This window comes from Suillus subaureus (assembly GCF_016647635.1).
Source record: "Suillus subaureus strain MN1 chromosome Unknown BJ212scaffold_1, whole genome shotgun sequence".
NCBI classification, from domain to species: Eukaryota; Fungi; Basidiomycota; class Agaricomycetes; order Boletales; family Suillaceae; genus Suillus; species Suillus subaureus.
The window spans coordinates 2378552-2512741 of record NW_024538557.1 but is presented as its reverse complement, the minus strand read 5'-3'; the positions used below and the strand labels follow the sequence as shown (position 1 = coordinate 2512741).

The following is a 134190-nucleotide window of genomic DNA, read 5'->3' as shown; positions in this document are numbered from 1 at the left end:
ACCGAACCTCCCGTCGATACTTATGCATGGGAGACCATGTCTGAGAGCTTGGTACGTTTTTCTCATATGTCAATTGGCTGCGTGTTGCCTGACTCGTCATCTATGGGTAGAAACTGGCATCTGTTTGCTCCGTTGCGCTTCGAGAGCTAGATGAAAATCTTCACACTCGCCTGATGCAGCTATTAAGCGACAGTGCACCCATCCTGGACAATCTTGTTCAGGAATCGGCGCTCAAGGCTACTACAGTACTTGTGCAAAGGTTAGTCATGCTATGAAATGCGCGGCGCTTCCTTGGCTCATATTTTACAGCTTCCCGGAGATCGCACCGTCTTTTGTCATCCATTTGCGCCGCTTCGTTACTTCTCCTCTTTCAATATTCGAGTTTGCATTCAACACCGAGAAGCGTGCACCTCCACCTCTAACAGCGGCTGCCAAGTGCCTTGCGCTTTGCATCAAGGTATGTCTTTTCTTAACCGGGTTTTTCACTACACCTCAAGTCTTCCCAGCTGTCACCCTGGTGACGACACCATCATGTCCAATATGTACTCTCTCCTCAATTACATTGCTGCGACCTCCAAAGAAATAACAGAATCATCCTCTTCCAACCAACTCCTTTCCAACCCCTTCTATGCCTCTTCGATCACCTCTCCCAACGATGATGTGACCTTCCAAAGCGACGAAACAGGGCTACGCGGTCGCTCAGACGAAGAGAAGCGGCTCATTGGGATCACGACTATCTCCGTTGTCACGCGCCTTGCACTCGAGTTCCATACTGCGGGCGAGGAGGAAGTCACAAAACTTACGATCTCGATGTTGTTACAGCGCTTACGGACTTTGGAGCCGACTCTCGAGGCTGCGATCGCGTATAACCTTGTGGATCTTGCGCTCGTAGCTCCCGAAGAGTCGTTTATAGACGTTGCACGTGCGTTTTCGCTAATCAATCGCGCTACGAACCTGGAGGACCCGAGATTCTCTAATAATATGGTATGTGGAGAATTATAAGTCAATGGTGTGCGTGCTGATGGATAGCAGGTGTTGGCTGCCCAGACGAGGCTTGCACGTGAACTAGACCAAAGACCCGATTTGTATGACGTATACTTGGTTGAGCTGCTCACTCTCTTCGGAGACAAAGGTGTTGCTATCCAGAACGTGGCTACGTCTGACCGACACGTCAAGGTAAGTTTGCTCACACATTGCAATATTACGCTGAACGTTCGATTCAGACAGAAGAGATGATCGAGCAGCTGGCATCTTTGTTGTTGCCGATCGAAGCGCTTCTTGCCCATCCAGATTACTCTCCACACCTGGCCGCTTCGCAGGAGCTTACGGGCCTCTTCCGAAACTTGTGGTTCCTCTGCGTCCTCTTTCACTTTACATCTGGCGAGGAGAAGGGCGCGATGACGTGGCTCATGCCTGCGCTGGCGAAAATCGCAACGAAGACGCCAACTCTGGTACTCGAGAATGCTCACGATGCAGCGAGCGAAATCGAGTATAGCACCGTAATCCGGCATGAATATGCGCATTCTGTCAGTATTGCGTTGTTTGGAAAGGAAGGATACTTAATTATTTTCGACAGGTTATCTCGAAGCACCGGTCATTCCTTACACGCCATATTCCACACCGCACAAGCGAGATACGCTCTTTGTCCCCGGGACAGGTAATCTTCTTGTTGATGATGCAGGACGTTGAGAGTATGCGATCTGCTGCTGGTCTCCCGTCTTCCCTGGTGTCATACTTTACGAATAGTAGCCTAAATCGACAAAGTTATCTTATTGTATGCATGGAGTCTATAGCTGACAAGGTAATGTCCGTTTTCGGATATGATGCGCTGTGCTAAATTGTCAACAGGTTATGCGTGGATGTATGGGAGAGATGAATTCCCAAGCTATGGAACAGGCACTACCGGTCCATCTATCAGAGGAACTTCGCAAGCTGCTTGTAGCCAGCACTCATCGCATATCTCGCGCTCGGGACGTAGCTGCCAAATACCTATTCAACCTGATCACGTCGTTTCCTTCTCTCATGTGCGACCCGCCACTGGTGTATGCAATTCTTGAGTGCCTTACTCTTCTCCGTCATGCATGCGAGAACGAGTTTACGGACGAGGTAACAGAAACATGATTCTATTAAACGAGTAGCTGCATTTTAACTCAATTGCAGTACAACCCGGTGTACGAATTCCACTCTGATTGCACTGGTATCACGTTGCAGCTCACGGATGACTATAAAATACGAAACGATATCCTTGGACAACTACAGCGCAATGCCAACACGTGGTTTGAACTCGCACTCAGCCGGGCTCCCATTAAGCTCCAGTCGACGCTTCAGGTTCGTTTTGCTACTGTCATATGCAGCTCTTTTCCTTCATGTCCTCCGTACAGAAATATCTCACAGCTACGCAACCGCTGATTGGTGCGGACGCTACTGAGTTAGGAGCTTCTGTTGCCGAAACGTTTGCTAAGGCACTTGGTCCTGTGCACCGACAACTTTGTAGGTGCTCAGTCTTAACTGACGTACAAGTATTCTAATCATTTTACATCGTAGCTTCTCTGTGTAGCCTATCAAACTGGAAGTCTGATCGTGCACGCGCTCTTGCCAGCCAGTTTGCGAACAAATGCTATTTTTCAGGGGAGGTTGCTGGTTTGCGACTTGCGGCTCGTAAAAGTAAGTTGGTCTATCTGACAGATGGCCGAGTGTTTTAACGTTGGCAAGATCAAGATTCGCTGGATAAAGTGGCTCCACAGATGCAATGCACTGGCGTACAGCCTTTCAAAGACAAGATGGCCGATACGATGAACGACATTCGGAATAAACGTAGCTCTTTAACTGTTCAAGATCTGCAGCGTCTATTATTCCGTTGTGCAGCAATTCTTATATCGTTGGAGAAGGTTAGACCAAGCTCTATATGCTTGTGGCTTTCGTTCTGACGATTTCTAGTGCGATTACACCTTGGTACATTTTCTGGTAGCTCTACCGTTTGAGGTTTTCACACCTTCTGCGGTCGCTGCGGGTATTGAAACGTGGATGTGGGTCATCGCGGAGCGCCCTAACATGGAGGTGGTCATCATGTGCGAAGTACTCACGTCTTGGTTTGGGACTGTGAAGGAGCGGAAGGGCGTGTTCTCGGCCTCATCAAAGTTTGTCGATTTCTTTTGCATTCTGGATTCCCGAGTGATTAACAACCCACAGCTGTGATGATCCCTTTTACCATCCCATCAGTTATAGTCCAACCGACAAGGACGAAATCGATCGAGCAACCACTCATGCTCGTCGGCTGCTCATGCCGCATACCTTAGTTCTACAGATGTTATTTAGTCGATTGCAAGCGGCTAGATATTGTCGCTCGACTGTGATGTTCCTCATCCAGAGACTTGTTTTGCGATCTGCGCAAGCGCACAAGTTGTTTAGGTACGTTCGTCAGGTTAACTGTTTGAAGCTATATTAACAATTCGTCCAGTACTCATCCGCTAGCTCGAGAGCTGCGCTACACGTTCCTTCTTTTTGGACTGGAGACGTTGAAGAGCTCGCATCTAGATGCTGTCTGTGAGTGTATGTTGCGCGAAAGTCTGTATCGCACGGCATATTCGTGGTTTGCCGTTCGGCCGCAGTTAGTATATTTCCCAGATATCAGTGTTTGTGCGAACGCTTATGCTGTCCAGGTGGTCTTTTGGAGCCAATCGAGTGCAGGTTGACGCTGATATCAAAGTCATGTCCGAATTTCTTGTGCATCTCCAGGGTGACTCGATCAGGAATATGACATCTCTTTCGAGCCTTGCTCCTCACCAGTCTGCGTCAAAGACGTCCCGTGAGTACAGCGAACGTTCTTTTCTTCGCGTTGAACTGATTGGTTGCAGTTTATGCCACCCGCCTCAAGAATATCAACCAGCCACTCCGTCTTCTGATAGAGAATGAGATATTCAGACTTACGGTCTGGGCTAATCCTAGCAACGAAGCGAGACGAGGCAGTGACCTTCATGGCTCGCTCGAGCGCAATATGCTTGAGGTAAGCAGCTTGATGGTTTTGTGAATGGAGATTTATGTATCTCAATAGTCAACTTGGCCTGGCATAGTTCGAACAGTGTGGGAGATAGACCCAGCCATAGCAGTCTATCTGACCGAACGTTTCAAAAGCCCAGCAGCTTACGCTGAGGTGCAGAATCTAGTTCAGTCTAACGCTAGCCAGGTAGTTAATACTCCAGAGGCTCTACGATTTTTGATTGGGGATTCCTTCCGAGGTGGACAGAGACGAGAGCTGAAGGTGATTTCTTTTCTGCGGTATTGTTGTTCGAGAGTTTACGTCTTTGTCAGTACATCATCGCGTGGGCGCCTGTCACTGCTGTGATCGCTGTTACTTTCTTCGAACGACGACACGGCAACGATCCGCTCTTGCTACAATACGCCCATCGAGTCCTGAAGCAGCATCCTGTTGACTTGACATTCTTTTTCGTTCCTCAAGTCGTCCAGGCTCTTCGGTTTGATGACCTTGGTGTGTATTTGCAGCCTCTTACTGCTATACTTTCTGAATGTATCTTTAGGATATATCGCGCAGTTCATCTTCGAAACCGCAAAGGTGTCGCAACTCTTTTGCCACCAGATTATATGGAACATGAAAGCCAATTGCTACAAGGATGATGCTGCCGAGATCGTAAGTTCGATGCATATTTTCGTCTGTGCTCCACTGACATGAGAGTAGGAAGATCCTTTGAAACCCGCACTAGATCGGATGACTGATATGGTGGTGGATTCGCTGTCTGGTGACGCCCGTGCCTTTTACGATCGGGAATTCGGATTCTTCAACAAGGTAACCTCGATCTCTGGGAAACTGAAGCCCTTCATCAAAAAGTCGAAACCTGAGAAAAAGGCGAGACCCCGAAGATCGTCCTAGGATATGATTTGACGTGTCTTTACAGGCAAAGATTGACGAAGAGATGGCCAAGATAGTTGTTGATATTGGTGTCTACCTTCCCAGTAACCCGGACGGTAGTGTTATTGACATTGATAAGAAATCCGGTCGACCTCTCCAAAGTCACGCTAAGGTGTGTAGATCTTTCTTTTGCCTAAGTCTGTCTCAATACAATTTCACCTAAGGCACCGTTCATGGCTACTTTTAAAGTGAGGAAGGAGCGCATCATTATTGATTCCGACCCGGAGTCTCTTTTGGACGGTGCACTCGAGAAACGCGAGGAGTATGACGTTTGGCAACAGGCCATCTTCAAAGTTGGCGACGACTGCCGACAAGATGTGTTGGCCTTACAGATCATCGCGATGTTCAAAAATATCTTCACCAGCATCGGGTTGACTCTCTATCTTTTCCCTTACAGGGTTACCGCAACTGCCGCTGGAGTGAGTACTTTTTCATTTTCATTCATACTAACCATGCTTATGCATATCACAGTGTGGTGTCATTGACGTGGTGCCAAATGCAACATCTCGAGATGAGATGGGAAGAGCCACAGTAAACGACCTGCTCGACTTCTTTATTTCGAAATACGGAGGAGAAGAGACTGTTGCATTCCAGTGTGCTCGCCTCAATTTCATCCAGTCGATGGCTGCATACTCTGTTGCTTGCTATATCTTGCAAATCAAGGACCGTCACAATGGGAATATCATGATTGATGGCGAAGGGCACATCGTACATATCGGTAAGTTTTACCCGTCTAAGAGTACGGCAAGCGGCATTGAACTTGATCCCAGACTTTGGATTCCTATTCGATATAGATGAGTCTTTCATTTCACGACTGCTGATATGCTTACTGACTTCGTTCTTGTTGTCTATCTACGTCCTGGAGTAAGTCCCCACCATGATACCTTGAACAGTTCTCTAACTATACTTCGCAGGGAGTCAAGTTTGAACCTAGCTCCTTCAAGTTAACCCACGAGATGGTAGTTCTAATGGGCGGCAGATACTCTCAAGGCTACGAACTGTTTCAACATCTGACGGTGAAGGCTTTTCTCGCTATTCGACCTCATGCGGATCAGCTCGTCAGCACAGTCCAACTCATGCTGGGAACTGGTTTCCCGTCTTTCAAAGGCGAACCGACTATCAAGCGCCTCAAAGATCGGTTTGCGCTTGGGTTGAATGAGCGTCAAGCTGCCGAATGGATGATGGGAATCATCCGCAATGCTCATGAAAATGTGAGGAGCACAGCCTACGATGAGTTCCAACGGGTGCGTGATTCTTGCTTGTGATCATTATACATCCTCATATGATTTGCTCAGATACAAAATGGTAAGTCGGACGCGTACTCAATGCAATCCCTTTGGGGCCTGAGGCGTTTGCAGGCATACCGTACAAGTAGCAAATGCTGCTCAAGAATCGATGGATAGTATCGAATTTAGGTATACGAATGTATCAAGGTTGAACTGCATTTCGAGGCCTGGGCGTGTTTGTTGCGTATTTTCAAAGCACCAACAAGCATGCATCATGATGGAGTGCGGCTGAACTCGGGTAAAACGGCGTTACTAAGGTCTATATTTAGCAGCCAAACTTATATAGTGCTTTGGTGGCTGAGCTTATCGGTTGACCATCTATTCTTCCCTCTTGTATGCCCTTATCATTTTCATGGAGTTCATTATTCGAAACGTAGATTTTGGAGCGACTGAATACGAGGTCACAAAAAAGATCGCAGAGGTTCTGCATGCGTGCCCTGGCCCATTTGTGTCGGATGCCGATGCGCAGCAGCGTCTCATCAATTTTAGAGTCACGCTTGAAAAGAACGAGTGCGGAGGCGTTCGTAACAAAGGCGTCGGGTCACTCCAACTGCCCTCTAAGGACGTAGGGCTGAAATTCCGTCGGCTTGTTGACGGCGAAGATGGTGTCACCATCAAGGTCGGCAAAAAGCGTCTGAAATTCACCCCTACTAGATCCAGGTACATCCCGAGCAATATGCTAGTCACCCTCACAAAGGCCCCCTATGTGGATCCCGATATCGCTCAGAAACGGCAGGAAAAGATCGATGCGTTAAGTTCTGATTTCCGAATCGCTTTACTACAAATCGGTATGCTATAATATACCTTTTTTCTGTCGCCTTTGGATCATATGAAATTGTTCATAGGTACTTTCTATCGCCCTCAAGATGCCAGCCCGTTAGATCCACGTGCCTTCAGCGTGGAATGGCAATCTAATCTTCTCGACGGGCTTGGATGGCTGAATTTCGAATACGAACACAAACTGATTCGTGCGAAGGTTTGGCATATAAACAAAAACAAGCTATATCCCGTATTGATCCTATACTTGGCTAGGTCGGTGATCCGGCGCGGGGACAACTGTTATACAGCCTGATCGTTACCTTCGCCAATATCAACAAAATGGCTGTGGGCTATGATTTTGGTAATCAATGTAAGTATGGCGCTCATAGCTTGAAGATCTGAATGTAAAACCTGTTTAGACATATGCTTCGATTTGTTCACACCACCGATCATCGAACGAGAAGACTTCAACAGAACCCTTACTGGAACATACTCCGATAAGAAGAATTATCGCGAACGTGTTGGTGCTATACATCCAGGCCACGCGCAAATTGCTCCGTACGCTCACCACATACGCATCATCCTCTCCGAACAAGGAGATCTGGATAAGTTCCAGCAGTTCTGTAAAATCGCAGAGCTTCGTCCTCCAGTCTCTGGAGTCCGCATCGAAGCCATCTGCCAGGGATTTTTCACGAGCAAAAAACTGGCTTTGGTGCAAAGATGGCTGAGATCATTGAGCTCAGACTGGCCTGTAGCGTTTCAGATCGAGGCCCTTCTCCGAAATGGTGTTGCAAATACAAAGGAACTCGAGGATTTGCGCCCGAGGATCGATGAATTGATTCGCCGCCACCGGCCATTTGCCGCAGCCATCATGCGATACTTCGTGATAAAAGCTGCGGCTCGTCCTCCAGGTCAAACAATCCACAAGTGCTTCGAGTTAGTAGTACAAGAGAAGCTCGGGAATGTCCGTCCCGGGGCGCCTGCTGGCCGCTTTTATTGTCATCGTGTTACAGTCACTCCGACTCGGCTTATCCTCGAAGGGCCCAACATATTGCAATCGAATCGCGTTATTCGCGAGTACGAAGGCTATGAAGGCAACTTCATTCGAGTCGACTTTCGTGACGAGGATCGTCTCCAGTATCGCTGGGATAGGGAAGTAGATGGGGGGAGCTTCGTCAGGCACCGTGTCGGGGGCTTGCTGAAGGATGGTTTTGAGCTTGCTGGCAAACAATTCGATTTCTTAGCGTACTCTTCCTCTGCACTGAGGGAGCACGCTGTTTGGTTCGTTAGCTCCTTCCAGCACGACACCAAAGGACTGGTCACCGCGCACACAATAAGAAGTAGTTTAGGAGACTTCAGCGGATGCATTTATTCCCCCTCGAAGTATGCTGCCCGGATGGCTGTGAGTCAGCTATTTCCGTCAATATATTCTCTAAATAGCCTTTCAGCAAGCCTTTACGGCGACAGATCCATCGGTCAAGATCCACCGGTCACAGTGGTCAGAAATGCCTGATATCGTCGAAAACGGTGTTATGTTTTCTGACGGTGTCGGTACCGTCAGTGATGAGCTTGGTGATTTAATCTGGCAAACTCTCTGCAATGCTCGGCGAGATGGTGGTGCGCATGCAGTGAAACCTTCGGCTGTAAGTGGTTTCACGCTCGAAAGTACTGTACTAAGCAGAGCTACAGTACCAAATCAGATTCCTTGGCTTTAAAGGTGTCGTGGCTGTTGACAAGCAACTCAAGGGAGTCCAACTTTGCCTACGAGAAAGTATGAACAAGTTTAAGGATCACGGGGAAGAATACGCTATGATAGAGATTGCTCGTCCCGTTGTGAAACCTAACACTCCTCATCTTAACAGGTATCTACGAGTTCCTTATTGTTTCAGTTTTACAGTGTAGATGCTCAGGCGACTTGCACAGACCTTTAATCACAGTTCTAGAGGACCGGGGCGCCTCAAAAGATACCTTCATGGAACTGCAGCAGAAGGTTGTTGCGGAGTCACGCACCGCTCACGACTCAGTTGATCTCTTTGCGGCGCTCTTGGAATGTCACGGATTGTCTCAATCTTTCCGACTGGCATCGACGTTACGGAGACTTAACACCCTCGGCCTAGAGTTGAGCCCTACGCATCTTCAGCGGAACATCGATACCCCCTTTCTGGCACAATTACGAGCCTGTGCCATAAACCACGTGCTGCGAGCAGTCAAACATGATGCACGCATTCCAATTCCCAACAGCTATATGCTGATGGGTGTCACGGATGAGGGCCCTGCTTACGAGAAAAAAGGCCACACGAACGTCTTCAAGCTGCCTCCCGGTAAGATATATGGTATGCCACTCATTCCTGAAAGCTCGCTCTACTTGTTTACCCGCCCCCTCAGCATGTGTTCACAAGCCAGGGGATAGTGAGCCCATATGGCTTCATGGGCCTTGTATGGTCTCAAGGAGTCCTGTCATACATCCAGGCGACGGTAAGTACCTGCACGCGCCACACTTGTCGCAAATTAACTCGAGTCTAGTCCAGCAGTCATATGCCATCGGAAAACCTCCAAGCGATAAACTCTGCCTTTTTGGTCATCTAAAGAATGTAGTTGTATTTGCGTCCACTGGTAGGTGCATGTGTGTTTGAAAATTCCATCTACCTATATCCTCAACCATAGGCGCAACTTGTTTGCCAAACTCGCTCAGGCGGTGGCGATCTTGACGGGTAAGGAGAAGTGCCACCTCTGTCCTGACCCGAGATTCATAATTTGTAGCGATCTCTATGAGATTATACAACATCCACCCTTGATCCTCCCGGATCATTATGATCCAGCGTCTTACCCTTTGGGGAAGCCTTTCACGATCGAACGACGCAGCACAATTGAGGACGTGTGTAATTTTGTTGTGGAATATATCAACTCAAATGTTGTGGTACGTCAATTCCGGGTGAGCGTAAGCTGTTCGATAGCTCAAGTGGACTGTAGGGCCTGGTGTCCGACAAGCACATCACTATTGCAGGCAAGTTTTTATTCTACAGGATCAAACACCCCTACTTATTATGTTCACCGCAGATCAAGCTAGCGTACGTAGTGTCACCAAAGGTGTGCAGAGCTCGAACTCAGATTATGTATATCACAGGACGGAACGTTCAACGAGGCATGCCTGAAGCTCGCAGCCCTTCATAGCCAAGCCGTCGACTACCCAAAGAACGGATGGAAGGTCAATATTGAAGATATCCCACGCAGCTTGATCCCCTATAAACCCGATTGGCATGCAGCAGAAGTAGAATCTCCCCGACCAACGGATTATTACGAGTCCGACCGAGCCTTGGGTCACCTATATCGCAACATCCAGCTCGACGAGATACCCACTTATGTTCCTCGGCAGCTAGAAAAGCCACTGAGTGATGTTATCTCCGTTACACTTCGTCCTTTGGTCAACCGACAGCTAGAGCGTCGTGAGAGACCTTCGAAACTCGAGGTCTCAATGAACAGTATATACTCGGCATACATGGACGAACTCATCTACGTTGCAACCTGTCACACACTCTCACGAGTACCCGGTGCGCGTCTGCGGGAGGAGGAGATCGTCGTCGGAACTATCCTTGCCAAGTGCTCGCAAAAGGGATTTAAGAATGATCGGACATATGCAATGAGAGAATGCATGTCGGTCCTGATTCACGATATTCGAGGCAGAATGCTACCGGACAGTATGAGGAACGCGTCGCTCGACGAAGTGCGGGATGGCTTAGAGAACGGGTGGTCAGCTTGGGCGTTGAGTCAGGAGAAATACAAAGAGAGTCATGAGGAGGGAAAAGGGGGTTATGGCGCGCAAAGTTTTGGTTTGGTTGCGTTGGGAATCGTGCTGGACTGTCTGGAGCAGTTGCAGGAGCTGCCCTCGACACCAGCTTAGGATATCATTGTACAATGTATAGGTTCAGACTTAGAGGAGCACAAGGAAATTGACACCGATGGGGGTCACATGATATTTGCCACAGACGCGTCTGCTCGCGTCCGAGTCTGATCAAGAAACCATCCAAGGTTGTTCACTCACTGTACCAGCTATCATCGTTGATTTTTTGTCCAGCTCCCGGGATCCAAATACTAGAGCGATCAACGGTAAGAAGGCTTAATAATGAGACACTCACTGCGCTAGCACTAACCCGTTTGTCGTGTATATTCACGGACGAGGTTATGTTGTCACTACCATTGTTAGCGTCTACATTTGTAACTGAATCCGTTGCGGTTGCAAGAGCTTTGCGGGGTAAGAATGCAAACTTGCTATGTCGGCGCACAGCCGGCAAAACGGGGGGGGCACTATGGCCGAGTGGTTAAGGCGAGAGATTCGAATGCGTGATATCTCTTACGGTTTCCGTGCGCAGGTTCAAATCCTGCTGGTGTCGTTTTTGGATGCAGATATCCAGCACTTTCCATCTCTGCACCTCTGACCAAGATAAAGTGTCGTTATCCGTTTTTGGACCAAGTCCAACTCCCGAGTCGGGCCCAACGAGCCCGCATGGTCCGACTCCTCCACTCATCCGAAGTTGCCCTCTCTGACCCGCGCGCTACATCAAGCATGCCTCAATCATCATACCGGATCCTGTCGCTTTACATAATGTCCTTCCAATAACTACTGGCAACACCCCTGCACCAGTATCTACACTGATCAACTTACCTCAGCCTTCTGGATCGATAACGTTCCAGCATGAATGATAGCCCAGCCAATCGATAATGGGCGCTTCCAACCGCATCTATTTAAATAATCCCCATTGCAGACATGAGGCAGGCGCCTGTCTGTCTTTCGTGCCACCCACCACACTCCTCGTTCCATTTGCACCAAGAAACCTTTTAACTCAGTTACCCTTCCCACTTACTCGATGAATGAAAATCCACCTCGGAAAAAGCGCGGGAGGTGGTTGAAGCCAAGTCGTTCAGACCCCCATTTGGTAGGGGAGAGAGGCAGGAGGCCATCCAGTCAAGATGTAGGGAGTTTCGTCTTTACAATTATGCATTGGTTCTAATGATTACAGTCGCCCCCTCTCTTGCCTTCGAGGAATGAGTCTCGTGGACGATTTTCTGGGTTGCTCCCAAGTTATTCGGCAAGGTGACCAAGCGCTTCGCTCGAAGCGCTCGACAGTCTCCCGACCCTGAACCCGTGGCTGCAAGTTCCAGCCTACAGGGCATCCAACCTGCTCAGCCAACTGAAGTATGTGGAATCTTAACTCTGAATGTGCTCCGTGTGCTATGATTGCTACTAATCGCTTTCGCAGGTTCTCAGCGCTTCCACTCACGAACCGAATCTCGAGCAGTCTTCCAATCCAGGGATTGTAGAAGTCAGTTCGACTAACAAAGTTCGAGATACTCCATCCGTCTCTTTTGACAATGGCTGACGTCTATACTCAGGTTGAACATCTCGACCCGAAGATGGTGAACGAAAGGATCGATAATGCTACCAAAGATCTCGCAGGCATCGGCCCGGTTCCAGCAATAATTCAAAATACTTCTTCAGCGGCCGACAACCTACAATCTGTTGCTGATACTGTCGACACATTCTCCGTGTTGCTCAGACCTTTGAAGGTGTTCAACTCCGTTGCCAACGAGATCGCAAATGTACAGCCATCCTTCTCTCTTCAGTACGTGACTGACGTTCATATGCAGATCCATCCGTACGCGAAGGTGGCACTGAGTATCTTCACTTGCGCATCCAAAGTAGGTTTCCTTTTCAATCGTCGCCGTCTAAGGTTGACAAAGTTTGGGTAACAGATGATTCTCAATCAGGCAGACCGTGACGTCGCTGTTTCTAGTCTGCTCTCAAAGATATCTGAAGTCTATGCCTTCATCACAGAAACGGAGGAGTTGGCCAAAATTGAATCTATGCTAGTGGTATATGGGAAGATAGCGCAGCAGACGCTGGTGTGCACTGATTTTATCAGTCATTACTCTGAGACGAAGAGCGCCTGTGAGATGATCTTACTGCTTCCTGCCCAAAGACTCAATCTTGCCTGTTTGTATAGGGATAAGACTTGGCAAGCACGTTTTCGACGAAACGGACGCCACAATCGAGAGCTACAACAATATCCTCGACAGCCTCATGCGGCAATTCCGGGACCGGGCGGCTCGGGACACCGTTGTGATCGCCCACCATATGTGTAAGAGTTGGTTTTTAGGTCTTTTTGAGCCTTATCTGACATTCCGCGCCCCCTGGTATAGCTGAGAGCTTGGACCTTGTAGGCATGGAATACGCAACGGGCGCTGGATTGAATGCATCCAAATGTTGTTTGCCAAATACTCGGCAAGACCTTCTGAAGGATATTCAGAATTGGATCAGCAGCACCGAGGAGGGTGCTCCACGCGTCTTATGGTTGTCCGGCACAGCAGGCAAGGGTAAATCAGCTGTTGCTCATACAATAGCCAACTGGTATATCGAAAAGGGTGGTCTTGGCTCATGCTTCTGCTTTGATCGTACTCGGCAAGCGGATCGCCGTCAGGACAAAATATTCACGACCATAGCAAGCGAATTGGCGGACTGCAACCCTATCGTGCGGCGAGCCTTGGCGCAAGTAGTTCGTGATCACAGTGGACTCAAGCGCACTCTCGATATCACAAAACAATGGCAGGAATTAATCGTCGGACCGACAAGCATAGCCTCAAAAGCCATCTCTGCACCCGTCCTGATTGTCATTGAGGCATTGGATGAGAGTGGTGAAGCTAATTCCCGGGAACAGATTCTTCGTCTGCTCGCTGGCAAACTGAACACTTCCACCCCACAACTAGCTGAACTCCCAGTTAACTTCCGCATTCTCCTCACTTCCCGTCCACTCGAAGATATTCACAGCACTCTGCACGCTGTGCCGCACGTTCGCCATATTTCCCTGGATGACGTCTCATCTGCGTCCACAGAACTCGACATTCAGCTTTATATCTCCCATAAGCTGGAAGACCTGCGCCACATCTTCGACAATGCGCACTTCAAGGCGCTCGCTCTGAAATCTGATGGGCTCTTTGAATGGGCTCGTCTCACCTGCGAGTATATCAAGGGCACTAACAGAGTCGGCATGGATCCAAAGGGTCGGTTCAACGCTGTGGTTGCTGGAATATCTGCAAAAGGAACACGTCTGTTGGATGATATGTATAAACGCGTTTTGGCAGATATCATGCCAGAGGACGAGCGCGAGGAAGGGATTCCCATATTCCGCTCTGTGATGGGCCAAATTCTTGCATCGTTGGAACCACTTCCCATATCTGCATTGATCGTGATGCGACTGCATTTTCCCGAATGGACTTGCGATTACCAAATGGACCGGGTGATTGGGCCACTGGGCTCGCTTTTGACCGGCACCTCAGACTCTCATACTCCCATACGTCCCCTTCACGCATCATTCTACGACTTTCTCACAGACGAATCACGGAGCCATGATTTCTTCGTTGATGCTTCACTAGTACAGAGAGATCTTGCCTTCGCTTCGCTTCGGGTCATGGACTCGGAGCGCGGGCTTCGGTTCAACATCTGCTCCTTGGAGAGCTCATACTTGCCAAATTCAGCCGTCCCCGATTTCGCAGAACGAGTGAAGAAGTCCATTTCGGTGGAGCTCTCATACTCATGTCGCTTCTGGGGGACTCATGTGGCATCCTTGTCCTTCGAATCATCGCTCGCCAAGGAAGTTGAAGCTTTCTTCGATGGAGAGCGCCTTCTTTGGTGGTTGGAAGCAATGGCTCTGATGAAAAGCCTCGGTGGCTCGGTAGCAACCCTCTTATCTATCGCAGGTTGGTTTTCGGTGCGTAGCTCAAACTCGTTCTTTGGCCAACGAATTCTTACGAGTAGTGGGGTGGTTGTAGGGCCATGCCGAGTTCACGCATGTTAGTGATGCTACCAGGGATACACTGCGTTTCGTCCGAACTTTCGCAACCACCATTTTACGCAGCACTCCCCATTTATACCTGTCCGCTCTGCCGTTCGCTCCAACGCGGTCGAGAATGTTTCGCAAGTTCGCCTCAAAGTTTCCTTGCACCCCTCGCATTGTTGCTGGCCATGTCGAAAATTGGCCTCAGATGGAAAAGATAATCCATGCAAACAACAGGCTCAACTCGGTTGCACTGTCATCAGACGGAAAACGCATTGCATGTGGTTTAGATGACGGAACAATCCTGGTGCGGGATATGGAGACTGGCGAGGCATTGTGTACCCCTCTTCAGGGCCACACTGGCTATGTTATGTCTGTCGCATTCTCACTGGATGGGCATCGCATCGTTTCGGGCTCACACGACAAAACAGTGCGGGTGTGGGATGCGAAGACTGGCGAGGCATTGGGATCCCCACTTCAGGGTCATGGTGGCTGTGTTCGGTCTGTCGCAGTTTCACCGGATGGGAAACGCGTCGTGTCTGGATCGGACGACAAGACAGTTCGGGTGTGGGACATGGAGACTGGCGAGGCATTAGGATCCCCTCTTCGAGGCCACGATAGCACTGTTCGGTCTGTCGCAGTTTCACCGGATGGGAAACGCGCCGTGTCTGGATCGGTCGACAAGACAATTCAGGTGTGGGATATGGAGACTGGCAAGGCATTGGGCGCCCCTCTAAGAAGTCATACCGAGGGTGTTAATTCTGTCGCAATCTCGCAGGATGGGAAATGCATAGTCTCTGGTTCAGGCGACATGACGATTCGGGTGTGGGATATGGAGAGTGGCAAGGCATTGGGTGCCCCTCTAAGAAGTCACACAGAGAGTGTTGATTCTGTTGCAATCTCGCAGGATGGGAAATGCATAGTCTCTGGTTCAGGCGACATGACGATTCGGGTGTGGGATATGGAGAGTGGCGAGGCATTGGGTGCCGCTCTGCAAGGTCACACTGACTGGATTCGGTCTGTCGCAATCTCGTCGGATGGAAGTCGCATATTCTCTGGTTCAGACGACAAGACGATTCGGGTGTGGGATGCCGACACCATCACAGGCAAGGCATCGGTTGCCGCCCTCCAAAGCCACACGGACTCCGTTAACTCTGTTGCAATCTCGCCAGATGGACATCGCATCGTGTCCGGTTCAGATGACGAGACAGTTCGGGTGTGGGATATAGAGACTGGCAAGGCATTACTTGCCCCTCTCCAAGAGCACACTGGACCTGTTCTGTCAGTCGCAATCTCGTCGGACGGGAAGGGCATTGTGTCTGGTTCAGTAGACTGGACTATCCGCATGTGGAATGCGGAAACTGGGGAGCCATCCGGTGTTAGCCTCGAAGGTCATACTGACTATGTTCGGTCTGTCGCAATATCGCCGGACAGAAACCGTATCGTGTCTGGTTCAGACGACGAGACCATCCGGGTGTGGGATATTAAGACTGGCGAGGCATGTCCTGTCAGTGGCCACTCTCGCTGGGTTCGGTGTGTCGCAATTTCATCAGATGGAAATCGCATAGTGTCTGGTTCGAATGACAAGACAGTTCGGGTGTGGGATATTGGGACTGGCAAAGCATTGAGTGCCGCTCTCAAAGGCCACACTGACTATGTCCGTTCTGTTGCAATCTCGCCGGATGTATGTCGCATTATATCTGGCTCAGACGACACAACTATCCGTGTATGGGATATGGGGACTGGCGAGTCATTGTATGCCCCTCTCCAAGGCCACACTGGCTACGTTAACACTGTCGCGATTTCCTCGGATGGTAACCGCATCGTGTCTGGCTCGGATGACCAGACCGTTCGGGTGTGGGACATGAAGACTGGCGAGGGAGTAGGTGCCCCTTTCCGAGGGCACACCGGACGTGTTCTGTCTGTCGCAATCTCGCCTGATGGCAAACACATCGTGTCTGGCTCAGAAGACAAGACCATCCGGGTGTGGGATGTAGACTTTCTAAACCGGCACCAACCATTTGAAGCACGTGCAATATATTTTTCATCCAACCCAATTCACGCCCTCCATTCCTCCTCCTCCTTTCTCCAGGATTCTTCAAACCCAGTCTCTGTCACCGTGAACGAGGACGGATGGGCTGTAAGTCCTGAAGGACGGCTTCTTCTCTGGATCTCACCCATTTTACACCCGCTGACATATGTACCCGGCAACACCCTCGTGATACCAAATCATGCCTCACAGTTTGATTTACGCTATCTCGCACACGGTACATCCTGGCACATGTGTCGAGGATAGTAGTAGGTTGCTATGCGTTCTTGGTGGTATCTGTCAGCCGTTCCTTGGACGTGCGGTGCTTATGTTAATCAACTGAAGATCTATGCACTTCCTACAGATTTCATACAATATACATGTTTACCTTCTTGCGCTCTATTCGTTCCATTGTACTACTTAATGGGCTTTTTCTCGCCAAGCAGTTTAGGGCTGCATGAAGATTTCATTCACTATGTTTACACACTCCTCCGGTCGCTACTATGCTCTCTAGAATTACTTCCTAGTTTACTTCCTGCAGGATAAAGTGAGTCAGAACTCAATGTGAACTTGGACCACCTACTCGACAAGGGTCAGTGGCCTTATCCAGCTTCATCCTCTTTGCTCGTCAGATTTCATTGCCTTCTTGCCGCAATTGAGCTCATCCGCAGAGGAGGCCACTTGTGGAGGTTGGTGTTGGAGAGGGATGGTTTTGGGTGTCGACTAGTGCTTAGAGGTTCGTTCCTGTAATGCTATAAGTTAAGGCAGGATATAGAGCCGCAAGATGAGACCAATCGCCATCGCACATACTTTTGAAATAAACAGGCCTTCCGTCATGATGCTTAGCAGTACCTGCTTCAGAAAGATTTTGGGTCAGCAGGGTAGCAACGCGTTGTGATCAAGTTGACTTGATAAGTTACTGGGGGCCAGAGGGAGAGGCATATTCGATTGGTCTGATGGAACGCTGTTACCGATCTAAATCGCATAGAGGGTAAAAATTCAGAAGCAAAACTGCAACGAGAGTGACTTGCCCTCGTCTATAATGCGAGCTATACTCGTCACTAGGAAGGTATCATCAGCCTCTGTGCGCTTCGGATGGGAGCAATAGTGAAAGACTACTTACATAGTACGTTGTCCTACTACACAATGGCACTGCGAGAACATTGGTTATATGGAGGAGGTAACAAGCCGTTCGCTGGGAACTCACCCCAAAATTCTCGCGTCCCCGTTTCCACCACTACTGAACAGACAATGCCGTATGCGGATGGAAGAGAGAGTGAAGCTGACAGTTAGTGAGCCGCGGGCCCGCAAGGCAGGAACAGTTCGCCTTGTGTGCAATATTCAGATGCTTCTTGGACCAGAGGGTAGTCCTGGTTGGAAGATAAAGTTAGAAGGGTCGGAATCCATCAGTTGAGAACAAACACCTACACGAAGTGGTGGCACTAAGAACACAAACAGTACCTGATGGTACCACGATGGTATTGGGCTGGATGGATGTTACGTTGTCGCTGACGTCCGAATCCACATTTTTCGGAACGGAGGACGATCCCAAGATTATGATGGAAATGGTGTCCATGCGACTGACGGCCAGATGGGAGGGAGGCTTCGTACAGGTAGAAGATGGCTTTGCTTGCAAGTGGAGTCGAGAGCATGCGTGTGTGTTTCACGAGGCCACGTCAGTTGTGAAAACAGAAGAGGAAAACAAATACATTTCGACAGCGCATTGAACTAAATGCGAACGCGAAAGAGACGAAGGAATGGGTGGTGCATTAATAGGACTCCCACGTAAGAGGGAGAATTCAATATTCAAGACTACGGGTGCCAACACGACAGCCTCACCTGTCGATCTCATCCAGATATGTAACTTCCACAGGAGAATGAACGGAGGGTTCGAGCATTGACGCGGACGGCGGGATTGATGGCGTTACAGGTCTATTATTAGACTCGCGCTACTTGGACATCGATCATGATCATGGTCTGTTCTCAACCTATTGTCCTGTCCCACAGCTGCCCATTGCTGTGCCATCGCTCAGATATGAATGCTATTGCAAGAAGATAACACCCGCAACGGTGTTTTCAATCCACTCAAATTCGTGCCTCGGAGGGGCCGCCCGAATGGTTAGTTGGGGATGGAGCTTTTGCAGTGGTCAACATCCGGTCGACTTAGCACGCTGTTATGGCAAGCAAGTGTATGCTTTCTCCGGCTTTGACACAGTTCATAATGAGAACAGTCGACCAGTATGGGTCATAAGTTCTTCCACCGGTCTCTAGCAAGTACCACAGGCTAACAATGAAGGTGAGCCTTGTATTTTCGTAGTCATAAATTCCATGAGGCACCGCTAATCGTCAATTCGCGGGTTTGATGTTTTGTCAAACCACGATGCCTACTGCATACATATCTGTGATCATTTACCCAAACTATCGCGCTGAACATGTCATTGCGCATGTGAAGGCAGACGCAGTGATAGCCCAAATCAGTGCTCTTCATTCCGATCAACTGGTATGGCTCTTCCTGTTCTTGCGAATCTGCGTTGATGTCTCTTTGCCCACAAGAATCAGAATGATCGCCCAACCTGCGGTTGTTTTGGGCGTGAATGTTAGCTCGTGGTGAGTGACACGATTGTGTAGTCGACTGCGATTGGAATTTAATATGGAATGGCACGAATTCGTGAGACTTTTCGTCTGTGTTTGCAATGAGTCTCATTCAGCGTTCATTCCCGATCGAACGCATTAAACGATGTCCCTGCTCTGGATACGAACTAATACCACGACTACAGATGTCTGGAATGCCGTATTACCTGCATACATCTACCTCTTAGGACATGTTAGCCATCTCTTGTGCGATCACGGAACCGGTAGCTCACTCGGAGGTTGCTACCCTTATGGTTCAGAAAGTGTCTTTTCTTCGATGGGAGCCTCCTGAAGGAACGGACGAAGTCAAGAAGGGTCTATGAACGATCTCAGATTTCGATGTCCTTGTGAATAATACATGTGTTCCTTAATTCCGCACACTGATCATCTACCTATGTATACGCTCATCCATCGTCTCCTAGTTTTTCTGACTCAGTTGAACAGCTCGGATGGTGTGCGTTTTAAAATGTCGTAGGATGTAGGTTCACCGAGCACGGTGTTTTTCTCGTTCGCGCTCGCTATTTTTCTACTGTGACACTGAACCAATCTTCCAAGAGCTTTGAGCACGCGGTCCAGCCCGCCACTATGTCACACTCATTTTACTGATAGCTAGATATCTGCAAGGACAATTCAGAGGACAACATACAGGTCTCAGATCTGCAATCTCTTAATCTGTGCCAACGCATAGTGATATTGATAAGATGAGACATGTTGCTGCTAAATACATCTTATTTGACGCTGTAAATTGTCTACAGCTGACGAAGGTTTCTAGAAACTTGGAGTATTACACGACTGGATGACAGCTCGGTTACCGGTAAGAGAATAAAGGAGGAACAGAAGCGAGATGGTGACAGTGCGGTTTGCCCATAAAGATGAGAATCCAGCGCTCAGCGTTTGTATAGGGCGTTCTTGGACAATATGGTTTGGAGGATACGTCAATGCAATGCTGAAGTGCATTTTACTGACTAGAACCGGGCCCAAATGTCACGGGCATCATGATCCAGACCGATGCCAATCGGCTGGTCATCACGGCGACTTCATTGACACGATTAACGTGAAGGCGACCCACAGCCTGCATAAGAATCAGAACCGCCCACTACCGCCTACAGGCATCAATCTTGATCCATACAACCGTGTCACAGATAGAAGGCAACGTTGAGACTTGGATGACAAACACATCAATGATAAAAAAGCGCGTCTACGAACCGGCTGCTGACACTGGGCGCTATCCTGTGCTATCTTCCAGAATCTCATGGATATTCGTGGCGGCAGGTACGGATGGGTGAGGAGATGAAACTGAATAGAGCACAAACATGATAAATGCATACCATGCTGCCACAGATAGATGGGCGCAGAATTTCAGCACATCAGCGTCAACGGTGAAATGGCTTTCAGACTCATAGCTCAGCATTATATCCCAAAGTAAAAATAAAAGGTTTGAAAAAACCTGTTATGCACGCTGAGGGATATCCCCAGAGCCCGCCGCGATGGAATACCACAAGGCTGTACATAAGTGGCGGTGAATTTCGTTTCAGAGAATATGAAAATGCACACTGAAATAGGAGGTGACCCGATAAGAAGCAAGTGAGAACACAGAAAAGACCTGGACGCACACGGGAGTTGCTGATGGATCTATGGAAGTATCCGATGAGTAATTTACACGGAGGAGACTTCGAATAAATGCTGAGCGCCGATGAGTAACTTCGAATGAACACTCGCTCCATGACAGATGTTGATGCAGATTTCAAACCACGCTAGTACAAGTTGTAGCGCCTATCCCAAAGGAAACTAAAATATCATCAGATCTCTAATAGTAACGTTCCAGGCGACAGAAGCTCGATGCCGAGCAAATCACCACGTCCAAGGGTGCCGAAGGAATAGCGCACAGCCAGTCACGCGAACAGTGTGCTTTTGAATTTCAATCCTGTCTGGCGCGCGGACCCCCTGGTTGGAATCATTTCAATTGGCTTCCCTGTAACGTGTTCACATCATAAACATAGTAGTGAGCGCCAGTGCGACTACAGCCATGCCAGAAAGAAGCATCTCACTTTGTTGATTGATTTTTTCTGGCTGTGATGGATGTGATACCATAGCTCGAGTTATGCGGGAACGGCAGACTGGTGGGGGTACACCCTACACCAGTGCATTTGAGGATTTGAATGAGGCCATGGAACATGGGGCTCCGAGACTAGTTAGTACTGTCCTGTATAGAGTATTGTTCTCAATGAACATAAAATTGGATTTTCTTTTTAAACAAGGCTCGAGTTATGATAATCGTCCCGCATGCTAATCACGGTCGATATACCAAAGGGAACATACCGATTTATTGAACTTAATATATGCAGACGCTCCACCGAGTCGATTGGGTAGTAAAATTTACCCAAATTCCGGGGAGTTCTGGGGCCGAGAAAGTGCAGCAGAATGCTTGACAGAGGATTCGTGCCAATAGTTCTGCATATCTACAAATAAACTCTGCGCCTACGCATAAGGAAAAGGTATTACCGTGCCTGAGAAGATCTACGAGTTATTTCCGGTGGCGAAGAAGTTGTCATATAGGGGGACTGGCGTGCGCCTCTCACAAAGTCCGACTTCTAGCGCTTGGATGTCATCTAGGTTAAACATTCTTAGCGCTCAGCGCTGGACGCAAGATCTGTCGCAATGCATTGGAGAAGGTCATCCACCCCATCGGGATTTTACAAGCCTCTACACTGGTTTTAGAATGACAGGTCATTTGCCTGCACTATCAGGCGCTCACCGTGATATCAAGTGTTTGATCGTCCACCCCGCAGCAACGGACGCCCTTTCCCTCGATTTGAAGTCCTTCTAATTGCAGCAGATTCCGGTGCTCTGGATCCAATATTTTGACACGGGTCACAGGTAAGGACGCATGCATATGAGCCATGGCTGGCCAATGGTACTTGAAATTGGGTTATCGAAGTAAGCGTTGTGAAATGCCATGAAAACACCTCTTTTAACTCAAAATTATTCATGGCCATGGTGTTTATCGCTAGCTTGCGATTTGTGCCGGTATTAGATTTGTAGTTGTGAGAAGATGAAATTCGAGTATAAGCAATTTTTGTGGTGGGCGGTTCTGAATTATGCGGGGATTGCCTATGGGCTGTATGATCAGTAAAGTCGGGCGTTAATATCGATCGTTCTCAGGTAATTTCATGGAGATTTTTTCAGGGGTTCGATAACTCGCAATGAGTTCAGATAACTGCTGTGCAGATTTTGCTAGTGACCTGACCGGAAGATTGCGAGAACCACGTATTGAAATGCATAAATACCCTGTAAGCCTGAGGTCAAGTACTGCACGATCTTAATACACCACCTCACCTCGACAATTATGCAAGGCCCTCTGCTCATTAAGTCTACCATTCTTCCATATTCTTCTAGGCCAAACCACCGCTATCCATCGTCTCTGCTAGTGGACTATCCACTGCTAGCGCAGAGAGGACAAGTGAGCTGGCAGCCTCCTACTGCCTACGTCCAACAATATGGGCGTGCGTGCCCAGTCCCCACTACTGCACTCGATCAGCCCTTGGGCATCAATAGAGTGGATTTCAAACCCACCATGGATGTCCCCGTGGTCACTCAATATTCTGTAAGTCCCCACAGTCGCTTAACATTGCATGATCTCATTCCTGACCATCCCGCCATCTGCCGATATCAGGCATCAGCCACCTTTCCGCCGAAGGACCCAAGTCTGGTTCACACCCATGCATCATATTCAAACCAACCCATTTCCGAGTTCATCAGCAATAATTGCGGCAACTGGACACTCGCGTTGGATGTCCCCATCCCAGAAGACGTGGTCCACCCAACGCTCACGTCGCTCTCGTATACAGTCAAATATAGCACAGCGAATGATCACTTAGCTTGCGTCGTTCGATCCAATATTCTACTCGCCAACATGGAATCAGAGGAACCGAAAGAAGAGATTAGCACGGATGTAAACACCCATCGCGATGACAAGACTAGCGGGGGTGCTACCGCTGTGTGCCTTTCGTCCGTGCTAGGCATCAAAGCTAATGACTTGGAGAACCAGTGGAACCACTTCGTGGATCGCCAACACATTCCTCTCAATGTTCACATTGTCCAAAGCAGCCGTCTGTACTTGCAGGTCCACGTCTCGGAATATCCTACCGTAGCGATACTGCGCTCTCTTTCAATGGATGTCTTTGCTACTTGGGTGGACGACCAGGAAGGGAGGAGTCTGCTTCAGAGACGTCAAGAAGCTGAGAAGGGGGTGGGCAGCGCTGCAGATGATAAAATGCAGGCAAAGATCAAAGAAGCGGTCCGCCGTCTTCCAAAGGAGCGCCAATGTCCTCAAGGATATGCGTGGGTCCAAACTTCGACTGGTTTCAAGTGCACGGGGGGTGGACATGAGATTTCTTGGGAGGAATTGGCCGCATTGGGTGACTCAGATGGCTCGAATAGTCTATCCTCAACGGCTGATGAACTGGCCAAAGAAGCCGAGGCGAAGCAGCATGCAGCTGAGACACGACTAGCGACAGAGGTGGGTAGCGCCGCGGATGATAAGATGCAGGCAAAGATCGCAGAAGCGGTCCGCCGCCTTCCCAAGGACCGCCAATGTCCTCAAGGATATGCTTGGGTCCAAACTTCGACTGGTTTCAAGTGCGCGGGGGGTGGACATAGCATTTCCTGGGATGAATTGGATACATAGGGCGGCTCGGATGACTAGGACGCTGGCGAAAACCAAATCATTCACCTCTACATCCCTATTGTTTTACCCATTTCCTCTAACTGATCACTCACTTCTTTGTTCTTTTCTTGTTCTTCGAGTCCCGTCGATCAGTTAACCTCTGAAACATGCTCGTTTTCTTCTTACAAATGTAAATGTACTTTTATAAGGAATAACTCACAATTTCGACAGCATTCGTTGTGTGATAGGCTGATAGCTTGACTGCAGAAGGTGACTTGTATACAAAATGGGTTGGTTCTGCGGCAGAAAGTCGTGCAGCTCTCATGTCCCCGTCGGTGTGCACAAGTTGGCAGTCAGCGTTTCAGCCGTCTGCGGCGCGCCATGCGATTATCTCCGTGGCCAAGAAGGAAAAAAGTACGTCTGGTTGAAGTTGCAGCTTCGAGTGTTGGAGGCAGGTATAGTACGAGTGCTTTGGCCTTTAATGCAGTGGTGGATGGCATGAAGTCTTACTTCGAAAATTTGTCACATCGTCTATTATTAGACTTGCGTAAGTGGACCATCTCCTTATGCTAGTGCATCGCTATATAGACGCACTAGATGGAATGGAAACCAGAAAACCGGTTGAAAACCATGCCTTTTCTCTTCCCACAAAGTTCATGACACATATCTACACCTCTCTCAACACTTTCAGCAAATCCATTCTCTGCACATCGCCATCAAAGACTTGACCATCGATCTCGTTTAACCCTACAATCCTTGAAATTACAGGACTCTTGAAATCATCATTGCCATTATCCTAGTTTCACTTTTCCTCATCCGTTTCTGGACCACGTCTTCTTCAAATTCCCGCCCACCCACGAAGAATTCCCAACGTGACCACATGGCCCTCCAAGTACTCCAAACAGTCCTCGTCTCAGGTTGCTCTCTCTGGACCGCGCGATACGTCAAGGTCGTCAGGCATGTCTCCAATCATCGTGCCGGATCCAGGATCATTATTCCTTTAAGCATGCCCCTGCAGGACATATGTGATGGTGTCATTGAGCTTCAGCTTCGCGATCCTCTATACGATCTCGAGGACCTGATGGATCAGGCGTCTGTGCATATCGCTGTTCCGTCATTCTGAATGTCGAGTGGAAGTGGTGCGTCTACATATTCTGGGTTTGTTACTGACGCGCGCGTTGAACGATTATTCGTCAGTTACATGGAGACGTCTCAGGTGAGTATATGCGCTCTTGTCGTTTCAGGAACATTTTACTCCTACGCATATATGCTCGTGTTTGAATGTATTTAATATCTGAAGAGCTACGACGGCGTTGATTCTTCGAATTTCACAGTCACTAACGCACAACATAAGAACGGACTGATTCACCCACTCGCAACAGCACCTCCGAAGACCATGTGACCATCATCGACCTCAACAGCCACTCGCTCATGCACTTGACTACCCAGCTTCTCCAAGGTTCCCATACCGCTTTGGAATTCACCTTCCCCCCAACCATACGTCCTTCCTCAGCATGAAGCATATCCTCTGCCTCATCCCCTTCCGGTCAGCGTTGCTCCGCACTTCAAATTATTGACACTCACGAACACATCGGCGGCATACGTTGGTACACTCGCTGCACTATCAACCAAGCTTACATATGATCCTGTAGCAAAATAGTGCATTGACGAGCTAGACATCAAGGGCTGGCGTAAACGGAGGCTAATGCTGGAATTCGAGGCTGCTCTCGTGCGGAGGGATTGTCTTGGAAATCCGTTGATTGTATGCGTTTGCCGTGATATTTCTTCATTTTAGTCACTGTTGCCCAACGACACATCTCTGATCCTTGTCGCTTTACATGCGCTCATTACAGCACAAATCTTATTGTACCAGGAGCTTACTTACAAGTCGCAAAATTATTGTCTCACGAATGTTGTTAAATTCAGTGCAATAGATCAACATCGGGACTCGTTTAAATGCATCCCGAACATATAGGTCCATGCAGAAGCCCCGTTATACTGGGCCAGAAGATCATCGATATCAGTGGGGCGTTGATAAACGTTGAACGTCCTTACCAGACATCGAACAAATCTCGCAGAGGTTGCTTATTTGAGTATGAGCTAGCGAGTGATAGAACAGAAGACAGCCGATGGAACGTTGGAACTCAGTTAAATGTTTGACCAAAACGCCAATATTAATATTGGCCAGCAGCGGATAAAGAGAAAAAACATCAGTGGCATGTTAAGTAAGGCTAATAAGTTTCGATATCTCCTGATGATTAGGCGAAGATTTGATGAAATCAACAACTTTTGCAGATTGCGGGGCTGGCAGCATGAGCTCGTCATACACAAAGGTGGGGATAGCCGTTCCTGTCAGGGAAGTGCGCTGAGCCAGAGGATCGTCGATACTCGTTAGTAGAGTCGAGGACCGTTGATAGGGTGTCACATTCCATAGGTCAAGCGCAGACTCATGAACACCATAGGAATAAATACGGATGTTGGCGTCTGAATCGGGGGACGAAATAGTAAGTAGTCTCAGTGATGTTCAAGTGCAAAGTCTTCAACGCACTGTGACCGTAACCTGAGGTGGTCAACTGCGCAGGTAAAGGTACTTATTTCTGTAGGCGAGTTGAGGCTAGAACCAAGAGCAGCGCAAAACAGGTACTTACATCAATAACTAAGCGTCAACAAAATCCCATCCAAAATCCTGACAGCATCCGGCACGTTGAATATCTTGGACTATAAACTACAACGCAGCTGGGACACTACATGAATCAATGACATCAGAACCCGTTTAAACAAGTGAGAAAGGAAGAGAACGAAAGGAGGGAAGGAAGAGAACGAAAAAGTACTCACCCATCAATCCCGCCTGATACACGATCACGAGCCTCTTCGTCCTACCCATGCTCTTTACAACAGGTTCTATGACCAATGATGATATCGTCCGGAAATCGATCAATTCGATCTGGTGCTGTGTAGGGAAGGATGGTGAGGGAGGCTGACGGGGAGTTGAGGAGATGGAGGGTAGATTGGGGTGCCCCATGTGAAGGGGGTGAGATCGGATCCTGGGATGAGGGAGATGATGGTGTGCTCATCAATTGAGACTTATTCTGTGGGTGAGGTTAGTAGGTCTGTACATAGAACAGTTTGGAGGGGAAAGTACCTGACGAACTTCGAACTCTATAAAATAACTGGGTTTGAATCATGGATGGCGGAGAGGACTTGGATCGGAAAGACAATCTAGCGGTTCAAATTTTTCGTTATTGGATCAGTGATATGACGGGACAGGACAGACCTTGAGACCAGATGCGCCCATGAACAACCCTTCAGGGTTCTATGTGATATAGCCCGCCATAGTACACAGCTATGGTCGGGGTGCGTACGTTGGCACGTCAATACCTGAGCAGTAGCGAAACTTTGCAACTGAGATTCCAGTGGTGGATAGAATCTGCGATGTTGTTGGATTGTCCACGATGTCGAGGAAGGTGAAGTTGATGTCTGCAAGCAGTAAGTACACTGTTCGCGTCTAACATGACCCAAACATGTGCAAATAAAGACGTGCGTTCTGAACCTTGTCCTTCGAATTCCAAATACTGTAACGTGAGCATCGCTGCACCAGTGCTTGCTCTCAACAACGGCGAGGTTTCCAGATGCAACCCTTTGCCCGATTAACCCACTTCAGCCATCGATAAGGTTCCAGTCTGAATATCGATATACTAGACTCTAGTCCAGCCGATCGATAATGGACACTTCAAAACACATGTTCGGCAGCTGCCTGTTCATCTCGTACCATTCACCACCTTTTTCGTTACCGAGAAACCTCTAAATACTCAGGCTCAGCTCTCCTTCCAATTTACTCGTTGAATGAAGACCAAGCTCCTCGGAAGAAACAATGGGCCCGGGGATTGCTGACGCGAAGTCATTCGGTAATGTATGGACGTTCGCCATTGCAAGCTAGCCTGTAGGGATTCGCACATTTGCCATTCTTCACATACGGTATGCTGACTCTGCAACAACCCTATCGGGTTATTTTCGCGTTTTCGCAGTACTAGCAAGTGTGTCATGATTCCACCCTCGCCTGCTTATGGTTCCCCAACAAAGTGTCCTGTCTCGCAATTCCACCTGCCCACTGCTGTGCCATCGAACAGAATATTGATGTTGTTGCAAGAAGACGACGTCTGCGACGGCCTCCCCAATCCACTCAAATTCATGCTTCGGAGTTGGTTGATCGGGCTGCGGTGGGGTGGAGCTTCCGCAATGTTCGATATCGCCATGGGTTTCGGTCGACATAGCACGCTTCGGTAAGCGTGTTATGTTTTCTCTGGCTCTGACACAGTTCTTAGTGATCAAATATGAAGGGAACAGTGAACCAGTACTCACCAGTTCTTTCGCTGGTGATAGCAAACTAGCAACGGGGCCGAGTCTTACATTTGTCGTAGGCATAGATCTTAGGAGGCTCCACTAATTGTCAGTTCGTAGGTTCGATGTTTTGCCCAACCACAACTCCCCATGCGTAGATCTTTACGATCATTTACTCAAGTCCAGTCATGCTAGCGTGCCGAACATTTCGGAGCGCATGTGAGGGCAGACGCAGTGATAGCCTAGATCATTGCTTTTCATTCCGATCAATTGGTTTGAGTCTCCGTATTCTTGTGATTCTGCACGCACTTAATGTCTCTTTTCTCACCAGAATCTTAACGATAATCCAACTTGTTGTATTCACTGGGGGCTCATGGCTAGTGATACGATTGCGTATTCAAATACAACGAGAGTTTGACATGGAACATGAGTTCATTAGACTTCTTAGCTGCGTTATCATCGAGCGTGTGTTCGTTCCAAGTTACTCGTCAGCATTCGGCGTTTATACAAAGTCTCCTCCACGTTTGGTTTAAATCGCCCGTTGGAGTTCGTTCGAAAGCACCCATCGGATACCTCCATATATGCAAGATTTTGAGTGCGCAACTCCCGCCTGTCTCGAGGTCTTTTTTGAGTTCTGGCCTACTCCTTTTCGGGCTGCCTCCTATTTCAGCGTGCGTTCTTATATTCTCCGACACGACATTCAACGCCACTTAGGTACAGCCTTTTGGTATTCCATCACTGCGGGCTTTGGAGATATGGCGTAATGGATCATTTCAAGCTTTTTATTTTTACTTTCGGATATAATACTAGTAAGTCATGTACCTGCAGGAAGCTATTTCACCCCTGACGCTTTGCGCCCATCCATCTGTGCCAGAATGGTACACGTTTCTTATCACGTTCGTGTTCTCATTCATCAGTTTCATCTCCTCTTGCCTCACTTGAAGCATTCATTTCCCCCCACGTGAGACCTTCTTAGACATGCTGGCGGTGATGTGTACGGCCTGGGGGCAGGTCAGGCCGGTCCGACCTATTAGCCGGCCTGACATGGCCCTCTTATCCCCACACGTGGAGTTTTATATTTGTGTCCAAGAAGAAGCAGCAGCCCGCCACAGCGGATCGTAGAGACACGCTTGTCATCCAAGTCGGTCACAAATAGACCATAACCGGTAAAAGCATAGCAGTGGTGAGCGCCAGTGCGGCTATTCATATTCGCTTATGATAAGGGCCTCTTATGTTCAGCGTCTAATGAACGAGGAGACAATATAAAAACGAGTCTGCAGCTCAGCGCATGATGCCTCTGCCAAGCCTTCCTCGACTTGTAGTAAAATGGTGTCGCAACTCACTCCGGTCACGTCGCCACCCACTCCAGTGCACCAGCCAACTTCATGCATCACACAACTATCACAAACATTCGAAGGTCATCACGATTCCATCTCTGTAGTTGCAACGTTGCCCAACACGCAGCGTATGGTCACCAGTTGGAAGGACAAAACACTTTATCTGTCGGATTTGACGACGAAGAAGGTATTGAAACGTCTGGTAGGACATCCCAGTGACGTGTCTGGATTGGCGGTATCACGGAATGGGAAATTCATAGCAAGCTGTGATATCACTGGAGGTATCATTCCCTGGAACGAAGAAGGTGTTTGTCTCATTAATGATGCCCGGGGAGCCGGGTTCACTAAAACCAAGTTCGCTGCCCAAAACGGGTCCACTGCGTCTACCACTTCCCAAAACGGGTCCACCACTGCACACAACGGGTCCACCACTGCACACAACGGGTCCACCACTGCCCACAACGGGTCCACCACCCCCCACAACGGGTCCACCACTGCCCATAACGGGTCCACCACCCCCCACAACGGGTCCACCACTGCCCATAACGGGTCCACCACCCCCCACAACGGGTCCACCACTGCCCATAACGGGTCCACCACCCCCCACAACGGGTCCACCACTGCCCATAACGGGTCCACCACCCCCCACAACGGGTCTACCACTCCCCACAACGGGTCTACCACTCCCCACAATGGGTCCGCCACTCCCCACAACGGGTCTATCACTGCCCAAACTGGTGAATCTGTCGCTCGTCAACTCATCACAGCCCACCAGTCCAGTGAGGTCTACATATCACTGGACTTTTCTGCGGACGAGACAACTTTGGCGAGTGCGGGTGACCGTGTGGTGAAGTTTTGGTGTACAACTACGTGGAAGGAAAGAGAAGATGCAATCCATCTTGATGCAGTTGTCCACTGTGTTCGGTATTCGTCATCTGGCGAACGTCTTGCCATTGCCACAGAGAACAATATCTGCATTTATAACTCAGCAACTAGGCAGCGCATCGAAACGCTCAGGGGCCACTCAGGTGGTACCTTCACACTTACATGGACGCTCCAGGGAACGTACCTTCTCTCAGGGGGCGGTAAACGCGATCCTACCATTCGAGTATGGGATGCATCGAACTGGAACGAGATAGACACCTTCCGTGGTCACACTGACAATATCAGCGCCATTGCTGTCGATGAGTCCAGCGCCCTCATCACTTCCACATCTTGTGACAGCAGTGTCCGCCTCTGGCCGTTCCCGAATCAATCCAACATACTCGAGGTCTCAGCCGGCGCGTTTTATGTCACATTCTTCAGTGGAGGCGATGACCGGAAGATATCACAGTGGGTACTACCCTCGACGGGACTGGTGTTGGTATGTTCCCGTTGATTTCTCATGTTTTTGTCATCTCATCTCGCGAGTTCTAGACGAAGACTCAAGTGACAGTTAGTCAAAAGGCATGTTCCCATTATCGACTCTCATAACGCAATTCGAGCATACCGCAGATCGTCATCCTCGACATGTCGGCGGCCGCCCGTACTGCGTGCATTTCTGGAGACTTGTCTACGGCTGTAGAGATATTCACACAAGAAACAACGGCAAATACCAGCAACTACGTCTGCTTCGGGCACCGTTCAATTATTTATGCACGCATGCGTGATTGGGAGTCCGCGCTTAAAGATGCTATTCATGTGAGTTCTATGGACTAATACCAGACCCCTTCAGATATACTAACTTGGATCGTGACATAGTCCATTAGCATTCAAAAGTCGTCGATAGGCTACATGTCTAAGGGCATTGCCCACTACGGGATGGGGCAGATTCGGGAAGCGAGTATTTCATTTGATCTCGCGTTGAGATTGACGACTGGAGATTCAGCAACCCACCATCTTCTTTTTTTGATCAAGGTGGGCTACATTTTTCTTACATGCTCCGTGTTTCATTGTGATTGTAAGGCTATTGCAACATTCAATACAAATGCACATGAAGAAGCAATTATGTCTGTTAATAACATGGCCGAGGTTTCTCTCAATGCCGATCTTCTTACTTGTCAAGTCGTACAAGCGAGTATAAATTGTTGTTCGTGTTCTGAATCTGAGACTGATTGTTCTGCGCCTCACGCATCAGATATACTTTTACGCTGAAATGGCACTCGCTGCCTCGAAAAGCAACATTCACGACAAAGCCATGGAGTACATCGATTCCGCTATCGAAATCGCTAACAGCTGTTCCCTTCAAACAATGGACTTTTCTATCTGCGCGGAATTCATTGTAGTACGTTCGTTCAATACACGACTGAACGTGATATGTGTACTCAACCACGTTTTTTGCAGATTTTCGGGTGGGACCTCAAGTCGTTGTGGCACACCGTAAAGAAGTATAAATGTTTTGTCCTCTTCCGGACGTGTAGCATCAAAGCACTCGAGTACTACCTATCACTGATGGAAGAATGTGACAAAGCTCAGAAGGCCAGCTTACGTGCTTGGTTCGCTGGTGAGTCTTTTCAGTCATGTCAACCATGTTACCGTCCTCCGCAACTGATGGATTGGCCAAAGAAGAAGCCAAGGAGAAGCAGCATGTAGCTGAGACACAATCAGCGACAGAGGCACGGGCGAGAGAAACCACAGAAGATGAAGCCAAAAAAGCGATCTCAGAAATCAAAGTCGCTGAAGCAAATGCGGGGAGAGAGAATGCAGAAGATGAAGCCGACAAAGCGAGCTCAGAGATAACACTCGCCGAAGCGGATGGGGAGAGAAAGAACGCAGAAGATGAAGCTACTGAAGCGAGCTCAGAAAGAAAACTCACTGAAGCAAGTACGGAGAGAAACACCGAGGTGGGCAGTGCTGCGGATGATGAGACGCGGAAAAAGATCAAAAAATCGGTCCGTCGTCTTACAAAGAACCGCAGATGTTCCCAAGGATATGTTTGGGTCCCAGCTTCGATTGGGTTTTTTTCGTTTTTGTTTTTTTTTTGTATCCAGTTTTACTCGTTGAGAGAGATACTCTCTTTAGGACATAGTCTAATGGGGCCCCTTGTGTCCCATTTCGCATCCCTGGAGCTACAAATGCCCTGGTGTGAGGCATGCCCCCACCTGTCCGCCGTTCCTGCAAGCCCTTCGACTGGTTTAAAGTGCACGGGGGGTGGAAATAGCATTTCTAGTGAAGGGTTGGCTGAAATGGGTGGCTCGGATGGTTCGAATAGCCATCATCAGCGAATCGCCTATGAAATTATGTTCGATTACTGTTAAATTGTGATTGCACTGTAATGGGATCACTGCTTGCGGCATTTAATTATCAAGGAAACCCAGTAAAAACTGAACATCGCTTTCAGGAAGCTCGGTAGGGTTCTGGGTAAGACTAAGCTGAGAAACGGAGCTGAGCAATACTCGGCACACAACAGCATGAAGTCAGACATCCAAACGATGGCACTGGTGATTTGCGGGGAAAGCTGCGGAAAGTCGTACATTAGTAGGTAGAGTAGAAAATGGAACCGTGATATATGTTCTGGATCGTAACGAGTGGTAGATGATCCCCCAATCCCGGGCCGTATTTCAGCCGACAGAGATCGATGAGGTTGTAAAATAAAACAAAAAAACCAAGTCCCTGCAAGACCAATGTCATCAGGAATAGGTGGCTCCGGGGTGAAGGCTGAGGCTGAGCGACTTGGGGAGGAGGAAACTTCCACTGCGTAGATTTTTACGATCATGTCGGGAAGCCATTTCACCTTTGACGCTGATGTGCCGAAACTTTGCGCCCATCTATCTGTGCCAGCATGGCACACCTTTCTTATCATGTTCGCGTCCTCATCGGTTTCATTTCTTCGCCCATCTGTACCTGCCGCCGATAAATCTCCATGAGATCCTCGGGCTGGAAGATAGCACAGGATAGCACCTTGCGCCAGAAGTGAGACTTTGTATGTGATGGAGGTCACTGCTTTACTTGAAGCATTTGTTCAATCTTCCCTCACGTGGTCCTTCTTTCTCGTTATAAACTTACAGGCCAGGTCAAGCCAGACCTGATTAGGTGAGGCCAGAAACATCGCGTTTTATCCACACGCCCAGAGCTTTGTATTTTTTCTTCGGAAGAAATCGCAGGGAATCATGGACACGCTTGTCACCTAAGTCTCAACTTTCTGTTTCTTCATGTCTATGATACGGATCAAATGGATCGAGATTAATGCCGGTGGGTGGTAGTCGGTTCGGGTTCTTCTGTAGGCCGTAGCTTCACATTAAGGAAGGCGCCCTAATGCCCAGCTGATTGACATGGGTCTAGATCATGATTCATGAAATGTCATTTGGCCCTGGTTATAGTCAGTGAGCTTCGCTTCAGCATTGCCTCAACATATCTTCCGAGTCAAATATTCTTGGAACACCTTATGTAGATGCCGCTGAGAGCTGAATCGTCGTGTTGTGTGGGCAAGAAACGAACGACTCTGTCGAGGAAGTCGTGACATTGAACTTTGGAAAGTCGCGACGACGTTGACCGGCGCCAGACACGACCACGGTGATCCGGGTATGTTGAACTTCCGAAGGGGTGGTATTTTTGGACATATATGCAGTTTAGTTCTCGGGCTTTGTCGAGTAACAGTTTGGTAACAACTCGTCAATTGGGGAAATGAAATGGGAGAATAAAATAAGAATTGAGTGGGGCTAGACCTGGCTAGACAAATACCTGAGAAGGCTTTCGGTTGCTATTCCCAAAATGTCACACACCTGTCAGACGAAGTTGCTAACTCTGCGCATGAACATGTCTGAGTGGGTCTGGTCAATTCTAAAATGACGTTGTCAATGTCGGCTTGACCTTATGGCCGTCAGGTCAGGTCGATTCTAAAATGACGTTGTAAATGTCGGCTTGACCTCACTGCCGTCCTCTCGTAAATGCGGACCCTTGATCCTCCACCGCATCGGTTAAACCCTCACATTGGAGACACTCAACGCCTTGTGACTTGGCACAGAGTATCTTCGTTCCAATCCTTGTTGAATAGAGCCCAAGTTACAAGGTTTAGCAATACTACAAGGGAAGGTCTAGGTAGCCAAACCCGGGTCCTATACAGCGAGGATTAGAACAAGGTACTTGTCACAAGGTGTCGAACGTCTCCCATGCGAACCGACGCGATGGTAGCCAAACCAGGAACGAATTAGGATCCGCGCAAGTAATTCATGGGAGGACAGAGGAAGTCGGCCGTAAGGCCAAGTCGACATTGACGACATTTTAGAATTGACCAGACCTTCAAGCATAGCAGTGAGCCTATAACCACGCGGGAAGAAAGCATCTTGCCTTGGGAAATGTTGGTGATTGATTGAATTCTTGCCCTGGTTGGTTCACAAGTTGGACGCATGTGCCTATGAACCTGCATATCCGCTTACGACAAGAGCCCCTGATGTTCAGTGCCTAACGAACACCGGGACAGCATAAAAACGCACGGCGGACACACCTCTGCAGCTCAGTACAAGACACCTGAAATCCCTCTGCTAAGCCCTGCTCAACCAACCTCCAGTAAAATGTCATCACATCCCACTCTGGCGTCGCCACCCACTGCTCTAGTAGTGGCAGAGCAAACCACGCTCAACGCTACCGTGACTTCCACACAGCACGTCGTACAGCAACGTATCACAGAACATATCACGGAACACGTCACAGAAGTGTCCCAGACGTTTGAAAGTCATCACGAGTCCATTTCTGTGGTCGCAGTGTTGCCAAACACGCAGCGCATGGTCACGAGTTTCAAGGAGACACTTTGTTTGTCGGATTTGACGACGAAGAAGGTATTGAAACGTCTGGTGGGGCATTCGAGTGATGTGACTGCATTGGCCGTATCACGGGACGGGAAATTCATAGCAAGCTGTGATATCACTGGAGGTATCATTCCCTGGAACGGAGAAGGTGTTTGTCTCATCAATGATGCCCGGGGAGCCGGGTTCACCAAAATCAAGTCTACTGCCCATAATGAGTTGGTCACTTACTTTCCCCATACCGGGACCACCACTGCCCAAAACGGGACCATTGCCCAATCTGCCGCTCTTCAACTCATCGCAGCCCACCAGTCCGCTGGCAGTGAGGTCCATGTGTCGCTAGACTTTTCCGCAGATGGAAAAACTTTGGCGAGTGCGGGCGGCCATACGGTGAGGTTTTGGTGCACCGCTACGTGGAAGGAAAATCAAGATGCAGTGATCCATCTTGATGCAGTTGTCCACTGCGTTCGTTATTCGTCATCTGGCGAACGTCTCGCCATCGCGACAGAGAACAATATCTGCGTTTATAATACGGCAACTAAGCAGCGCGTCAGAACGCTCAAGGGCCACTCAGGTGGCACCTGCGCACTCACATGGACGCTCCAGGGAACATACCTTCTCTCGGGAGGCGGTAAACGCGATCCTACCGTTCGGGTGTGGGAAGCATTGAAGGGGGATGAGATCGAAGCCTTCCGTGGTCACACTGACAAGATCAGCACCATTTCTGTCAATGATTCCAACACCGTCATCACTTCCGCGTCTTCTGACGGCAGTATTCGCCTCTGGCCGTTCCCCAAATCCAACGTACTCGATGTCGCCGCTGGCGCGTTTTGTGTCACATTCTTCAGCGGAGGCAATGATCACAAGATATCACAGTGGATGCTACCCTCGACGGGTCTGGTGTCGGTATGTTCCCGTTGATTTCTCATGATTTCGTCGTCTCATCTCGCGAATTTTAGACGAAGACTCAAACGAAAGTTACTCACTGGCACAAGGTATGTTCTCGTTATTGACTCTCATAACACGAGTCGAGCATTCCACAGACCTATACCCTCACCCTCACGATGGATGAGACCGCCTACACTATAATCACCACGTGGGGGAAGTTGACTACGGTTTTGGAGATATTCACACGATACATCACAGCAGATGCCACCAACTACGTCTGCTTCGCGCACCGTTCGATTATTTATACACGCATGGGTGATTGGGAGTGCGCGCTTAAAGATGCGATTCGGGTGAGTTATACCGACCAATACTGAAACCCTTTAAGATGTACTAACTTGGATCGTGACATAGTCCATCAGCATTCAAAAGTCGTTGATAGGTTATATGGCCAAGGCCATCGCCCACTACGGATTGAAGCAGATCCGGGAAGCGAATATTGCATTTGATCTCGCGCTGAGGTTCGCGGCGGGAGATTCAGCAACCCATCATCTTCTTGTCCTGATCAGGGTGGGTTACATTTTGTCTTCAATGCTCCGTGCTTCATTGCGATTTTCAGGCTATTGCGATATTCAATACACATGCACACGATGAAGCAATCATGTATGTTAATGACATGGCCGAGGTTTCTCACGATGCCGATCTTCTTATTTGTCAAGTCGTGCAAGTGAGTATCAATTCCGGTTCGTGTTTTGAATCTGAGACTGATCGTTCTGCGCTTCGCGCATCAGGTATACTTCTATGCTGAAATGGCACTCGCTGCCTCGAAGAGCAACAATCGCGAGAAAGCCATCAACTATATCAATGCCGCTGTCGAAATCGCTAACAGCTGTTTCCTCCAAACGATGGACTTTTCTATCTACAAGGAATTCATCGTGGTACGTTGATACAATATACGACTCAACATGATATGGGTACTCAACGGCGCTTTTTTTTGCAGCTTTTCGGGTGGAACCTCAAGTCCTTGTGGCAAACCGTAAGGAAGTATAGATGTCTTATACTCGCCCGGACGTGTAACATCGAAGCACTCGAGTACTACCTGTCACTGATGGAAGATTCCGACAAAGCTCAGAAGGCCAGCTTACGTGCTTGGTTCGCCGGTGAGTCTTTTCAGTCATGTCAACCATGCTGCCGTCCTGAACTATGTTTCATTCAGAATTCAAGCATGCAGGGTGTATGTCTGCAGCCTCGAAGCAAGTGGCGGTGGCGCGTTGAAAATACGGAGGCTTTTTATGCGATTATTCCAGTATTTATTATATCCCTTTGTACCTGTGTCGTGTACTGGCTCATAACATGAATGCACATCAAAGATTCTTCGATGCTTACACACCATGAGTCTTTCCTCAGCACCCACTACGAATACCGTTTGTGCACATGACGATGATCATGTTTGCTCAGCTCGTCCTCTTCACTGTCGATTAGTCGAAGCGAAGCGTCCGATACTTTTTAAGAGAATCCAATTTTATATCCATTAAAAGTGAGGCTCTATGTAGCACAGTACTAGTCTCGGAGCCCCATGCTCCGGTCTGATACTTTCGACTCCTTTCAGTTGAACGGTGATTATATGGCAACGAAGTGTTCGGTGACTCGCATCTACGCAAAACTCCTACTACTCATGGAAACATTCAACATCTTCCGCACTCCAAAATATGTTGGTATCACACTCATACAGGGTATACATGCATGCTAATGTACTACGTCGTTGAATATCCATTTCCCATCTTATGCCACACCCGTGGGCGCAAAGTCAACTTGAGGAACGGCGTGAATCAGCAAATAGATCAGTAACTGAGCGTCTCTATGATCCCATCCAAAGCCCTGACCGCATCCGGCATATTGAACTTCTCAAACTGCAGCCCAGCCGGGACACTAACAATGAAAATGAACGTCATCATAACCCGAGGAGGGGGAGAGACCAGATAAAGGATATAAAAACGACACTTACTCCCACCCCGTAATCCTCCTTACGGACGCCTCCAACCTCAAAAAAGCCCTCGTCAACCTCAACAGCAATTTCTCTTCCAGCACCACCTATCACACCCGCTTCGTGTAGGATCGCGAGCCTCTGTCCTGCGCACACTCTCTACAATTGTTTCTACGTCCCATGACCATATTGTTCGGAGATCGATAAGTTCGACTTTGGCGCTGCGTAGGGAGGGATGAGTGGTGCGAGTAAGGGTGGTGGGGAATTGAGGAGACGGAGGTGAATTTGCAGTGGTAGACGTGGGCGCCCATGTTAGGAGTGTTAGACCAGATCCTGCGACGATGATCTCAGCGCGAGAGAAGGCGAGGGCGAAGTCGTCGATTGGCACTTGTTCGACTGTGAGTAGAATTAATACATGTATACAGGGAAGTGGGAAAGGGGAACGTACCTGCAGAACGATAGAGGACTTTGGGCTCCATGAATATCACTGGGTCAGAATCGTGGATAGCTGAGAGGAGGCCGTTCCATCGGATGAGGGAAGGGGGGGATCACGACCCAGTGTATGAGTTCATTGAGGGATTTTGTCGTGGAATTAGCAGTACGATGAGACACGACATACCTTAAGACCAGATGCGCCCATGAAGAACCCTTGAGGGCTCTGTGAATGGCATAGCCAGACACGATCCACGGCCCCGGCCATGGCTGGTGTAGGCACGGTCAGCACGCTGATAGAGAAGTGGCCACCTGAACGGTAGCGAAACTTTACAGTTCGTTCACAAGCTAAGTTGATGGGTTGAAGAGCAATCACGAAGTTTGAGATTCGGATGAAGTGGACGAATCTGATCAAATGCGGAGAATATATAGTCAGTGAACTGAATGTCTGTAGCAGTATGCCCCACGGACGCGAGACCAATCCCAAAGCCTGAAGTATATTATTCTGTCAACGTGGTATTGAAAATACGTTCGCACACCTGCAGCACGATCGATTGTGCATACGACGTGATACATGATTGAAACGTACCAAATTCTTCTACTAGGCCCTGTTCGATGGGTGAGGACAGATGACATATAAAGTCATAGTGATTCATACTATGGTTTACCTGAAAACTCCGCCAAATACTATATCCTCACTAAATATGGCAGCACTACCATCCTCTGCAAGTCCAATATCGATGCCGTCAGCATACCTCCCTTACAGAGAGATTCAAGTACCTGAGGGTATCTCGCACAGCTTGGTAGAGATTAATCTTGCGTGTCCCGCGGCCACCGACGATGTTACTCTCAGATTCCTCATGTTACTATAATATTCGTGGTGTTCTGAGAGTAGATTCTGATGTCATGCGGAGAAGGATGCGACCGATGAGGGGTACCGCCCGCAGATGAGAGCTCGATGGCAGTAGTGCTCGCTGTCGTCTGCCATCGATCGGACCGGTTCTAGATGGGTGATACGGTCCCGGAAGTTGAAAGAGAGACTTGCGAGTATAGGTGTTGCATTACCATTGACTTCCAGTTGGAACATGTGCATGCACCGAGTCTCGTCACATCCTCGCTGTGACCAGTCACGTTCTTCCATTTCGACTCACGTCTCCTGCACAGTCCCGGGCCAACATTGAAGTTCAACGACGCGTACATACGCCTCTCTCAACACATGCAGTAAATTCGTTATAATCTGCGCACCTGGACTTGCATGATATCGCATCTCGTACTTCGACAGTTATCCCGGATCCCACGTCTTGCTCTGGCTTGATTTTCGACAACTCCGTGGTTTGGTCGGTACGCAGTATTGTGACCTCAGCAAACCCGCGATCACGTATTCCGCTTTTCAATTGGCATCGCACTTGTGAGTTGGAGCTCGGCACATGACTAATTTATACAAAATATCTGCTCAAGGATCAGCGAGTCATGATACATGCCGATGTGTATCCACCCATCTCCTCCTCGGACAAGTGATGAACAGTTTTGAAACAGGACCGTCTCATGGCTGTACGAGTACCTAGGACTGGGACGAGCTTTTCGAAATATGTGACCATTATGGAAGGTATGTTGTGGTGAGGGCGTGAACGGTCTTATAAATGTATCCTGTATGTCAATAAATTTTTTGATCATGCATTGTTTAGCTGTAGTGGCCATCATGAAGTGACTGGGGTCAATACTGAATAACTGTACACGCAGTTTGAACGGTGATGCAATTACAGGGAGCCGAAAATTTTCGGACGAGTGACAGGGGACGGTAGACTCCAAGCCAACAAAGAGGGTGAGCCCATGTGTTGTATTTGTCATAGACTCAGATTTCAGGAGGCACCACTAATCGTTCATTCGTAAGTTCAATTGCCCAACCAAAACTCTCACTGCGTAGACCCTTAAAGTTCACGATCGTTTCAGGAAGTTTTTGACGCTGTCAGATGTGTTGAAACTTTGCGCCCATCTACCCGTGCCAGCATGGTACATATTTCTTATCATACCCGTGTTCGAATCAGTTGATCTCCTAACCATCGGTACCTACCGCCGCGAAATTTCCATCAGATTCCGAAAGAAAGTACAGGATAGCACCTAGCACCCGAAGCCGGACTTTGTGTGTGACGTACATCGTTGCTTCACTTGGAGCATTCATTGCAGTCTTCCCCCATGTGAGACCTTCTTCTGGTTATAAATTTGCAGGTGATGATGTGTATGGTCTGGGGCCAGGCTGAAGTCATGGCCTGAACAGAGCGTCTTACCTACACGCGCAAAGTTTTACGTTTCCCCCCAGGAAGAAGCAGCAACCCGCGGCCGAGGATCGTATATGCGCTTGTCATCCAAGTCTTAATTTGCTGTTGCCTTGTCTATGATGGATGAAGATTAATACCGATGGGCGGTAATGGGCGGCATTGATTGGTTGACTTCTAAGGATTTACAGGAAGATTCCTGACAATGCCACATCCAAAACACAAGTTAGCCGAATGACCCGAGCCACATTTAGAAGGTAGCTCATATTATCATGTTAATGAAGGCGCCCTGATGACCAGATAGTGATTAGCACGGGTCTGATCGTGATCCCTGAAATGACATTCCAAAGGCCCTGGTCATAGTGGATGAACTTCGCTTCAGCATTACCTCGACATATCTTCCGAATCGCATTGTCTCAGAATGTCATATATAAATGCTGAGGGCCGAATCCTCAGTTTGTGGGCGAGAAAAGAATGTTTCCGTTTGCCCGTATGACGAAGCCGTGCCATCGAACTTTGACAAGTCGTGATGACGTTGACCAACAGCTGCGGTGATGTGCGGCACAGTATGTTAAACTTCCGTTGGGATGTTATTTTTGGACATCCGAGTGCAGTTTATTAGACTATATCGAGTGGCAGCTTAGTGAGAGTTTGGAAGGGGAGTGTTCAAAATAACAATTAAGTGGGGATAGATAGATTCCAACGGCCGGCCTTCGCAAGTGCCGGTGGCTATTTTGAAAAGTTGCGCGCAGCTGTCAGTTGTTGATTTCTGCGCACGTATACCCCGCCACCGCATCGATCAAACCTTCACATGGGAGACGAAGTCCTATATCTCGCAGAGTATCTTCGTCTTGATCTTCGCCGTATAGAGCCAAAGTTTAATACTGTACGGGAAGGGTTAGGAAGCGAAACCGGACGAGGATAGTAGTCACAAGGTATCGTCTCCCGGGGAATGACCGACGTGGTAGTGGCCAAATCAGGAAGGATTTGGGGTTCGCGTAAGTGATTTACGAGAGGAGAGCCGTTCGTTCGGTCAAGTTGAAATTGACAATGTCATTTGAGAATAGATCAGAGCTTAAAGCACAGCAGTGAGCGCCAGTGCAGCTACAACCACGGCGATGGAAGTGTCTTGCTTTCGGAAATGGCGGGTACCGAATGAACCCTAGCGCTTGGTTCACAAATTGGATGCCTGGATCTGTCTATCCGTTCACAATAGCCCCTGATGAAGCCTAAGTTCAGCGTCTAACGAACACCGAGACAGTATAAAAACGCACAGCGAATATACCTTTACAAGACACCTCAAATACCTCCACCAAGCCCTACTTGACTTTATTCTCTAGTAAAATGGCGTCGCAACCCACTCTGATGGCCCCACACACTCTGATGTCGCCACACCCTCTGATGGCGCCACCCACTGCTCTAGTGGCAGAACAAACTGCGCTCAGCGCTACTTCCGAATACGTCGCCAAGCGCGTCACACAACACGTCACAGAAAAGGTCACAGAAGTATCGGAGACGTTTGAAAGTCATTACGAGTCCATCTCCGTAGTTGCAGTGTTGCCCAACACGCAGCGTATGGTCACCAGTTTGAAGGAGACACTTTGTCTATCGGATTTGACGACGAAGCAGGTATTGAAACGTCTGGTAGGGCATCAGAGCGATGTGACTGGATTGGCGGTATCACGAGACGGTAAATTCATAGCAAGCTGTGATATCACTGGAGGAATCATTCCCTGGGACGGGGAAACTGGAGGTTGTCTCATTAATGGTGCCCAGGGAGCCGGGTTCACCCATACCAAGCAAAACGGGTCCATCACCGCCCAAAACGGGTCTTCCATTGCCCACAACGGGTCTACTGCCATTGCTCACAACGGGTCTACTACCAATACCGTTGCCTATACCAGTGAATCTGTCGCTCTTCAACTCATTACAGCCCACCAGTCCAGCGAGGTCCATATATCGCTAGACTTTTCTGCAGATGGAAAAACTTTGGCGAGTGCGGGTGACCGTATGGTGAAGTTTTGGTGCACAGCTACGTGGAAGGAAAATCAAGAAGCAATCCCTCTTGATGCAGTGGTCTACTGCGCTCGGTATTCGTTATCCGGCGACCTTCTTGCCATCGCCACAGAGAACAATATCTGCATTTACAATACAGCAACTAGGCAGCGCGTCAGAACGCTCAAGGGCCACTCAGGTGGCACCTGCACACTCACATGGACGCTCCAGGGAACATACCTTCTCTCGGGAGGCGGTAAACGCGATCCTACCGTTCGGGTGTGGGAAGTAGCGAGGGGGGAAGAGATCGAAACCTTCCGTGGTCACACTGACAAGATCAGCACTATTGCTGTTAATGATTCCAACACCGTCATCACTTCCGCGTCTTCTGACGGCAGTATCCGCCTCTGGCCGTTCCCGAAATCCAACGTACTCGATGTCGCCGCCGGCGCGTTTTGTGTCACATTCTTCAGCGGAGGCAATGATCACAAGATATCACAGTGGATGCTACCCTCGACGGGTCTGGTATCGGTATGTTCCCGTTGATTTCTGATGATTTCGTCGTCTCATCTCGCGAATTTTAGACGAAGACTCAAGTTAAAGTTACTCAATGGCACAAGGTATGTTCTCGTTATTTATTCTAATACCACAATTCGAGCATTTCACAGACCTACACCCTCACCTTCACCATGGACGAGACCGCTTACACTATAATCACGACGGGGGGGAAGTTGTCTACGGCTTTGGATATATTCACACAATCCATCAAGACAGATGCCACCAACTACGTCTGTTTTGCGCACCGTTCGATTACTTATACTCGCATGGGTGATTGGGAATCTGCGCTTAAAGACGCAATTCAGGTGAGTTATACCGGCTAATACTGAACCCCTTTAAGATATACTAATTTGAATCATGACATAGTCCATCAGCATTCAAAAGTCGTTGATAGGTTATATGGCCAAGGCCATCGCCCACTACGGATTGAAGCAGATTCGGGAAGCGAATATTGCCTTCGATCTCGCGTTGAGGTTCTCGGCGGGAGATTCAGCAACCCATCATCTTCTTGTTTTGATCAGGGTGTGTTACACTTTTTCTTACATGCTCCGTGCTTCATTATGATTTTCAGGCTATTGCAACGTTCAATACAAACGCATACGATGAGGCAATCATGTATGTCAATGACATGGCCGAGGTTTCTCACGATGCCGATCTTCTTATTTGTCAAGTCGTGCAAGTGAGTATCAATTCCGGTTCGTGTTTTGAATCTGAGACTGATCGTTCTGCACTTCGCGCATCAGGTATACTTCTACGCTGAAATGGCACTCGCCGCCTCGAAGAGCAACAATCGCCAGAAAGCCTTTGAATACATCGATGCCGCTATCGCAATCGCTAACAGCTGTTACCTTCAGACGATGGACTTCTCTATCTACACCGAATTCGTCGTGGTACGTTGGTTCGATACTCGACTCAACATGATGTGTACTCAACCGCGCTTTTTTGCAGATTTTCGGGTGGAACCTCAAGTCTTTGTGGGAGACCGTAAGGAAGTATAGATGTCTTATACTCGCCCGGACGTGCAACATCGAGGCACTCGACTACTACCTGTCACTGATGGAAGATTCCGACAAGGCTCAGAAGGCCAGCTTGCGTGCTTGGTTCGCCGGTAAGTATTTTCAATCATGTCGACCATGCTCCCGTTCTCAACTATCTTTTATTCAGAATTCAAGCATGCAGGGTGTATGTCTTCAGCCTCGAAGCAAGTGGCGGTGCCGTGTTGAAATACGGAGGTCTTTTATGCGGTTATCTAAATATTTCTTGTGTCCCTTTGTACTTGCGAAGTGTACTGGCTCATAACATCGAAGATTCTTCAATGCTTACACTACCTGCTATGAATATCCTTTATGCATGGCAATGATCATGTTTGCTCAGCGCGTGGTCTTCACCGTTGATCAGGGGGTAACGTGAACGCAGACCAAAGATTCTTCAATGCTTATACACCACGAGTCCTTCCTCACCACCCACTATGAATGTCCTTTGTACGCATGACAATGATCATGTTTGCTCAGCGTGTGCTCTAAGCTCTTCAACCGTTGGTTAGTCGAAGCCTAGTGTCTGATACTTTTCTTTTATTTAAAAATCCAATTTTATGTCCATTGAGAGTGACAGTACTAACTAGTCTTGGGGCCATATGCTCCGGCCTGATACTTTCGACAGAGTAAACTCCTTTCAGTTGAACGGTAATTGCATGGCAACAAAGTATTCGGTGACTCGCATCTATGCAAAACTCCTACTCATGGAAACATTCAACATCTTCCGCATCCCAAAACATGTTGGTATTACACTCATACAGGGTATACGTGCATGCTAATGTACTACGTCATTGAATGTCCATTTCCCATCTTATGCCACACCGTAGGCGCAAAGTCAACTTGAGGAACGGTGCAAATCAGCAATTAAATCAGTAACTGAGCGTCTCCATAATCCCATCCAAAATCCTAACCGCATCCGGCATATTGAACTTCTCAAACTGCAGCCCAGCTGGGACACTATAGCAATGAATGACATCAGAATCCGAGGAAAAGGGGGAGAACAAAAAAAGATATAAAAACGACACTCACTCCCACCCCGTAATCCTCCTCACGGGCGCTTCCAACCTCAAAAATGCCCTCTTCCCTACCTCAGCAGCGATTTCTCCCCCAACGCCACCTGTCATACCTGCCTCGTGTACGATTACAAGCCTCTTCGTCCTGCGAACACTCTCTACGACTGTCTCTATGTCCCATGGCAATATCGTTCGCAGATCGATGAGCTCAACTTTGGCGCTGCGAAGGGAGGGTGGAATGAGTGGTGCAAGTGAGGGTGGTGGGGAGTTGAGGAGACGGAGGGCGTATTCGCAGTGGTAGACTGGTGTGCCCCATGTTAGGAGTGTTAGATCGGATCCTGGGATGAGGATTTCGGCGCGGGAGAGGGGGAGGGCGAAGTCGTCGATTGGAACTTGTTCAACTATGAGTAGAATTAATACATGTATACAGGGAGGTGGGAAAGGGGTACGTACCTGCAGAACGATAGAGAATTTTGGGCTCCATGAAGATGACTGGGTTGGGATCGCGGATGGCTGAGAGGAGGAGGCCTTTGCATTGAATGGGGGAGCGGGGGATTACGACCTAGAGGTGCATGAGTACATTTTCGTCGTGGAATTAGCAGTACGGTGAGACAGGACATACCTTGAGACCAGATGCGCCCATGAAGAACCCTTCAGGGCTCTGTGAGTGGTATAGCCCGCCATGGCCCACGGCCATTGTCGGTGCACGCACGGTTAGCCCGCCAATAGAGAAGTGTCCACCCGAACGGTAGCGAAACTTTGCGGCTTCGTTCACGAGCTAAGCTGAAGGTCAATTTCAAAGTTTAACATTTGGATGAAGTGAAATGAACCTGATCAAATGCGGGGAATATATAGTCAGCGAACTGGATTTCTGCAATTGCAGTATGCCCCATGGACGCGAGACCAATTCCAAAGCCTGCAATACCTTGTTCTGTCAATGGGGTATTGAAGACACGTTCGCGACCTGCAGCACGATCGGTTATGCATACGACGTAGTGTATGCTTAAAACGTACCGAATTCTTCTGCTAGGCCCTGTTCGATGTGTGATTAAAACTAGCATACGAGAACATGGTAATGCATACCATGGTACACCTGAACACTCCGCCAAACGCTATGTCCTCACCAAACACGACGGCACTATCATCCTTTGCAAGTGCAATACTGATACCGTCAGCACACCTTCTGTGTAGAGACAAATGGATTACCTGAGGGCATCTCGCACAGCCTGGTAGAGGTTCATCTTGCGTGTCTCGCGGCCGCCGACGATGTTACGATCAGATTCCTCATCTTGCCATGATATTCCTGGAGTTCTGAGAGCAGATTCTCGTGTTATACGGAAAAGCTGAGAAGATGCGACTGATGAGGAGTGACCGCTCGCAGATGGGGACTCGATGGCAGTGTTGCTCGCTGTCGTCTGCCATCGACGGGACTTGTATTGGGTGAGTGTCAGACACGGTCCTTGAGGTTGAAAGAGAGACTTACGAGTGTCAGAAGTGTAGAGCGCAGACGACGGACGAGCATTTGGAATGGGCGTTAGGGAGAAAACAAGATCCGAAGTTGGAGAGCAGCTAGTGACAATGTTAACATCCTGCTTAGCCGGCGGGTAGCCGAAAGTCTAATGATCGTAAGTAATTGAACGACTTTACATATGCCAAATGGGGACATCGTCCATCGGGCCGTCACCGTGCCGCAGCATCGATTTCTTTCACGGTTCTCATGATTGTACTTTTAGTTTTAGCCTCAGGGATCTTAATTTGAACCAAGATTGACCAGGAGCTCGTCGAAGCACTTGCGAAGTTAGTAAGACCACACCATGGCAGTATGCTGGACCCTTCTTACACGCGTGGTAAGTACGACACGGGACAATATTAAATATAGTTGCAGTTACAGCCAATGATTTGCAGGCTAATAGTCAGAAATGAAACAGGAGTCCCATATGTATTATCCAGTCAGACACTGCTACGAATTTCAAGGTCTCATGGTAGGAACGCCATTGATTGTCGGAAGTTGAAAGTTCGTTGGTTATCCTTCTTACTGACTTATGTTTGGATTGACCTAGCTAGCGTTCTGCAAATGGCTGTAAGTAGATACTAGACCATCTCCGTGTGCTAGCGTACTTATCACTATATAATTAAACAGACTTGATCAAGGCGATGCCAGGGATGCGGAAAGACGCGTAGGATTTTCTCAAGGCCATTAATACCCAAAGTAGATTAAGCTTGGTGTTAACACCTTCTCATCAAGATTTCAGGATCCATGGAGAGTGACAGCGCATTCGTGGCTCCTGAAGGCGTCTACTCTGTTACTGAAGAACACAAACCTCTTCAAGTCCCAACTCACTCTTCTACAGCAGCACAACCCATCTACCAAACTCGCCTTTCATCGATCACAATCCGGTTTCCACCAAAGCAACCAGCTTCCCCAGGTCTCGCTCAGTTTCTTGGTGCAAATTTAACAAAGGATCTTAAAAAGGACAAAGAAAAGGACAAGGAGAAGGAAGCCTTGGTAAAGGAGCGTCCGTTGCTGGAGGAGCGGAGCATGTCATCCAGCGATACCCCAGAAGACAGCTTTTCATCTCCAGATCCGGTAGCTACCCCAGACCTCTCAGTCTCAACACCAGTAGAACACCAGCAGTACAAGCTCTTCTCTCACCCTTCCATGTCAGCAACTAAAAAGAAATCACATATATCACGACCAAAGCACAACATGCGCACCACATCCTCTACATTCATCACACGTCTCCACAGTGTTGAAGGTCTCAACAAGACACTCGCAGCAAAGCAGGGCGAGGTCACTTTCTTGTTCTATAATACTGGCAAGGCCTTCTTGTGGATCGAAGTGGGGGCCAAAGCCAAGGTGCGTCATCTACTTCTTGGCTGCGCAAAACGCTGCATGATTCTACCAGGAACCACTAACGAGGATTAGCTTCTCTGCATACCCAACTTGTCACGACGTGAACCCCTCCACCGCATCCTCAGAACGACTAGACGTTATCATAGGATTCAGCACAGGCGACCTCGTATGGTTCGGTGTGTGCCTCATCTCACGCCCTGTTCCTTTGCTCACACTGATTAATTAGACCCAATCTCAAGCCGCTACTGCCGCCTTAACAAACAGGTAGTCAACCCCCTTCTACTGTAAACATATCTGACACTTAGATCCAAGGGCACCATCTCCTCTTCCACATGCACAGCCGTCCATTGGGTCCCCTCTTCCCCAACCCTCTTTCTCGTCTCCCACACAGACGGAACCATAATCGTCTACGACAAAGAACGCGAAGATGGCTTGTTCACTGCCAGTATTCCAAATGGACTCACAAATACCCCGCATATAACCATCAACGCACATCATGCATCTCCTGTAAGTAATGGATGGGACCCCCTGTCATCAATATTTGTCACACCTCCGCCGTGGCATCCAGAAGCAACCGGGAGGGGAGAGAAGGGCGCGGTAGCGAAGAACCCTGTAAGCCATTGGCGCCTGTGTCGGCGTGGTGTTGTCGGTGAGTGAATTATTATTAATACTTGCGTTGGAAGCTCATCGTAGCTAGACTTTGTGTTCTCCCCTGATAACAAATATGTAGCTGCCATTTCAGAGGACGGGTGTTTGAGGGTGATCGATCCACTTGCAGAGCAGTATGTCGTCTCTTCCTCCGATTGCTGAACAGATTTTAATCTTTTATTCAGGCTGGTAGACTGCTATGCATCCTATTTCGGTTCTCTGACCTGCGTCGCATGGTCTCCTGACGGGCGCTTCATCCTCGTGCGTTTCACTCCAAGTTCACAATCCAATGAACATCTTTGATTGTCTATCCTCAACCAGACCGGCGGTCAAGACGATCTCCTCACGATCTTCTCCCCTTGGGAACAACGAGTCGTCGCACGATGCCAAGGACATTCCTCATTCGTCTCATCCGTCGCTTTTGACGAATCCCGCTGCGATGGGCGGACGTACCGCTTTGGTAGCGTAGGAGAGGACAACAAGCTTATTCTCGTGCGTTCGTTTCTAGCACCTATGAATGACCAATCACTTGACTAGATCTAAATATTGACAGTGGGACTTTTCCTCTGGCGCTCTTCATCGCCCCAAACTCCTCGGAGCACACCATCCACGCACATCAATGTCATCTAGTATTTCACTCGCTTACCGACGCGGTACGGGGTCGACGAGCCAACTATCGGCACCACGATATCATCCCGCACCTTCGAGGAATGAAGTATCGACTGTACAACCTGTATTGGTCAGTCCTCTTTTTTCCGTTTCTCTGGGATTGTCTCTTTCTGCGTCTCTACAACAACTTTCCCATTTGTGAATGAACCTGATTGACTCATAACGCACAACAGGTAAAACAACTCGACGCCGACCTCCTCACGTCCCTCGCCTTCCTCCACCGCGCGCTTGTAACAGCGTCAAAAGCGGGCCACGTCCGATTATGGGTACGGCCACTCGTCATGGCTAATCCTGGCCCTAGGAGAAGGCATACGCGTGGGACGTTGTCTGTGACAGATTTTCAGGGGGTAGTCCCTTGAGTCGGGTTCGTAGTGATTCGATTTCAGTTCGTGGTGGTTGGACTTTGTGTTGGCGACCTCGTGTGGTTCAACTTCGGCGTCGTTGGGAAGTGGAGATGAGCGACGAGAATCTAACTTATTTGTGGATTATGTATATCTGTCAAGTAGATCTCGCATGCACACGTACCAAGACTTATCGATACCACCCATAATTTCATCGTTTTTCTCTGTCCTGCTCTGAGTGTGGTGTATCAAGCATCACTCGACCTCTCCTCTAAATCGTCCGTCATGTCATTCACATCCTCCGCTTCACTTGCTGTCCCCGCCTCACCCTCCTCATCCATATCTTCCATGCTCGCGTCCAAATCAGCTCCTGAATCGTCGTTCTCCTCGCCGTCCTCGTTGATCGAAGGGCCGCCGCCTGATTGACCTGTATCAGAGCCATCCGAATCGTCTTCTGCCTACAAATACATTGACGATAGTTTAACAAAAGCAAACTCAAACGAAAGAAGAACAAACCAACGCACCTCATTCTTCTCCTCCAACAGCGTCGTATGCCGCCCAATAGGAACGAGCCACTGAAACCCTCGATTCCTAATCACCAAGTTCTATTTCAGTGTTCACGAAATACATTGACGGCGGAGTCAGGAATCGCATCGCATTACAGAAATGAAGAGGGGACGTACAGCATCTTCAAGTTCGTTCTCCTCATCTGAGAGATCGTCGATTTCGCGTTGGAGATCCCGTCGGGTGTCCATGCGCCCGGGGTAGCGATCGAGTTTGGGGAGTGGGGTTGGGTTTACTTGGGGTGCGCGCGGGAGGACGAGGGGGGTGATTGGAGGGCGGGGGACGAGTGTTGGGGATGTGATGGGCATGGTGGTGGTGGAAGACGATTGCGTGACAAATTTGGTATTGCTGACTTGAGGCTACCTCAACTTTCTTACATATCTTTGAATTTCAGATTAGTGACTTGGTTTATGTGTAACACTAGTACTGTATATACGTCTGTATTTTCTCTCAACATGATTGACGCTATTTATCTCTGCAATATCTAGACTTTCAGTGCCCTGCAGAGTTCCGCATAACACAGTCATATACACAGAGTTGCATGGCTGGGCCTCACAGAAAGGCATCAAAAAGTAGTCCAAGAACAGAGAGGAATCTTAGCGGCAGGACTTGTTCGTCGCGATCCGAGAGATCCGTGAAGCACATAGCAAGGATCACCGAGCAGTAACCTCCGCAAAACGTTCAGCACCCAGCGGAGTGGCAGGTCCGCTAGTTGCACTGGCAGTATGAGCGTCTGCACGTTTGGTCACAGGTGTGGCTCCGCCGACAATATTAGACACATCATTAGACGTGGGCTTGCTAGCGAGGAGGACATGGGTGCATCAGATGTCGGTTCCCGCTGATGGCATTAGCGGTGCGTTGTAGAGTAATGTCTTGACAGAAGATGGATTCGGGAGCTCGGGAAAATCACATATCTACCTCGCGTTGGGAAGACATCTACGATGGGAATTCTGCAAGGGTATGCAGCAGAGGAGCGAGAAAAGACAGGTTCACGATGTTCTTGATGCGGGAGCCTTCTATACGACGCTGCAACATTGTAGACACGGAGCGGTTGTTGCGCTAACGTGAGGAATGGATATCACACTGTGAGGAGCGTTATAATCTGTGACATGGATCTGTACCACGAAGGAAAAAAACGCACGCGGTACCCCAGCACATGCTGGGCGAGGCTAAGAACCTAGGATGATCTCTTGCGGAATTGATCTTAGGACCATTGCGAAGGATGACTGTGGAAGCCTATCTCAAGGACTTTGTGTACGAACTGCTACATGACATATCAGCATGAATTTATAGTATGATGGAAGAATTTCCTCGCCTGCTGGAACCCCTCCCGTGATTCGCCCTAAGGAACTATGCATGTACGAACGAGATTGTCGCGACAAGCCGTTATCAGAAACAAACATGCAGTGAACGCCATCGAGGTGCTCGAATGGCTCGCCAATTGGTTCGAATGTGGTCGGGTCAACGAACCATGTTATCTTGTTAAATGATGGAAGCATTGGCCAGTGAATGTGTACACGTCAAACTGCTTGCTGGTGTCTCCGGTGGGAGTATCTGAGATTTGAACGTAGCTCAACTGACAAGACGCAGACCATCAGGCCTCAGAGGTGAATGCGACTCACCATGCCTGAAGTTGTATTTTCGGCAGCTCTTCTCCGTTTGCTGCATTCCAAACGATCAGGTGTGCTTACGTGCCTGCTGCTAGTTTGTTACCATCTGGGGAGAGTTTGCTGGGCTGTAATCTACTTGGAATGGCCCAAGGATTATTTCGCCTGTCTCCTTCCATACGCAAACTGTCTCGTCCCATGATGCACTCGAAAATGTTTTGCCGTTTGGTGCAAAACAGACAGCCATGCATGATGAACCATATTCTCATGGCTTTTGAATGTGCGCACGCTAGGCTTGTTTGTCGCAACTTCCCAGGCCAAGATGATTCTAGTCATTCCACCGCCCATTAGGAACACTTTAACTGTCCTAAGTTCATCATTTTGACCCAACAAGGGGGATGAAATTTAAAAGCCTAAGCGTCAGTGATGAGTGACCATGACCCTCGAATGACATTTTACCCACATGTGTTTCCTTTTGAGCTAGTGGGTCGGGCATTTTGGAGGATATATCACCTTCGTAGGTGAGGACGCCATTGAATCTTGTATTGTATTTAACTATTTTGGTCTGCCAGTGAGCGCTAGTGAGCTGCAGTCAAGGTGCATCTCTGCCGTAAGATTGCGACTGCCGTTGACACGTGTGTGTTCCTCATCAAACAGTTTAGTTCTGAACTTCTTGGCAAGGTTGTTGCCCAGTCCGTAACACTGTGGTTGGCTGTGTGTGCGCTATCAGAAGATCCAAAAAGAATCACCCTTTCCGCGCGGCGACCAAGCTTGCCAGTGTTTGTCGCAACTTTCCAGGCCAGGATGATTCCACAGCCTAGAGTCGGGACGCTTTAACTGTCCTAAGTTCATCGTGACCCAACAAGGGCTCCCCAACTTGTTGCCCTGTGTCCATATCCCATACCCGAAGACTTTTGTCTTGAGAACAAATGACAAGCGGGATGAAAACTACACCTCTCACCCGACGTTGATGAGCGACTATGACCTCGAGTGTCGTCTCACCACGTTTCCTTTCGAGTTAGCGAGTTGGAATCTTGGAGGATATATCGCCTTCGTGGGTGAGGACGCCATTGAATCTTGTGCCATGTTTAACCATTTTGGTCCGCCAGCGAGCAACGATCAAGATGCATCGCTGTTAGGTTGCGACTGAATCATCGTATACGTGGCTTACTATTGGCACGTATGTGTTTCTCCTCAATCCTTTTGGTCCTGAACCTCTTGGTAAGTTGTTGCTTGCAGCCCCAGTCCAGTGACACCGTGGTTCGCCGTGTGATGGGCTATCAGAAGATTCGAAAAGAATCACCCTTTTGCAAGTCCTAACTGAGACTCCAACAGATTAAGTTGATATGACAGTAGGTGTTTTTCTCGCATCCTAGCACTCCCTGTGTTAAAATACTACGTTCAGGAATCAGCATGGCGGGTGCACTTTCAGCGTTTTTTCAGGTCTGGGACTTCGGGAGTGCATCTTCGTGGCAGGTACGGTACCTCTGACCTGACTTCCTGATTCCTGACTTCAGTTCATGTCGCTTAGCCATAGATGTGATCGGTGACTGTATTAGATGCCATGTGTTTGCTCAAGCTCGAAGATCTCCCCTTCCTAAAACGGCTCGTTTCAAGACTCAGCCATACCTCCAAACTCCCGAGTGCTTACCTACCACCACCACCACCACCACCACCATCACCATCATACCCGATTCACTTACCCCGCCGTCAAAACCGACTCTCAGCCAGTCCACAATATGAAGGCCATAGTAAGCCGATTAAGGATCTTGCCTGGTTTCCGCATCTCGTATGTTCGCTTCCCTATTATGATAGTAATGCGTAATGAGATATGACAGATGCCCTTCTCTTCCTGCCCGTGGTGCCGGCGTGACGTGCTTTACATAAATAAGTCGAATGCACTTCCGATGACGTCCGTCTTATCTCTTTCCACTCCTCCAATCAGTCATGCTATATCTCCCTGACCTGCTCATTTCTGGCAACACGCAGCTCTTTCTCGGTGCTACAGCTTGCGTTGGGGCTATAGGAGTGATTATCTGTACTTACCTCCGTAAATCCCGCCTTCCTCCTTCTCCTCCCACTTGGCGGCTTCGGGGACATTTCCTACCCCCTCTCAAGTGAAGTTTCATATTTGCTTCTTCATTTTTGTAATCTAATTTTACTCCATTGCTGATCAGGGCATCTCTCACTGTAGCACGGTGGATCGACGAGTATGGCCCTCTGGTTACTATTCGTTCAGGAATCCAGACCATCGTGATTATCGGCCGATACAAAGTTAGTCCCTTCATGATATATGATCACCTCCAGATCCAACACTTCGTGGCAGGCCGCGGTAGATATAATGGAGAAGCAGGGTAGAATGCTTGCTGATCGACCTCGCCTTGCTGCTGGAGAAACTCTTACACGCGGACTGGACATCGTTTTGGCACACGCTGGGGACAGGTTCCGTCGGATGCGTAGGTTTGTCGCCGCGATACTGTGAAGGTTTAAACAACCCTCATCTTACTTTTAAATGCGGTGCAGAGTACTTCATACGCATCTTCAGCCAAAATTAGCTGAGGCTTATCAGCCTCTGCAGATGTCACAAGCTAAGCACGTAATCCTTAACATTCTTGACGATCCACACAACTTTCAGGACCATGTGGCAGTGTAAGCAGTTTCCTACACGCGGGGTCTGATAGTATGTTACTTACGGGTTCTTGGAAGTTATGCTGCAACGACGATCATGAAAGTTTCATATGGGAAGACCACGCCAACGTCAGCAACTGATCCTGAAATTGGAGAGGCCCGCCAGCTCATCAAGAGATTTCGTACAATATTGCGCCATGGTAATTACTTGGTGGACTCGATACCGTGGCTCAGATACCTTCCTTGGTATGCGCCAGAATTAAAGGACCAGTTTGAGAGAACCAGGCGACTCTACACAAACCAGCTGAACCGTGTGAAACTGCGCATGGTATGCATTGCCTTGCCTATCTTCACGTGATGTCTGAGTTGTTTCACAGCAGAGCAACGAGGACATCGGCCCTTCGTTTGCAAAACATAATGTAGAAAATGGGCATCTCTATGGCTTGACAGAGATCGAGATGGCGTATCTTACTGGAGCGTTATTTGGAGCCGGAACCGACACGGTAAGACGCCTTCCTTTTTCCCGTTTGTATACACTGAGATGAGGTGTCAGACCGCCGTGGCGATATGCACGGTGCTAATGGCAGCCGCACATTTCCCTGAAGAGCAAGCTAAAGTTCAGGCCGAACTTGATGCAGTCATAGGAAGGGAGCGAGGTAGCTCAATTTCGTATTGCAGTTCTCCCAATTGAATGGTTCCTCTGTCAAAGCACCGACCTTCGCTGACAAATCGTCCCTTCCTCATCTGGAGGCCTTTATCTCTGAGGCTTTGAGATGGAGACCGTTGGCTCCCGAAGGTGGGTCTCTGAATGGTCGGTCCTGCACCTGAAATCTACAGTCCACCCCACAGGAGTGCCTCACCGAACAACTGAAGATGTCATTTGGGCAAGTAGTTTCTGAATGATTTGTCGTCCGCAGGATAATCTGACATCCGCCGGCAGGGAAACTATTGCATTCCCGCTGGAACTACGGTAATCGGCAACCACTGGTAAGTCGACGTCCTCCAAGATATGATATATCAAATTGTCACCGCCTCAGGGCCATCTCTCGAGATCCAGAAGTCTATCCCGAGCCTGATGCGTTCAAGCCCCAGCGCTGGATGGATGACGAAGGTCGCTTGAGAGACGATCTCAGATTCTTTGTATTTGGGTTTGGTCGGCGGTAAGCACTTTCGTGTGGGATATACTTTTGTTGATTGTCCTTCCTTCCAGCGTATGCCCAGGTCAACACGTTGCGAATAGGTTACAGTTCTTTCCACGTACATGATTTTTAAATCTCATGTGAAATGTTACAGATCAGTGTTCATAAATTCGCTTCTTATTCTTTGGGCCTTTCAGCTCAGTCTGGATCCTACGAAGCCGCAGGATGACATGGGATTCACGACCGCGACGATGCCAAATGTCCCATGCACTATTGAATTTCAGATGAGGGTTCCAGAATTGGAACTTAGGCGTATGATGGAGAAATATCCTGAGGCTGAGTGAGAAGCCTTGACCGTTGGATCGCCACTAGGGGGCGGGGGACGAATCATCAAATCGTTCATCCCTCTAGGACTTTTATCACAATTTCAACCTAGCTCCAAGTCTGACTCGTGTAACATAGTCAACTACGCATTGTCGTAAATTTCTTCATGAACGCCCGGCTCACTTCGGGCACTTGAGCCAGGAATCACATCGCAGAAATGAAGAGAGGGCATGTACGGAATCTTCAAATTAGTTCTCGCGGCAGGACTTGTTTGTCGTGATCAGAAATGTATGGAGCACCTAGTGAGGATCACTAAGCAGCTAACCTCCACAATACGTTTAGCACCCAACGGAGTGGTAGGTCTGCTAGTTGCAGTATGAGCGTCTGTACGTTTGGTCACATGTTGACTCTGCTGACAATATTAGACACAGCATGAGACGTGTGGGCTTGCGGGCGAGGGAGATATAGTAGGTGCATCAGATGTCGTTTCCCACTCAGTCTATGGCATTAGCGGTGCGCTGTAGAGCAATGCCATTGACAGAAGACGGATTCGAGAACTAGGGAAAACTCACAAATTTACCTCGCTTCTGCAAGGATATGGCGCACGCTCCCGCGGAGCGGAGGAGCGAGATAGATAGGCTCGTGATGTTCTTGATACGAGAGCCTTCCACACGACGCTGCAACATTGTAGGCACGGAACAGTTGTTGCACTAACGTGAGGAATGCGTATTGAACTGTGAGGAGCGTTATAATCTATGTCATGAATCTGTAACATGAAGACTTACATCGTCAAGGAACGCACGCGGTACCCCAGTACGCGCTGGGTGAGGCTTAGAACCCGTGGGTCCCTTGCAAAAATGATGTTATAACCAAATATCGCAAAAGATGACTGCAGAAACCCACCCCAAGGACTGTGTGTAAACTGCTACATGGCATAGCAGCATGAATTCATAGCATGATGGGAGAATCTCCTCGCCTGCTGGGACTCCTTCCGTGACTCACTCTAAGGACCTGTCCATGCACGAGCGAGATCGTGGCGGCAGGCCGTCATCGGAAATAGCTATGCAATAAACGACACTAGGGTGATCGGGTCAACGAACCGTGTTGTCTTGTTAAATGATGTGGAAGTAATGGCCAGTGGATGTGCGCACGCCAAACTGCTTGATGGTGTTTCTGGTAGCAGGCCCATTGTAAGCCTGTTGGCTTACCTGACTTCCCATAATCAGCATGAATACTGTGTCCGCGATAATCAAGCGTGAGCTTTGATTATGACTGCCTTTTGGCGTGACTGTTAAGGGACGACAGTCTTAACTACTTACACCCATCTGGGATTCAAACGTAGCTCAAGTCTGGGCCACTGACGATACGCAGGCCATATGGGGTGAATGCAACTCTGCTAGTTTGTGTTGAATGTTAAACGCTCGCTGTCTCATTCAGGTACCGTTTGCTTACTTAATCACGTACATCGTTCAATGTTCATTCCTCGTCCGGCTGTTTCCTTTCTCCTCAGTTGACGCTATACAGTCACTGAGGTCAGTAGAACTTTACCATTATACATATATACCTGGCTGATATCCTGCAGCGTGATACTTACTGCAGGTTGTTGCCATCGAGGAGTACGACACTGAGTTTTCTGGGCTGTCGTCCACTTGGAATTTGCAAGTGGGCTACATCCCAGAAAAAGTTGGAGTGATCCAAGCACTATTTCGCCAGAAGGTATTTCCTGGATATCCTCATTTCGCCCATTTCCCTCCATACACAAACTATCTCGTCCCATGATGCACTAGAAAATGTCTGGTGCAAATACCGTATACGACACCACTGGAAGGCCATAAACCAAATAAATCACATTGCTTTGAATGTGCGTACGATAGGCTTGCATGCCATTTGTCACAACTTCCCAGGCCAGGATACTTCCATTCGATGCTCCGCTTATAACCCACCGCCCTGATCAGGGGACACTTTGACTGTCCTAAGTTCATCATCGTGACTCAACAAAGGCTCCCCAACTTGTTGCCTCGGCGTGTCTATATCCCATACCCGAAGACTTTTATTTTGAGAACAAGTGACAAGGAGACGGGTATGGGGGATGAAAGCTGCGCTTCTCACTCAACGTTGATGATCGAGTGTCATTTCGCCCACGAGTGTTTCCTTTCGAGCTGGCGGGGTGAGCGTTTTGAAGGATATATCGCCTTCGTGGACGTGGACGTCACTGAATCTTGTGCTGTGTTTCTGTCCGCAGGAGGGTTGCGGGGGAGCAGGCACTCATGCATCGCGGTGAGCAGTATTCAAGATGCATCTCTGCCAGCCTCCGGATTGCGGCTGAATCTGTATATGTGATTGACACGTATGTGTTTCTTCTCAAATGTTCGTAAATTCTGGCTCATCGGCTAGTCGTAGCCTCAGTCCGTGCTGCTGTGGTTGGCTGCCATGCGCGATCATGAGGTTCAGCCTTTTGCAAGTCCCAATTGCTGTTCTAACAGAATAAGTTGGTATGACAGTGGATGTTTTGCTCGCATCCCGGCACTCTTATGTAACTGATGTTAAAACACTACGTTCAGCATGGCGAGTACTGTTAAGATGCATTGACCCTTTTTAGCGTTTTTTTTCAGGTCTGGGAGTACATCTTGTGGTAGGTGTTGTACCTGCCTTTCCGGTTCCTGACTTCAGTTCGTGTGGCTTAGCCACATCAGGCAATTGACCGCAGAAAGATAAAGTTATACAATGCATTATCCAGTCTAAAATAAATAAAATTTGTATCATTATGATAGATCTGCAGACAAAGCTTTGTTTATCCGGAGTTACTTGGATGAAAAGTGCCATACCTACCTTTCTTATGTTAGAGGGAAAGGCTGTAATGTCTATCAGCCTGTCAAGTAAATGGCTTCTTAATCACTGGTTAGATGGATGGTGGCAGTTCTCAAGCGCTCAATCACACCAACTGTTGGCAGGCCATGATCACCACTTGCAGCATGTGCTCAACATGCTGAGTTTGAAAAGCAGCTTGATTATTGATATCACCTGACAGCCACTGGCAACGCTTGGCTGTGAAATCTAGATCTGCCACTTTCACCATGAGATTAGGTGCTGACCAAGTGCTGCAAGGTCAGTCTGATATTGGGGCACCGCCAAAATCTCTCTCATTTATAACAACTTACAGCTGGCCAGAGCGCTCTTTTTATGGAGGCAGATCTGTACCAGCTCTACAAGGGAGTTCATGGGTGGCTGAGCCCTACCACACCATGACAGTGAGGCTGCATCTGGTATCGAGCTGCAAGGTGAGTCTGATATTGTGGTGCTGCTAACATCTCTCTCACTTATAATGGCTTACAGCTGTTCAGAGTGCTCTTTTATGGTGGCAGGTCTGCATCATCTCTGCAAGGGAGTTGTGTGTGGCTGAGTGCTACCACACCATGACAGTGAGGCTGTGTCTGGTATCGAGCTGCAAGGTGAGTCTGATATTGTGGTGCCGCCAACATCTCTCTCACTTATACGGCTTACAGCTGTTCAGAGTGCTCTTTTATGGTGGCAGGTCTGCATCATCTCTGCAAGGGAGTTCATGGGTGGCTGAGCACTACCATACCACAACAGTGAGGCTGGGTCTGGCATTGAGCTGCAAGGTTAGTTTGATATTGTGGTGCTGCCAAACTCTCTCTCACATATGATAACTTACAGCTACCTACAAGGAATGTTCATGAGAAACCATGATGCTGAGAAGTAGTTGAGCATTGTTGCATCCCAACAGGTTTCCATTAAATGTTCTCAGTTCACAGGAAATACATAGAATCACATTGCTCTAACATGTATATTACAAACAAATAGTAGCGCTAATAAATATATATATATTATGAAATACTAGCAGCTGTGAGGGCGGTGGCACACTTTTGACGGATCTTAGACAGTGCACTGTTAGTTTTTGGGGTCCCTTTGGCAGCTGAGGAAGTTGGAAATATCTGACTAAAATGAAATTAAGTGCTCAAACGATCAACACCAAACATGTTGCTTACTAATTCCACCAGACCAGTAGATCTGTCACTTCCCCTTGCTCATCCGGATCTTCTAAAAGGTCAAGAAGAGAGTGATAAAAGGTCTCTGAATCAGTTGCTGTGTCCGTGCGAGAGAATACTGAGGATGAACACAGCGCAAATCTAACCTATCTCAATTATTAGTTACAAAACCAATGTTAATTTCAACCAGTTTAAAAACCTGAGTTGTGACATATGCTATAGAAGCACCGGTAACAGCAGTCATGCCATGAAGGCGAGCATTTCCAGCTCTTGTAGCCTTGGGCTCTCTGTCCACTGAACTTGGTGAAGTAAATATATGCCTAAATGCCTGGTGAAAGGGTATGCAATAAGTGTTCGTGTATTTACAATACACTAAGTGCACTCACATTTATGAGTAGGCATGTCCTCAGAAGACCATTCCAGGGATCCTCTGGATCATAGGCCTCATTGGCATATAAGAAAAGAGGCCATTGGTCACCACTGACAGAGATTACACCACTTTGCAAATGCTGTTTTGTCCTAATTGGCACCATGAAGCATCAGTGATTGGTGTCTGAATGTAAGACCTACTCCTCATCATCCCAATCCAATTCAGCAGGACAGAGTAAGCGACCGTGAGAGGGTGGTTGAAGCCACGATTGATCTTCGAATTTCTTGGCAAGGGAGGCAGGATGACTTCACCTGCAGGTACTATCCAATCTATTACCACAGGTTTCAACGACTTTGTGTCCTCGCCTCTAGCAGCAGATGCCCCTTTACCGATCTTCTAGGCTAAGTAAGGATATTGGCCAGGTATGGGCGGGCAACTCACTAGTTCTCCAACATGAAGGATTTCTTCCTCCGAGCCTTCCCTTAGTCGCTCCAACAGCCCAGGGTAAGAGTCCAAGAGCTTTTCAAAGACTCTATGCTCTCTGCGCTCTCTGATGACTGCATTAGATTCGAGTCAACAGAAATGAAGTTAATATTGATTCAGCACAAAAGTCTTCCAGTGTTGCATCTTCCAGTTGTTCCAAACATAGTATGCCATTAGTTAACAGGGAGGGATAATTGCAGAGGGCAAAAACTGTACGTCCAAAATGTCGACCATGTGAAACTAGAGGATCAGACTTCAAGCTGAACTCTGGCATCAGCTGAGATAATGATAATTTGAGCAATTTGAAGACTTATGCTCTCTTACAAGGTCCAAGCTGAAGAGCTGATGTTGAACCTCTCTTGTGAGATTCATTCGAAGAAGAATTGTTGTCTTCCATATTGGACTTTCACAGGTATTCCGCCCGCAACCATACTTTGATTTATACTTTATAGTATCAGAGGACACAGCATTGCAGGAATGATGTGAATACATGTTGGTGCCATGTTAAGTGTGTTATCATGCCAATAGGCATGCTGTCCTTATGCTGTAATATGCCCACAGCTCCTTAATTTGACAGTAAATGTGTCATAGCGCTACTGTTTGAAATGGGAATGCCTACTTGATGGAACAGCGTTTTCTTGCAGGGTATAAAGTACCATTAGTATCTGTGCTGGATAGTCAAAATCTTGCAATGCAACAATCACCGCCATTGAACAGCTGCACCATAAATTTGAACTTAAAGTGAGCTCATAATACATTATTGAATGTGCTTGGCTTCATACCTCTAAAGGATCAAAATTGATGGGAATTTGACACTGGACAATACACAGAGAGGCAAGGGATTGCAGGTGAAGTTGTCAGTTACGTATGTTTGTCATAAGCAGCACATTCAATGACTCACCTGCGCTCATACAGAAGCTCTTGTGCTGAGGGTGCACACCCACAACCTGCCAGTGACCAAACCCTGGCTGTGTGTGCAGTGGAAGATATTATGTTAACCAGTGACCTGCGCCAGCATCTGGAGGTGGCTGAGAAAGACTGCAGTCATTACTTGGAACTATACAAGAAATACTGATTAAGATGGCTAGAGGAGAACCAGCATGCAGACATTCTAGAGAAGTATGCACCCACTGATGTAGAACACTACAGTCCAGCCCAAATACAATGGGATGCACTGTCTCCATGCTTAGGTGAGATTGCAAATGCAATACCATGTCCCACAATTGAAACGAAGCCTGACAGATGATTGGGAAGCAGTGGGAACTGCCATAGTGACCCCTCAGTCATGTGGAGACATTGTTTCAGCTTTCCGCCAATGTGCACGAGAATTTATAGTAGTCTGTCAAGTAATGACAACAGTGTATAGCTCACCATCAACATAATGAATTAAGGAGGTGCAAAAATAGCAACAGAAAGTCTAGAAGAGCATCTATGAGGTCCAGCCTGAGCAGCAAAATGAATAGAAGAGTAGCATCAATGTTTGCAACAAGCAAGAAAAAGAATGTTGCAGTCAGCAATCTATCAAGGAAAAGGTGAGAGGGACTCACAGAGTTGTGAGTCAACAGATGATATTGGTGAGTTTTGCGCAAGACAGGCAGTTTCGACTCAATTCAATATGCTCCATATTTGGATCTCTTGGTCATGATCTATATTTAATAGATTGGTGCAAAGTAGAAGAAGGAAAAGGGACAGTAGAAACGAATATATGAGAGAGCTACTTGAAGAGTGAGGTCTCACCAGCAGTGCGCTCAATCACAGGGTAGAATTATGTAAACCAGATACTATTTCATGTTCTTGTGTGAGCATACTGGCACCAAAGAAGAAGTTCTATTTGATCAGGACTAAACCGCCAACATAAACAACATAAGATAAGTGAGGATTCTGCCCCTTACTTGCAGACTGCCCAGAGAAGTGAGTCTTTTGCCTTTAAACCAAAGCCAGAAGCTCAACAGGACAAAGTCCTTGTTGCAACTATACACCAACCAGGTGAATGCCCATGTCCTAGATGTCTTATTCCCAAGATAAGACTCCGCAATCTAGGCATGGGTCGCAACAGGCAGCCTCTGAAGCTCGGAGAAATCCCCAGCCTGGGTACCAGTGCCATGTGCTTCTACAACACTGACACGTGATGCATTGACACCAGAGTTTTTAAAAAGCCTATTCATAAGAGCAACCTGCGAAGGTATGTGCAGGTGGGTGATTGAATGCGCAAGTCCACTCTGGTTGATGTCAATACTGCAGATGACACCAAGAATATTGTCGTTCTCTGCAACTGTGTCTGAAAGACGTTTGAGCACGAAGAGAGAGCATCCCTCTGATTGGGAGTAGCTGTCAGCTGATGCATCAAATGATTTGCACTGGCTGGTCGGGCTGAGGAAATGACCATGATCCAGGCCGATGAACATCTGCCAGGGGAGTGTCAAGGATTGGTATTGAGAACCCAAAAATCTCGCTTACATCTGGACTCAACATGACATTGACTCCGCCTGCAATTGCAGCATTGCAGTCCCCATTTTGGTCGGCACAGCACTATTGAGTTGAGGCAGAGTGAGACTGAGTGCAAGGGATGAGACTGAGTGCATGGGACAGGGACACTGGTTAGTAAAATTGGTAACAAAACTAGACGAATGAACATACCCTGAGATACCCAAACTCAAACTATAGGAATCCTTTCATCTGATATCACCTGGATCTGTGTGAGGCAAAAATTGGCACAGATGGTGGTAATCAAGGAAATTGGCTGTGCTGAGCAAGAAAGCTAATCAGAGTGATAGAATGGTATGAACAGTGATAAAAATTAACACCCTCAAGAAGTAAATTCAACATGAAAAACCGTAAATCTACTAATGATTGGAATTAGTATTCAGGCGCACCACATATATGCATTGAAGGTGAAGGAGACATGGAATGACCAATAGATGCAAGAGAGTGATAGAAGGAAGGTGAGAAAGCAGGAAGGGGGAGTTGGACTTAGGATGAAGTTGCGATCGTCTTGAAAGTTTGTATGACAGATCAAGAAAAGCGCTGAAGGACATACTTTGAATCCAGATCCAACAGCCAACAGACGTTCAAATTTCCGTGTGTTTCACATATCAATCTCTAGAGTTGAACCAAGAAGGAAGGTATGGGAGGCTCACGCACTCATGGATGTGGAAGAAGTTTAGCAAGAGAGCGAAAATTTTGCAATAAAATGTGCACAGCAATACTATCGGCAATTCCCGAATGCTGCACAATCTTAACTATCATCCAACTCAACTCTAATCTGTCTCATACGTAATAGATATCCATATCTGGTAAGATTTAAGATGTATCACCCCTGATCAATTATCGAATGGGTACAGTAGATGGGTTCAGATGTCTTCAATGCCGGCAGTTCGATGGGCACAATGCCAAAAAAAATCATTGTGAGTACTTACAATGATCAATCAACGATCAACGGTCAATGCTAACAAAGCTAACAAAATGCAATAGACTCAAGCGGAATATTTTTGGGCACAGGTAAGTGATCTACATATATGCACATGATCATTATCTAAGCATCTAGTCCAATGCTGCCACGCACCAACCACCAGCGCCAATGCTGGCATCAGTGGTAGCAGACCATTTTTTAGCAGGGTGGTCCAAGGCATGATAGGCGCTGTGAGAGATACTATCTGGGCAGCATTGTGCGCAGCTGCAAAACTTGTAGCAATATTTAGAAGGGTCAGCTACATTTCTTTTTAAAATGTTTGTATGAACTAAGCTTAGGATCTAGGGATGAGCGCTAGCTTGAGCATTGATGTGTTTTCACGTTTTCAAATTTTGCTTTTCTGTTCATAGTAACCCATCTCACATTGCAACATCCTACTCTACTATTGTACTATCTAACCACCAGAGGAGCACTCAATGTATACCAAGAGACTCACCAGTGCCCATCCAGCATCTTTTGTATTATGGAAAATGTAATTAGATACATATATACAGTTGACAGTCTATTAATGGACATGACGACCTTGACCAGAAAATTAATGTATATAGAAGCAGATCCGGCACCAGAAGGGATGATAAAGAGGTCTGTGACTGGTTTTGACAGTAGATCATCGTGAATGTTGAACCCCAGTAAAAACTGGTTGTGATGGGTTTAAAGGACTACTTATATGCGATGATATATGAATCACCATGTTAGTACTATGTTGGAATTCATGCATCCACTTTAAAATAACTCATCATATGGGCATCGGCCGCACTTCATTGAAGTTGGTGAAAATTTGCTTTGACTCTGGAAGTTCCATGAACTTGGGGCTATGATCATATATAGGTTCAGGGTGGTTCAGGGTTCGTAATCTAACTCATGTTCAATGGTAAACATGTTATCTAGCTCCTCGATAATAGATGCGGTACTTCCATTTTGCTCCTGATCGAACAGAACTTCTTCCTCAATGCCAGTATGCTCATACTCAGAGTTTTCACTGTTGATCTCCTCATTTTCGTCACCCTCTCTACCATCAAAAGTGATCTCCTGGGGACCAGAAACATTGGAAGGAGAACCCACAGGCAGCATGTCCTGATGAGAATAGACATGGCCTACCCCCAGACCAAAATGAAAGTGCATCAGCATGTCCCTGTCTACAAATCTATTGTGCAATTTTAGTGAAGGAAAATTTAGGAACCTTGAATGCACTTACCAGTTAATGAAGTATTCTTGCCAGTTACCTTTGTCTCTAGCCATGCCAGACAATCCTCTGCCATCTGTGTGACGCAATCCTTTAGAGAAGTGAGGAATTATGTGACTAGCTCTGAGGACATCTGCTGGATTCAGGAAACCAAAAGTGTCTTCGCTATCCAATAATGAAAAACAAATGCAATCCAAAGCCGTCCTGCAACTATCAGCATCTGCAGCCTCATACCAGTGTACAAATAGAAACTCCATTCGATGGGGAGTCTGGTAGGAACCTCTAACAACAACAGTGTTGACGTGGTGGATTCCTAATACCTTGGCATAATGATAGTGTCCTGATTCGCTAGAACTACTGAGCACCATGATGTTGCAGTGAGAGGTCTTGGGATTGATAACGTCCTGATCTGCATCTTGTGTCATAGGTTGTATAGTTGATGCATGCGATATTGTGGAAGATGTGATTCCTTTTGAAGAGAACTTGATTGATGTTGCCATGTGCTGCTTGATCCAAATCAGCAGATTGAGATGATAGGGCACATTGGAGAAGATGGTCTTTCAAGTGTGAAAAATAATTTCGCATATCAAGTATTTGGTGATCAATGATCTATATGTAGAAATCAACATAGTGATACTCACCTTCATGGCTGGATTGCCCTCGCGCAAACACAAATAAGAACCTATGTCATCATTAATTTTCTCACTCAGACTAATGTGGTGGTGAATGGTAGGATCACTGTCTGCCACTGCGTTTGATTGGGACTGTTGAAGGTGATTCTTGATACGTCTAATACAATGTTTGGCGACACTCAATCTGAGTTAGTTGGTGAACAAATGTTTTGCGATCTGTTCTAAGATATCTTTGTTTTCCTGTGTGATGCTCAAGTTCTCCCTGTCATAGACATCAAACACAAATAAGCTGAGAACTTCAGAAACTTACTGCCTCTGTGCTATAAGAATCAGTAGTACTGAAGCGCCTTATACATGATGCATAATCTCCAAGCGAGTGGAACTTGTAAGTTTTCAAATTTAAAGAAACTTTCCTGTGCAACATGTTGCATTCTACAGATTCCCCCATCCCATCTGGCTTGTCCTCATGCTTGGAAGGGTTCTTGCCCTTGCCAGCTTGAGTTCATTAAGCTGCTTCCTTGCTGATGCCTTGATGTGCATCACTTCCTTGTCTAGCTCTCTTGCATCATAGGCTGTGCAGACCTTTGCCTTGAATTTGCAGAACTGGTTGCCAAGCTCGGTTGTTGTCTGATCTAGAATATCTAACATCAAGTCAGAATGCATGCGGAGCTTGGCAAGGCCATGCCAATGCACTAGGGTAAAAAGAAGGTCTCAAATGATAGTGTCGTGAGCATGGGGGAGAAGATCATTGAAAACAGGAATTGCACACTAAGAAGAATCAGCCTAGCTGATGTAGTAGCCTGCAAGTTGACTTACCTGGAGGAGATCTTCATAGTTACATGCTGCCATGTTTGATAGATCTGAAGTATTTTCTGTGAATCTTCTAATAGTCAATTGTCCAAATGGCAGGATCTGTCTGTATCTGTGAAGATGTGATCTGCATCAGCAGTACCGTGGATATTAGAAGAAGAAAAAAGCCAACCTCTTATCTAGCTCATGGATCAGATCTTTATCAGCCAATCATAATATCCTCAATAGGTGAATGAGCAGTGATCTCCAAGCGCCAAGTTCAACCTCATGGAGAAGATCTACAACCAATGCTTCAAATATGTTGAAGCTGCATGCACCAAGTCTATTAGAAAAAATGTTCTGATGTTGCTCGTCAGCTGAGTTAGACAAGTGATAAAGTTGCTTACATATGTTGGTACCCAGGAGCAAGGCTTGAGTAGATTCTCTACAGCGATGCTGTCAATGCCACGATTCTGGTCATAGATGATGCTTCTAGCTATGACAACCAAATGGTCGTGTGCTTCATCCAAACACAGGAGTGTAGTGCATTGCTGCCTGTCGCGAGCCATGCCTAGATTGTGGAGTCTTATCTTTGGAATAAGACATCTAGGACATGGGCATCCACCTAGTTGGCATATAGTGGCAATGAGGACTCTGTTCTGTTGAGCTTCTGGCATTGGTTTTAAAGGCAAAGGACTCACTTCTCTGGGTAATCCACTGAGTAAGTAAAAATCCTTGGGTAGAATCGTCTTGTGATACTGTCACAACAGTTGATTACAATACCATGGGCATATGCCTCTAAGAACTCACCATTGAGCATAACCCCCCACTGTGCCTGGAATAATTCTCTGGGACAGTGCATCGTACATTCCTGGCCAACACCCTTTCCCCCTGTGTGTTGACAAGTAAAGTCCTTGAATGAATCCAGAAGCTGCAAGCTACTATTGAGTTCATGCATGACAAAGAAAACATATTAGAACATTACCTTTTGAAAGTATGTGATGTGATTGCCTAAATGAGAAGAGGGTTTGCACCAACGATACTTGGATTCATTACTGAAATAAAGATAAATGGGCCATAGTTTGGCATTGCCAAAACTGGTCAGATGGGTCGCGTCTGACCAGAACATGAGTGCAACTACAGCCCTGGGGAGATCGCAACCAGGTTCCCCCAGAGAGTTTTGCAGATCACGGTGTGCATCCATAAATGCTGGAGATGTATATAGCTCCCCTTGGATGTTGACCTTGCTCTGAAGGTGGTCAGGTTTCCATAGGAGCTCATATGGCTCGTAATGAAATCATTCATCGTCACCTGCATTCACCAGTTTCTCCTGAATAATGCCAACTAAAGAGCGATGGTACAGTTCAACGCCCAAGTATGATAGAACTCCTGGATTATTGGTGGTGTGAGAGAAAGGGACCTGAATAGACACATCAGTTTTATGCCAGCCCACATCTTCATCCTCCCACTCCTCATTTCCATCCTTGTAGTTGTTTTGACCTAGGGTCAAGTTGATTTTCTCCCAAGGCATCGAGCAAACACCAGCGCTGTCAAAATCAGGATCTGTGACAATACTGAGGAGATCATTGAAGCTCTGTTGAGACTTCTGCACCCCTCCATTCCAGTACCAATCACCAAGCTCCAATGATGATCAATTTGGGTATGGGTAGTATGGTGAAGCGTCGTGTGTAGTAGTCTCCGTATTTGATGGAGGACAAGGAATAGCGCTGATGTCCCCTAGTGTGACCACCTCTTCAGGATCATGAGATGGCGGGTTTGGGGAGAAGAACTGGCGCATGAGTCCAAAAGTATTTTGAGGGGAGCAAAAAGGAGGTCATATTTCTGAAGGTGGGGTTAAGAAGGGGGGGGAGAGTCTGAAGATTGTTCTGCTTCGTTAATTGGAATGCTGGGAAGAAATTCAGGTAGAACATCCTGGAATTGCCTGTAGCACTTAGGCAACTGGACATCATTGCGTCTCTTCCTATGCTGAGCTAAGGGCAAGTCCTTGTGAATATTATTGTTGAGGGGTGCAGCAACAGTATGCTCTGCTAACACTGACATAGAGTTAGAAGTATCATCACCCCCAGAAGCTATGGCATGATGGAAGATGGGAGAAGTTGGCCCAGTATCTGAAGAAATAGGGTGTGAAGAGCTTCCATGATCATCAAGGCGCTTTCTTGCCCTTTTGACAGACCCAAGAAGATCTTTTGCTTTGCTCAAAGCAGAGAATAGTTGTTTTTTGCCCTTGACGCAAGATTTTTGATGTCTGCTGAAGGCGCTTTCCTGCTGAAACCCTCAGCCACAAGTACATGTGAAAATGGGTTGGTTCATTGAAGACTGAACAAGACACAGGGATGTGCAGTAGGGACCATCCAATGACACTGGTCAATCAGGGGATCATCATGACCATTCTACTGATAACCAGAATCAATGACTATGCAGCAGTATTAGGTAAGCAGAATTCATGAGCTAGACCTTTCATGCATCAAGCTTGTGATCGGTTGTAGCACTATTCAAATACTTGCTGCACTTTTCACAATCTGTTGTATGAGACTGATCAACTTGGCTCGCCCAAACCTGGTGCTCCTTCACAAATACATATATATATCAAAAGACATGCCTGCGATTGTGAGTTGACATTACAAGTACTTAGTTAATCCATAATCATACTACATTGATACTGTACATCATGGAGGGCTGTTGTGAGAACAACTGTTAGGAGTCAGACCATCCACAGCTTTCTTCTGTGTAAGAAGAGCTATCCATTAAGTGTTCATACTGGACAACAAATGAGCGATGGTGTGGCTGAGGACCTCCCATAGACCAACCTGGCTAGTGTCAATCACCATGCATTTGAAAATATGGCGGCTGCACTCACTAGTATTGCTCTCACTAAGGTATTGTATGGTGTCTGAGAGGAGCTCCACCTCTGTTTGAGCATGCTGCAGTCTTGATTGCATTAGACTCAGCTGAGCTTCAAGGAAGTGCTGTTCAGCTTGGACATCGGATAAATCACCAACTTGCAATATCAACATCTGCAAGGACATTTGTTCCATTGCTCTATCGTCCATGTAGTATTCCTCCATACATTCCTCAACCCATGTACTAACCAAATGGTAAGGGTGTTGAGTCACCTACCAGACATCGTGAGAATCAATACAAAGATGTAATGGTAACCATGCTCACTTCAGGCAACACTAGCATAGTGTATATTGTCATGAGTTTGGACACGATGGATATTGGTTCTTCTTTCACAATAGCAGGAACCTTATCCTTGGTGGATTCAAGCCTACCTTCACCAGCAGAATTAGACTTGCCAGTTGAGATACCGCTTAACCACTCTCTGCATTTCATATGCACTAGATCTGGCTGGCGCAAGCTCCCTGAACCAACTCTTGAGAAAGTGCCTGGCAAACACCTGTCTCCCACTGAGACTTGAATTACAGGACTTCCATGGTGTGCTTCTGAATAAATGTCAATACTTCCAGGCATATATATGAGTGGTGTACATACACCCTAACTGCAGCTGAAAGACATCCGTGGCCTGAGAGTATAGTGACAGTTCTAACTGAGCTCTATCTCTCTTATCTTCCAAGAACTCTAGCTCCCTTTCAAACTGAACTCTGCTGCTACAGTTCTGTGTTTGCATCTTGCATAATTGTGCTTCTTGCATAATTTCTATGTGGTGTGCCATAACAAGGCGCCATAAGTCTCCAGAGAAGGCATAGTCCTCCAATAGAAAAAGCAGCAATCTAAGTTCAAATTGAAGCTGCTTGCAAAGCATTAGAGGAGATAATTCAATGACAGAGGGTGAGTAGCTGACCATGGGGTTTGACTGACAATTGATCCACCATCTTAGTCCTGTCAACCCCTGGACCTGCAGCACAGGAAGATAGAGTGAGAGCTCCTTTACGTGATATTATCAATGGTGGAAGGAGTGATGAAAGACGGCTGTTGAGAGTTGACGTCATGTGTATATACAGAGGCAGGTGAGATTTGGGGTGATGGTACAGAACGTGGTGTGCTTACTCATGGAATTTGAGGGACTCAACAGTCTATACTTAAGACAGATACCAAGGATCACAGACACAGGAATGTCATAATCAAGCCCAGCTTTAGTGAATAGGCAAGTCCAACAATACTCTTAATTTAAAATACTATTCTTTGCGCACCAGTGATACCTCATAGATCTCTTAGTCCCCACTCTCTTGCACAACTTACAAGTTTGAAACAGTATCCAGAACTCTTCTCTGCTGATTCCACTGCTGGTAAAAGAGCAAAGTCTAGAAAATAGATTGTCTTGTTCTTCATAAGACCACATCTGTAATATTGATGGGGGGCAACAGTCTGTCATTAACTCCTTAGCACTAGTAGATGCAGTGATATATCATAAGACTGACCTCTGAGAGGATATGCTTGAGTGCTTTGCGTCCATAGCTGAAAGTACCTGTTGATTTTCACTGAATGATCTTCAGAGTCAGTAAGACGCATAACACCAGAAAAAAACCAACCTTGGTATGTGCAACTATCTTTAGCGCATCTCGCCGTCCAGATCCAAGTTTCGCTTGTCTCATTCCACCAAGGATACACAATAGACTCAACATAGGTTTGTTGCGTCCCATTAGCACTGCATCCCATCAGCACAAAGACAGCAAGGATACCGGAGATTTCTTTTTTGTCTATAGTCGTGAAACTGATCTGGAGAAATCATGTTGTTCTGATCATCAGCTGGCCTTAAATTACAAGTGCGGGTAAGATATTGATGTATACAGGAATGATATGTCATACCATGCCCAATCAACCATGGTTTTTGACCTTGCATCATAGTGGAGGAGGGCAAAGGGCTCTAGCATAGCTTGAGTGATGAGTTTAGCTAACCTTCGAATGTTATCTTCATCATGCAGGGGAGCAGTTATGACAGATGATGATGAAGGTGAAGAAGGACACTCCATAGATATTGCAGCTCAGCACAGGCCATTTTTCTAGGTCTGCTTTATGCTGGGATGGCAGCATTATTTGATATGTTGGATTGGCCTAACAGTGTCATAATCGGCCACCAGCAAGCACATGGCACTGCAAGTTCACTGTTGGAAGTTAGCACTCGGACAACTGTTGTAGGCAAACACTTACTAAGTTGGCGGTACCACAAATAAATAATGTCACAATCCTCCTGTAGAGGCTGCAATACATATTAAGGCATAGCCTAGAAAAATATGCAGGCGCTCCAGCAAAACAGAATCTAATTTTAGTTGAAGTCCTCAAACTTGCAAGGTGGTGAAGTGTAGCGCCACACTTTTGAAGTAGTATATGGTGGGCAATGTCAACATTTCAAGAATACTCTGGACAGGTATGGCTTGTATTGATGCAGTCAGATCAATCTGAGTAGGGCTGTGGTGAGCATATGGTTACCACATATTCAACATCTGTATGTATGGAGTGAGTGCACAAAATTGCAGAATGCGACATGCTGCATTACTTCCCTTTGTACTGTCTTACCGGCGGTACTTGTATGCTAGAATGATTTTCTGCATGAGCACCAATTCCATACATAATAACCATGACAGAAGCAGTGTTGCCTCTACTATGTGTGTCATATGTTGAATTATTGCCAGCACTTCCCTTCTTCAAGTTGTTGTCAGGCAGGCGCTGCCTGACTGCTGGATCACTGAGTATTTCTCAGAGCCCATGCATTATGGTCGGCAGTCGGACCATACTAGTACTAGGTGTACTAGGCCCAGGCCATTAATATAAGTAGACACTGATGCAAATGGAAATGATGCTTATCATCATGGGGCATTGGGCAAGATACCGTTGTTGTCAGGCTGCGCCCTGACTGCTGGATCACTGAGTATTTCTGCGGAGCCCATGCATCATGGTCAGGCAGTCAGACCATACTAGTAATAGGCGTACTAGGCCTGGCCATTAAATATTAGTAGACCCCTAATGCAAATGGAAATTGATGCTTATCATGGGGCATTGCAATTGGGCAAGATACCAATCACCATACAATCAATCTTTGTGAACTTGAGCTTGAAGAAGTCCATTATAATCATGACAGGTGCTCGGGGTACTACATCTATAAAATGTGTGTCATGGTCATCATGCCACAGCACTCCGAGTCGGCAGCCAGAATTCATGTGCATGACTTGCCCCTTGAAGTTTGTCCTCTTACATAATATACCTGCATGCACAAGCTTGGTAATGAGCATTCATTAATATAATGCCTACTAGGCCTTCCATTTGACATTCACATTGAGTTCTGCCAGAGTGCCATCAGATGTGACTGAAACATCTCAAAGCAAAAGGTTCACTCAACTGTTGTTGTTGTTTTACACCCGCCATCCAACAGTCCAACACTATCATTCACGCCAACTTAACATGTTCTGTTCCTCTTCAATTTCCCTGACCTACTCAGAAAGGAAGATGCTATCAATGTAGTCTACAATCTTTATGAAGATCTAGTTTCACAGGTGCATTGTCTTTGGTCTCTTAATTTCATGATACCTCAAATGCAGGTCCGCATCATGATAGAAGGGTACTGAGCCATATAAAATGTTTCATCCATTCAGCACATGTGGGTTAAATGAAATTCAGATGTGCTTGTGCAGCTACTTCAAAGTGGTAAGTAATGCGACTTTGGAACATATAACATTTGAATCATAGCAATAATGATGTGCATATATGCGCCTAAATTCTATCTTGGTTGTTTGAGTTTTGCTGATCATTCCCCATAGACGAACCAGAAGAGGTTCCTGTTGTCAAAACCGCCCTTTGTGACTATCTTGACATGGACCCTGATGTTACTCTAGGGGTCTTGTGCGATCAAACAGTTCCTCCTGCCGATAGACGAATGCAGCAGTGGCAAAATACAGAGTGTCTTTGTGGGCCAACTTCTGACTGTAATTTGGTGTGCCCATCCACTGTTTCTCAAGGCTGACTTATCCATCAGGCTATCAGAAGGCTGGAAACATGCGATGTTGAAGTGATCATAATGGACTTGCTTCTGATGATGCCTTGCTACTGCTACAGACTGGGCTCTGCACATGAATAGACCTTCTTCGCATGCTTATTGACAAGGCAAAATCTTCTCTTAACATGAAAAAGACCATTGATTTCTATGTATCATCAACTGACGGCCATTGTAAGGTTGATGGATTTATCATGAATATATGATGGAAGAGTGGACAACAAACCGAAAAAAGTGTCCTCAATAGGTGGAAGGTAAATCTCATCAAAGATCTTCTTCATTCACTACAACCTGATGTTTCTGCTAACTAGCACTGGTTGACGATCGCAATTGCATTGGGGCAAGTCCAAGATGTGATCGTCAATGCACACCACACCATTGAGTACCTGAAATACACCAGGCACCCACAAACTCCTAACCCAAACTGGTTGTGAGTGAGATCGTGCAAATGGATCTCCAGCCTTTCCCTCTAACATAAGAAAGGTATGTGTGGCACTTTTCATCCAAGTAATGCATTAAGTTATAACTTTATATTTCTGTGGTCAATTGCCTGATACCTAGGACAAATCCTGGACACCAAACCATGATCCTGCCTGCAGGATTTGAACTCCAACCCCAGTCAAGATCACACCTGAGGATTGGTGTGCATTTACTGTAGGACTATAGGGTTTAATTAATATCATTCACAAGTCTAAGAAATGTTTTTCCGAGTCCTCTCTCCCTCTCGTATTTAATTAATTAATATTCTGTTTGACTCTGGGAGTTGGATTGTATTAGATAAGCAATTGAGATGCAGCCATTCGCATGTTATGACTACATAGTACTGCAGTAGCACTCCTAGTTTAAGATCATCTTATCTTGACACTCATCCTAATTCATCATTCTGTCATTTTTCTTCTAATAAATGAGGACAGTGTTGGTAAGTTGAATGGCTTGCACACTTAGACCATAACTAAAGCATATTTGAGTAGAATATGGTTCCCTTTGACCTGTAGTACCCCTGTGTGGCCTACACAGCTAGGACGGTATGCCCAAAAGGCAAGGCAGGTGAGTACACATCACTATATACTCTCAATACTACTGGATACCTAATTTCACTAGAGCTGCCACTGCTAGTTCCCAACTTCCTGGTGGAGGAAATGCAATTTGATGACTTTCAGTCAATACCCTTCCTCACTAATGACAGACACTATAACTTAACTTTAACAGGCACAATGTATACAGTAAATGAGAGGAGCACATTCATCCATCTGGAGCCACTTATTATTACAGTAAGACATGGGTGAGTGCCAATTGTGTGAATACTGGTAGTAACACTCTCATTTCACTGCAATAGAACACATACACTGGATTGAATGTAAGAGATTGCCCAAAAGTTCAGTTGGAGAACTTTGAGGCATGGATGGCATCAATGAGAGGTAGGGTAAAAGGCGATCCCATCATAGTTGCTGAGCTGGCCAGGACACAGCATGTAGACAGTGATGTCTATCTGTACTACCTTGTAGCGCCAGATGCGCACAGTCATTGGCTGGCTAGAGCCTTTGGATGGCACTCATCTTTTTAGAGAATGTGATTCTGCTAGGGAATGGAACCATAAAAGTGTGTTACATTTGAATGTTGTGATTTATAAACCACATTGTTTTTCAGGACTTGAACTTGAGGCCCAGTTTTGGTAAGTGATTGTTGATATCGATATAAACATAAACAACTGATTCAAATAAACTGCTTGACAGGAAGCATGTAGAATTCTTTCCCCACAACTTCAAGCTCGATTGCTTCCTTGTAAGAAAGCTGCATACTGAACTGGATTGGTTTCATGCAGGCATGTTCTATCACATTCTAGCGCTGAATAAAACGATCTCAACGAAGTGCAGATGCATTGACTTTAGACAACTCCAATTCAGCTACAATATTCTCTAACAAGGAAGCAACAGAGAAAATTATCTCCAGACTGGCCAGTCTAGGTATGTAACATTGCATTGCCCCTTTACAGCATCCTCATGATGGAAGCGCAGATGATCTTACAGGTTCTGATGGAAATATAACAGAGCCAGGTGTTGCATTGTTCGGTGAGTAATTTTTTGAAAATAAGACAGCACGGATACTTATATCATTACTGTTACGGCGAACCGTAGGTCGACTAGGATAGGCGCGACAACAGACACTCGATAAGAGTGACGTCTGAAGTCGGATCGTGACCTCACAAATGTAAGGCTTCTTAAGACAAGTTAGAGAGAGTGTCTCCGACTTGAATATCGATATCAGACACTTAGGATTGGGGGTCCTAAGCGAAGGATGTTCTGGGTAAAACCTAGTAGATTAAAGTGAAGACTAACTAAGTACAAGACCTGCTTATATAGGTAAGGCCTACTTTAGGGCCGGTACATATACGTCATCTAGACGAGTCAGAGATAAGAAGAAATGACGTCATCGAGACGAGTCAGAGATAAGAAGAAATGACGTCATCGAGACGAGTCAGAGATAAGAAGAAATGACGTCAGCTAGCGATGGCATGAGGCGATCGTGCTGTAATACATGAGTGGCGATAGTCTAGTGATGGCACGGTGTCGTGCGGTCATGACGTAATACAAGGAAAGAGTAAAAAGATGATAGGGGCAACCGTTACTGTAACATTACCCCTCGTTTAGCGATGAAGTCACCGACTTCACATATCTTGGTTGGCCCAGTAAATAGGGTCGGCGTCGTAGTTAGAGTGGAGGAGGTCATCTTGTTCCTCCGTGATAGTGAGGGATTGCGCCATCTCCTCGGCGTGAGCGATACCGTCTTGCTCGATCTCCCAACGAGCGAGTGCGTCGTAAAAACCGACGTCAGTCCATACCAATGGAATGACCGCTTCTCCTTTCAAGTCCTTGCAAAAGACCGAAAGGTGGCCGGGCGCGTATTCTCGGCAAACTCTGCAATAGTACGCGGGGCAGTTCTTGTGACGATGGCCAGCGATGTGGCAGTTACGGCATATGACATTGTCGACCGGTGATGTTTTCACAATAGTGACGGATGAAGATTGGTTTGGGGGGGACGGTGATCGTGATCTTTTAAACGGTGGCTTGGTGGGGGAGACGGATGCAGCGCGTTTGGCGGCGAGACGAGAGGATCTTCGTTTTAGTGGGAATCGTCGTTTGGTGCGTACGACTGGGTCAGGAGAAGGAGAAGTCGGTACGTCAAGTACGGCAATAGGAGGGATATTATCATCCGGACTGTCCATGGTAGTGGCAGCGGGAGTTGTGGCGACGGGGGTTGGTTCTGGTACGGGGATGGCAACGTGGGGTGATGGTGGTCTTGCGATGGGGTTAAGAGCGATTCGCTCGGTGACGATGTGGATAGCTTCTCTGATAGCGTCTCTGGTTTCTTCTGGAAGAAGGCGGATGGCGGTGTTGCGAATACGTATATGAAGATGACGAAAAATAGTTTGATGACGTTCATCATCAAGAAGGGCGGCGGTACGTTCGATGAGACTGGCGTCTCTGATGATTCTGATTATAAGGCCGCTAGTGATTGCTCCTCTTTCTCCGAGGAGACGGTCAATCTCAATAGCGTACTGCTGAGAGGTGATAGCGGACTCGAATAAGGCGCTAGTTTCGACTTGGTCAATGACCGAAAAATAATCAGTGAGAGTCGAGTCGTCGGTGAGGGTAAGGGTAGAGTCAGAAACCGGTGAAGGTTCAGGGGAGTATGCGTGTCGTGCGAAGTCGGCGGCGGTGGCGTTTTGATATTCTTGGAGTGTTACGGGGCGCGCTTCTCTTTCGGCGGCAAGGTTCATAGCGGCAGTGATTTCTTGGATGCGGAGGATACAGAGACGTAGTCGTTCAATGGAGGACATTCTGGGGAGAGTCTATAATCCATGGGCCTTTTTATAGGCGTTGAGGATTTCGGGAGCATTATCAAGATTTCCTTCTGGGACCCATTCGTTACTGGCTGACGAATATCCTTTCCACGATAAGAGGTAGCGTCTTCGTTTTCCCGTTCCTTTGTGCGATAAGATCGCATCGATTTCGTATTCTTCTTCGTTATCGATGATATCTGGGGGTGGATCATGGAAATTCGGTCCGTGAATCTCTGTCTCATGATAGGACGATAGCTCGGAAGCATGGAACGTGGGGTGAACTTTCCACTGGGGAGGTAACTGGAGTGTGAATGTGATGGGAGATAGGACGGCGGTGATTCGGAAAGGACCGTATCGTTTTGGGGAGAGTTTTCGTGAGGGTAATTGCGTGATTAAGTTTTTTCCGGATAACCAAACCTTATCCCCGACTTTCCATGGGTGATACTTTTGCCCGTGAGTTCTTTCTGCCATTCGTTGCATCGCAAGGTTGTGGCACGAAAGTGCTTCTTCTCTGGACTTCTGGAGCATGCGGAGTCTATCCTCCGCAGCAGGGACAGTGGAATCGGGGAGGACATGTGGAAGGGCTCGTGGCTCGTATCCCATCATCAAAAAGAATGGCGATGCGTTGCGAGAGTCGTGTTTACGATGGTTGTGGACAAATTCCGCCATAGGGAGCTGTTCTACCCAGTTTTCAGGGTTATTCCGACAATAGATCCGAAGATACGTTTCTAGTTCTTGATTGAGCCGTTCAGTCTGTCCATCGGTCTGGGGATGATAAGCGGTTGATGCTGCTATGTCGTACTTTAGCAACTTAGCGAGGGCTTTTGAGAACTTGGATACGAATTGTGGGCCTCGATCAGAGATGACCTTTTCGTGTAGGCCGAATCGGCGGTAGACGTATTTGAAGAATTTGCTGGCGACTCCTTCGGACGTGATGGTTTTAGTACATGGGATGAGAATTACCCCCTTCGTAAGCCCATGGTCGACCACGACCATGACTGAATCGAAACCAGAACAGGGTGGGAGATCGGTGATGAGATCGACAGAAACCTGGGTGAAAGGGGCGGCGGCGACTGAAGGGATAGGAACAAGGGGGGGGTTCGTAGGATGGGTGTCGGCCTTCATCTGCTGACAGAGGGCGCACCCTTCGACGTATTTACGGATATAGGTACCCATGGCTGGCCACCAAAAATCTCTTTTAACCAATTCTTCCGTTTTAAAACGACCAGGGTGACCGGCGGTGGGGTGGTCATGGCATCGTTCTAAAATGAGGTGTCGCCCGGCGGGGCGAACGTAGGCACGATCTTTATAATAAAGGATATCATCCGTAATTTTCCAATCAGAAAGAGCGGATTTCATAGGAGGAAGGGACATTCCATCCAGGGCATCAGAGGCGGCGGTAAAGATAGGGTCCGGATCGGAGGGGTCGGGGTTCACCAAAGTGGTCATGAGTTCGACATCAAGTAGTCGAACAAACATAGACTCAGGGAGCAAGGTTTCGTCAACGTTATCATTCGCTGAGTCCGATCCATGGTCTGGTCGGCGGGATAGGGCGTCGGGAGCGACAAGCTTGGTTCCGGCGACATGGTGCAGTTCAATGTCATAGCAGGATAGGATTAATTGCCATCGTGCTTGACGGCGGGTCAACTTCTGGGCCGTCCTGAAGTATAGGAGGTTCTTATGGTCGGTGAATACGATGACGGGATGGGGATTGCCTTCTAAGTAATGACGCCATTCAGTTAATGCCCGAATAACCGCGAGGAGTTCGCGATCAAAGATCTGGTAATTCCTTTCCGCAGGATTTAAGGTCTGGGACAAATATCCACACGGGTGATAGACCCCGTTATCGTCCGTCTGGAGTAGTACTGCACCGGTAGCAACTAGGGATGCGTCGGTGGCAACCGCGAACTGTCTGGCGGGATCAGGGTTGCGAAGGACTGGCTGCTTCAAAAAGCATTCCTTCAGCTCAGAAAACGCAGACGTGCATAGGTCGGACCAAAGGAATTTAACGTCTTTCTTGGTAAGATCAATTAATGGTCTGGCGATGTCGGAGTAGTGGGAAATGAAGTTCCGGTAGAAGTTACAGAATCCTAAGAACGACCGAACTTCTTTTACCGACGTGGGGGTAGGCCAATCTCGAATACCGTTGGTCTTAGCGTTGTCCATTGCTACACACCCGGGACGGATGATCATTCCGAGGTATTCCACTTCTTCTGCGTCAAACGTGCACTTTTCCGGTTTAAGGAAAAGTTTCTCTTGCCGAATTCTTTCAAGGATATGTCGGGTACGTTCGTGATGGGAAGCGAGGTCGTTTGAGAATATGAGGATGTCGTCCATGTATATGACAAGCCATCCTTCGTTAATTTCTTGTTGAAACGTTCTATTCATATACGCCTGGAAAGTAGCCGGGGAGTTGCAGAGACCAAAAAACATGACATTAGGCTCGAAAAGCCCGTATTCCGTGGTGAAAGCAGCCTTCCATCTGTCTTCCGGATGAATGCGTATATTGTTATATCCAGACCGGACGTCCATCTTCGTAAAATATTTGGCACCATGTAACCGAGCGACCAGGGAGAGCGGCAATGGGAGTGGGTAGGCGTTCTTAACGGTCCATTCATTGATATACCGATAGTCCTGACAAGGGCGGAGGTCTCCACTCTTCTTTCCTACGAAAAAGAAACCGCTGGCTTGCGGTGACTTTGATTCGGAGATAAACCCTTTCTGGACGTTTTCATCAATGAACGCCTTAACCGCGACCCGTTCCTTTTCAGATAGTGGGTATACTTTAGACGTTTTGGGGATGAAACCTGGCTTGGTTTCTATCCGGTGGTCTATACCAGGTCGCTCCGGTGGTAACTGATTTAAGCCATCCTTTGCAAAGATATCAGCGAAGTCGTGAAGGTAAGGGGGAACGAGTTCCTCAAATGATTTCTTCTTCTGTTCAAGCCCGGCGGCTAGCGCGAACTGCTGAGCTTTGTTACTTGTCTTTGAGTATTCAACGGGTGGCGTCAGGGAAGTGATTTTGGGCCGTTGCTCTGTGATACTGGTCCCGTCCTTCGTTAAAGGGGTATCAAGTGAGATATTGGTGATTACTCGAAGTTCCGAAGCATCGGCAGGGTATTCGACCAAGAATTCGTCATCTTCCAGGTGGTAGGTGGAGATTTCTCGTACGGGTGGCGCGTAGTCAGCCGTCCATACGTCCTCTTTTGTATCAAAGGAGTCATCTTCATCATCCGGGATGGGTTCCAGATTGGGCAATGCAGACGGGATTGCTTCTTCATCAGTAATCTCCTCGATCGTGGCGTGCAATGGTTTTTGTTCGACCGTTTCTCTAGGAGGCGCCTTTGGCAGCACTACAACTGGAGTTGGTTCTTCCCTTGTTTCCTTTCTACGAAAGAGAGGAGGCAACTTGTTCTTCTTTCGTTCTTGATCAACTTCCTCTTCGATTTGATCGCTCTTCTCGGTTCGAGAGAGTTCTAGCGTTTCCGCTTTCCATCGGATCACTGGGTCCATGGCGCGTAACCAAGGAATCCCGAGTAAAATCTGATCACGTCGACCTAGTCGCGTGATGTTAAACTTTCCGATCATTGATCGGTTATCTATCTTGACAATAAGGACGCAATATCGCGTGATGGCACCTCCTTTCGCATAACTTCCATCCGCGGTTGTAACTCGGAATGGTTTTGATAGTTTATGCGTTCGGATGTTGTGATCTTTGACGAATTCTTCTGAGATGAAGGTTCCGGCGGCGCCGGAGTCAACGACTGCTGTTGTTTCGACGGTTTTCAGACGGGTTTTGGAGATGAGAGAAATGGGAACACGGAGTTCTTTTCTTATTCCAATACTTTGTACAAGTCTGATGGGTATATCGGAAGATACGGACGTCGATCCCGTCTTCCACATCAAAAATCCTCTGCGAGGCGACGGACCGTTGTGTCTTCTTCTTCACTGTCGCTTATCTCTTCTCTGCGAACAGGAATCTTCCTTTTTGACGGACATGCTTTAGTCATGTGCCCCTTCTGGTGGCACGTGAAGCATAGTCCTTTCTTCATATGGTCACTTCTCTCGGCTTCGGTAAGCCGGTCTACCTCCATGGCGTTTGGGTCGTGACGGTCAACGGAGGGTCTGGGAACGTATCGTTGTCCCGACGGTTTGGTGGTGGTGCGATAGTTTGATCGATACGCAACCCCTCTCTGGTAGTTACTGTCTAGCCGAATGACGGCGGCGACATACTTGTCGAATTCTACAGGAATGGTCTCCATTTGGTAGATGGAGTTAACGATCCCCTTTTTCAGTCCGTCGTTGAGGAACGTGATAAGGACAGCGTCCTGCTTTACGGATGCTTGTGCGGCAAGCGTCTTGAAGCTGGCGATATAGGATGTGAGGTCGCCTGTCTGTTTCAACGTACGGAGCTTGTTCATAGCAGTTCCGGTGGCGTCGGCTGGTACGAAGGCCTCTTTGAACTTGGTTTCAAAGTTCGCGAAGGTTCCATAAGTCTTAGCGACGGAATTGTCAACTTCTGTATAGAAGGTCAGCGCCCAACCCATAGCGCTTCCTTCTGTCATATAAGCAAGGGCGGTGATGACCTTCTTATCGTCGGTGTTATAGATGGTGGCGTTAAGCGCGAAGTACGCTTTGACTGCATATAGCCATCGTAGGGCTTGGGAGGGACTTCCATCATAGGTAGATGGGGCTCCGGCCTTCAATTCTGGGGCGGTGGTTGGTGCGGACATCCTGACGTGTAGTCGAGTGATGTTTCGGTTTCAGGGGAACGTTATCGTTCTCTCGCTGAGTCTGAGTTTCTGGGTAACCTCCGATGATGGGGAGGGTCTTAGGATTGACTTTAATCTTTTGTTACGGCGAACCGTAGGTCGACTAGGATAGGCGCGACAACAGACACTCGATAAGAGTGACGTCTGAAGTCGGATCGTGACCTCACAAATGTAAGGCTTCTTAAGACAAGTTAGAGAGAGTGTCTCCGACTTGAATATCGATATCAGACACTTAGGATTGGGGGTCCTAAGCGAAGGATGTTCTGGGTAAAACCTAGTAGATTAAAGTGAAGACTAACTAAGTACAAGACCTGCTTATATAGGTAAGGCCTACTTTAGGGCCGGTACATATACGTCATCTAGACGAGTCAGAGATAAGAAGAAATGACGTCATCGAGACGAGTCAGAGATAAGAAGAAATGACGTCATCGAGACGAGTCAGAGATAAGAAGAAATGACGTCAGCTAGCGATGGCATGAGGCGATCGTGCTGTAATACATGAGTGGCGATAGTCTAGTGATGGCACGGTGTCGTGCGGTCATGACGTAATACAAGGAAAGAGTAAAAAGATGATAGGGGCAACCGTTACTGTAACAATTACCATCAGGCAGACTATACCACATGCTATGTATGTTAGCCATGTCTCTTACCAGGTATTGTTACTGATTAGACAATGCAGGTCACCACCAATACCTAAACTATTATGGACAACCTGAAGCATGTCTTTTATGGTCCCATTCAATGGGCCACAGGCATAGAAAGAGGGAGCCCTTTCCCTTCATAGCTACACTAGCTATGTTGTGCCTTCCCATGTTGGTTCGAGAATGCCTCAACCAAATCTATGTTGATGGCCTTATCAATTCCCTCAACATAAAGAACTTTGTTGACAACTTCAGCTCCCAGAATACAGCGCAAATAACTCTGGTGAATGATATATTATGAGGGTAGAGAATGAGAACTCATGTATGTGTGGCAGGCAGGAGTCATCATGGCAGGTTGACGCCAGTTTCCTTGCTGTCCAAGGTGTAGGTACAGGAATGGTAGCAGAGTCTATTCTGAAGGGATCCATTATATTCTGTGTGGGCTGCATGTTTGCAGGCATGTTCGCGCAACACTTTGGAGAGAAACTGAAAATGCTGAGATTTGCAGTTTGTTTGATTTTGTGCTCTGCAGCTATAAGTCTGACATCACCACTTAACCAGGCATATTATCTTGATCAGGGGATGGCAGTTGTCATTGGGGTGTTCAGTGCACCTAGGTTTTTTTGTATCATGAGGCAAGTAAAGTTTTGGATTATAGTCCCTTACTTTTACTCACAAAAGACATCCTTAAGCATCACATGGTCCAGCATTGGATTTCTTGCCAGTGCCTTCATAGACGCTGAGCACTCCAAACCCGCCCTGATCACATGTGTTTGCTGCCTCCTCATTGTGGTGGGCATCTTAGCCCCATTGGCTTGGTATGGTTTTCGAGCAGGGATAGTACCATACTTTCATGTTGATGAAGACTAAATTTTATTATATGTCACAGTACTGATGCTGTTTGTATATTATGTACTAAATGTTCTCACTACAAGCCAGTTCATCACTGTCATGTGCATGTGTATTCCGAGTTGGGAGCTTGCTAGCCATACTTACAGTGAAACAGGCACAATGAATATCGGTGTTCAACCCCATTAAGAACTGGTTATGATGGGAGAGGACCGTAAGTGTTGAGATGTGTTGATAAAAGTGGTCAGAAGAAAAACACCAACATGTGGGCACATTCTGTTATAAAGTGGGACAAATAGCACATTTTCTAAATGTTGGTGTGAACTCTAGTGCATGATTGACAATACAGCACGATAAAAAGATAAGATCATCTACTAGATTGACAGATGCATGCGTGGTAAGCCTAGGCCTACAGTTCAACTGGTTCCACGGGATCAGATACTATTATAATAGTACTAATCCATACCATCAAGCATTAATTTGCTAAAATAATGCGGCACTCCTCCCTCAAAGTGCGGCTGTCCCTCCTGGATCTAAGTCATGACTTATATCTACAACAACAGGCCAGGGGTGACCTGGATTACATTGTTTGAACATACTGTGAGTATTTGTATTTTCACCAGCGCACTTTTGCATTACACTGATGAAACATTAGACAGAGGTAAGGTGTTTTCTTGTGGCATTGGATGAAGGCACTTATCGCATTGCAGGGCAGTTTCGATGACCTCAACTTTGATCTCAACTTTGCTTGTTACATCCTGTCCCATATGCATATTGGTCCATGCTATGTGAGTTTTCTACTAGTGCTGTGACAACATGATTGATCTAATTCTATCAGTGGCCAACAGAAGTGCCCATATACAACTTATGGCCTCTAGCTGATGAACCCTTGGGTTATATAGCTATGAATGATCATGGCGGTCTGCTTGTGGTACCCTCAGAAAGAAAGGAATATGACATCCTGGTACCCATTTATGGGCTCACTGTGAGTCATTATTACTTCAGTGCTTCAAGTTCTTCTTAAAACATCACAATACGTCACCATATAGGCTCAAGATGATGGCAAAGCACTTTACAATACTGAAATGGTATCGAGAGTTCACAAAACCAAATTGATTTCTGTATGGACATGGCCCACTCATGAGTTTTTTTTAGCATCATACTTCTATTACTGACTGATGTGAGCAGTTAAAAGAAACTTTGGTGTACAACTAGCACCTTGGCCTTTTGGCCATTATCTGGCAGCTACTTTCAACAACATTGACGACTGCAATGACAACTTCAACGACAGCACATACAGTGAAGCATTTACCGATTACACTGCAGGATCTTACTACCCGCAAGGATTTGGTATGTGTTACGATTTCAGGATATTCATCTACTGACTATGATAGGGTCCTACTATGACTTCATACCCGGCACCAGTACAAGCTCGCTGGCACTAGCACTGGGACCAGCCCAGCCCAGCCCCAGCCCCAGCCCAGCCATCGCCAGCACAGTCGATGGTACCTGCTTCAGTACTGTCAATGGCATCATTGATGGCATTGTCAACAGCATTATTAATGGCACAGTCAACGGCACCTTCACCAACACCACCAGAGCCACTTCATGAGCCGATTTTGTTGCCACAAGATCTTGTTTCTCTAAATGTAACGAGGCCCACAACCAACTCCTTCCCTGCGCAGGAGCTTCGCTGGACCAAGGCAACCTCAGATCAGAATGCTTATTGTCAGTCTATCTTAACCAAACTAACAATTAACCACCCCTGGGCGATCATATCCCGATCAATGAAAGCTACCCTCATGGGCAGTCTCTTCACTGGACTGCTATGGAAATGCCATGAGGATCATAAAAATGTCACCAATAAGGCGACAGTTCATCACCCTGTGCTTTTTGGAAAGCTTGTCAAGGAACCGAATGTCTTTTCAGGACTGTCAACGCATTGAGCGCAAGTACCTCCATTTTTAGCCTTTGATTTCTTAACTCATTTTTGTATTCTATCCCCAGTCGACTTTAACCCAGGGATTCACTTCCATTGGCATCACCTATGAGAAACGGTGAATGCATTATAATTGTTCTTTAATATACAAACTTAATGATGACAAGTACGATCACAAACCCAACTCCATGGTCTCCGAACTTAGAAAGGTGCTTAGTCATTGCATGAAGCCTGGCAATGATATGGGTTTTTGTCTGGATTCTCAGTCTTCATGCGAGCAAGTTATCAGGATGACAGCTGTCATTGATAGTAATGTCCAAGCTATTGATGTAAGTGAATTTGACACTCTCGTTTGCTTGGGTATGATTCTATTTCTAGTGGCAAGTTATTGTAGAAATAGTCAACCTACAGATGGCCAGGGAACTCTGGCATCACATGCTCTTACAGTCCCACTGGTAGCCAACCTTCCAGTTGTGTTGCAGATGTCTACTGGGATCAAATTGTTGACCAAGAGGGAAACCCTTCTATGACAATAATTGCTCTGATTGTTTGCTTGGTGAGTAACTTACCTACATGGCATCTTTAACATTGATCTTTCTTTTCAAGTTTTACGAGTGGTGTCAGAAGTCACTCCAGATGCAGCTCAGCAAGACTGGTGATGCCAGTGTAATCAAAATATATAGCAGAATTATCCACATCGAAGGTGCACCTCTGGTCAAGATACATGAAGCCACTCGAGAATTGGTATATATTAAGTATTAATTTCACTCTTTCTACGTCTACTTCATGTTCATCCTACAATAGAGACTTCAACGTGTATGGTGTGGACAGAGATGGCAATCGCAGGAGAGCAAATATAGGACCAATCATTCAATCCTATGCACATCCCCTTCCATCTCAGGGGACTGCAGCCCTAGAACACTTGCAGCATGAGATCCCCATCGAATTTTTTCAGTAATTCTTTGTGCATACAATGTCTCTTTGTCGCTTAAAATCAAATTTTGTAATAACATTGTCATTCTTTAAATGGTTCCAGGATGGTCCTTCCAAATTGTAATTGAAGGCTCAAACCGGATTTTGCCGGACATGAATAACTTCAAGTCCAAAAACCTGGTACAGACTGATTTGGTCACATGATTTGCCACTCAGATGCAACAGGTGTAGGTCACCAAGTATGATTTTCACATTTACTGGTCAGGTGGCTAACTCACTGGCAGGCAGCGGAAGGGGAGTGTTGAGCTATTGCATACTTGAGCCTTTTCACAGACTAAGCCATCATTTTGGAAGGAGATCTCCACAAAATGAGGCCCAACAAGAAGTGCATGCAACTGATGTTGAACATGTTGCTGATGTTTCTTTTGTCCCATGAGGAGAGCCTGGACCAAGGCATACAAACAGGCGAGTGTAGTCCCAGTGAGTGGTACATGCTTGACCATGGGGTTCCTATTCAATGGCATATTCACTGTGCAGATAGCACCCATCACCCGCTACCTCCACCTGAACATGTATCAGTGGGTATCCAGGCTCAGCCATCATGGGCAGTGAGTTCGGTCCAGGCAGTTCCAATCACGTCAATGCCTATCACCTCCCGAAGACACAAAAGATCGAGCCTCGATACAAGCCCCCTGGAGGTAGTGGCAAAATTTGTCTTCTTCTCCACCTCTTAATGCCTTTGTGAGTGCACTTTCATTCGCTCATAAGCGTGATCCTGAGACATAGTAGATAATGGATGAAGACCTTGAATGTACCTTGTCACCAATGAGTTTAGGCTCTCCCTCTAGCACTCCTCGCCGATCTCTCATTGTCAAGCACATACCGAATGTTTTCAGAGTTCCAAGTCCTGTAACAGAACCTCCAAGAAGCTCTCAAGACAGCAGTATGGACCTCTCAAGTGATGCACAAGATGAGAAGCAAATTGAAGACAATATTCACCACCCAGGGGATATCAGCAGTTTACCTGCACAACCCAGTACTCCCACATCTGAGACTGCTGACATGAATCTCCAGTCCTCTCCTAGCTCTGCATCCTCCTCATCATCTGATATATTTGGTCTTGTAACTGGTTTATCATGGCATCCACCTCCTCCAAATACTGTGCCACCTCAATGATCAATTGAAGCTGTGCTGGAACAGGAAACAGGTTCGCTAGTGAAAACTGTTATTCCCTCTCTCCCTTCTATCCAACCCCTTGTTTTGAGCGAATACCTACTTCTCCAAAAAAAAGTTTCCACCTTCTGTGGTGCCTCCTGTTGTCAATAAGCCTGCAGCCCTGCCTCTAAGTCTGACAATAAGTGTTCCAAAGAAACCGATGATCATCAATTCATTCATTTCTGGTGGGTTTGTTGGTTCGCCCACCTTGCCACTGAACATGTTGGACGCACAGGCAAGTATGACAGTTCTAATTATGAACCATCGGACTCACATTTGTCAATCCTCAGTTAACTCTTACCCCTATCTTAATGCCTGCACCCCCACGTCCCAATCCTCCACTTCAAACATCTACATTCATCTGCACTTCTTCTACCGTACATGTGGATCAAGAGTGATAACGATGCTGGCATCAGAGATATCGTTTTCAGCTCAGTCGGTGAACGAATCACTGTTGCGCATCCTTTTCCTACATTCAAGACCATGCAAAGCCTTGCAAGGGTGTGTCAAGACCAGCGCCTGACTTGGATATCTGTCAAGTCCAATGTCTGGTCCGGTAAACTAAATACCAGAATTCCATGAATTCCTCATTCTAGAACTTCTGGGATTTTTAGCAGACAGGTTTTCTCGTAATTCAAAAGCATTGATTACAGTCCCCAAAGGCGCTCGTATCTTCCAATGTCCTTGACTTTACCCCATCTCCATGCTCAGAACCTTGCCTGCACCTGTCCTCTCTGTCACACCCAATGCAGTGAAAGGTCTTCAAGGACAAGATGCCCTTTCAGCTCTCTGGACTAGTAAATTTTGTCTGTGTTATCAGTTAGCTTTCTAACTCTCTTTCTAGTTTTTACAATGTCCAAAGAATCACAACCATCATCAAGGTTCCTTCTACTGCTGCTTCCCTCACCTGCACTAATCATCAACCTTTAAGCGTAAGCGCAACAGCCACTCCCACAGTCCAAGCAACCATCATCGTCGCCAGTACCTTTGAGGAAGACTATGAGACCACTGATATGGATGACTCCCTCCAGGGATATGGACGCTGAGGACAAAGGCCACGAGGACAAGCAAACTGTGACTGGGCTACTATATGGGGCTGCACTGGAAGCTTAGCACCAACCTGACCTCTTCATAAAGGTTTCCAAGCGTTCGTGCTCTGTATCGCTTGAGTTGGTTAACCGCAGATCTTATGTGGAAGGTGTCCTAGTCATTACCTACACCCTCGCCCTTAGGGACATGAGATAACAGGACAATATTAAGAACCTTGAATATTACAGCCAAGAATGTGTGCAAAGGGCCACCGAAGCAATTGCATAAGTCCTCCAATACCATTGCCAATAGTATGTGAAAAGAGTGCAAAGGCAACCAAAGGTGTCACCTGAGGTCAAAATGGCGCCCAAGGGTCCTGTGACAGCGATATTACAGCCAAGTGATAAAGCGCACTCATTTGATAGCTATATAGCATGCCATGGCCAAGTCCTTCAATATCATTGCCAATATGTGAGAAACGTGCAAGTGAAGGCAACCAAAGGTGTGACATGATAACCTCTGGTCAAAATGTCGCCCAAGAGGCCTGTGACAGCAGGACCATACCAGGGGTCATAGATATTACAGCCAAGTGATAGAACACACTCATTCAATAACTATATGGCATGTCACAGCCAAGTCCTCCAATACCATTGCCAATATGTGAGAAAAGCGCAAGTGAATGCAAACAAAGGTGTGACATGATAACCTCTGGTCAAAATGTCGCCCAAGGGGTCTGTGGTGGCAGAACCATACCAATAGTCAAAGATATTAGAGCCAGATGATAGAAAGTAGCCATTCAACAACTATGTAATATTGCATGGTCAATGATTGACAAGGTTGATCCTGATGTATCTTTGTTATGGTGTCTTATCAAATGTGACTAGACATACCAAGGTCTCGGCGATTTCCTGATGCATACATGTGATTGGTGACCATATTGGATGCTATGACAAATAGTATCGTATGTATCTGCTGTGGAATTTGCACCTTGCATAATGTCAGAGTCAGTATTCCGTTTGGATCATTCTCGACAGGTCTGGATTTGCGTACCCGCCATAAGTCCACCCCGTTTTCGAAAACAAGCTAGGTTGGCCCATACATTCTGTTTGCAAAGGTGCTATTAGTGACGTGGACCGTGGCTACGATAAGGGTATGATCAGCTGCCTGATTCTATACATATCCTCGGTAAGCTTCTCCCAATGCTATAATTTTGCAATCACATGGCACAGAAATATCGTGACGCTAGGTGCAACGAGCTAGCGTTCTCATACGCGTTAGCCCATACCATCTCATTCACGGAGACAGCTCGCAATCCATATTATCAGCCTGGAGCGTGTATACACATTGATGACTGTGGATGTGTTTTTGCCGGTGTGCAAAGCCTAGGAAGTTCGAGGGTTCAAAGATCTCCGCTGGTTTCAAGACTCGGTAAACTGCACCATACCTCCAAACTCCAAAACGGCTACCACCACCACCATCATCATCACCACCACCACCATCATCATCATCATCATACCCGGTACACTGACCCAGCACGCGTCAAATCGACGCTCATAGCCAGTGCACTAGGCCATAAATGAGTAGGCCGATTATGATCCAGGAGGCCAAGTATTGATAGCGCTGACCACAGTCACGGAGATTCGACGGGATCTTGCCCGGTTCCTGTTGTTGTGTAGTAATGCGTAATGGGATATGTCAGGTGCCCGTCTCTTCCTATCCGTGGAGTTGGCGTGGGATGCTTTATCTAAATAACTCGAATGCACTTTCAATGAGGTCCGTCCTCTCTCTCTCCACTCCTTCAATCGGTCATGCTACAGCTCCCTGACCTGCGCACCTTTGACAACATGCAGCCCATCCTCGATGCTGTGATTTGTGTTGGGATAATGGGAGTGGTTGTTTGGGCTTACCTTCGCAAATCAGATAGCCGCCTTCCTCTCCCACCCTCTCCTCCCACTTGGAGGCTTCGGGGGCACTTCCTACCACCTCGCAAGTAAAGTTTCATATTTGCGACTTTGTTTTGTTTAATCTAATTGTATCAAATTTCTGATCAGCGCATCTCTCACTGTAGCGCGGTGGATCGACGAATATGGTCCTCTGATTACTATTCGCTCAGGAATTCAGACCATCGTGATTATCGGCCGCCACAAAGTTAGTCCCTTTCTGATAAGTTAGCACCTTCGGACTCAATACCCTATGGCAGGCCGCGGTGGATATAATGGAGAAGCAGGGGAAAATGCTTGCTGATCGACCCCACCTTGCTGCTGAAGACATTCTTACACGCGGACTATCCCTTGCCTTGTCGCACGTTGGGGACAGGTTCCGTCGAATGCGTAGGTTTGTCGCCGCGATACTGTAAAAGCTCAAATGGCCCTCATCTAAGTTACTTTTCGATACGGTACAGAGCACTCCATGCGCATCTCCAGCCCAAATCAGCCGAGACATATCAGCCTCTGCAGATGTCACAAGCGAAAACCGTGATCCTCAACATTCTTGACGATCCACACAACTTTCAGAACCATTTAGTAACGTAAGCGGTTTTCTACGTGCTGCGCCTGGGTCTGAGAGTATGTTGCTTACGGGTTCTTGGAAGTTATGCCGCAGCGACGATTATGAAAATTGCATATGGGAAGATTACGCCGACGTCAGCAACTGACCCCGAAGTCAGAGAAGCTCACCAAATCATCAGGAGATTTCGTACAATCTTGCTCCCCGGTGCTTACTGGGTGGAGTCAATACCGTGGCTCAAATACCTTCCTTGGTATGCGTCAGAATTAAAAGACCAGTTTGAGAGAACCAGGCGACTCTACACAGACCAGCTGAACCGTGTGAAACTGCACATGGTATGCATTGCTTTGCCTATCTTTACATGATGTCCGAGTTGTTCCACAGCAGAGCAATGTGGACATCGGCCCTTCGTTTTCAAAATACATTCTAGAAAATGAGCATCTCTATGGCTTGACAGAGATCGAGAAGGCGTATCTCGCTGGCTCCTTTTTTGGAGCTGGAACCGAAACAGTGAGGCATCTTTCTTTTTTGCGAACATTATATGCTGAGATAAGGTGTCAGACTTCTGTGGCGATATGCACGGTGCTAATGGCAGCTGCACACTTTCCTGAAGAGCAAGCTAAAGTTCAGGCCGAGCTTGATGCAGTCATTGGATTGGAGCGAGGTAGCTAAATTTCGCATCGCAGTTCTGTCATGGAATGATTTCTCTGCCAAAGTACCGACCTTTGCCGATAAACCATCCCTTCCTCGTCTGGAGGCCTTTATCTCTGAGGCCTTGAGATGGAGACCGTTGGCTCCCGAAGGTGGGTCTCTGAATGGTCGGTCCTGCACCTGAAGTTTTCACAGTCCACCCCACAGGATTGCCTCACCGAACGACTGAAGATGTCATTTGGGCAAGTGCTCTCTGAATGATTTGTTGTCCCAGGATGATCTGATATCCACCCGCAGGAAAACTACTGCATTCCCGCTGGAACTACGGTAGCCGGTAATCACTGGTAAGTCGATGTCCTTCAAGATATGATATATCAAATTGTCACCGCCTCAGGGCCATCTCTCGAGATCCAGAAGTCTATCCCGAGCCTGATGCGTTCAAGCCCCAGCGCTTGGATTGACGAACAAGGCCGCTTGAGAGACGATCTCACATTCTTTGTATTTGGGTTTGGTCGGCGGTAAGCACTGTCGTTTGGAATATACTTTCTTTGATTGTCCTTCCTTCCAGCGTATGCCCAGGTCAACACGTTGCGAGCAGGTTACAGTTCTTTCCACGCACACGATTTCTCGATCTCATCTGAAATGTTACAGATCGGTGTTCATAAATTCGCTTCTTATTCTTTGGGCCTTCCAGCTCAGTCTGGATCCTACGAAGCCGCAGGATGACATGGGGTTCAACACGGCAGCGATGCCAGATGTCCCATGCAGTATTGAATTTCAGACGAGGATTCCAGAAGTGGAGGTTAGGCGTATGATGCAGAATTATCCCGAGGGCGAGTGAGAAGCATTGATGCCTGGGTGAGATCGTCGCTAGGGAGCGAACGAAAAGCCAGTTGGGCACGAATTATGTATTCGTTCATCACAACCTGACTCCGAGTCTGACTTGTGTGATATTGTCAGCCATGCATTGTCTCCTTGGAGACACAGTTTTAGAAACGATACACTCACTAACGTCCTGCGAGTCCAATCATTCCACGGATCTAGGCTGGCACGTACGCACCTCGGCTTCCATATGGCACATAGGCGCACGACGTTGCTCTCCCTCACTCTAAGCTTAGCTTCGGGATCCCATGGTTTGTTGGTAGGATTGCGATTGGGTGTGGGGTTCAGTAGAATGAGAGAAACACATTCAATTGTCTTCCGGGCCTTGCACTTCATCAATGTAATGCGAGTGAGATCGATGGTATTGCGAGGCACCTGGCTCTTCTGCAAGTATTTTCCCTAGTACTTTACAGGAGAAGGGCTTACGACACCAACGAGCGTATTGAAGAAGCGCTCCCAGCCCCCGAGAGAAATGTTGTCTCTAAATGGAGACTGTGCCGTTGAAGGGTAAGAGCACTGTTGGCTGGGCCCTCAGGCTGGATTGACTCGTATGTCACGCCTTGCGAAAGGGCGGGTGCTGGGCGAATGATGCTGTAGAAGAATGGTATATTGGCGTCCCCTCTTGTACTGTGTTCACTGTCAAATAGCGGCTGGTCTACTGATGTTAGGGTAAAAGAGCAATCGGGCGTCTCTGTAATCGTTCAGAAATGCGCTTCTGGGAAATCTTCTTGATGTCAAGCGATCCATACAATCTGGGCACAATAATGGACACGTTGAACTGTGCGCATAGCGGAAGAGGTAACTCCTTTGCAGGGTCGAACTCACCCTCGGGAAGGGTGATCACCTAAATGCTTGTCTCGATTTTTGCACGACCTAATGACTGAAAGATGAAGAGTGCCTTGAGAAGATCATCATGCTGTTGCTTGCCCTCCTCTTCCTCTTCAGGTGCGTCTGGCCATACAACTTGAACTTGAGAAAGAGGAAGAACCACCACTCACTTTCCTTTATTTCTTCAGAGTAACGGTTCACGGGGCAGTCCGGCTGGCCCGAAAGAGCTAACAAGCGCGTTCTGTAGTTATGAACCCAGAACCTGCCAAGGTCAAGTGTTTGAGGTCGAGAAAGGTCAGGGAATAGCACGATAAATAGAGATAGGGGATCGTGTTTCTCCTGAAGCCACCCAAGTTTCTTCGCTGCTTGGTCGGGCACGCCGTAAGAGTTGTCATTATAACCCCGAGCTGATTTCGTGTAACGCATTTCGAAAGAGTATTTGAAGATCGGTAGAAACTAGGCTTTCGAGATTAACTTTTCGTTCCTCGTAACAACATTCTTCCCACATGCAAGGGTACACTTTGCTTGTACTAAGCTGGGCCCTGCCAGTCGCCTTCGCATCCAAGGACAGTTCTGACTGATCGTCAGCATCCAACTTATCGCTATACTCGACAATCCTCTGTCTATTGCTCTTCACAGGTGACGGAGAAGCAGAGCGTCATCGCTAATTTTTTTCCTTTGGAAGTTTCAAAGAGCCATCATCGTTTTCAAGTTGATTGCAGAATCGACTTGAAAGGTGTCAAGATCTGATGGTCTGAGCTGCTGCAAATCCCAGAAGTACGAATATTCGTGACGAGCAGTCTCTGTATATTTTCGGTTGATAGTATGGATATCCACCATCTCAGAAAAATACTTGCATACGCGAGTCCGCAAAGCATCGTGGTGGTGGTTGAAAATGATGGCGTGACGTGCACGCCGATCGTTGATCAATACGTCACGTGATCTGAAGAAACTCCCTCCCTCAGATTCTGGTTCAGTTTTTTGCTGCTACATATCGTTGCGCATGGCTTTTCTTATTAATATTGTCATATGCATTGAGTCCTTCCAGAATTCACCTGACCTTTGACCTCGAGTCAGCAAATCCGAAACTGGCGCACAATTATTTGGAACTGAGCAAGCGCCCTTCCAATGCCGCCCAGAGTTCTGCAATCATCACCGATAGAGCTGCTGGTGATCGGGCAGCAACAGAGTATGGGAGACTTACAAGGCAATGGGAAGCTGCGGTAGGTGAGATATGTGATCTTCGGCGCTCTCGTACTTCCTACTCCCACCTTTGCACGGAGACTTGCAAGCGGCAGGACGCCATGGCCCGGTCATCATTCTTGTTACTCGTGCAGTGCCATCATCATCCTGACATCAAGAGAGTCCCATCATGTTTCCTTGCCGTCTGTCGCTCTCGCAGATCTGAACAATCCCAAGAATCGCTTCGCCAGGGCAATACGACACGCATCTATTATTGACCCAAAGCAGCTGCGAAACGATCTAATAGTCCTCTTGCGGACAGTATGGGACGAGATCATACTACCCATCGTCAATGTATTCCAGCAGGACCTGAAATTAAAATTGCACTCTCGAATCTGGCTGTGTCCAGTTGCAGTTTTCACATCTATTCCTCTTCACGCAGCTCATCCGTTTCGAACGAATGCAGATCGCTCCAAGGAGCCACGCCTGGAGGGTCTCTGTATATGCTCTTACATGCCGACACTTTCGGCTTTGGTCAGGTCTAGACAGGTGATATAGAAGCATGTCACTGCGTCCTTGGTGACGATTGGACGGGGTTAACCAGGTGCAGGGAAAGGCAAGGCACTCTTGGCTGTCGATGGCGAGCTCGAGCTTTGTCCATAAGCTCGTCCCCACAACTACCAACCACATCACCATTTCTGGTGACGCAGCCACACGAGCAAGTGCACTCGCAATTTTGCAGCAGGACCCTACCCAGCCTTACAATTCACATTTCGTCATGAAACATGAACATCTGATGCTTCTCGATATCATGGAGAGAAACATTCCGCAAGCTGAGTTCGCGTTCTTACTCGCTTGTCATACCGCCGTCGGCGATGAGGAGACGCCCAACGAAGTCATTCACCTCGTGGCTGGTCTCCAGTTTTTAGGATTCAAGAGCGTTGTTAGCCCCTTCTAGGTCGTGGAGTTTGAGAGAGAGAAACCTTGTCGTTTGACAGGTTTTGAAGAAGTGGTGCCAGTTGGCTATGACTACTTAAGATAGACCTTGAAGAATCCATCTATGAGTGAGTGTTCAAGGCGTGGTAAAAGGAGAAACAATTGTTGAACAGGTTTCGAACCTGTGACAATTCCTGTCATGGTTACCACTTGGCTAAGACCGGTCAAGATGGACGGAGTCGAAGAACATGACGCATTGGCAGCATCACATAGAATTGGCAGTCATTTGCCAACGCAAAATAAAATAGAAGGACTAGTTTGCGCTTAATTTGATAAACACGAAACATGTCAGAAATAAGCGAGTCGAGGGTTAGCGCTAGCGCCGCTACGATCTACAACATACAGGGTGCTATGAACGCGACCACGACTAAAGTATAATCAGCCGTCAGCGATGATGAGAGAATACACACATGCTCACTCCTATCAATACCATCACAGAATCGGACTCGCATCCCTGCTAGGCTCTGCATCCCACATTTTAGTTAGCGCCCCGCCAAAAGCCTTCCCGAGAGCTTGAGCCAGTGATGTAGGTACCGCATTACCGATTTGTCTAAGTTGCTGTAGAACACATCAGTTGTGGAACGGCACAACCCGCAGTAAAGCTTACATCATGGAGAGCCTTTGCCATCTCCTTCTCTTTGTTCACCGAGACAAATTCATAGTTATCTGGGAATCCTTGCGCACGTGCACATTCACGGACCGTAAGGATGCGTTTTTGCTGACATACGAAGCGTTAAGGAGTTAGGTTCCAAACGACAACAACATAATAACTAGAATGCATACCCAAGGATGCAGTACTTGACCCCCCTTATTATTTGGCCGCACTGTGGTCAGTGCAGTTGAAAAGTACATGTCTGCATCCAGTCGCTGATAGACGGCTATCGAAGCATCAGCTAATATGTTTGAATACAAACGTGTCGCGTCTCGCCTTTGTATTTTGTCCTAGCGTCCTCGTGCCTCGAGAGTCCAGTGTGCAGTTCCTTGGGCAGGTCTACAGCCTTCACAGTGAATTCCACATAGCCAACAATTATGTAGCTTGACTTACCGAAATGATTAGCTCCCGCTCTTAGAGGCACATTTACAGTTCTGAGTTCGTGTTTCAGTGGGGCACTAATCCAGAACAAACAGCAAAAATGTACCGTTCAATGATGATATCGTTGAAGCGTTCGGTATAATGATACTGAAGCTTTTCGCTCCCTTGTCGCATGAGCTTCTGGTAGCGGGATAGTGGTCCACTAGGATATTGACATGGTTTCGAGTAACCAGCGTACGGGTCCGTTGAAGTTCTTGCAGAACGCAGCGCTGAAAAAGATGGGATCCCAAGTTCGTCTTTGCGCTTGCGTTCCACCCTTTTGTCAGCAGCAGTTTTCGAGATGATGGTGTGTGGGTTAACCCTGGATGCAAGTTCGAATAAGCCAGGTTCCTAAATTTGGGAACAAGCATACCAATCGAATGGAGGCTGCAAAATAGGCTGAAGTGAATGAGTTATCAAAATGACGGTTGCTGGACCATACCAAATCACTAATAGCTTCATGAATCGTGACGAAATGCAGCGGAGCGGAGAGGTCAGCATTGTTGTCGCCGTACTTCAAGCGCGAAACAGGTGCTAAGTATGCTCCAGTAGGCAACTTGACGCGCTGTACTCTTGCGTGCGGAAAGACGTGTGTCGGGATCGGGAAATCGGGCAGGGGAACTCCTTGCCTGGCCGCCACGAACAGAACCCGCTTGCGTACTTGAGGCGCGCCATAGTTTGCTGCGTGAAGAACATTATATCCAATCTGGTAACTGCAAAACAAATCAGCATCGAACATCGAAAATATATCAAATTATACTTTAAGGCGAGGAGGGCAGCAAGGATGAATTTCACGACGCCCGAAGCGACAGTTTTTTCCTTCAATGCATGCTCTAGGATTCCGCCAACGTTCTCCAAGAGGAAGTACATCGGCCGATAGAACTCTACGTATGCAATCATGTTGCAGACAAGCGTAGACCTGCAATACATCGTTTAGTGCAGATACACACCTACCGCACGGCGTATTCACCGTATGTCATCATCTCTCTAAGAACAAGATTGTTACTATGATGCATAGAAATATTTCTGATCTTTACCTTCGCGTGATTCATCTTTGAGAAAGATTGGCATGGCGGACCTAGTAAACACGATAAACATTATCGCTGATGACATGAATTATTACGCACCGCCATAGATAAAATCAACTTCACCCGGCTTAGGCATTGGGGGTAGGCGCTTCTTATCTCCCAGAGTTTGGAGGGGGCGGGGATTCTTCCCATCTGCGACATCAATGGCGTGCTGCAGGCATACGTTCGTGCACTGATTGTATACTGTCACATTGGGATGGTTTTGCCTGAGATAATATAAACACAAGCGCGCCGAGCATGAAACGCACACTGACTTGTAAGTCTTCGCCGCTCCTGGAGAAAATTCAACTGCGTATCTTGTTTCCACGAAGCCAGACATATCCAATCCAGTTCCGAGGCCACCCGCACCTTCAAGTACATATTGAAATCAGTTACAGAGCAACAAAAAATAAAGTCGGACCAGCAAAAAGTTCCAGCCCTCGAAGCGGCCCGAATCTCTGCAACTGTTGAGCCCTGCGTGCTAGATTAGCTTCGTGCTCTTCGTGGCATTGAACGCAGTGCCAGAATTCATTTCTTGACCACGGATTTAGGTCGTCGAGCGCACGAACGTCGAGGGAATCTGCGCACTCGTTCACGTAGTAGTGATCGTCGTGAACGACCCATGCATCGATAGTGGTGTCGTCCGTTTCATAAATAACGAAACATTGTCCGCGGATATCATCGGGCCTTGTTTTCTCCTGGCTCTGCGAATGGAACAAGCGCCGCTACGAAATATGGGTTAGAGAGGGAGAGAGAGTAGGGTGCAGCTGGTGCCCTCACGTCGTCAGAAGTGACGCCTTTTGGTTTATCAATGCCACGGCCGACTTCCCGGACGATGTACATCGTAGCGCCCAAAGAGTCGAGTGATGACTTCAGTGCACCTGCCCTGTTTGATTTTGAAGTCCTCGATCTGACCGATTTGATAGACACTATTATGACCCGTTGAGATATACGCGAAGTCACCCTTATGATAGTTGGCATCATTGTGAGAGAACCCATCTCGAAGGGCTCGTGAATCAGTGAAATTCGATGCGCGTTCCTTGTGACCACAAGCGAGGCACTGCTTATGATCGTCGCAGAAACTGAGAAGTGTTTGAGTTTCTAAGTCTGAAAGCCGAACAAAACTGGACTCGAGGCTGTTGAACATAAGTCTGCAGGGCTGTGCTCAGTGTCGCATGAAGCACTGCTAAAAGAGGCTGCATACCCAGAGTGAAAATCATTGTCGTCATCTAGAGTTGACTCGTCTGGCTGGAAACTGTCCATTGGCAGTTCACGGACATTACATTTTTGTGAGATGGCGTCAATTTCAACGTCACTGCATTCGGAGAGCATCAGATAAAGCGCATGTGAATGTCCCGCTTCTTGGAGGAGAGTCTTCGAGCTGTGTGTGAACCACTGCGCATGGAACTTCTTGACGCCCTCATCTTCGAAGAAATATCGAATCAGGCAAAACCTTTTGAGGTAAACCCATCACAAATGACATAGCAGACGCACAAGGTCGTGACCCACCAATAATCGTTTGCGAGTTTGTTTGTCGACTGAGAGGGCTGGTACTTGTAGGACTTTGCACGAGCAGTATCCTCATCTTCTCCGGGTACGACCATGACAGTATCTCCGACCTGACGCGAATAAGATATTTTTGTCGAGAAGAAAAAAAGAACTTACTGAATACTTTACTTCGTCCACGAGAACAGAACCATAGAAGCCAGGATGGTCATCTACTGGGTCCAGCCACTGCACAGAGTTTGGGTTAGCGGCGTGTATTATAGAGGGATGTCGTGGAGCGTCGTCCGATATATGCATATCCTCGTCCATAGGTTTTCCAGCAACCTTAATATTTTCGAATAATTGTTGTGCGACCCTTCCAACGACGGGTGTTGTGACGGTTTTGTTCCTATGCTTGAGAACTTCTTTCTCGATATTACTGGAACTCGGCGAACGACTCTGGGGCGGGCGCTGTGCACGCGAGCGAGTGGCGGGAGCAATTTCCTCCATCAAGTGATAAGACATTTCTTGCCCGACGATGTCCTTCACTACCGGAGTGCGCGCAACACAGATTCCGTCATCGCGAAGCTCGTCAAGTGTTGCAAAAATATAAGATTTCTGTCCGACGGTTAGAGAGTGATGTGACATACATGAAACCTAGATATACATACAATGTCGGCAGACTGTATATCATTCTCATTGAGCTCACGCCCGATGATGGTTAACTGCGACAGAAACTCCATCGGGCGAGTCAGGAGTTACGTGAAGGGCGGAAACAAAATCTTTATAAGTCAACCGTGGGCTAGCCAGGGCCATAGACACGAGAAGATGGGTGACTCGATGCCTCAGCCACAACCCATGAAAGAAGGGGGCATATTGCTTTGAAGGAAGGTCGAGAATATACCAAGCATGTTTCGTTAGGATATAAAACTTGCTGTACATTGTCAAATAAGTTGCAAACTATGTCGGTATCATGAATAAACACCTACTCGTCGAGTTCTCTAGAGCGCTGTCGTATGTCGTGAATCGTGAACTTCCGGATCTCTGTCAAACGAATCCGTTGGAGGCAATCCTCGTCGTTAGACATACCATTCCCGTTATCCTCGTCATCGTAGTCATCGTCATAGTATTCATCGTCATCCGTGTGGGGTTTCACGTAGCCCGAAGCTCGGTACATGATCTTGTTGTTCACCGCAAGGTTGACGTTAATTAGCTCACCAATAGGCACTAGCTGTCGTGTCGCGCACTCGTATATGGCGAAATCTATTAGTATGCGTACAGGTACACCCTCAGAACTGCCAGAGTCAGACTGTTCGGTGGGGTCGGTTTCGCCTATGACCTGAAAGTTCTCGTCCTCATCGTACTCGTAGTCGGGGGGTACATAGACCACCATTTCTAGAACGAATGTCAAGGAGACGATGTGAGACCTTCAGATAGACGTGCCTTCAGGTGGTGCGAGCTCTTTTGGTTCAGAGTGCTGCGGTGGCTCTGCCGGGTCTTTGAGCACGGATGAGTCGCGTACGATGAGGGTTGATTCCTCTGACGCGTCTGAACCGACCTGCTCATAACCACCCTTTGATATCAGCTTGAAATGATGGAGTGGCTAACTTACTACACGCGAAAGTAACCTCTTCCTTCTTTTCCTTCCAGCGTGCAGTGAGGACTCAGGCTCAGGCTCTGCAACCCTCTTTGAGGCTGTCGAGGATGACGCATGGGCAGATGTAGCACCAAAGTGCCGCTTCTTCGACATAAATTATGCTTGGTGGGTCACCGTACAAGGATAAAGGCTCAGGAGTAACAATACCAACTAGTAAAGGGATCTATACTTAACCGAAAAGTTTGGTAACAAAACAGGATGATTTGGGGGGTCGACCGAGGAAGATGATCTTCGAGTTCTTAGAGCGGTCTGTTTCCGCCACGTGGCTCTAGTATAATTTTCCGAGATAGTCGCTAGCAAAGTCGCGCGCAGTCATTCCCACTATCGCCAACTGACATGCGACTGCCCCTCCAGCTTCTTCTGGCTCTTTTGATTCAGCAATGCGTCCGCGCCTCACAACCAGCCAAGCGCTCTTATACAACACACGATTACTATGTCCTCGAACATCACCCTTCTACAGGCGCAACTCTGAACGAATGCATCGGAGAACTCGGAGTAGAGCTCGTCGAGCAGGTCGGGGAATTGCAAAACATATGGCTTGTACGCTCTGCAAAGCTCATACCCAGTGTTTCTCCAAGGACAACATCAGATAAAGTCCTCGGGAGATTCGAGGATTTGGTCACCATGGCAGGGCATTCTACTAGCTTATACCCACGGGCGGGTCGCCAAGCCCGTGCACACCGCATCTCATCGTCCATAAAATATTTATCCCCCCAGATACCCCGCCAACGGACAAAGCGAGACGGCTCTCCTCTAGAACGCGCACCACCTCCCGTAACTTCTGATGACCCTCAACCGAAAGCTTCTGAAATCATCGCAGAACAACTTGGATTCGTGGACCCCCTATTTACACAACAATGGCATATCGTTAACGACGAGTACCCAGAACATATGATGAACGTGACGGGTGTGTGGGAAATGGGTATCATGGGGGAAGGCATCATTACTTCCCTGGTGGATGATGGATTGGACTACCGGAGTCGGGACTTGGCTGAAAACTTTGTGCGCCATACGCTGTGTGATTCGTTTTGGCCCTGACTTTCTCACAGGATGCGGACAATTCATATGACTTTAACGACCACACCGATCTGCCCACCCCAGTTCTTTCAAATGATAACCACGGCACGCGCTGTGCTGGTCAGATCGCTGCGGTTAAGAATGATGTCTGCGGCGTCGGACTCGCTTACAAGTCAAAAGTTGCTGGCGTACGCATATTATCTGGCCTATAACCGACGCCGACGAGGCAGCTGCTTTGAACTACGGCTTACACAACGTGTCCATCTTTAGTTGCAGTTGGGGACCACCTGATGACGGCAGGTCGATGGAAGCTCCGGGATATATCATTGAAAAGGCCTTTGTAAACGGCATACAAAATGGTAGGGAAGGGAAAGGATCAATATATGTCTTTGCCAGCGGAAACGGGGCAGCGCAGGGAGACCAGTGCAATTTCGATGGGTACACCAACAGCATATACTCCGTCACCGTCTCAGCTGTAGACTTCAAAGGCCTACATCCATATTATTCTGAACCCTGCTCTGCAAATATGGTTGTAGCATACAGTTCAGGGAGTGGCCAACATATTGTAAGCCTGCGACTCTAAACGCCGAAGCCAACTGAGGTTATTTGAAGGTCACCACTGACGTCAACAATAAATGTGCCAGCACTCACGGTGGCACCTCCGCCGCTGCCCCCAATGCAGCTGGTGTGTTTGCTTTGGTGCTTCAAGTTCGGTGAGACCCTTATCCCTTCACAGAAATTGGACTCACGAATTTTTAACAGGCCTGACCTGACATGGCGAGACATACAACATCTTTGCGTGAAAACCGCCCAGATGATAAACCCTGAGGATCCTGATTGGGAATCCATGGCTTCTGGACAGATGTACTCGTATAAATACGGCTTCGGGAAGCTTGATGCCTACGCCTATGTCCAAGCAGCACAAGATTGGCAGCTTGTGAAACCACAAGCGCGCTTCCACCCCCCTGCCATACAGATTAACAACGGCACTTTACTCACGGAGGATGGGGATATGGAAGGCGGGCAGCCGATTATCCCTGGAGGTCTTATGAGCTCGTTCACGGTAACGCAGGATATGCTTGACATGCACAACTTCGAGGGGTTGGAACACGTGACAGTTAGAGTGTGGATATCGCACACCAAACGCGGGGATGTTGAAGTTGAGCTCACGAGCCCTGGTGGGGTACGCAGCGTTCTTGCAGCAAAGCGGGATGGCGACCACGACGGGACTGGTTTTAGAGGATGGAGATTTATGTCCGTCAAGCACTGGTATGGTTATTGTATTTTCCAAGACTCCTTCAAGATTGTTAAGTGTTTTTGCAGGGGTGAAAATATGGCTGGCACCTGGACGCTCAAGGTCTCTGACCAATCGTCCGAAGGGCACAACGGAACTTTCCACGGCTGGCGTCTCATGTTCTGGGGCTCAACCATCGATCCCAGTGTCTCAACAACCTACGTTCTCCCACTCTCAGAGTACCAGCTTCCCTCCACAGCCAATGACGACGCAATTAACATCCCCACATCGACAACCAGCAAATCCCACCCTAAGCCCACTTCTGGCCTCCCGGACGACCACGGTACTGCCGAGGGCGAGGCCAGCAAACCTGCGTTCCCATCCCCATCTGTACCGGTGACAGCAACGATGACGCCCACACCAGACGAAGGCTGGTTCTCAGATATGTCCAACCTCGTGTCTAGCCAGAAATGGTTCTTCGGCGCCATTGGTGCAGTAGCGCTCTTCGGTGTGGGTGCAGGAGTGTTCTTCTGGAGACGCCGGGTGAAGCATCGAGCGTATGCTGCGCTCAGCGCGGGCGATGAACTGCAGATGAGCTCTGTCTCAGGGCAAGGCAGACCGCGTGCGAAGGAGCTGTATGATGCGTTTGGGGAGGTGTCGGATGACGAGGATGCAGATGAAGAGACCCGGTTGCGTGGCGCAGGGTTTCACTCTGGGTTCTTGGATGATGATGACCCATCCTCTGCCGACCCATGCCCCTGTGTACAGAGACGAGCCTCGAGGGGAGCATGATATAAGTCCTGATGTTAGATCTGTAAGTCCCGGGAGTGGCAGCGGCAGTGGAGATGGGAGCTGGGAGCATGCTTCTCAGACACGTTGATCTACATGAAACTATATACGTACTTTTTAATATGGGCATTTCTTTTATGTGCATGAGGATATGGGCTGCATCTCGTATTTCGTTGACACCTATATTACACATCACTCGAGCATCATAAACAGGACGTCAGGATACATCGGTATCTACAATTGACTGTAGAGCCATCTCATGGCACCACAAGCCATATAATGCGCAGCGACGACGATGTGCTACCGTGGTATCGAATTTGGTATCCATATGTATAGAAGCTTGAGATCAAAGCAGTCAATGCGGACGAGTGAGAAATCGAGAAATGTACGTGAATACCACAACGAACTAACTGCGAGTGTGAGCCCCGCCATCATTATTCTAGCGCAATGACTGGGCGGGCTCCAAATTCCATCGCGGAGGCATCCTCAGTCTACCATCAGACCAGCAGGAGAGGTAGCAAAGGAATGCCATGAACCAATGCACATTTGGGAGTGAATCGGTGTAAGAGATCACAGACGTCGTGTCGCTTTGCGCCGTGTCATGCGACACAGGCTCTTCTCTAGCCGGACGTCGGGTGTCATGAACTTTCTTGTAATGGGGCACGGAGTTGACAATGACACGCTGCAGCGTGCTCATCAACAAAGAGTGAAGGAGTAAGAAGATCCACCTTACCTCTGCAGCGTGCCCGGCTGCGACATCGACGACTCGTGGCTGTCCCGGGCTGGGTATCGACCGACGGAAGGGGACGTGCCGCTGCAGGAACCACGCGACTTTATTGGGGTGGTGGAGATGTCCTGATGAGGGTTGTGCTTGTTGTGATTGTCTGCGAAATGGTAGACGATTTACTAAGGCCATGACGCGGGACCGTGGCGCAGAGTGCTGTGGCACTCCGTATGGAATGTGGTTGGAGCGGCGGGGCGGGTAATTTGTGCGGACCTAGACATGGGCTCAGCTATGCTCAAGATGAAGCTAAACGAGGACTAACATCGTCAAAGAATCTCGGCGGAAGTTCGTCGTCTGGTGATGTTAAGTCTGGGATTATCTCCTGCTGGAGGAATGGTTAGGGATGGTGAAAAAGAAAGATAGAATTTGTTCACCTGTTGGGACTCCTTCTCTGACTCGCTCAGAGGAACTGTCCACGTGCGAGCGAACTTGTCGGCACAACCAGTCGCGATGAGCTGGCTGTCCTCGGAAAAGGCCACACTGTAGACAGCATCAGGATGCTCGAGTGGTTCACCGATGGGTTTGAATGTGGTCAGGTCAAAGAACTGCGTCGTCTTGTCGTATGATGTGGTGGCGAATTTTGTGCCATTGGGAGCAATGGCCAGTGATTCAAAGAGTTCGGTGTGTGTGTCAAACTGTTTGATGATGTTTCCGGTGGTAGCATCTGATATTCGGATGTCTTTCTTGTTTCCACTGACGAGACGAAGACCATCTGGAGTGAATGCGACTCTGTATGCCCGCTGTTCTATTTTCACCAGTAATTTTCCTGTTTCTATATTCCAGATGATGATATGTTCATTTGTGCCTGCCGCAAGTTTTGTCCCGTCGGGAGAGTACGACACCGAGTTTGCATCACTGTCCACTTTGAGTGGTCCCAGGACTATTCTTCCTGTCTCCCTCTTCCACACGCATACCGTCTTGTCCCATGATGCACTTGCAAATGTCTCGCCATCTGGTGCAAATACAATACCCCAAACCACATTCGCATGCCCCCTGAACGAGACCGGCACGCTCTTCTTTGTTGCAACTTCCCAGACCAGGATGCTTCCATTATCCCCTCCACTCACAATCCAACGTCCATCGGGGGACGCTGCAACTGACCAGAATTCGCAATCGTGATCCGACAAAGGCTCTCCCACTTGTTTCCCTGTGTCCAAATCCCATACCCGAATACTTTTGTCTGGGGAACAAGTGACGAGGAGACGGGTGCCAGGGATGAACGTTACGCCCCATACCACGGATCTATGACCGTTGAGGATAGACGCTTTGAATAATGGATCGTGAGTGGTGGGCATCATTGGGCTAGGTTCTGAAACTACTGGTACATCTCTCGAGGAGATGGTCTAGAATGTGTCGTCTTCGTGAATCCGGGATGTCATTCAAGCTCCGAGTCTTTTCTGCCTCCGTCAGCAGAAGCGTTACGGGGGGGCAGACACTTACATGGGCTATGATGGATTATGGTCATGTTACCAAATCTTCTGTCCTCGTCCATTTCTGCTTTGCTGTGCAGCTATAGATGTTCCATCGAAGTTCTTTACTCCACAGCCTCAGTCTATGCCGGCAATCGAATCCACCCACCCGAGTCATTGCCTCACTGCATACCTATGGTTTTGATTGAACCTTACTGGAGTGACGGGCGCAGTGACGTGCGGCCGATTTACAGTGACGATAAAATTCGTTGCTAGCCTCGCGACCTGAGCATCATTCAGGCTCAGAGATCTTGGGTTTGTGCATGCAGGTTGCATCCTGCTACACTGCACCGCTGCCGCCACTGCTAATCTTATTTTCGACTTCGTGTCTTCTTGTCCTGTTCAGTACACAAATAACGAGGCAATGTGCATCAGTGAACTGATAACAGCTATTTCCAAATCGATAGGCCAAATTTCATCTTGGAAACTTGATCGCCGCCTTTGCTTAGTTTTGGAGTTCCCACGGCATGACTTTATCCTTCAGCCACAATTACAAACTGTGAGTGAGCAGTCAAGAAGGTAACCTCAACACGACACAATATCCACGACATACCTATATTCACAAGGTATGCCCCTCGTCCATCTCAAATACTACTGAGCGTCAATCTCTGTGCCTAGGTCAATGCAACATGTCAGAGGTGTCTAATGCAGCAAGAGATGCGTATCTCAATCTGAACAGGCAGCAGGCGCCGACAATACGAGAGCAACCAACGCCAATGTGGACGATGCAAGGGCACACCAAATCAGTGAAAGCATCTGCATTCTTCAAAGACGGCCGACGGGTCGTCACTGGTTCAATGGACGGCACCCTGCGAATATGGGATGTGCAAAATGCAACATTGGTAGGCGGGCCATTCGAGGGGCACAAGGATGGAGTGCAGACAGTGGCTATATCGCTAGACGAAACGAAAATTGCGAGCGGTGGATGTGATAACACCGTCATCATCTGGGACGTCGAGAACTTGAACAACCAGATGGTCATCAAGTCGTCACTGATAAAACATAGGAGTTGGATTTTATCGGTGTGCTTCTCCCCCGATGGAAAGAGAGTCGCTAGTGGGTCAGAAGATAAAACAGTTGTTGTATGGGATACAGAGGCTGGCACTGTCCTCGAAACATTCAAGGGTCATCGTGACTCGGTGTTCAGTGTGGCGTTCAGCCCAGATGGGCTAAAATTAGTCTCTGGGTCTGACCGTATCATTCGGGTTTGGAACGTCAACAATGCCGAAATCTTTCTTGAAATATACGCTCACCAAGGTTTGGTTCGAAGCGTTGTCTGGTCAGCTGACGGCCAGCAATTTGTCTCTACATCATATGACAAAACAGTCAAGTTCTGGGACTCATCAACTGGGTATCTGCTCATCGGGAAGCCTTGTATCGGTCATGATGCTTGGATCCTCTCACTCGCCATCTCATCTGATGGCTCTTTCATTGCTACTGCCTCGGACGACACTACTGTGCGGCTGTGGAACACAGAGACACACCAGCACATAGGAAAGGCACTCGTGCACACCACGGGTGTTAACTGTGTCGCAATTTCTCCCAATGGAGAATTGCTTGTCAGCGGAGATGTTCAAGGGAAGGTTTGGCTCTGGTCTATCAAGGACATACTCGAGCAATATCCCGCAGAGGATCATGACAATGGCGAGCTCACCGACGATCACGGCAATTTGAGCAATCATCCCTCGAAAAGTGATGAAGCATCTGGCGGTGATGACAATCACTCATTACTTGACGTGAGCCTTTTACTTTTGATGTGTCTACTTATCACGGAATGAGAGCTTCGTTCATGTAGATCCTCGCTATAAATACGACGGTCCGCGATGCATCCATTTCTGGGGATCTGGATACCGCTAAAGAGCTACTGACCCAAAAAATCAGCGAAGGTGACAACAGCCACGACACCTACGCCAATCGTTCACTTTTAAGGGCGCGACATTTTGAGTGGGACGATGCACTTCAAGATGCGGCCAAGGTTGGATGCCTTGCCTATCATGATGCTGTGGAACACAGTCTGACTGAACTTGTTGCCATAGTCTATCACCATCCAGCCCTCGTCATTGGGCTACATTTCCAAGGGCATTGCCCTCTGCGGCAATGACCAACTCTGTGATGCCATGGAAGCTTTTGATATGTCTTCCGTATTTTTGAATCATGATCCAATTGCCATCGATCTTGTACTATTGATCAAGGTACTCTCGTCACTATTTGCTGACATCTTTCTATAACGATGTCATTTCTTTCCAGGCTGTCGCACTTTTTAATGCCGATTGTCACGATGAAGCAATGCAACAACTTGAAGACCTCGTCACCCCTGATCAACACTCATATACACGTTCGCGCATCATCGTTAACGTGAGCTTTATGCTAGACCTCATGAGCTTTCTCATGCTGAAACATATTCTTGAGTCATATCTACGCGCGCTGCTTGCATTAGCTGCCTTTGCGGATGGGCGGTACAGCGAAGCCGCCGATCGACTCAACGATAATATTCTTAGTATAGCTGACTGGTTCTCTCGCAGAAAACTTTTTGAATCCGAATTAACGCTATTTGCGGTGGTGCGTCACATAACGTCGCAGAGTAAATTTCCACTGATCAATGATGTACTGGACAGCTCTTCGGCTGGGACTTGGATTCGTTATGGCAAACTGTCAACCAAAGACGGTGCGATTCATTCCTCCGCGCCGATCGAGTGATCAAGGCTATCGAATCTTACCAATACATGATGCGGATGATTGACGAGGATGCGAAAGACAGGTGCCTCGATTGGTCCACTGGTGAGTGCTGGATGTCTTAGATGACTTGAGTATGAGACTTAGTCTGGGGTGGATTAGCTTTCAAGGAAACCTGCATTGTATGCTGTATCACAAAGGGAGACGAGGCTTATGATGGGAGAGATTATGAGACGGGTATCGGGCTGTGTTCGGCAGCGCTCGTACTAGACCCCTCATGCGAGCCCCTCATTGTGCTCCGTGGTAAGGCCTATGTAGGACGAAATCTCTATGTAGAGGCCCTTCAGGACGCGGAAAAGGTGATGATGATATCTATCATTTATGTAGTAATTACCCTAATACCGCAAATGTACAGGTCATTGAACTCAAGCCTTCGTCGTATCTTGGGTACGAAGTGAAGCACAGAGCGCTTCACAAAGCTGAACGCTACGATGAAGCAATTGAGGCCTTCAACATCATGTTCTCCAAGTTAGATGACGCACGTAAGCCCCAAGGAACTCGTGTGCCGACTTGAATATGACTAACTCTATATCTCCAGAACTGCGTCAGCAGTATGTCAGTCCATTTGAAGGACTTCATGCTATTCGAGAAGCTATTTATGCTAAGCTGGAATATTCTCCACTTCGTCTACTCAACACCTCCACTGGTCATTTATTCAACCGAGATGAACAAATCAATGCCTTCAAGGAAACTACAGAGTACAAGAAGATTTTATCATCATCGGTGACGTATGCGCCCCTCCAAACGGGGCCCATCAAAGAAGCGGTCGAGAAATACTTCAGTTGGGCTATGTTATCACATAGGTGGGGGAGCAGGGAGCCGCTACTGCATGACGTTCAGGTCAAAGGCGTATACAACTTGGATCCAGTCGGAGAAACTGTGAAGTTGCAAAAGTTCTGCGAAATCACTCGTGATGCTGGATATCTCTGGGCGTGGAGTGACACCTGTTGCATTGACCGGGGTAACCGTGTTGAGGTCACACGTTCGATCAACTCCATGTTTGTCTGGTATCGCAATTCAGCTCTTACGATAATCCACTTGTCAGATGTCTCGCCTTCGTCGAAGCCTGGCGCACTCGCAGAGTGCACTTGGAACACGCGAGGATGGACTGTTCAGGAATTCCTCGCACCCAAAATTATTCTCTTCTACACACAAAATTGGACCCTCTATCTCGATGACCGCTCTCCCAACCACAAGGAGTCTGCCACTATCATGCAGGAGCTGGCAGATGCAACCGGCATAAATAAACAATCCCTCGTCACTTTCCGTCCAGGGTTGATGGGTGTGCGAGAGAAACTCCGATGGTCGTCGAGCCGTGTCACCACGCTGCAGGAAGACACCGCGTACTCATTGTTTGGCATCTTTGGCATCCATTTACGTGTCATCTACGGTGAGAACAGACAAAATGCGCTCGGGCGGCTCTTACAGGAGATCATCGCTCGGTCGTGCGACATAACTGCCCTGGACTGGGTTGGAAAATCATCCGACTTCAATAGCTGTCTCCCGGCTGACATCACGTCGTACAAAGCTCCACCGTACACGCCGCCACTTCTATCTGAAGAGGAAATGCAGACGTCAATCTCTGCACTGCGAGATACTGTGGATGCAGACTCGGCTTTGAAACTGTATGCCCTCCTTGACTACCTTGGTCCTCCTCGATTCGTGAACTCCAGACTACAACTGCCCTGTATCGCCTTTCTTCTCACAGAAGTCGAATTGAGGCGTGTTCAAGACCAGGGTAGATGTCTTGTATATGATGTCAAGGCAAACGGGCTCCAAGACTTACAAATCACAATGGCGAACAGACTGATTCAATTCTCGCCTGCAAGCCCTGCACGGGTGACATTCTTCCTCATCCGTCCATGGAATCGTTATGATCTCGACCTGCCTGACTCTGAAGACGAGTCGCGAGACTTGGACGATTTTCCCGAGCCTTTATCTCCTTCGGATGATTTGCCTCTCTGGCCCCCTAGAGACCACGAGGTGGCTAATTCGGAGTATCATCGAACGTTGAGGGTCATCGTTCACCTTGGTCAGCCTTTTAGCGCACTCTTGTTGGCGCAGCAACGTGGTGGCGTGTACAGGAGAATTGCTTCGGACCGCAATATCATTGCGCAGGTGAGGGACAGGGCTGTTGTTGATAACATGATGAACGTCAGAACGCTAGAGATATTGTAGCCGTTCGCATTTCGAAGAAGGGATATACCTGACATACTCATACGCGTGGAACAATTCATTTAGGCATTTGAGGCATTTTGTATCGTATCGTATGCTGACTTGTAATAGGAAAGCGGATGTGCATCTGTGAATCTAGCACTCATTCTACCAGCCATTCTGAACTGTCGTTATTTTCGATTTCAGGTGGAGGCCGTGGGGATGGTGCATTTGGGGAGGTGTCGGGCGATGAGGATGCAGATGAAGAGACTCGGCTGTATGGCACAGGGTTTCAGTCTGGGTTCTTGGATGACGATGACCCATCCTCTGCCGACCCTGGCCCTGTGTACAGAGATGAGCCTCGAGGGGAGCATGATATGAGTCCTGATGTTAGATCCGCAAGCCCTGGGAGCGGCAGTGGCAGTGGGGATGGGAGCTGGGAGCATGCTTCTCAGACACGTTGATCTACATGGATTTATATACATAAATTTTATCCGAACTTTTCTTTTATGTACATGAGGATATGGGCTGTATCTCGTATTTCATTGACACCTAAATTACATTCCACTCGAGCATTATAAACAGGACGTCAGGATACATTAGTATCTACAATTGCCTATGTAGAACCATCTCTACAACAGGCCATATAATGCGCAGCGACGACGATGTGCGACCACGGCATCAGATTTGGGATGCATATGCATAGAAGTTCGAGATCTACGAGGTCAATGCGAACAGTGGGAAATCGAGAAATGTACGTGAATAGCACAACGAACTAACTGCGAGCGTGAGCCTCGCCACCATTACTCCGGTGCGATGACTGGGCGGGCTCCAAGTCCCATCGCGGAGGCATCCTAAGTCTACCATCAGACCAGCAGGAGAGGTAGCAAAGGAATGCCATAAACCAATGCACGTTCGGGATTGAATCGGTGTAAGACATCACAGACGTTGTGTCGCTTTGCGCCGTGTCATGCGACATAGGCTCTTCTCTAACCGGACGTCGGGTGTCATTAACTTTCTTGTAATGGGGGACGGAGACAACAACGACACGCTGTAGAGTGCTCATCAACAAAGAGGGAAGGAGTAAGAAGATCCACCTTACCTCCGTACCACGCCCAGCCGCGACATCGACAACTCGTGGCTGTCCCGGGCTGGGTATTGACCGGCGGAAGGGAAGGTGCTGCAGGAACTGCGTGACCTTTTTGGGGTGGTGGAGATGTCCTGCTGGGGAGTGTACTTGCTGTGATTGCCTGCAAAATGGTAGATGATTTACTAAGGCCATGATGCGGGACTGTGGTGTAGAGCGCTGTAGCACTCCGTATGGGAGGTGGTTGGAGCGGTGGGGAGGATAATTCGTGTAGACCTGAAGATGCGCTTAGCTATGCTCAAGATGAAGCTAAACAAGGACCAACATCATCAAAGAATCTCGGCGGAAGTCCATCGTCTGGTGGTAGTAAGTTTGGGATTGTCTTCTGCTAGAGGAATAGTTAGGTAATAGGGATGGTGAAAAAAGACGGATTTTTCTCACTTGTTGGAGCTCCTTCTCTGACTCGCTCAGAGGAACTGTCCATATGCGAACATGTTTATCGGCACAGCCAGTCGCGATGAGCTGGCTATCCTCAGAAAAGGCTACACTGAAGACGATATTAGGGTGCTTGAGTGGTTCACCAATAGGTTCGAAAGTGATCAGGTCAAAGAATCGCGTCGTCCCGTCGTGTGATGTAGTGGCGAATTTAGTGCCATTAGGAGCAATGGCTAGTGAGAGAAAGGTTGTGGTGTGCGCGTCAAACTTTTTGACAATGTCTCCGGTGGTAGAATTTGAGATTCGGATGTCTTTTAGGTCTCCACTGACGAGATGGAGACCATCTGGAGTGAATGCGATTCTAAATGCCCGCTGCTCTATTTTCAGCAACTCTTCTCCAGTTGCTGCATTCCAAATGATGATGTGTTCATTTGTGCCTGCTGCTAGTTTTGTTCCATCTGGAGAGTACGACACCGAGTATGCCAGGCTGCCCACTTTGAGTGGTCCAAAAGCTTTTTCGCCCGTCTCCCTCTTCCACACGCAAACTGTCCCGTCTTCTGATGCACTTGCAAATGTCTCGCTGTCCGGTGCAAATACGACGCTCCAAACATAATCCTCATGCCCATCGAATGAGACTGGCACGCTCTTCTTTGTCGCAACTTCCCAGACCAGGATGCTTCCCTTCCCTCCTCCACTCACAATCCAATGCCCATCAGGGGAAGCCGCAACTCTCCTGACTCCGTCCGCTTGACCCAACAAGGGCTTCCTCACATAATTCTTCATGTCTAAATCCCATATTCGAATACTGTTGTCCTCAGAGCAAGTAACAAGGAGACGGGTGCCAGGAATAAACGCTACGTCCATTACATCGGATATGTGGCCTTTGAGGACTCGGAGGGCAGACCCTTTGAATAATGGATCGTGACTGGTAGACATCATCATCATCGAGCTAGATTCTGAGGATGCATCATAGGAGGATGCGTCTCTGAAGTGGGATGCATCGATCAAGGAGGATGCATCGCTTAAGGAGGATACATCTCTGAAGGGGAATGTGTCATCTTCGTGAATCTGGGGTGTCATTTGAGCTCCAAGTCTTTTCTGTCTCTGTCAGTCAGAGCATTACGGGGCGAGCAGACACTTACATGGATTATGGTGGGTGGTTATGTTGCCGGATCTTCTGCCCTCGTCATTAAGTCTATGTCTGCCTTGCTGTGTAGTTGCTCGCCTCCTCGGTGAATTATCTCAGCCCAGCCCCGGCCGGGCCGGCCCTCAGCAAGTTACAAATGTCTGTCGATATGTCAATATGGTTGGAAGGAGATATTTCCATTTTAGGCCATTTAGTTACGGTTTAGGTCCACACTAGTTCTTCCCTCGGCCTCAACATTTGAGTATAGACTCTAGAGGCATCTGGCAGCGTACCCAGACCTCTTGTACCACCACAGCACATCCCCTCCCTACCAGAAATTATGATAAGTCCCACTGATGACGGATTCTCAGATGCAGATATCAAAGGGCTCAAGCTCGCATTCTCACAAAGCTGCAGCACTGCCAACGAAGCGACCACTAGCTCAAGTTTGGGGATAGCTCTGGCACCAGCGAACTACAGAACTGGCTTGCAGTTCAACAAGGATGCAGGTATCCCTGAGCAACGAATTCCACCATGTGGTAGTATTTGGACGGGATCACCGGTAGACGTCAAAGGTAAAGGCAAGGGCATCGCACGGAGCCTTGACTGGCATTTGGCTACCATGGCATCGAATGATAGGGAGCGCGAGGGTTCGTATCTAATCTGCTGCATCGGGCACTACATTGACCACTTCGCTCCTCGCTCCCCTCCCCGCTCATCCGAAATGCGATGCTGTCATTCGCATGAACGTTCACAGAAATGACCTACAAGCTCCTCGAATGTCTCCCTCGTTCTGTACTTGCAAGTCTACAGCGCAGAATGACCCCTCTGTTGCAGTTCGATATCGTCGGGGTGAGTCTGACGTTTTGTGTCTAATAGCCCTGACTAATAAGTTAATTAATTTTTAGTCCCTTCCCACAGAACTTTCTCTCCTCATTTTCGCGCATCTCCCATCAGCTTCTTTGCTCACCTGCTCTCTTGTCTCTAAACGTTGGCACGCCCTCGCGGTAGACCAAGTACTTTGGCGTCGTCTTTGCTATGCACATGGCTGGGAATGGCGCACGGACGTTGCCGCGCCCACCCCTTGGGATGGACTTGGTGGTGCAGATCCTGCAGATGAAGTTGTTCGTGAAGAAAGAGATGAAGATGAAGGTATGGGCGACGAAGAGGAGGACGAGGACGAAGGGAGTGGTGAAGGCGCGGGAGATATCGTCGATTTTATAGGAGACGACTCAGTGGACTGGACGTCTATACCGATGAATGTTGACGACATTGAAGCACAGGGTCTATCCCATCTTCTCATACCTATGACTTCGACTGCATTATCTTCCTCATCGACAACTGCCATCACTCCGATATCTCGTATCGCATCGCAACATGGCGTTTTGCCACGAAGTGCGCATCTTGCGCCGGACTATAAGCTCCTCCACCAGACGCACATGCTCCTACACAATCGTTTCTGCCAGGGTGCATATTGCAGGCGTACACTGCCTTGCGCAGATGCCGGTGGACACAACGCTGCAGTATACTGTCTTTGGTTATGGACGTATCCAGCAGGGCTTGATGGTCGGTCCCCACCCCTGCAGGTGCTATTCACGGGATCGAAAGACCGCACTGTCCGGGAGTGGGATCTGCGCACGGACCGCGTACGGCGCGTGGTCGGTGAATTGCATGATTCTAGTGTCCTGAGCTTATGCGTATCTTCTGACTATGCGAAGTCGGGAGATGGAGAGGAGCCCCTGGTGAGCGAGGTTAGCAGTGCTGGGTTGCTGGTGAGTGGAGGGAGTGATAGGGGCGTGTTGTTGTTTGGGACCTCGGCGAGGACAAGCTGGTCAAGGTCCTGCAAGATCATCTTGACAGTGTACTTTGTGTTCGTGTTAATAGTGGGAGGCTGGTGACGTGTTCCAAAGGTTTGCTTGGCCTATAGCTCTATCTGTCAGTTGATTGAATGTTTACTCTCCCAGACAGGACTGTCAGAACATATGGATTTCCGTCCTTGAAGCCCCAATTTGTGTTTCGTGCACATCGTGCAGCTGTTAACGCTGTTTCTGTCGTTGGTGACGTGATAGTGTCTGGCTCTGGTGACCGTTCCATACGCGTTTGGAATGCAAATACTGGCGTGCTTATCAGCACTTTTGAGGAACATCACGCACGAGGGTGAAGCTCTTCGTCAAATTTCCACTAGTGGATATGATTACTGAGATAACGTCTTCAGCATTGCCTCTATCGAGTTCAAGCCCCCATATTTGTTGTCTGGCTCATCAGACATGCATTTGCGAATGTTTGACATAGCTTCGTCGCAAGGCTGGTCGACAAACCCTGAGTTCAACAGCGTTCCTTCAGCTGCGGTTCCCACCTCGACCTCCTCACAATCGCATGCCCAAGATAATATTGCAATGATACCGGGACAGGGGACAGCACCATTCTTTTTGCATTCCTCCCTAACACGATCCATACCTGATACCCCGCGGGCAGATGTAAATACTGTCGTGTGCCATGCTTGTGGGTCGCATGGATTGGCTGCGCGGCGTGAACAAGAGAGACATACGCATCTTGTGCGAAGCGTTGCCCTTGGGGAGGAGTTTGCTGTCAGTGGGAGCTATGATTTAACCATTAAGGTATGTTGGATGCGATAGTGGGGATTGAGTGAGGCTCATAACTTTGTGTTGACACAGGTGTGGGACAGGAAGACAGGGGCGCTGATCGCTGACCTGAACGGCGGCCACACAGGAAGGATCTTCTGTGTGGGATTTGATTGTACCAAGGTCCGTCCTCCAATTGTATTTTTAACTTGATCGAATCTTAAAACTATGCAGATTGTTTCGTGCGGGGAAGATCAGGTGAGACGTATGCTTCTCGGCCTTAGCCTAAAAGCTGACTATGCACCTTACAGAGGATCTGTATTTGGGATTTTTCTCATGGGATTGATACATCTTTCATCAAACTGTAGCTCTAGAACCATGCGATACCCCGTGTTTTAGAAAGCCTCCCCTATGGGCCCTGTATTAATTGATCTTTTTGTGCTGCCGAAGTCGTGCGTGTCCTCTCGGCGGCCTGGCATGCTGTAAGTATGGGCGTTGTATTTTCATTTCGGCGGGCGATGTTTGTCCATACTCCAGCTTTAGTACTTTAATGGCAGCTTATTGGAAATCCATGGTGTTGTTGTGTATGATGTCACACGACGTCATTTGGATGGCTCTATAAGGCGTGGTTCATCCAAGCGCACCAAGCCCACGCTTTCTACTGATCTGACTGCAACTATGAACACACTCTTTGGTACCCTGTCTCGCACAACCGCTCTTCGTCGTGTCCCGCTCGCTCTTCGCCGTCCTCCACAGTTCCAAAGCTCTTTCCAATTCACAGCCCGTCCAGCAGCCGTAAACATTTCCCAGGTCCACGCACGGTTCGCAGCAAGCTCGGTCTCGGGCAGACCAGGTAGTCAGACTATCGAGCACGCGAGGCAGAATGTGAAAGAGGAAGTCGGGAACTCAATGACAGACTGGGCGCGCTCGATCGCTGGTGGCGTGTTCACAGTAGACAGTGTCAAGCCAACAAAAGACTCCTTCGTAGGTTGCCCTTTGTGCAGATCAGGTCGTTAGCCCTGTTAACCATAGTGCTTTAATCATTTAATGTAGTTCGGTATCACCACTGCAGTCGCCCACTCTGTGCCAACCCCCTATCTCGTCATGGGCCTGGCTGGTGGTATCCCATACATCGCGTCGTCTGTGACTACCGTATATCTTGCGCACCAAGCAGGTCTTGCAACCATGGGTGTTATCACAAACATGGACCCTGGTGTTGCGCTGAACATCCTAGACCAAGCGCTTAACTTCCAAGTCCACTATGGCGCAGTGCTTCTATCCTTCCTTGGCACGTGACCCCACCTCTACTTTGGTAACTTAGCTCATGTTATATTTAGGTGCAATCCATTGGGGTATGGAATTTAGTGGTATGGGCGGGTACAAAGGCTACCCCCGTCTGCTCCTCGGCGTCTCTCCCGCAGTCTTGGCTTGGTCGACTATTACCCTCCAGCCTACTTTTGCGCTACTTTGGCAGTGGCTTGGATTCACTGCACTGTGGTATGCCGATAATAGAGTCACGTCTGCCGGTTGGAGTGAGTCTCCTTATTACAGGGCCATGGTTCCCTTCTGATTGTGCCTCCTTTTCAGCACCAAAATGGTACTCCCAGTACCGCTTCTACCTCTCCATCCTCGTGGGCACCTGCATCATCGGTTCCCTTGCAGGAATCTCGTATTATGGACCTGTAGCCGGCCATGGTCTTCTCTCCCACGACTTGAATATGATTCGCGCTGAGCGGTCAGTATCTTGTCTTGTTTCGCATCCTAATGTTCCTCACACCTTTGCAGCAAACTTATTGAGCCTGAGCGCACGGGCCACGTCGGTGGGGACATTGAAGCTGTTTCGGGTGACGAGTCGAGCGACACATACGTTGTCATCCGCCGGAAGAAGAACGGAAATGGCGACAATGGAGCTGAGGTGCACGCTCAACAGTGATATGTTACTCAAGGTGATGGAGGACTTGCCGAAAAGTCAACCGCGGAGCTGGACGTTGTGGAAATAATCATTACCATCACTTGTACTTGTCAGCTGTATATCTGTACGTGTATCATACCTCTTGTTGTACTATCATTCCAAAACAAATGTTTTTCGATACCTGATTGGGATGGGGCGTACTTAGTACTAGTAATAGGAGCTATTGAGATGATAATGATTTGCTGTCACTCAGATTCATCTCTTCACTCATCCGAGTCACAGACGTCCAAACGGCCATGCCACGGAAAAACCCATTACTGTCGTAGCGGGAAAATAAATGTTGAAAATTGCCAAAAATTTGGTCAACCCGAAAATATGCGGGAAAATATTTTGAGACCTCCTGCAGTCAGATTTGTACCAAAACATGTTCTGGGGTCAGAAACAAAATTGTCGAGTTGTCTGTCCACAGCTGTAGGTTATAACTTAACCCAGTCAAGCGTAAAGAGACTCGGGAAAACAGAGGAGAAAGTGTAGCGAATGTATGGTATACAGAGTTTCCTAATATGGTACCTATGTTCGAGGAAGCAAGCGAAAGTTAAACCAAATGAAAAAAATACCATGTATTGTATTGACGGGCTAGATTTCCAACACTTTAGATGATAACAAGAACGGTTTTCAGCATTCCGCGCGATCCGCTGCTGCTCGCTAGCTTCCTCTGAAGTAAGCGGGTAGCTCGGGATGCACTTTAGCTCAAAAGTGCAAGGTAAGACCTCTCCACAAGCCTCCTCGATGAATTCATCATTACGGACAAGACCGCCCCACTTCGAATCACTGCAGAGCCAATCAAGACGTCTCAACTGCTCACCCAGGAGGCCACCAGGGACGTCGCTATCCGTTGAGCGGTTGTGCTGATATGCTTGCCAAATCTCTTGTCGGCGATGGTCTGAAACATCATCGTACTCCTTTTTCGCGGCGTTCTCGTGAAAATAAGCAGAAAGAGCTTCGATCACTTCACCACAAGTCACGCCAATGTTTTGGTGTCTGGCTTTGACAGAAATCATCCATGGGAACGACCGTGAGATGATGCGGATGTATGACAGGCGCGGGAACGTAGCGGGTGCCTCGCGCCCTTTGATCCATGAACGCTTTGGCCCAGTTGTGCGATAACAAGTACTCGTTGGAAAAATCATGTTCCAGCGGAGGTAGTCTTCATGCGAGTCTGTGGGTGGAGATAGGAGGGGATTGATGCGAACCGTCGCAGATACTGCCCTTACGAGAAAAGGATCGAGAACGGGCCCATCTAATAAAATGATGCCAAATCAGAAAACATCTATCTCAGCCTGAATATGGGGTGCCTACAATGTGGCCCTTCGGCAAAAGGGTCGATACGGTCCGTACTATTCGTCCACCGGAAGTTCGCGCGAGCAGTGTCAGGCGGTTGTGGTGGCGCAGGGGGCGGTGCAGTTGGGTGCACCGATGGTATGTGACCGGCACCCATGTTCGGTGCGGGCATACCGGGTGGCCTACCAGGTGGGGGCGTCCCCCACGCTCCTGCAGGAGTGGGAAATGCCCCTGATGGAGGAGGTTCCACGGGTGTGAACGCCCCCAGCTGGGGACCCCAGCCAGGAGGACCTGGCGGTAGCGGTTGCTGAAACGTGTACCCTGTCCCTGGTGCTACCCAAGGTGTGTCAGGAGGAGGTTGGGTAGGCATATAAGGTGAAGGGTTGCCGTTGGGATATCCAGTATAATCAGCCGAAAATCCATTACTAGGTGGCGCTCCATACATGTTTGGAAGATTAGCGGGAGGGGGGAAGTAGGAGCTTGGAGGCATGGCGGGAGCGGAGCGCGCACGCGCAGGCGGGTTCTGGTTTTGAGGTACTGGAGAAATGACTGGCGACGCGAGATTTTCGGGAGAGGGAAGGTGAAATATCAAGGGAGTATTAGCTATCTCAGGTGAGTCATCCGTCATTTCTGGCTGATGTTCTAGATATAAGTGTGACTGCTGGTGTGTCGCCTCGAAACTGATAAATGCATCAATTCAGGATTAAAACGCGAAGGTGTAGAATTCGCCTCACAGGAAATGCAAGGAAAACTAAGTCGCACTTATTAATACACAGGTGGCTCAGGACGTGTGGCACGGACCTAAATCGAGGTCGTTGAAGGATAGATTTGAAGAGATAGTGCCGATATCTACGGTCTGAGTGCCCAACAAGGCCTGGGAAGGGAGCATCACATCAACCATATCTCGAGATAATTGCCAGTATCTCTTTACCTGCGGATAAAGTTAAAGAACGCGCTCAATGTATACGATGAATCTAAATAATGAATTCAACTGCAGTGGTCCGATTTCAGGAACTGAGTACTTTTCCTGCACTGATTCGATTCCACAGCCTTTCGAGGAATAGACAGCTGGCACAGCTGCTGCTATAGAGTTCAAAAAATGGAAGCAAGCTGGTAAAATGACCTTCGGGGAAAAGAGGCAGTGGGAGACGACTCATGAGAAGGGATATAGATGAGCCGAGTGCTCAAGTCAGTCTGGCATCATCTCTGCACCGAGACGCCAAATTCCTTGTTCGGTTCGGAAATGACCGAAAAAGGGTCCCTTGATGAGTGGGTCTATAGCCTAGGGTCTCGATGTTACAGTCAGATTATCTGCTTATCAGAGACAGTCATGATACGAGCGCTAGGAACAACGTTTAGCTGAGAAAACCGAACCGAGGAATATTAGTCAGTGACTGCGCAGGAACCGCATCAGCAAAAGTGCCCAAATCCGGCAAGGTCCGGGGAATTTCCCACGGCCTCGTGATGCCTTCCAAGGCATGAATTTGTTTGACAACATGCAAGATGTGCCTACTGGTCTTGCAAGGCATTGCTAGACTCCCTCTGCCAGCCTTGCAAGGCATTTCGAGACTGGCACTGTCTCGTATGGGGAAACTTCATCTGTGTGGGCAATGGTACATTATTTTGATATTTTGATTGATATTCTACCCCAAAGTGAGGTACAAGTGTAGGGTTAGAATTAGGACTTTGTGGCAGTGGCAGTGTAGCACATGGCCTCTCTTGTCTCTGCACCACACTCCAGCAGGCTCAAACCTGCCTGCTGCCTTCTGCTTTTCTTTTCTCTGTCTTTCCTCTTCTCTTCAGGATTTTCATGACTCCCAAAATTTTATTGGCTTGATTTCTATTTTCTAGGCTATCTTCAGCTACTTGGCAACACAGTGGGCTCTGAGGGCCTGGATCCTTACATGCATCCACATGCAATGAAGATAAGTCCAGTGGGGAAGCTGGCCATGGGTAGAGGGCATCCAAAAATGCTCATGTGCTGCCCTCTCAAGTTTACTCATGCAGGAAGTTTGCCATTGCAAGCTCTCATCGGGTTCCTTTCCACCCACCAGGGCAGGAAACCTGATAAGGGGAGGGAACTATTTGCATACTCACCTTGATGTGGAGTAGCCTGCACTGCATATTGGTTTTTACCTTATCCCTCCCATTGCTCTTGCCTGCACCTTGCTCACACAGATGCCCACATTTTTGCTCATGTGGATGCCTGTACTTTTGCTCACATGGATGCCTGCACTCTTTCTCACACAGATGCCTGCAACACTGCTCATGCAGATGCCTGCAACATTGCTCATGTAGATGCTGTTACAGTCAATGTACACCCCTATTCATTTTCTTACCCTTACCTTGTATTATGTCACATGCTGCATATTGCTGCTGCTAGACTTATCTTTGACTCACATTGTATTACACCACAATCGCTATTGCCATTGCTAGGGGACCTATTCTTGCTATCTCTGACTCATCTACCTTCCCACACCTGCCCTAAAGCATCTGTAGTTCACTATATATAGTCCACCTTGTATGCTGTAGTTCTGCACTTAATCTTACTAGGTTTTACCTGGAACTTCCTTTGCTCAAGACCTCCAATCTGAAGTCATCTGAACACCAATATTCAAGTCAAGGACACTCTCCTTGCCTTGTCTTATGACCCTTGCTTTTGCAAGGTCTGAATTGACTCTAGCCATCACTCTTATCAAGCTGCTATTGTTGCAACTATCCTAGTTCATAACAAAAGATTAAGTCTCCTTTTGAACCTCTCCACCAGAGAGGCCCCCATTGCTAAGAAAGCAAGATGACCCCTTGGGTCAGAAAGTATTGGTGGGAAAGTGATCCCAGTGCACCGCCAGAACCAGAAGAAGAATATCATGAGGCTGCAGGTCCGGATACAGAAGACAGAGAGAGACGAAACCCATCCCCTGTAACCACTGAGTCAGAACACCGCTTGACTACTTTGTCTGATGAATTCCCAAAAGAACAGACCCCCAGAAACATTATTGCAAACCCCAGTTTCAGAATGTCAGCACCCACATCCACTTCCAAGCTTAAAGCTAGAACACCTATGAGCTATGACAGAAGGCAGCACCATGGGTTGGGTGCTGACCTTTTACACCAAAGTCAATAACTCTGCCACCAAGTCATATGGAACCTTTGCTAACTTTGAGACCAAGTTCAAAGAAGTGTTCATACCAGCTGATGCTATCAGCACAGCCATGAACAAACTCCAAACCCTGAAGTAGATGGGTGACCTCACTTCCTATATTGCCAGTTTCAAAACCCTTGCCACACAAGCCTCCATAAAGCAAGATGCCGTTCTGATTATATTCTTCAATAATGGACTCAAGAAAGGAATCGGTAACTCTATCTACCAGATGGAAACTGTTCCCACAGACTTCGACAAGTATGCTGCTGCTGCAATCAGACTTGATGGTAATTGGCAAAGGGGTGCCATGGTCCACCAAAACAACCACACCACTATGATGTTACAGTCAATGTATGCCCCTATTCATTTTCTTCTCCTCTTACACTGTATTACATCACATGCCACATGCCGCCACTGCTAGACTTATCTCTGGACTTGTGTTATCTCTGACTCACACTTGTATTATGCCACAATCGCAATCGCTGTTGCTAGGTGTCTATTCTTGTTATCTCTGACTTGTCCTCAATCCCACACCTGCCCTAAAGCACTTATGTTCACTATATATAGTCTACCTTGTACACTTTGATTCTGCACTTAATCTTACTAGGTTTTACCTGGAACATTCTTTGCTTAGGACTCCCAATCCTAAGTCATCTGAACCGTACTTTAAGTCAGAGGCACTCCCTCTGCCTTAGCTTACTCTGAACACTTGGCTTATTGCCTTGTGTAGAATCTTGATGGAGGTCCTGACTCTTATTGAGTCGTCCATTGTTAGAACCACCCTAGTTCGTAACACATGAAACCTACTGGTTAATGTTACATACCCAGACCCTCCATTGACCACTGTGACCCAAATGCCATGGAGGTAGACCAGCTCACTGAAGCTGAATGAAGTGACCACATGAAGAAAGGCTTATGCTTCTCTTGTCACCAACCTGGGCACATGACCAGAGTGTGTCCCCAGAAGAAGAAAGGGAAAACTCCTGTCTGTCATGAAGAAATAGCAGATAGTGATGAAGAAGATGAAGATATGAAGATCCATTGCCTTGCTGAGGATTTTTAATGTGGAAGACTGGATCAACGTCAATATCTTCTGATGTAGCAATAAGACTTGTACAAGCAGTTATGAATTTGTCAAAAGCATCATATCCAAACCCATGCCCTCAGTAAACCATTCAGAGTAACTACTGCCAATGGAAGCTATTCCAAAAGTGGAGCAATTCACCGATACTGCATCCTCAATGTCAAAATAGATGGACGAACTATGATTGGAAAATTCAACGTCACTTGGTTAGGACACTAAGACCAGATCCTTTTAGGAATCCCTTGGCTGTGTGCTATGAACCCTCATTGATTGGACTGCCAAAACCCTTATCCTCTCACATACCATGAAAAGTGATCAAGTTGAAGAAGAAATTGATAAAGAACAAAAGAGGAACAGTATCCCCCTCTTATTCCAAAAAGAGGAACTCATTGATTGTATGTACTTGGAAAGATTCAAAGCTGAAGAAAAAGAAGGTGGTTGATGAGCCAAGTATTCCAGTTGTCAAGGAATTCACTCTGGTTCCATGTGCAACTACAGTGGCTCAAAAAACTGTCCGCATGTTTTGACATTTTTCACTATCTATGATATTGTGTGAGAATGAACAAATGCCTCAAGGACATGCTTATAGCACATCGTAGTATGGCTTCAGGGCTTTCATTTGAGCCCTACACCGTTGGAATCAGTGGAGATATGGTGGAGATACAAGGCTCACAAAATGGTGACTCATGTGGACAGTTTTTTGAGCACATATTAAAACTATATAAATCATCATTTATGACACCATAACAACCATGCCACCATTAAATAAATTATAAAGTGGTGTCATTATGTCATTTTAAAACCATATCTAACTATACAAACCAAAAATTTCCATATGTCATGGTTATATTCACCATGAAAGCCACCCCCCCTGTTCAAAGGGATAATATCCTCTCTCTTTCCTATTCTGGCCTCTCTGCTTGTCAAATTTCCTCTAGAACTGGAGTATCCAAGTCCACTGTGGCCAAGTTCATCAAAGAAAGTCACACAGACAAGGAAAACTTCTGTGAAGGGTGTCCATCCAAGCTCACCTCTACTGATAGGAGGGCTATTATTCAACATATCACTACAGGAAAGGCTGATAATGCTGTCCAGGTCACCTATTACATCAATTCCACCATCACATTCCCTGTCTCTTCACACACTGTGAGAAACATTCTCAAGACAGCTCATCTCAGGTCAGTAACAAGGAAGAAAAGGCTCTCCTCTCTATCACACATATGCAGAGAGGACTAGCACCCTTCTCTTTTCACATACAGTGGCTCAAAAAACTGTCCACATGTTTTTGCATTTTTTACTATTTACAATATTGTGTGAGAATACATAAAGACCTCAGTGACATGCTAATACCATATTGTAGTGCTGCTTCAGGGCTTTGGATTGAGCACCACATCGTGAGAATCAGAGGAGATATGGTGGAGATACAAGGCTTACAAAATCATGACTCATGTGGACAGTTTTTTGAGCACATATTAAAACTGTATAAATCATCATTTATGACACCATAACAATCATGCCACCATTAAATAAATTATAAAGTGGTGTCATTATGTCATTTTAAAACCATATCTAACTATACAAACCAAAAATTTCCATATATCATGGTTATATTCACCATGAAAGCCACCCCCCCTGCTCAAAGGGATAATATCCTCTCTCTTTCCTATTCTGGCCTCTCTGCTTGTCAAATTTCCTCTAGAACTGGAGTATCCAAGTCCACTGTGGCCAAGTTCATCAAAGAAAGTCACACAGACAAGGAAAACTTCTGTGAAGGGTGTCCATCCAAGCTCACCTCTACTGATAGGAGGGCTATTATTCAACATATCACTACAGGAAAGGCTGATAATGCTGTCCAGGTCACCTATTACATCAATTCCACCATCACATTCCCTGTCTCTTCACACACTGTGAGAAACATTCTCAAGACAGCTCATCTCAGGTCAGTAACAAGGAAGAAAAGGCTCTCCTCTCTATCACACATATGCAGAGAGGACTAGCACCCTTCTTTTTTCACATATATACCTTGCCATCTGACCCAATCCTATTTATTGTGGTCTTATATGATCATATAACATGCTTCCAGTCCGTGTAATCCAATTCTGATGGGCTAAGGCAAAGGTTAGTCATCTCTGCATATGTGTGATAGAGAGGAGAGCCTTTTCTTCCTTGTTACTGACCTGAGATGAGCTGTCTTGAGAATGTTTCTCACAGTGTGTGAAGAGACAGGGAATGTGATGGTGGAATTGATGTAATAGGTGACCTGGACAGCATTATCAGCCTTTCCTGTAGTGATATGTTGAATAATAGCCCTCCTATCAGTAGAGGTGAGCTTGGATGGACACCCTTCACAGAAGTTTTCCTTGTCTGTGTGACTTTCTTTGATGAACTTGGCCACAGTGGACTTGGATACTCCAGTTCTAGAGGAAATTTGACAAGCAGAGAGGCCAGAATAGGAAAGAGAGAGGATATTATCCCTTTGAGCAGGGGGGGTGGCTTTCATGGTGAATATAACCATGATATATGGAAATTTTTGGTTTGTATAGTTAGATATGGTTTTAAAATGACATAATGACACCACTTTATAATTTATTTAATGGTGGCATGATTGTTATGGTGTCATAAATGATGATTTATACAGTTTTAATATGTGCTCAAAAAACTGTCCACATGAGTCATGATTTTGTAAGCCTTGTATCTCCACCATATCTCCTCTGATTCTCACGATGTGGTGCTCAATCCAAAGCCCTGAAGCAGCACTACAATATGGTATTAGCATGTCACTGAGGTCTTTATGTATTCTCACACAATATTGTAAATAGTAAAAAATGCAAAAACATGTGGACAGTTTTTTGAGCCACTGTATGTGAAAAGAGAAGGGTGCTAGTCCTCTCTGCATATGTGTGATAGAGAGGAGAGCCTTTTCTTCCTTGTTACTGACCTGAGATGAGCTGTCTTGAGAATGTTTCTCACAGTGTGTGAAGAGACAGGGAATGTGATGGTGGAATTGATGTAATAGGTGACCTGGACAGCATTATCAGCCTTTCCTGTAGTGATATGTTGAATAATAGCCCTCCTATCAGTAGAGGTGAGCTTGGATGGACGCCCTTCACAGAAGTTTTCCTTGTCTGTGTGACTTTCTTTGATGAACTTGGCCACAGTGGACTTGGATACTCCAGTTCTAGAGGAAATTTGACAAGCAGAGAGGCCAGAATAGGAAAGAGAGAGGATATTATCCCTTTGAACAGGGGGGGTGGCTTTCATGGTGAATATAACCATGACATATGGAAATTTTTGGTTTGTATAGTTAGATATGGTTTTAAAATGACATAATGACACCACTTTATAATTTATTTAATGGTGGCATGGTTGTTATGGTGTCATAAATGATGATTTATATAGTTTTAATATGTGCTCAAAAAACTGTCCACATGAGTCACCATTTTGTGAGCCTTGTATCTCCACCATATCTCCACTGATTCCAACGGTGTAGGGCTCAAATGAAAGCCCTGAAGCCATACTACGATGTGCTATAAGCATGTCCTTGAGGCATTTGTTCATTCTCACACAATATCATAGATAGTGAAAAATGTCAAAACATGCGGACAGTTTTTTGAGCCACTGTATCAAAGAAATCCCAGATGAAGAAGTACCTGGTCTTGCCCCTGCTGAAGAGATCCCCGATCTCCTTCCCATTCCTGATGACAATGATGAAATCTTCGACACCAAGGAAGATGTTTGGACCCAAGAAAACTTCACAGCACCCATGCATGAAGTATCTATGTATAACTTAGACAACAACAAATTCCTGGTTGAATATTCCATTGACACCTCTGAGATCTGAGTAATCACAAATGCCTCCATGGATACCCCACTCACTCCTGACAGAACTAGTCATTCTGAACAGAAGCCTATGGTTAAACCCCTGCCACAGCCCACCAAATATGCTAAAGTCAGTAACAAAGCTCAGCAGTTTGCCCTAGCTGTGGGTTTAGAACAGAAAAAGAAGACCTCTGAAGAAGTCGTCCCCTCCTATCTCCATGACTTTGCCAATATTTTTGCTAAAGACAGACTTAACCAACTCCCCCCTGAACAACCCGGTATTGACCATCACATCAAAACAAAACCTGGATTCATCCCAAAAATATTGAAAATCTACCCACTCTCCATTGCAGAACAAACTGCTGTCAAAGCATTTATAGATGGAAAGGCTTTATTTCTGAGTCAAAATTGCCCCAAGCTAGCAGTTTCTTCTTTGTAGGAAAGAAAAGCGGAGATCTCAGACCCTGCCAGGACTACCAGTACATCAATGATTGGATGATCAAGAACACTTATCCACTCCCACTCCCTTTGTCCCTTGTAGCATGGTTGCACAGAGCAAAGTACTTCACTAAGATGGATGTATGATCCGGATACAATAATATCTGTATTCACCCTGATGATAGATGGAAAGCTGCATTTACCACTGAGTTTGGGCTCTATGAACCCAACATCATGTTTTTCAGTCTTTGCAACTCACCAGCCACTTTCCAAGCATACATGAACCAAGTGTTCCAACAGGAGATTAATGAGGGATGGTTGGTGATCTATATGGATGACATCCTTATCTTTTTGAATGACCTTGATGAACATCACACACAGACCTGCCATATTCTAACCAAGATATGAGTGGAACAACTCTTCCTGAAACTGGAGAAATGCACTTTCAATGCTCAAGAAGTAGAATATCTCGGTATGATTATTAGACCCAGATGTATCACCAAGGATTTTGCTAAAACCGACAGAATATGCAACTGGCCTATCCCCACCACAGTTAAAGAAACCAGATCATTCCTCAGGTTCTGCAACTTCTACTGAAACTTCATCCCCCATTACTCTGATATTGCATGACCTCTTATTGATTTGACGAAGAAAAGCACCATGTTCCTCTGGTCTAAACCATGTCAAAATGTGTTCTCCATATTGAAAGAATGCTTCCTCAAGCAACCTGTCCTCTGAAACCCTAATCCCACCCAACAGTTTGCCATCGCCACAGATGCCTCCTTAGTAGCCACAGGAGCAGTCCTTCTTCAGACTGATGAAGATGGTGTTCACCATCCCTGTGGTTACTTATCTCAATCCTTGAACCCCGCAGAATGAAACTACCAGATCTTTGACTGTGAATTATTGGCCATCATTTGCACCTTGACAGAATGGCACCACTATCTTGAAGGAAACCCTCACCCCATCATTTTATTCACTGATCACAAGAACCTCCTCTATTTTCGCACCACACAAAAATTAACTCATCGCCAAGCCAGATGGCAACTCCTCCTTTTGTGTTGAGATATCAAGCTCCATCATGTCCCTGGAATGAAACTCACTGCACCTGATGCTTTGTCACAGTGTGCTGATCATGCTGTGACCAAGTCTGATAACAAAGATATGACTCTTCTCCCTGATTCCATGTTTGTCCAACTCCTTGATCAGGAACTCATGACTATGCTTGCATATCCTGACCCTGATGATACTGATCCTATCTTTCAAGCTGCATCTGATGTGCTTAATGGCCTCTGCCTTCCCCCCATCAAGTCAGCTCTCTCTGATTGGACAATTAAAGAAGAAATCCTGTATTACAAAGATTGTGCCTACATTTGCCCTGCAGGCCAGCACACTATTCTTGAATGCACTCATGATCATGCTACAGCAGGCCATCCTGTTCATTTCAAAATGGAAGAACTTGTCAAACATGACTTTTGGTGGCCTTCCATGGGTACCTATATTTGGAAATATGTTGAGGGTTGCGCCCTTTGTCAGCAAATGAAATCTGATACCCACCCCATGATACCTCCTTTTGTGCCAATCCTCTCTGCTGCCACAACACCCTTTGCCCAGGTCTCAGTTGACCTTATCACTGATCTCCCTCCTTGCTCCAGCTTTGATTCTATCATGGTCATGGTAGACCATGGGCTTATGAAGGGAGTAATTCTCATCCCTTGTATGAAAACTATCACTTCAGAAGGTGTCACAAAGAAGTTTTTCAAATATGTTTATCGCCACTTTGGACTCCATGAAAAAGTCATCTCAGACCATGGGCTACAGTTTGTCTCCAAGTTCTCTAAAGCTCTTGCTAAGCTTTTGAAATACAATATCACTGCATCCACCACTTATCACCCACAGACTGATGGACAGACAGAACACCTTAATCAAGAATTGGAAACATACCTTCGTATCTATTGCTGTAATAACCCCAAAGATTGGGTGGAACACCTTCCCATGTCTGAATTTGTCCATAACCACCAGAAACATGACTCCCACAATGCATCACCATTCTTCCTTATGATGGGATATGAGCCCAGAGCTCTACCTCACATTCTACCCAATTCCACTGTTCCTGCCATGGAAGAACAACTCTGCCTTCTACAAAAGATAATAGAAGAAGCTATCTCCTGCCATAACCTGGCAATGCAGCACATGGCTGTGCGATCATACAGAAAGAAGTATCAACCATGGAAGGTTGGAGATAAGGTTTGGTTGTCAGGAAAGAACCTCATCACACAGCTACCATCAAAGAAGCTCACTCCAAAGTGATATGGTCCCTTTACAGTGAAAGCCATACTTTCCCCAATCACATTCACACTCCAACTACCAGAACAATGGAAGGTTCATCCCATGTTCCACACTTCTGAGCTATCCTCCTATCATGAAACTGAAATCCATGGTCTGAACTTCCATGACCCTCCCCCAGACATCATAGATAATGAAGAAGAATACAAAATTGACACTATCTGGTACCCTGGAAAGAATATTCTTCTGCCAGCAACAAATGGATCCCAGAAGAGAATCTCAGTAATGCCTTAGATGTCCTCTCTGCATATAAGAAAACTCACTGATTATAACTCCAAAACAATGACCTCTTCCTTCAAAAGATTACAACACTGCCTACTCTGCCTTTAACACCTTACCACTGCTATTGTTACAGCCATGTATGCCCCTATTCATTTTTCTCCTCCTTACTGTGTATTACGTCATGAGCCACTTGATGCTGCCACTAGACTTATCCCTGACTCGTACCTTGTATTACATCACAATTGCCATTGCCATTGCTAGATGACCTATTCTTGCTATCCCTTATGCATCCCTTATCTCTGACTCATTCCATTCTCATGCCTGCCCTAAAGCACAGTAGTTCACTATAAATAGTCCTCCTGTACACTTTAGTTCTTTACTTTAATCTTACTAGGTTTTACCTGGGATATCCTTCGCTTGAGATCTCCAATCTCTTGTCGTCTGAATCATACTTTAAGTTAAAAGCACTCCTTCTCACTAAGCTCACATTGAACACTTGACTTATTGTCTTGCACAGAATCTTGACAGAGGTCCTAACTCTTATTGAGTCATCTGTTGTTAGAACCATCCTAGTTTGTAACAGGAATAACAACATGATCGCCGGTCAATCATTCATTACTGAAGAACAGGATGACCTGTTGGATTCTACATAACTATGATGCTGACCCCGTCTACTGGGCTAACCAGGATAACTAAAGTCGGTGACTTTGTTGCTAAATGGGAGGTAATGTTACAGTCAACATATGCCCCTATTCATTTTCTTACCCTTACCTTGTATTATGTCAGATGCTGCATATCACTGCCACTAGACTTATCTCTGACTCACATTGTACAGTGGCTCAAAAAACTGTCCACATGTTTTGACATTTTTCACTATCTATGATATTGTGTGAGAACGAACAAATGCCTCAAGGACATGCTTATAGCACATTGTATTATGGCTTCAGGGCTTTCATTTGAGTCCTACACCGTGGGAATCGGTGGAGATATGGTGGAGATACAAGGCTCACAAAATGGTGACTCATGCAGACAGTTTTTTGACTCAAGTATTTTACAATAATAACCAGGTATTCTAGTATTTTGTATGACCTCCCTTGGCTTTAATTACTGCCTCTATCCTTCTAGGCATACTCTCAATTAATTTCTGGCAATCCTCAGCTGTGATCTTCCCCCATTCCACTGCTACTCTCTCCCAAAGCTCCCATACTCCTTTAGGGGGGTTTTCATAGGCTTGAAGCTTTTTCTTGAGTGTTCCCCAGAGATGTTCAATGACATTGACATCAGGAGACTGTGCTGGCCAGTCAAGAACATTGATGTTATGTTCTTCAAACCATTCCTTAGCTCTTCTGGATGTGTGCTTGGGATCATTATCCTGTTGGAAAATGATATCTTCTTCATCAATCCCTGATTCTGCCAAGCTAGGCAGCAAGTGATCATTTAAAATGTCCACATACTGCTCAGCATTCATCTTCCCCTCAACCTCAGCAAGCATTCCCATACCATTCCATCCCATACAGCCCCATACCATTAAAGAACCTCCTCCAAACTTGACAGTCCCATTAACCTTTCTGTCTGTTAGGCTATCTCCCTTCTGTTTCCATACATATACCTTCCCATCTGACCCAATCCTATTGATTTTGGTCTCATCTGACCATATAACATGCTTCCAGTCCTCTACAGTCCAGTGTTGATGAGCTAAGGCAAAGGCTAGTCTTCTCTGCCTATGTTTGATGGAGAGAAGAGGCTTTTTCTTCTTTGTTACTGCCTTGAGAACATTCCTCACAGTTTGTGAAGAGACAGGGGTAGTGATGGTGGAATTGATATAATGGGTGGCTTGGACAGCATTATCAGCCTTTCCTGTAGTGATATGTTGGATAATAGCCCTTTTGTCAGTAGAGGTAAGCTTGGATGGATGTCCTCCACAAGAGTTTTCCTTGTCTGGGTGGCTTTCTTTGATAAACTTGGCCACAGTGGACTTGCATACTCCAGTTCTAGAGGAAATTTGGCAAGCAGAGAGGCCAGCATAAGACAGAGAGAGGATATTATCTCTTTGAGCAGAGGAGATGGCTTTCATGGTGATTATGACTATGATACATGAGATATTCTGGTTTGTATGGTTAGATATGGTTTTAAAATAACATAATGACACCACTTCATAATTTATATAATAGTGGCATGATTTTTGTGGTGTCATAAATAATGATTTATATAGTTTTATACACTCAAAAAACTGTCCACATGAGTCATCATTTTATAAGCCTTATGTCTCCACCATATCTCCACTGATTCCCACGGTGTAGGGCTCAAATGAAAGCCCTGAAGCCATACTACAATGTGCTATAAGCATGTCCTTGAGGCATTTGTTCGTTCTCACACAATATCATAGATAGTGAAAAATGTCAAAACATGTGGACAGTTTTTTGAGCCACTGTAAGTCCAGAAAGAGGGTAAGTGCCAGAAAGGCAAAGCTCTGGCCTAGGGAATCAATCCCTAGGCCTGATGAGTAGGACAGACTTAGGTGGACCAAAGTCCAAGAGAGGATTGGGCAAGTCTAAGTTAATATTCAAA

General features: G+C 47.3%; 28 protein-coding genes and 1 non-coding gene across 29 annotated transcripts in view; 17 read left to right on the top strand and 12 right to left on the bottom strand.

The window, feature by feature from the left end:
- Positions 1–6521, top strand: part of BJ212DRAFT_1313328 (uncharacterized protein) — a 7719-nt gene extending 1198 nt beyond the window's left edge. The window contains exons 5-31 of the mRNA XM_041334083.1: positions 1–51; positions 111–259; positions 310–477; positions 507–984; positions 1033–1176; positions 1224–1526; positions 1577–1801; positions 1849–2106; positions 2161–2328; positions 2382–2490; positions 2545–2664; positions 2713–2888; positions 2938–3137; positions 3190–3408; positions 3458–3607; positions 3660–3805; positions 3855–4003; positions 4052–4258; positions 4309–4486; positions 4536–4645; positions 4694–4861; positions 4911–5036; positions 5089–5343; positions 5396–5642; positions 5695–5722; positions 5859–6168; positions 6273–6521. The exon at positions 1–51 is cut by the window's left edge and continues 509 nt beyond it. Coding sequence (XP_041200441.1) covers positions 1–51; positions 111–259; positions 310–477; positions 507–984; positions 1033–1176; positions 1224–1526; positions 1577–1801; positions 1849–2106; positions 2161–2328; positions 2382–2490; positions 2545–2664; positions 2713–2888; positions 2938–3137; positions 3190–3408; positions 3458–3607; positions 3660–3805; positions 3855–4003; positions 4052–4258; positions 4309–4486; positions 4536–4645; positions 4694–4861; positions 4911–5036; positions 5089–5343; positions 5396–5642; positions 5695–5722; positions 5859–6168; positions 6273–6299 — 4869 coding nt within the window. The 3' untranslated portion in view covers positions 6300–6521. The remainder of the gene's footprint in view (positions 52–110; positions 260–309; positions 478–506; positions 985–1032; positions 1177–1223; positions 1527–1576; positions 1802–1848; positions 2107–2160; positions 2329–2381; positions 2491–2544; positions 2665–2712; positions 2889–2937; positions 3138–3189; positions 3409–3457; positions 3608–3659; positions 3806–3854; positions 4004–4051; positions 4259–4308; positions 4487–4535; positions 4646–4693; positions 4862–4910; positions 5037–5088; positions 5344–5395; positions 5643–5694; positions 5723–5858; positions 6169–6272) is intronic.
- Positions 6522–11100, top strand: BJ212DRAFT_1313325 (RNA dependent RNA polymerase-domain-containing protein). The gene is made up of 12 exons (XM_041334082.1): positions 6522–6998; positions 7056–7186; positions 7243–7339; positions 7389–8371; positions 8418–8612; positions 8659–8831; positions 8893–9302; positions 9355–9444; positions 9493–9586; positions 9730–9886; positions 9940–9977; positions 10078–11100. The coding sequence occupies exons 1-12, from the start codon at positions 6563–6565 to the stop codon at positions 10865–10867; spliced, it is 3594 nt and encodes a 1197-aa protein (XP_041200440.1). The 5' UTR covers positions 6522–6562; the 3' UTR covers positions 10868–11100.
- Positions 11101–11267: 167 nt separating this feature from the next.
- On the top strand, positions 11268–11357 carry BJ212DRAFT_t11. Its single transcript has one exon. It is a non-coding gene; the product is annotated as a tRNA-Ser (tRNA).
- A 5173-nt stretch (positions 11358–16530) lies between these two features.
- On the top strand, positions 16531–17091 carry BJ212DRAFT_1257879 (WD40-repeat-containing domain protein; the record flags this gene model as incomplete). Its single annotated transcript, XM_041329897.1, has 2 exons — positions 16531–16788; positions 16888–17091. 2 exons carry the CDS (start codon positions 16531–16533, stop codon positions 17089–17091), a joined length of 462 nt encoding a protein of 153 aa, XP_041200439.1.
- A 641-nt stretch (positions 17092–17732) lies between these two features.
- BJ212DRAFT_1313305 (uncharacterized protein) lies at positions 17733–18781 on the top strand (the record flags this gene model as incomplete). The annotated part of the gene is made up of 5 exons (XM_041334081.1): positions 17733–17799; positions 17856–17885; positions 17948–17976; positions 18031–18194; positions 18253–18781. Coding segments are annotated over exons 4-5 (213 nt in total), but the record flags the coding sequence as incomplete, so codon positions are not given.
- Positions 18782–22801: 4020 nt separating this feature from the next.
- BJ212DRAFT_1494811 (uncharacterized protein) lies at positions 22802–25606 on the top strand (the record flags this gene model as incomplete). The annotated part of the gene is made up of 5 exons (XM_041341521.1): positions 22802–23059; positions 23129–24093; positions 24378–24535; positions 24695–24773; positions 24890–25606. The coding sequence occupies 5 exons, from the start codon at positions 22802–22804 to the stop codon at positions 25242–25244; spliced, it is 1815 nt and encodes a 604-aa protein (XP_041200437.1). The 3' UTR covers positions 25245–25606.
- A 1237-nt stretch (positions 25607–26843) lies between these two features.
- Positions 26844–27628, bottom strand: BJ212DRAFT_1313264 (uncharacterized protein). The gene is made up of 3 exons (XM_041334080.1): positions 27396–27628; positions 27264–27340; positions 26844–27210 (listed from the first exon to the last, which is right to left on the bottom strand). Exon 3 carries the CDS (start codon positions 27141–27143, stop codon positions 26895–26897), a length of 249 nt encoding a protein of 82 aa, XP_041200436.1. The 5' UTR covers positions 27144–27210; positions 27264–27340; positions 27396–27628; the 3' UTR covers positions 26844–26894.
- Positions 27629–30240: 2612 nt separating this feature from the next.
- Positions 30241–30522, bottom strand: BJ212DRAFT_1222360 (uncharacterized protein; the record flags this gene model as incomplete). Its single annotated transcript, XM_041329404.1, has 1 exon — positions 30241–30522. A coding segment is annotated over one exon (282 nt), but the record flags the coding sequence as incomplete, so codon positions are not given.
- Positions 30523–38117: 7595 nt separating this feature from the next.
- On the bottom strand, positions 38118–39393 carry BJ212DRAFT_1313238 (uncharacterized protein; the record flags this gene model as incomplete). Its single annotated transcript, XM_041334079.1, has 8 exons — positions 38118–38330; positions 38407–38435; positions 38464–38504; positions 38542–38781; positions 38834–38893; positions 39001–39165; positions 39221–39307; positions 39357–39393. The coding sequence occupies 8 exons, from the start codon at positions 39391–39393 to the stop codon at positions 38243–38245; spliced, it is 747 nt and encodes a 248-aa protein (XP_041200434.1). The 3' UTR covers positions 38118–38242.
- A 6006-nt stretch (positions 39394–45399) lies between these two features.
- On the bottom strand, positions 45400–47284 carry BJ212DRAFT_1313202 (pyruvate dehydrogenase). Its single transcript, XM_041334078.1, has 9 exons — positions 47174–47284; positions 46897–47120; positions 46774–46852; positions 46705–46723; positions 46521–46654; positions 46313–46468; positions 46144–46252; positions 45707–46091; positions 45400–45634 (listed from the first exon to the last, which is right to left on the bottom strand). The coding sequence occupies exons 1-9, from the start codon at positions 47210–47212 to the stop codon at positions 45547–45549; spliced, it is 1233 nt and encodes a 410-aa protein (XP_041200433.1). The 5' UTR covers positions 47213–47284; the 3' UTR covers positions 45400–45546.
- Positions 47285–47947: 663 nt separating this feature from the next.
- On the top strand, positions 47948–50220 carry BJ212DRAFT_1494800 (WD40-repeat-containing domain protein; the record flags this gene model as incomplete). Its single annotated transcript, XM_041341520.1, has 9 exons — positions 47948–48547; positions 48597–48720; positions 48771–48808; positions 48857–49193; positions 49242–49326; positions 49378–49453; positions 49514–49684; positions 49746–49931; positions 50035–50220. The coding sequence occupies 9 exons, from the start codon at positions 47948–47950 to the stop codon at positions 50218–50220; spliced, it is 1803 nt and encodes a 600-aa protein (XP_041200432.1).
- BJ212DRAFT_1313179 (uncharacterized protein) lies at positions 50092–51111 on the bottom strand. Its single transcript, XM_041334077.1, has 4 exons — positions 50886–51111; positions 50727–50807; positions 50387–50660; positions 50092–50334 (listed from the first exon to the last, which is right to left on the bottom strand). Exons 1-3 carry the CDS (start codon positions 51072–51074, stop codon positions 50451–50453), a joined length of 480 nt encoding a protein of 159 aa, XP_041200431.1. The 5' UTR covers positions 51075–51111; the 3' UTR covers positions 50092–50334; positions 50387–50450.
- A 3209-nt stretch (positions 51112–54320) lies between these two features.
- On the top strand, positions 54321–56484 carry BJ212DRAFT_1443544 (cytochrome P450; the record flags this gene model as incomplete). Its single annotated transcript, XM_041337847.1, has 13 exons — positions 54321–54490; positions 54551–54647; positions 54700–54833; positions 54897–55022; positions 55080–55329; positions 55382–55504; positions 55555–55657; positions 55711–55797; positions 55851–55885; positions 55942–55988; positions 56039–56161; positions 56212–56241; positions 56295–56484. 13 exons carry the CDS (start codon positions 54321–54323, stop codon positions 56482–56484), a joined length of 1515 nt encoding a protein of 504 aa, XP_041200430.1.
- Positions 56485–60309: 3825 nt separating this feature from the next.
- On the bottom strand, positions 60310–61598 carry BJ212DRAFT_1443543 (uncharacterized protein; the record flags this gene model as incomplete). The annotated part of the gene is made up of 7 exons (XM_041337846.1): positions 60310–60421; positions 60472–60617; positions 60671–60799; positions 60858–60980; positions 61085–61234; positions 61283–61398; positions 61448–61598. 7 exons carry the CDS (start codon positions 61596–61598, stop codon positions 60310–60312), a joined length of 927 nt encoding a protein of 308 aa, XP_041200429.1.
- A 1762-nt stretch (positions 61599–63360) lies between these two features.
- BJ212DRAFT_1256824 (thiolase-like protein) lies at positions 63361–63853 on the bottom strand (the record flags this gene model as incomplete). Its single annotated transcript, XM_041329816.1, has 2 exons — positions 63361–63729; positions 63782–63853. Coding segments are annotated over 2 exons (441 nt in total), but the record flags the coding sequence as incomplete, so codon positions are not given.
- Positions 63854–65633: 1780 nt separating this feature from the next.
- On the bottom strand, positions 65634–66401 carry BJ212DRAFT_1474739 (uncharacterized protein; the record flags this gene model as incomplete). The annotated part of the gene is made up of 2 exons (XM_041339146.1): positions 65634–65925; positions 65989–66401. The coding sequence occupies 2 exons, from the start codon at positions 66399–66401 to the stop codon at positions 65634–65636; spliced, it is 705 nt and encodes a 234-aa protein (XP_041200427.1).
- Positions 66402–70084: 3683 nt separating this feature from the next.
- On the bottom strand, positions 70085–72991 carry BJ212DRAFT_1294811 (uncharacterized protein; the record flags this gene model as incomplete). Its single annotated transcript, XM_041332258.1, has 11 exons — positions 70085–70155; positions 70276–70531; positions 70584–70804; positions 70911–71149; positions 71238–71274; positions 71427–71510; positions 71619–71718; positions 71798–71844; positions 71909–72095; positions 72528–72576; positions 72894–72991. 11 exons carry the CDS (start codon positions 72989–72991, stop codon positions 70085–70087), a joined length of 1389 nt encoding a protein of 462 aa, XP_041200426.1.
- A 958-nt stretch (positions 72992–73949) lies between these two features.
- Positions 73950–76207, top strand: BJ212DRAFT_1294810 (uncharacterized protein; the record flags this gene model as incomplete). The annotated part of the gene is made up of 13 exons (XM_041332257.1): positions 73950–73971; positions 73992–74018; positions 74132–74304; positions 74676–74794; positions 74926–75005; positions 75279–75283; positions 75360–75411; positions 75466–75635; positions 75701–75835; positions 75870–75963; positions 76012–76036; positions 76098–76146; positions 76187–76207. The coding sequence occupies 13 exons, from the start codon at positions 73950–73952 to the stop codon at positions 76205–76207; spliced, it is 972 nt and encodes a 323-aa protein (XP_041200425.1).
- Positions 76208–85007: 8800 nt separating this feature from the next.
- Positions 85008–86079, top strand: BJ212DRAFT_1474735 (uncharacterized protein; the record flags this gene model as incomplete). Its single annotated transcript, XM_041339145.1, has 7 exons — positions 85008–85067; positions 85123–85128; positions 85178–85255; positions 85306–85452; positions 85517–85611; positions 85663–85817; positions 85862–86079. The coding sequence occupies 7 exons, from the start codon at positions 85008–85010 to the stop codon at positions 86077–86079; spliced, it is 759 nt and encodes a 252-aa protein (XP_041200424.1).
- Positions 86080–87707: 1628 nt separating this feature from the next.
- BJ212DRAFT_1294807 (uncharacterized protein) lies at positions 87708–88515 on the top strand (the record flags this gene model as incomplete). The annotated part of the gene is made up of 4 exons (XM_041332256.1): positions 87708–87819; positions 87877–87947; positions 88001–88080; positions 88236–88515. The coding sequence occupies 4 exons, from the start codon at positions 87708–87710 to the stop codon at positions 88513–88515; spliced, it is 543 nt and encodes a 180-aa protein (XP_041200423.1).
- Positions 88516–90165: 1650 nt separating this feature from the next.
- On the bottom strand, positions 90166–90565 carry BJ212DRAFT_1313155 (uncharacterized protein). Its single transcript, XM_041334076.1, has 2 exons — positions 90474–90565; positions 90166–90386 (listed from the first exon to the last, which is right to left on the bottom strand). The coding sequence occupies exons 1-2, from the start codon at positions 90498–90500 to the stop codon at positions 90210–90212; spliced, it is 204 nt and encodes a 67-aa protein (XP_041200422.1). The 5' UTR covers positions 90501–90565; the 3' UTR covers positions 90166–90209.
- A 901-nt stretch (positions 90566–91466) lies between these two features.
- On the top strand, positions 91467–93580 carry BJ212DRAFT_1443542 (cytochrome P450; the record flags this gene model as incomplete). The annotated part of the gene is made up of 12 exons (XM_041337845.1): positions 91467–91573; positions 91635–91731; positions 91784–91917; positions 91985–92110; positions 92174–92423; positions 92476–92598; positions 92650–92752; positions 92805–92891; positions 92935–92981; positions 93037–93083; positions 93189–93257; positions 93391–93580. The coding sequence occupies 12 exons, from the start codon at positions 91467–91469 to the stop codon at positions 93578–93580; spliced, it is 1380 nt and encodes a 459-aa protein (XP_041200421.1).
- Positions 93581–95577: 1997 nt separating this feature from the next.
- Positions 95578–96589, top strand: BJ212DRAFT_1474731 (uncharacterized protein; the record flags this gene model as incomplete). The annotated part of the gene is made up of 3 exons (XM_041339144.1): positions 95578–95672; positions 95787–96180; positions 96236–96589. 3 exons carry the CDS (start codon positions 95578–95580, stop codon positions 96587–96589), a joined length of 843 nt encoding a protein of 280 aa, XP_041200420.1.
- A 470-nt stretch (positions 96590–97059) lies between these two features.
- Positions 97060–101644, bottom strand: BJ212DRAFT_1474730 (S-adenosyl-L-methionine-dependent methyltransferase; the record flags this gene model as incomplete). Its single annotated transcript, XM_041339143.1, has 22 exons — positions 97060–97185; positions 97235–97345; positions 97411–97494; positions 97542–97618; positions 97673–97713; positions 97767–98021; positions 98073–98086; positions 98142–98412; positions 98460–98618; positions 98670–98686; positions 98737–98777; positions 98827–98993; positions 99042–99135; positions 99188–99491; positions 99547–99652; positions 99720–99917; positions 99971–100219; positions 100276–100385; positions 100432–100869; positions 100923–100934; positions 100990–101185; positions 101241–101644. The coding sequence occupies 22 exons, from the start codon at positions 101642–101644 to the stop codon at positions 97060–97062; spliced, it is 3474 nt and encodes a 1157-aa protein (XP_041200419.1).
- Positions 101645–102532: 888 nt separating this feature from the next.
- Positions 102533–104951, top strand: BJ212DRAFT_1294803 (peptidase S8/S53 domain-containing protein; the record flags this gene model as incomplete). Its single annotated transcript, XM_041332255.1, has 6 exons — positions 102533–102910; positions 102958–103113; positions 103152–103490; positions 103538–103638; positions 103688–104194; positions 104249–104951. The coding sequence occupies 6 exons, from the start codon at positions 102533–102535 to the stop codon at positions 104949–104951; spliced, it is 2184 nt and encodes a 727-aa protein (XP_041200418.1).
- A 5909-nt stretch (positions 104952–110860) lies between these two features.
- BJ212DRAFT_1583960 (uncharacterized protein) lies at positions 110861–112967 on the top strand. The gene is made up of 2 exons (XM_041342333.1): positions 110861–111966; positions 112296–112967. Exons 1-2 carry the CDS (start codon positions 110931–110933, stop codon positions 112550–112552), a joined length of 1293 nt encoding a protein of 430 aa, XP_041200417.1. The 5' UTR covers positions 110861–110930; the 3' UTR covers positions 112553–112967.
- Positions 112968–115076: 2109 nt separating this feature from the next.
- On the top strand, positions 115077–117914 carry BJ212DRAFT_1494650 (WD40-repeat-containing domain protein; the record flags this gene model as incomplete). Its single annotated transcript, XM_041341519.1, has 9 exons — positions 115077–115386; positions 115494–115588; positions 115645–116508; positions 116529–116646; positions 116701–116893; positions 116952–117354; positions 117412–117501; positions 117553–117576; positions 117630–117914. 9 exons carry the CDS (start codon positions 115077–115079, stop codon positions 117684–117686), a joined length of 2154 nt encoding a protein of 717 aa, XP_041200416.1. The 3' UTR covers positions 117687–117914.
- On the top strand, positions 117895–119583 carry BJ212DRAFT_1313113 (uncharacterized protein). The gene is made up of 6 exons (XM_041334075.1): positions 117895–118302; positions 118372–118606; positions 118656–118850; positions 118906–119053; positions 119104–119460; positions 119560–119583. Exons 1-5 carry the CDS (start codon positions 117997–117999, stop codon positions 119249–119251), a joined length of 1032 nt encoding a protein of 343 aa, XP_041200415.1. The 5' UTR covers positions 117895–117996; the 3' UTR covers positions 119252–119460; positions 119560–119583.
- Positions 119584–120939, bottom strand: BJ212DRAFT_1313110 (uncharacterized protein). The gene is made up of 2 exons (XM_041334074.1): positions 120590–120939; positions 119584–120530 (listed from the first exon to the last, which is right to left on the bottom strand). The coding sequence occupies exons 1-2, from the start codon at positions 120741–120743 to the stop codon at positions 119707–119709; spliced, it is 978 nt and encodes a 325-aa protein (XP_041200414.1). The 5' UTR covers positions 120744–120939; the 3' UTR covers positions 119584–119706.
- Positions 120940–134190: the final 13251 nt, after the last annotated feature.

What these genes read in the sequence shown, in the direction of transcription:
- BJ212DRAFT_1313325 (XM_041334082.1), top strand. Translation starts at nt 6,563, where the DNA reads ATGGAGTTCATTATTCGAAACGTAGATTTTGGAGCGACTGAATACGAG. An exon ending in AATCGCTTTACTACAAATCG is followed by an intron (nt 6,999 to 7,055) that starts GTATGCTATAAT and finishes AATTGTTCATAG; the next exon opens with GTACTTTCTATCGCCCTCAA. An exon ending in GTATTTGCGTCCACTGGTAG is followed by an intron (nt 9,587 to 9,729) that starts GTGCATGTGTGT and finishes CATAATTTGTAG; the next exon opens with CGATCTCTATGAGATTATAC.
- BJ212DRAFT_1313264 (XM_041334080.1), bottom strand. Translation starts at nt 27,143, where the DNA reads ATGGGGCACCCCAATCTACCCTCCATCTCCTCAACTCCCCGTCAGCCT.
- BJ212DRAFT_1313202 (XM_041334078.1), bottom strand. Translation starts at nt 47,212, where the DNA reads ATGCTCGTCCGTCGTCTGCGCTCTACACTTCTGACACTC. An exon ending in GCTCTACACTTCTGACACTC is followed by an intron (nt 47,121 to 47,173) that starts GTAAGTCTCTCT and finishes ACCCAATACAAG; the next exon opens with TCCCGTCGATGGCAGACGAC. An exon ending in AATTCTCTATCGTTCTGCAG is followed by an intron (nt 46,092 to 46,143) that starts GTACGTACCCCT and finishes TTCTACTCATAG; the next exon opens with TTGAACAAGTTCCAATCGAC.
- BJ212DRAFT_1313179 (XM_041334077.1), bottom strand. Translation starts at nt 51,074, where the DNA reads ATGCCCATCACATCCCCAACACTCGTCCCCCGCCCTCCAATCACCCCC. An exon ending in AGAACGAACTTGAAGATGCT is followed by an intron (nt 50,808 to 50,885) that starts GTACGTCCCCTC and finishes ACACTGAAATAG; the next exon opens with AACTTGGTGATTAGGAATCG. An exon ending in TGTTGGAGGAGAAGAATGAG is followed by an intron (nt 50,661 to 50,726) that starts GTGCGTTGGTTT and finishes ATGTATTTGTAG; the next exon opens with GCAGAAGACGATTCGGATGG.
- BJ212DRAFT_1313155 (XM_041334076.1), bottom strand. Translation starts at nt 90,500, where the DNA reads ATGCATCAGGAAATCGCCGAGACCTTG. An exon ending in AGGAAATCGCCGAGACCTTG is followed by an intron (nt 90,387 to 90,473) that starts GTATGTCTAGTC and finishes AATATTACATAG; the next exon opens with TTGTTGAATGGCTACTTTCT.
- BJ212DRAFT_1583960 (XM_041342333.1), top strand. Translation starts at nt 110,931, where the DNA reads ATGTTTGTCTGGTATCGCAATTCAGCTCTTACGATAATCCACTTGTCA. An exon ending in GAGGGTCATCGTTCACCTTG is followed by an intron (nt 111,967 to 112,295) that starts GTCAGCCTTTTA and finishes TTTCGATTTCAG; the next exon opens with GTGGAGGCCGTGGGGATGGT.
- BJ212DRAFT_1313113 (XM_041334075.1), top strand. Translation starts at nt 117,997, where the DNA reads ATGAACACACTCTTTGGTACCCTGTCTCGCACAACCGCTCTTCGTCGT. An exon ending in AGCCAACAAAAGACTCCTTC is followed by an intron (nt 118,303 to 118,371) that starts GTAGGTTGCCCT and finishes CATTTAATGTAG; the next exon opens with TTCGGTATCACCACTGCAGT. An exon ending in AATATGATTCGCGCTGAGCG is followed by an intron (nt 119,054 to 119,103) that starts GTCAGTATCTTG and finishes ACACCTTTGCAG; the next exon opens with CAAACTTATTGAGCCTGAGC.
- BJ212DRAFT_1313110 (XM_041334074.1), bottom strand. Translation starts at nt 120,743, where the DNA reads ATGCCCGCACCGAACATGGGTGCCGGTCACATACCATCGGTGCACCCA. An exon ending in TTTTGCCGAAGGGCCACATT is followed by an intron (nt 120,531 to 120,589) that starts GTAGGCACCCCA and finishes TCATTTTATTAG; the next exon opens with ATGGGCCCGTTCTCGATCCT.